Here is a 109,384-nt window from a genome sequence, read left to right on the forward strand (position 1 = left end):
GATTTTGAAGTCTCTGACTGCAGGAAGTGACAATATGGAAGAGGAGAGGAAGATAGGTGCACTCCAGCCTGGAAGGCTTTTCACATGATTGATGCAAAGCTGGTAGCACACCTAACCATAACTCTTGTCTACATACTGTAGAAATGGGGTCATGCCAGGCACTACAGGTCTTGGAATCACCAGTCACCATTGTCTACTTTCAATGTCTACCCATTGAAAGCCACTGGCTGATGTTAAGCATAGTTGTTGGGAGAAAAGACTTGTGCTTGTTCTTTGGAGATGTTGTCAGCCTAAACCTTGCCTCCAGCCTCATTAACCAACAGGAGATCTCACCACACACTCCAGGAAGTTCCCTTAAGAACTCCCCTAAGTCCATATTAGGGATTTCAATATTTGCCCTTGGGGACAAGGAAATTGAAGCAGGGGGCAGATACAGCATTCTACTCCAGGATACTGGACCATGGTTATTACCAATGTGACCTTCCACCCCCACCCTATAAAAAGGGGGTAGACATGATTATGACTCTGTGTCGCTGCCAAATATTCTCATGATGCCCTCAGTGACAAGCAGTTATTTGTAAGAATTAATGGAAATAAACCTCTTTTTGGTGAGTGTCGTGGAGTGCCTCTTCTGGCTTCCTTCCACACACCATTGACACTCATAGCTGTTTTTTTATCCACCAGTCACAGCAAAGACTATTCTAGAATACAGATGATCCAGTAGTTAAGGTAAAGACATTTAATAGAGAGGTTAAGATACAGGGTTTGTGTTTCCTCCCGGTGGGTTAAGTTGAACAAGTTACTGAGCGTTTTCATAACCTTTATTTAATAATTTAAAGTGAATCCCACAGTACGGCCAAGTGTGCTAAAAATAAAAACAATAAAGCAATATAATTGTAAATCAACAATAAAAACATAACTTAAATTTTAGAAACAGCAGGAGATTATAAATAGGTTTTAAACCACATGAAATAAATACATTTCTTGTGCTCAGCTGTTTGTCTGAGACAAAATGTTCGACCAAGGGCCTACCAGTGAGGCAGGCAGGAGCTGGTTATGGATGTTTATGAAATGTAACGAAATGATTAGTTCACCTGTGTGTAATTCATCTTGAAATGGTCACGCCCTCCACATCTAGAGGGCGCTCCTACTCTGTCCTGTTCCTAGTTTCCCCGTGCTTTGCTTGTCCTTCCGGAGTGTCTTTGTTTCAGGCTATATATGTCTTGAGACCCGCCTAGCACCAGGTCGTCTCCTCTGCAGCCTGAGGGCCTGACATCGTCTGACCTGCTGAGCCCGGGCTAACCCCCATTTTGCCACTATGCATAGGGTCTTTATCGCTCTCCTGCCATTCCATGGCATGCCTTTCCGACATCCATGACAGAAATCACTTTTCAACTTCAGGTCCACTGGTAAGGTAATGGTTGTGGTAGAGCCAAATGGGATCAAGTGAAAAAGAACTTCTAACTGCTATTACTGGTGCTACTATGGACAGATAGGGTTCTCTAAGTTTCCTGAAAGGGAACAATATAACATTTTTTACCCCAAAAGGGGCAAGGTAACTTAAGTCAGTTAAAGGTAATAAAATATCTGCAGGGAATTAAAGGTTCCCTGGTATGGGAAAAAAAATAACATGGTTCTCTAGTAGGGGAAAATAAAGGTTATAGAAGCTGGTAAGTCTCCTCCTGGACCAGGCCAGGCATGCGCTGTCAGCTCAGTCTCCCAGGAATCACACTCTGATGGAAGACTCAGGTGTGAACAGAATCGGATACCCAGGCACCCTTTGGATCAAATTGGGGGAGACATCTGCTAGGAATGGGTGACAAGGAAATCTGTCCCTTGGTCCCTCTCAAACCAGCAGTCCCAGGTCAGCATAGCTACAGTACAGGTGAATGGTCCCAGTTAGATCCTGGGAAAAAGCAAATGATGCAAAACTAGCATTGAGATGGGAACTAGATGCCTGGCTTCCTGACAAGAAATTGGAGAGTGCTCCAATCAGGCCGCTGGAAGGTGTCAAGCTCAAAAAGGAACAAAACAGTGAAAAGAATAAGTGACCCAGACAGCCTGAAAACTAGAAAGTGAGAAAGAGAAAAGAGCCCCAAAGGCCAGGAGAAATGGCGGTCCAGAGAAAAGCGGCATGAAAGAGACAAAGCCAGAGAAAGTCAAACAGCAAGGGTAGGACTCTATGTAGAACAGTAACACAGCTGCTTGGCTGAAGGTAGGATCACTTGGGGTCCTGTACAAGTTAAGCTGCCAGGATGGAACCGCAGGAGATTGAGGTCAGCGGGAAAGAGTCCAGGGTTCCAGGGTGGGGGTCAATAGCCAGCTTGTAAACTGGAGTGCGGAGCAGAGTGCAGAGTTGAGGCTGAAGGTGCTCAGAGAGAAGTGAAGGCTTGAAGATGAAGGTTCTGCACAGAGTAAAGCGAAGGCTTGATGTAAGCAGTACTGTGACCAGGAAGAAAACCGAGGGGAAATGAATAATGAAGCGCTGTCAAAGCAGTGCCTCGGCATTAAATAGAAAAACAGGAATTGAATAATTGATGGGATAATTACTGATTAAAATATAATTAAGATGGATCACCTGAAGCAGATCCAGTCAGAGGAGCAAGCCCTTAAAAACTGTGAGCCCTCGTGAAAATTCTGTGTTTTCCCAGTGCAACCGCTAGCCAAAGGACACCACAGAACAGCAGTCATGGGAGTCACAACTAATAATACTTTCAGGGTGAGCAGGATAAGCAGTTATAGAGACAGACCATCTGGATTAGGGGATATCCCAGAAAGAGGACTGAATGGCTGGGTGGCTCTGAGAGAAGTTAGAACTAGTAGGGTAAAACTTAGTTCTCCCCAAGGGTTGGTTCCAAATGGAGCTCCAGTCTAGCTTATGTTAAAGAAGCAGCAGACCTCATAAGGTACCATTCTGGTGTCACCAGTTGGGTGCTACTATCACTTTCATAACACAGAGACATGTCTGGTATGACAAAGTCGGATTCATATAGAGTAGAAAAAGGGACCAGTACTTCTCTCCTTTCCCCAGAAGAGGAGGTTAAGAACAACAAGGTTCCAGAGTCTCTGACAGGGTGGATTAGAGGGCAAATCAGGAAGGGAATAGTTTCACCTTGGTCATGATTCCACTGTAAAATGGAGGAGGCTGTAGGCATCCTGAAGCTCTGAGTCTGCAAAAGAAGATCTAGGAGTGCTGCAGTGGGTAGTTTCAATAGCAAAAGGCAGTTGTGAGGAAACTCATTTTGGATCCATTACCAAAGAGACGATGGCCCTGGTTTCTCAGCATGAACTGTACAGTAGCTGATTGTTTCTTAGCAGGGATCTGGAAATCATCAAATTAAACTTGGAGGAGGTTAAGACAAACAGGAGTCAGTAGTGTAGGTTGAGATCACCAAGAGGAGGGCTCCAGAGAACAGAGCTAGAGAATGCCACGGTCAAGCAGGAAATTGAAACTTAATTCTGTAAGGAAAGGCCTTAAGAATTATATTCAGTGGTGTGAAAAAGTGTTTGCCCCCTTCCTGATTTCTTATTTTTTTGCATGTTTGTCACACTGAAATGTTTCAGATCATCAAACAAATTGAAATATTAGACAAAGATAACACAAGTAAACACAAAATGCAGTTTTTAAATGAAGGTTTTTATTATTAAGGGAAAAAAAATCCAAACCTACATGGCCCTGTGTGAAAAAGTGATTGCCCCCCCTGTTAAAACATAAATCAACTGTGGTTTATCATATCTTTGGAAAGCTGAGTTCAATTTCTCTAGCCACACCCAGGCCTGATTACTGCCACACCTGTTCTCAATCAAGAAATCACTTAAATAGGACCTGCCTGACAAAGTGAAGTAGACCAAAAGATCCTCAAAAGCTAGACATCATGCTGCGATCCAAAGAAATTCAGGAACGAATGAGAAACAGAGTAATTGAGATTTATCAGTCTGGAAAAGGTTATAAAGCCATTTCCAAAGCTCTGGGACTCCAGCGAACCACAGTGAGAACCATTATCCACAAATGGCGAAAACATGGAACAGTGGTGAACCTTCCCAGGAGTGGCTGGCCGACCAAAATTACCCCAAGAGCGCAGCGACGACTCATCCAAGAGGTCACAAAAAACCCCACAACAACATCCAAAGAACTGCAGGCTTTACTTGCCTCCACCATAAGAAAGAGACTGGGCAAAAATGGCCTGCATGGCAGAGTTCCAAGACGAAAACCACTGCTGAGCAAAAAGATCAGTTTTGCCAGAAAACATCTTGATGATCCCCAAGACTTTTGGGAAAATACTCTGTGGACTGACGAGACAAAAGTTGAACTTTTTGGAAGGTGTGTGTCCCATTAGATCTGGCGTAAAAGTAACACAGCATTTCAGAAAAGGAACATCATACCAACAGTAAAATATGGTGGTGGTAGTGTGATGGTCTGGGGCTGTTTTGCTGCTTCAGGACCTGGAAGACTTGCTGTGGTAAATGGAACCATGAAATCTGCTGTCTACCAAAAAATCCTGAAGGAGAATGTCCGGCCATCTGTTCGTGACCTCAAGCTGAAGCGCACTTGGGTTCTGCAGCAGGACAATGATCTGAAACACACCAGCAAGTCCACCTCTGAATGGCTTAAGAAAAACAAAATGAAGACTTTGGAGTGGCCTAGTCAAAGTCCTGACCTGAATCCGATTGAGATGTTTTGAGATAGCATGACCTTAAAAAAGCGGTTAAGGCTCGAAAACTTTCCAATGTGACTGAATTACAACAATTCTGCAAAGATGAGTGGGCCAAAATTCCTCCACAGCGCTGTAAAAGACTCATTGCCAGTTATCGCAAACGCTTGATTGCAGTTGTTGCTGCTAAGGGTGGCCCAACCAGTTATTAGGTTTAGGGGGCAATCACTTTTTCACACAGGGCCATGTACTGTAGGTTTGGATTTTTTTTCCCTTAATAATAAAAACCTTCATTTAAAAACTGCATTTTGTGTTTACTTGTGTTATCTTTGTCTAATATTTCAATTTGTTTGATGATCTGAAACATTTCAGTGTGACAAACATGCAAAAAAATAAGAAATCGGGAAGGGGGCAAACACTTTTTCACACCACTGTATAGTATAACACACAGGAGGAGTTAGATGAGATGTGATTAAAGAAACATTCCCTGGTTAGTTACTCAGCTACCTGAGGTCTCCATAGATACATTTACCACAGGTAAATCTAAACACCTAATGATCTCAAAGGAGACTGGGGTTAACAACATGAAGATTATCCCCTTTGATTACACAAGGTTTAGGGGAAACTGGATATCCTGTCCTGGAGCATGCATGATCTGGGAAAGAATTAGAGACAAAGTTTACAAGCCAGAGAAGACAATTTGGGCTCATGGGGTTGCTAATTCCAAGTATTCAAAGTGTAATTATGTTGCTGACATCCCTTTAAACTGGACCTTGTTTGGTTCTGTTTCCCCAATTAACAATAAGACTGTTGAAATACAGTATGATGTGGTTACACATTTATTTTTCTATTTAACCTGAAAATATTTTTTTGTACAATAATCCTCATTATCATATTGAAAATAATTATGGTTAATAACGACAAAACAATTTATTCAGTGGCATATCCCTTTGAGGCAATATACTGTTTGTATGAAGTATGACACCCATTGAAATAAAACAATCCTTGTTTAAGCTTTTGTTGCTGCTAAATCCAACACCACTATATTTAAACATCTCAAGTACATCAATGGCTTCAGAAAATAGGCTTTCCATTTGTTTGCCAACATCCTGTGCTACTTTTGCAAAATATTGTCCATAGAACTTTTACCATTTGCATACATTTTAACTTCACTTCTACTCTGATTCTAGCTCATTTCTGTAAATTACTAAATAGCCTTCACTTACCAGCAGTGCAGGCAGGAGAAGATGGCTTTTTAGTCTACTGCTCATGTGTCAAGGGTAACCGCAGGGCAGCTGGTGTCACATCCTCCTCCTGTTGAAATCAGGCTAAAGAGACTCAGCAGCCACCTACAGTAATTACACCAGCCACCGCCGCACGCGTTAACTAATCATCTCCTGCTGTTCTCCAACTCTTCACCAACACACTGCATACTTAAACCCACACCTTACTTTGTCCTGTACTTGGAATTGGTTTCTCCTCACAGTTCCTGCCTCGCCTTTGTATTCTCAACTCCTGAGGCTAGATCTTTTAGATTTTGGATATCACTTTGACCTCGACTTTGTCTTACGCTTCGGATTGTTTATTCTGGTAACAAACTCAGCTCCACATAGGATCCTTCTTACTTGCCTGATTCTCCATAACGGCTGGTTTGGAGCCTATGCGAGGCTGTCGTAGAGTAGTTCCGGAAATGGTTCCGGACAGTTCCAAATCCCCAAAAACGTAAAGCGATGTCGTAGTCCAGGGATAGAGCAAGGATTTCAGGAGCCAAGAAATACAATAAGGTTTAGAGTATTAATCCACAGGGAAGAGGGTACCTTAATAGTGAGCGGAGACTGAGTGGAGTGAAAGGGTATAAATAGGGAAAAGTGTGTGGAATGAAAATTGATTAATTAGTGCGTGGAAGTATACGGTGAGAGGTGCTCGTGAGTATGCTGTGACGTCTATGTGCTCACGTGCAGTTCGTGACATCATGTCTCACTACTTATCTTAATGGGTTCCAATGAAACATGTAAAGGTAAATACAACCCTGCTTGAATCCATTTGTACTGTTCTCATTGTATATTAATGATGAAGTCTTTATCATAGAGGCACAATCTGTACTGAATATCAATACTGTACTTATTCACATGTGATGTTTTGTGATATTCCTGAAGGAGTGGGTATATCTTGAACTTTTCAAGAGGTGAGGTCTTGGCTTTACAACATCTCAGATGGTTCTGTTGGTACTGACTTTAGAAAGAGTTAACTCACAAAAAATTCTCACTGATAAATGAAAGATAGAAATCTCACATATGACCATGACATATCTCTCTCCAAAAGTCCTTTTCCAAACACTCCACTTCCAACAAAAGCCTGTCCAGGCTCGTGCAACACACTTTACTTTCTCTGGATTCCGCCAAACAAGGTAGAACCAAGCTCCTTTTATTCAACTTTTCCCTGAGATCAAACAATGACATCATCACTGAGCTTCCTGGATTATGTTGTATTTTGAACTTGGCTTACTACTTCAAGCCTCCACAAATCAGTTTTGTGCTGGCATACCATTAGTCAATGACAAAACCCCTCATGGTGCCACAGTTTTTAGAAAAATACAGCATATACTTTGAATGTCAATTAAACATTAAGAACACCATCTCAACTTTGAAGCATGGTGGAAGGTGCCTCTAAAACTAAACATCTTTAGTTCAGATGTAACTAATAATGGCAGCAGAATGAAGTCTAAAGTGTATAGGACATGTCTGCTGCTATTACTACCTACGTATAGTGTTGCACTTCACTATGCATACAATAACCTAAATATATGCCCAGTACAAACAAAAAGTAAAAAAAAATTAAAGTTGGAAAGCCCTGAGAAGAGGTATGAGCTCAATTCCAGTACAATCACTAGGTTATTAAGAATGTTTTATTGTATGGAATGCAGTCATCTATCGGTTTTCGGAAATTCCCTGGAAAGTTTTTTGTAATATGTAAAAAATGGCACCATTACCCAGATTAGAGGGTTCAAATTGATTAATTCTCAGATGTATTTACACACATAAAATGGTATTAATTGAGAATAACTGTGCCAATACTGGGGGTGGAGGGGGCAGGATGGGGTGTGTAACCTTGATAACTATCTGCACCTCAGCTTGTATCCTTAGATGCACCTTCCAGGTGTATAAGAAAAAAATCTTGAGTTTATTTTTTCGGCAATTACTTTGGAGTTACCACCTAAATATTGCCTTTTCATTGGTGCTTATAGATAGAATGATCTCTGCGACTTTGCAGTCTGTTATCTGTCATTAGCACTGAGATCCTACACCAGCAAAAAATATCAAATTCTCAGAACTTAAGAAAGTTTTCAAAAAAGGAAGATGTTTGGCCCATTTACCTTTTTTTAATATAATGTGCTTCTGCATTTATTTACCAACCACATTCTGTGCAACTATTTACATTTGAGTAGCAATACTTTATATGAAGTACAGTATATAAAACACAGTGCATATCAATACAACTTTATATAAAGCACAGTTTACAAGTCCATTTTTCCAATGTTATGCACATCTTTTTATAAATCTGTCTTATAAACCAATTTCCTTTGCTCTGATACTATTTAAAATACATACTAAAGTAAAAATCCAATATCTGAATGTTTGACCTTTCATTTAAGGTTTTAATCATTTGTCCAACATATTTGTTAGTCATTAATTTAGTCCACCAGTTTTATATGTAATAGTATTATGGCAACAGCAACATAATCAGTAATCACTAAACAACCACTCTATTGTACTACTATTATCACTTCAATTAACCTTTTGTTGCTATAAAGTATATAGTTAACAGGTCAATAAACAGTGTTGTAAGCAGCTGCAGATATTTATTCAGCCCTTAAAAGAGTAAAACAGTTTTTTTATTGGCACATGTTTATGTGTACTTCAAATTGTACATCAGACACTTTATTTCAGTTTAATGTAATAACTAATCATTTCTGAAACAATTTGTGATACAGTAATTCGGATTGTCCCCTTCCTTTGAGATTGTCACAATCATGACTTTTAGAGTACATCATTCTGGATTACTTTTCCTCTGATGCCCACAAATTAAAATACAACACGACCTATACTGCATTTACATATTTACAGTATTAACATAATATATTTCCTATCAATTTGTCAATTTGTCCTCTCTATACTTCAGTTCAGCTCCCCAGATAAATGGAGTCCCTCTGTCCATTCTGATTCAAATTAAAAAAACAAAACAGAAACATGTGACATTGATGTTTGGTCTAAAATAACTAAACTTTTAATAAAGGATGCTAGGAGCCTTTTACCCTTGCCACAGATTCTATTCACCTCCCAGAATTACCAGTGCACACACAGACGAGTAAAACACTAGAATTGTTTAACTGCCCTTTTTATTTTCTTGTGATCACAATATTTAATACTGTCTACCCAACACCAAGAGCATGTTATATAAAAACAACTCCAAAGGACACACAATCCAGATCAGCACAAGTACCACATTGGAGCCAGTTACCAAGCCCAAAGGTCACAGAGGAAAAGTCCAGCAGCATTATTCTAAGGAACCAGATATGGTCAGTAACTTGGCAGTTCCAGACATTGTCCTCAGTCCCAATGTCCTTAACAATGTGTCCCTGGTGTTCCTTCCTCCCTCTACCCTGTTTGTCTCTGAGTCCTGTTTTGAGTAAAGGGGACAAAAACACGATGCTGTGCTTTTCCCCTGCTGCTTCCAGTCTCTATGGTCCAAGTCAAGTCCTCCTAGGTTGAACAGCTGCAGTCTCCCGCAATCCTTTCTTCTCGAAAAGCCCCACATTCTCTGCTTACTGGTGCTTTTGAATTTTTCTTGACAAGGGCTGTTGACTCATCTCCAGAGGGGTGGAAGTGTCTCTGTGATGTGGGTATGGGCTTTGCTAACTGCCCAGGGCTCGTTCAGGAAATTATTGTATACAGATGGCCAGGTGTAACGAAGCATTATTCATTCGTAACCCATTTTTAGGGCCCCCCTCTTTAATCACAGGTGATTCTGGAGTTACTTGGAGCTTCTAAGCTGGTTTGACTGTGCCTGCGATTGAGGGGGGAGCTAAGGACAAGATACAGTGGAACAATGCATTGTTACTCCTGGCCATCTGTGTACAGACATATCCTGAGCAAGCCCAGGGCCTTTTACTCTGTCCACACAAAACTGCACCCCTCCCCCCTGGAGGAAGAGTCAGGAGCCTTTGTTAAGAAGGCTTGAAAGACCCCCAGTCACACAGAACTGGACTTTTTAGGAAGGAGGAGGATTTGCGGGAGAGATTACAGCATTGGACCCAGGAGGGGACTCAAACACCACAGACTCTTCAGGAAGCCCCTGAGCTGAGATGAGGAAGGCTCCAGCATCATCTTCCTCCTCCTCGCTTGACATTGGACTTGGAGAAATCAAGGTGGGGGGACAGTATGAGCGAACCACGTTGATGAACCACCAAAGAAATTACACAGAAGACAGAACAGCTGGAGTGCATTATTTTAGGACATTTGTTTCGTAATCGGGGTGAAATGGGGTGCTTGACTGGAATGGAATGCGCGTCCTTTGGAGCTGTTTTTTAGTATGTGCTCTGCGCATTGAATATTGTTGAATGTTGTTAACCACTAGAAAATAAAAAAGGCGTTTAAATACACTAGTGTCTGTTGCTGGGTCGTGAAGGCACCAGTGACTCTGGGAGATGAGTAGAACCTGTGGCGACGAAGGGTCCTAGAACCCTTTATAATTGCTAGGTGGTGTAGTCGTCTACAAAGCAGATGTAATTCATGAATTGTGAGATCATTCTATCTGTGACCCTTACACCCCTAGGACCTCGATCTTTTCCTATATATACTGATGGAAAAAAGAAAATGACCACCTCCTCCATTATGGAATGCACAGAAAACTAAGTGTGGCCTTTTTCTTGCAGTGACCTAAGCTTTGAATTAAGTCCTTTTTAAAGGTGGCCTGCTCAGGCGTTGTTCAACTTGGACCTCGTTGGGTAAAAGTGCACCTAACGATCTTTCGTGTGATTGGCAAGTTGCAATGCCTCGCTGCACAAGCTGTATTGCTGGTCAGGGGGCTTAAAACAAATTGACAACTTTTTGTGAAAGTACATAAGCTATAACTATAGTATTCTCATTCTAGAAAATGTTGCATTTCTTTTTTCCATCAGTATATTTTAAAACTACTTTAGAGGGGTCACCAGTCTGAATATATGAGAATAAATCAGTGGTTCCCAATCCGGGTCCTAGTGGTTTTCATTTAAACTCAGCTGGTGATCATTGGAGTGAACTGATGCCTTTAAGCTACTTGCTGGTTTAGACATTTGTTTACCTGTTTCTCTAGTCAGTCCATGTTTTTTTCAAAAATACTCAACTTCAAGTGTAGCATTTGAAAAATTAATCACACAAAATTTTATGCAACCTCTCCCCAACCAGAAAAATCCTTAATAATGATCAATTTATGCTAAAAAACTTAAATCAATTAGCAAAGAAAAACCAGAATAGATGGGGGTCCACTAGGGCTGGCCAACTAGTTTAAGTGATTGCATTGTGTGTTGCTTGCATGTTGATAGCTAGGTTTTCAACACAGAAGTCTGAAATGCAGATTTCTTGAATGTTGTAATATTTGTACTTTTTTTCTACATGTTGTATAGTAGGGAATTATTCATGCACTTATATAAAAATGCTCAAAAAAGTTTTATTTAGTTTGTTTGTATGGAGGTTCAAAATATACTTTCAGAGTATTTGAATGAGTTTATGTATATTTTCTTCCTAAAATCTGGGATTTTAGTAATATCCACTGGTAATTTAGAATTATTGCTGATCTGGAGGGTAGGATACATAGCAGATTGACCGCTTATTTGCAAAGAAATTTCCACAGCAGTGGACAATAAAGAATCTGTCTATGAGTTGTACTAATGAGTGCAAGTGGCCACGAGAGGTCGCTAAATACATGGTATTAAACAGTATCAAAATATACATAAGACTTGTCACTAATGTCCTTAGCTGAGTTTTTGTAATTGTGTGAAATGGCACGTAAAGGGAAAACATGGTCAGCTGGAGTAGAAAGGTGACCACATTTACAAAAATGTCTTCTCAATGTCAACATAGTGTTTTTTAGAGTATAGTCAATCTTAAGTAGTCAAAATGAAGTGTACAGTAGTGTCTTCACCTAAGAAGTAGTGTATGTTATTTTGTTTGTCTATATAAGAACACACACAGTAGATCCAGGCACCATTTTGGACAGCCTATTACATCTATGTCTGAGATTGTGTTGAATTTGTGGATTTCTATAGCAGCCATTCGAATCTCTACACAGAAAATTATGAAGAACCATTTGATCAGGACAATTATCATATACAGTGTAAAGAACAAGAAAAGGTTTATTTCATTTTGAAAAGAGAACAGAAGAAACACAATGTTTCGGGTGTGGAGCCTTCTTCGGGTGTCACTGGAAGAAGGCTCCACAGCCGAAATGTTGAGTTTTCTTCTTCTCTTTTCAGTATGGAATAAACCTTTACTTTTTCCTTTGCAGCCTTGCTTGGTGACGCAGCTACCTACTGTACTTGAACATATGTAAATAACTGTTTATTTATATAAAGATTTTATTGAAGGTACATGTATCATATAGGTAATATGTTTTTACACCTTTTCTTGGAATTCAGTTATTAATTACATGATATTAGAGGGTGGCATGGTGGCATAGTGCCTTACAGTGCTGGGGCCCTGGGTTCGGTTCCTGGAGTGCAATCTGAATGAAGTTTGTATGTTCTCCCCATGTTCACGTTGGTTTCCTTCCACAGTCCAAAGACCTACTGGTAGGTTAATTGGCTTCCTGGAAAATGTGCACTGGTGTGAGTGTGTGCATGTTTGTGTCTACATGTCCTTGTGATGGACTGCTGTCCCCTCCAGGGTTTATCCTGCTTCGCTCCCATTGCCTGAGACTCTGACTCCACTGCCACCCTGAATTGGATAAAGTGGTTAGAAAATAGATGGATGGGTATCAAAGAATACCAAGTGGCTATATATGACAAATTTTCCTGTCTTTGGATATTTTTCCCATTTTTAAGTATTCACGAGATGTTCAATTTATTTGAAATCTTAACCTAAATAAGATTTTGATACAAATTGATTTTGAGTAAATACTAGAGTAGCATTTCTGACTTTACATATAACACAGGCCTTTTGTTGCGATGTGAATACTAAAATATCTTTTTGTTTTTTGTTTTCGATTCACACTCTTTAATCTTGTGCAGCACAAAATAGTGAAACAAAAACACAAGTTTAGAAGTGGGAATGCTGTGCATTTTGAACTGCAATTGGGAGGCACTTATTTATGCAGTGCACTGGGTGTCTGTAACCTACTGTCCAGCCACATTGTCCAAGTACATTCCTTTGGAATTCTCAGAACATCCAGAGTATTAGATTCTTGAAAAATGAGGTACAGACAAGAACTCTTAATGAGAGACTTTGCTGTGTTATAACATATTGTTATAATTGTGTTAACGAAATCAAAATAATTCTCATCACGACTGCATTATTACTGGTTTCTGAGGTGATTGATTCAAAGTTTGAATGAATATGAGAATTATGCAGTGATTGTGTAAGTAAACAAAATAAACAGCTATTTTCAGTGCTGTAGTAGTTCAGGTGGGTAGCTGTGTCAGCATGTGTAGGCTGCAAAGAAACAAGTAATAGGTTTATTCCATGCTGAAAAAAAGAAGAAAGAAAACCCAACGAAAACACAACATTTCGGCCGTGGAGCCTTCTTCAGGTGTGAGGTGTGAAAATACACACCTTCTTCAGGTGTGTATTTTTAGTATTTTCAAATAAGATCAAGCTTTTAGATGAAAGACTTATTCACTCCAGTTTGCAGGGCACCTTTCTGATATTTTACAATACTTTTTGCAGAACCTTTCATCATTGGAAAAGTAAAAACTAAAATATAAAGATATATATTTTTTAATTTGCTCCCAATTCAGATTGTTTGAATCAGGTCTTCTCTTATGATTATTATTCACAATCTCCTTTCAACCAAAAGAGCCTTTAGCAAGGAGCTGAGAACACTGTACAATGGCCTGTCCATTACATTACCACAGTGCTAAATGTCAGGTTGCATTAGCATACTCTACTGTTATATAACATTAATGAATAACATGCTTTAAAAAAACATTTGTTTCCTGCTGGGCAAGTAAAGCACATAGTTTCTTTTCCAGTCATTTTTTAATTCCAGCTACATATATTTTATCCGTCCAACAAAAGAAACCTTTTGAGCTAAATCTGTGAATTCAGAGGACGAATAAAAAGGCTGCTTCCACTATAATGATTAATTAGAGACAGTCCATTTTTCTGTGACATTAGCACTTTGGCAGAGCAGCAGTCTCTTAATTTCTTAACATTTTTTTTTTGGTCCTGAGAGGTTTAATTAGATCCAGCACAAATTAATCCAGTTAATCACGACATCTTGGGAATGGAACACAGTGTCAGGCCTGTCTCATTACAGTTTGGGCAGGCTCCCAGCATGCATTTCTGAAAAACTTCGTTTCCAGAAGAGCAATGAAATCCAGAGCCTTCAGAAGTCCTCCGTGTTTACAATAAGACATTAACTTTGTTTTCAGCTGCTGCTTGGCAAGGTAATTCCAGTGAGTGTGGTGCTGTGACTTGACTGTTAGTGAGAAGAGTTCAGCATCAATGTTCTCTCCAGTTGAGGATCAGATTACCCCTCTGACACTGGTAAAAGAAAGGCAGATTGCTGTTTCTTCTTATTATCCAAAATCCAGGGTTTGTTACTGCTACACTGCAATTAAAATTATTGTAACTGTCATTTTCCCTTTTTTACTGAAAATCTCATTCATTGTGAATTTCCTTGACAGCACAATATATGGATATTCTTCAGCATTCTGGCAGAATACTGTTACTGGAGTTATTTTCCTTTCTTGGTTTATTGTTGACATGTAATTCTGCCCCCAAATTGTCTTCAGTTTACAACATATTAATTAAAATCAATTCCATGTACAATATCTCATATGCAGAGAGATTTATTTTTGCTTTTTTATCAACCAGTATTCTGTACTTTTTTGGTTCTTTGTGTCTGCATGTGTGAATTGGTATTGAAATTGTAAGATATCATATCAGAGGGTGTGATACTTATAATAGGGTGGCACAGTGGTTAGCAATGCTGTCTCACAGTTCTGGGGCCCTGTGTTCAAATCCAGACTTGGGGTGCTATCTGTGTGGAGTTTTATGTTCTTTACATGTTTGTGTGGGTTTCCTTTGGGTGCTCTGGTTTCTGGTAAAGGCTGAAGCAATCCAGTATGTCCCAGAGGTATTGGGGGCACACATCCCATTAGAGGACACACACTCAAGTGCACAAGGTAAAGTCAGAGACACCAATTAACCTACCCAGTATTTAACGTGGAAGAAAAACGAGATGAAACTGTAAATCCTGGTGAAAACCAGCATTAACACTGGAAGAACTTCATACAGATGGAGTCCTGGTTTAGAATCCAACCAGAACCCGATAGCAGTGAGGCAGTAGTGCTAATGTAGCACACTGAACAAGTTATAGAATCGACGTCACCCACCTCTTGAAGGTGTAGACACCACCGCGGTAGAGAAGCTGGTCTTCTGCTTGAACGACGAGTTAACCACTGTCTAGGGAGTGGTGGCGCGCGTGCCCAGATCCGAGCACAGCTGCACTCGTCACACAACTACAGCGCGACAGTATCACAGGCGGTAAATGTTAGAATTCAAAATTACTTTCAAATTTCAAATACTCAGTTAATTACTATGTTATATATGGGTGCCTTGACTGTTGCTAATTATTCATCCTAGCCAGTACGCATTATGTTATGTATATAAAGAAAAGGTGATATTCACAAAATTCATACAGGTACACAAGAAGAAATCCTACAAGATACGTGCTCCTCGTTTTCCTTAGGACATGCAGGATATTCAAGTTTTCTTCAAAACTTGACGGATTGTGTATTATATTTATTGTAGATCTAACGAACATTTACGAAATGATGGAGGGGAGAAACCGTAAATTTACACAATATGCACCTTACGAATCTGACAGCTGGCGAGAGCATTTACCTCCCGCTTTCCACCTATCTAACCCCAGAAAGCGGCTTTCTGGTTGAAGCCCTCTCTCGTCATCGCCAGACATGGCCAGGAAATGTCTAGTGGGCTGCATCGTACTGGATTAAAGCAGGGGAGCTGTGTCACTATGGAGATGGGAATGCTTAGAAACGGTGCTCGCAGGCCTCTTCACTCTCTCTGTCCTGGGCAGCTGTGAAGTCAGGAAAAGCGAAGTACAAGTAGAATGAAGTGACAGTTCTCGTCTTCAGCGAAGATGCTGGTTCTGGAGAGCCGGTGAGTCGCGTTACAGAGCGACTCGAAGAAGACGCTGATCAAGGGTTTGTGAAATAACGTCCACCGCGCGAAGGGAGAAAAGTGATGGGGTCCGCATCGTCCTCCTATCGAGTTATCTACCTGGATGTTGAGGGGAGGACTCAAAAGGTACCAGTCAGATATTTCTGCTCTAGTGAAGAGCTACATCGCGCAAACTTACTGTATAGAAGCATCAATTAAACTAACCTTATACCACTTAAAATGTATTATTATTATTTTTTTATTGGTGGTGGTGGTGGTGATGGAGGCGGTGGTGTTTACTGTGCTAAACTACTGACTAGACAACTTACTCAATGTAGAAATACAGGCTAAAATGCTCAATGCAAAAAACATGATGTTCCGGCGTTCAGTTATTTTTTTTAATCGTTGAAGTAATTTACACAAACCAAAATACGGGAAAACTACCTAAAGTCGGAGATGCAATTTATTTTTGCTGTGAACGGCACCGATTGTAGTGATATAATATGGGTACGAATATATCTGATTATCACTGTGATCCTTGTGTGTAATATTATAATCGAAGAGATTACTCTCAAAAGAGAGATTACTGCTCAGTATGCAGAACCCTGCTTTCGTTTTACACGTAAGGTAATGTTCGGCAAAAGTTAAAAGTAATAGCAGGTTTATATACACGGATAGTACATGGAGCAGGTGAGGATCTTACAGTATCTAAGAAATTAACATACTGTAGAGCACTCCAAAAGTACTCAGATATTTCTTAACTAAAGATGTATCTGTTATCTCTTATTACCAAAGAGGTAAATATAAATAGTAGTAATTGCCCCTCTTATCAGCCAGATATGACATGTTGATTGTTAATGCAAAATTAACTTTTGTGATTTAAAGTACTGTTGAAAATAATTTATGGGGAATGGAGTTTTGGTACTATCATAGAAGTATAGTTTTGACAAATGATGTCAACCAAATCAGCCATTTCTTGAAGAGAACCAGAGTATCAGCCTCAACAACACGGCTGTGCAGCTTGTTCGTTACTCGCTCAACAAAAAGAGAGAAATTATTCCCGTTGTTGCTTTTAAATGCACATACAGTAGTTTTCCACTATGTGTTTCACTGTTCATTCTGAAGAAATCTGCTGGGTTCCTTGACTTTGAATACTTATATTAGGCTCCCTCATAGACGTCTCTTTTCAAGACTAAAAATGTTCAGCCTGTCAGTGTGGGACATTCATTTAAGCCCCAGAATATATCTGGTTGCTCTTCCCTGGATGTATTCCAGAATAACAATATCTTTTATATACCACGGTGAACAAAATTGTACACAGTATTCTAAACAAGGCCTTACTATTACATAGTACAATTGTAATGTAACTTGATTATGTAACTTAAATAATATGGTTTTAATTATATACCTTAGCATTTTATTTACCCTTTTAATGCTTCCCTACATTGTCTAGATTGAAATGATATGTCAATTTAAAGGTTTTTTATAGATTTTCTCCTCTAGCACAGTGGTTTCCATTTTTTATTTGTAGTTTAAGTGTTTACTGCCTGCATGCAGTACCCTGCAGTTGTCTACATTAAACATCATCTGCCAGGTGTTTGACCAGTCATGAGTTTATCCCAATCTTTTTTAATTTCATTTTGTATATTGTTTGGTTATTCTCCTAATTTGGTATCATCTACAACCATTGATAATCCTTAGAAGAAACTAGGTCTGCATGAAGCAACTGTACAAGGTTCCTTTTGTAAGGGACAGTGACAGGGTGAAGGAGATGTGATACCAATATTTACAGATACAGTAAGACCTCATCAGAGAACTGTGGTGTGGTTACTTCATAATATATAGCATTACGTGGGAAATCTTTTTAAGTCTACAGTAACTGTGTGATTACAGTAAAGTGAATAGTTTTATAAACACATGTAGTGTAAAGAAGTGTACATATTCTGCCTTATGTACAGAAGCTAGAGACAAATGAAATTCCACATGCATTCATATACTGTATGTACAAGAGGCCAGGTCCAACCTATCCAAAATATGCTGAAGGGGCAGAGCTCTTGTGACATTTGTGGAATCTAGATCTTTCATAAAAATTAAGATTTTTTTTACTCTTTCCTGGTAATCTGATTTGTTTTCTTTAAAATAGAAACATCTGTAGATTATAATTTACAGTACAGAACTCATTCACATTTTAACCAGAAATACAGCACATCAAGAGCACAACAGGGTATGAACTACAGATGATATGGTGTTATTTGGGTTATTTGTGGCAGATTGGCTTTTGCTGATGAGCATGTTTTGTTGCATTTCAGACTAGATTTTAATTTGGTCTTGCAGAGCTAATTGTTTTGAAAGCCTAACAAAATTAAATTGCTATCCAATCACTCAGATTTACAACACAGACAACAGCCTATTGAACGGTTTATGTGTTAAAATGCAGTATCTGAAGTAAAATGTAGTTCCGAAAAACTGAAACACACATCTAACCGATTCAGTATAATTACAGTTGAAGCCAGCTAAATGATTAATGATTTTTGTTACACTCCAAGAACTAAAGAAAGGTTAAAAAAACATCCAAAACTTTAGTCCAGCTGTTCAAAGTCACTGGACAATAGTATGCTGCAGACACCTTTAATCTTTGTCCTTAATTTCCACTCCATTCTTTGGGTTCTTGATTCTTGATTTGGGTTTTTGGGATGAAATTATCATTATGTCTATAGATTTTCTAAATTTACCTCAAGAACTCAAAATATCTCTAAAGAGATTGTGTCTCTTTCACTTGTCAAGACCCACCATTGAGAAACACCATTTATTTGGTTAGTGTTCTCTGCCCTTTTCATAAGATGGTGTTCAAGCATACACAAACATAAATAAATTTGTATTAATGCTTTGTATTATACTTTTCCTGAGAACTTTTTTCACAATTGTCTTACATTCAGATGAATAGCCTACTATACACATATCATACATGACTATACAATATATTATTCAGATGAATAGCACACTATACACAAAGTGTATCTCAGGGTGGTGTGAACTAGTGCTTTTCACATGTTTTGACAGTACCACCAATACCAAAAATGAAATATGATACTTAGCAAAGAAAATAAAGAAGAAAAACATCTTTAGAGCTTCTGTTGTTGAAACAACATATCCCCATAGTGCCTGCCCTGCAAATGCATTGAGACACCAAAGTCAAAATTGTTATTTGTGCTGGACAGTTAAAAAAATGTATTTGTGATCATGAGGTTAATATGCGCAATAATTACCAAATGTATCCATCCATTTTCCAACCACATCATCCAATTCAGGGTTGCAGGGAAGCCAGAGCCTATCCTGGCAAGCAACAGGTGCAAGGCAGGATACATCCTGGAAGGGATACCAGTCGTAGACAAACACAGACATGCTTATACTAACATCAAGGCCAATTTTAGAATAAAAACATAGTTTGTGTTGAGTACAGTGAGTTTTATTGACTATAACTGTTTGGACACTTGTAAAATCAGTATGCTGGTATTACTTATCCCTTTGAGACAATAACTACATGAATTCTGCTAACCATTGTGATACCATATGGTGTGGCTCACATCAGAGCACAAGTTCTAGGTGGCTCCCCGATCAAAAACACACCTCACACAAGTCTTAAAATCAAATTGCTCTGATTTGATTAAAAATATATACAGGGCCAACTCACATCCAGCATAGTAACAGGCTTGGTCAGTGTTGTGTCTAAGGTGACCAAAATAGTAGCAGTGGCATGTGAAGGTAGCTGTGGGACTGCAGTCCTAGCTTCTGTGGCTGTAGTATCAGTGAGCCAGCAGCCTGCACTGTTGATATACAGTATGACTAATGCAGTAATAGCACAGGCTATCTTCAGCAGTGAGGCTGATTTAGTTTAGCACTAGTGTATTTAGTGTATCAGCCAGTACAGGGGCATAGGCTAATGTGGTGGTCTTGTGTCACTCATAGTCTGACTTTCCTTCCTATATGGTCCTTCCTGGTTTGGCGCTCGTATTTATGCAGGCTGGAGCAGGGTGCATAGCTGATCCCTGCTCCGGTGATTGCTGGCATCCAGTCTCTTGTGAGCTGTGTGTCTGATCTGCCAAATTAGGTAGGGGAAAAGCTTTGAAAAAGTTCAAGAGACCTTGGGAAAAATAACGATCCTTAAGGACATGGCCCTTTGTGGTGTCATACCATTGAGCTCACCATACTCTTAGTATAATAATTTGAGACTTTGCTACAGAGACTATGAGATCTTGACTATTTTTAGTGTGTTGTGAGTTAAATTGTTTCCTCAGCATGTAAAGTACAGGCTTACTTGAATTTAAATATAGAGATTGTCTTAGATATGGAGGTATTTTCTTCTATATAAACAGACAAAATGTTTTTGTTAACTTCTGACTTCACTCTGCTGCTACATCAAGAATAAAGGCCCGTTTCAGAGGAAGCCATTTACTGTTCCTTTCTTTCTCCTCTCTTTAACTTTACCATCTCTTTGGTAAAGGTTTATCTTGGTCCCACCTGACCATAATACTTGTTCCAAAACTCTTCTGGCTCATACAGTATGTGTACTGTAGTTTAAATTTAAATAAGTTTCAATAAAGTAAATTTGGTGGAGCTATTTGCTCAGAAGGTATGAGGACCATGGTGGAGATACTGTAATACGATGGTCCGGGCATTTATGGCGAACTCTTGAAATGTGTCTCTTGTCTTTATTTTTAATAAAACAAATGAAAGTAATCTGCTGTCCAAATATTTTTAGAGGGCACTACAGTATATGTTGATTAGAACAACACCAATGTAGGAAGTGCTTATGCACTAATGCTGGGTACTCAAAACAGAATGAAAACCTAGTTTTCTTTCTCACAGAACTTTGTCAAGTTCTAAAATTACAATTTTTAACATGCTCCTCTTTGAATTTCCTATAAATAATATTGTTCTCAATGACTGATGCATGAAGGAGATTTAACAAAAAATCTATTGTTACAATGTGGTAATTCTATATTTCAAAATATTAAGATTTTCAAATGATAGTAAGGTGGCAAAAGATGACTAGTGCTTTTTTACCCAGACCCGTTTCTCACAGAATAAGAAACCTGAAGTAGTCAGTTGATAGCCTGACATAAAAATCCTGGTGAAAAACACAAGGGAAAAAATACTACTAAACAGGCATAAAATAACTCACTGGGGCATCCACATATACCTTCAGTATGTCCAGAATTAAGCAGCCAGAATTCTGACCAGGTCATGTTCAAGTGATCACATTACTCCTGTCCTGGAGTCCTTGCACTGGCTTCCTGTCAACTTCAAAATCCTCATGCTCACCTACAAGGCTCTACATGGTTGGCACTTCAGTACCTGTCTGACTTATTAACTTCCTACTCCCCACCTCACATCCTTTATGCCCCTAAATCTGGTCCCCTGTTTGTCCCCCAAGCTCGTCTGCATTCTGTGGGTGTCAGGGCCTTCTCCTGGATAAAATATCATCCCCTTCAATTTAGATTGAAGTTCAAGTATAGTGCCATCCACAGATAGGGTTACTGTAATTGGCTTTACATAGTTGATGGAAGGAGACGAATAGCATGACTTCAGTCTTTGTAGTTAAAATGAAGGAAATTTTTTAGTTGTCTGGTTTTTATGTCAAAGATGCAATTATAGAGTGCAGAAACAAGCCACTTCACTGTCAGGTTTAGTATGGATGTTGAAGTGAGTGATGATGATAAAATGATCATTTAGATCATGTGATCTTAATAGCTGATGAAGTGGTAACGTGTAAATGCTGAATGGAATAGGGCCCAGTATCGAGCCCTGAATAACACCAGACTTAAAGAACGCAACTTAAGAACTGAAACCTCCCAAGAGAGACAAAGTTTAGGTGATTGGTAAGGTTAGAGTTGAACAATTTAAGAGCAATATTAGGAACTCCAAATACAGTTTCAAGGTAGGAAAGTAAGATGTCATAGTTAAGAGTGTCAAAAGCAGCACTGAGATCTAGAAGAATAAGGATAGATAGAGAACTTGACCTGAATCAGAAGCCATAAGAAGATAATAAGAACTTTAATCAGGGCAGTTTCTCTACTGGGTAATTGTCTGAAACCAAATTGGAAGGGTTTGGAGAGATTATTTGCAATAAATTGTTATTTAATTGAATTGCATCAGCACATTATAAAACTTTAGCAAGAAAATGTAGATTGGATATAAGGTGAAAATTGTATAGGTTGTCCAGAGCCATTTTTGTTTTTTTTGGTAACTGTGGGCAGTTAACCTTTTGGTAACTTTGCAGTGTAAAGTGAAGTACGCTAACTTTGCAGTGTAGTGTAATGAAGCAATAAAAAAGGAACAACATCTACTTTTAGAAGTGTAGAATTTAAATAATCCAAAATACTGTTAAAATTATAAATTGCACCTGATCTGTGGATCAGTTTCAGACACTAGTCTACAAATGAGGTACAGTATGGCTGCTCTAGGGGTAAAACAAAGAAGAGAAACCTGATCAGCTCCTCTTCTAAAAAGAATGGTGAATTTAATCGAAGAATTTCAATCTTTTTATCATGGAATAGAGGATAATTTAAGGACATCAAAATCTTGTTAAGCATTTGTAAAGTCAATCAAGGAATCTTCTTCAAAAGGATAAAAAGAATCCATCATAATGATAATAATTAGGAATAATTCAATGATTTGGGTTTAAGTACAAAAAATGGTTTTAGGAGATTTCAGAACAGAAGAGGGGGGGTATATTTTAATGCAAAACTATGAGAATAACTTTCTTGATGATGTGACAACATGCAGTCTTTTAAAAATTGTTTTAGTGGGATTTTGGATCGAAATGTCCTCATAATCAATTAAGGAAGAATAAACTCTTGTTTTTCTATTGTCTTTGTGTACTAACGTAAAACTTAACTTTGTTTTACAAAAAAGGATCTCTTCTCCCAGATAGCAGATTGCCTTTGGAGTTCCTTGAAATGCCATGCAGTAGAGGACCAATCGATTCACTGTCAGATACAGACTAGTGGGCAAATCTCAGTGTTCCACTTCACATGCAGAGACAGCCTCCAAATTTCAATCTGGTAATCAGGAAATTTGATAAGGCAGGGAAAACAGATCTGCATGGCCAAACGCACCATGTTCCTAGTTAAATGCTTACTTGAAAAGCATCAGTAATACACTTCAGATTGTGAATATTCACGCTGGCTCACATCATGAGTGCTTTGTGAGGTATATGAACAGTTGTCAGTATATAATAATTTAAGTTGTGAAGCTCTGTGTTTATTTGTGTTTGTTTATTTTTAAAAGCAACTGTTTTTAATTAAAGCACAAAAATGTATAATTATTTTCACTTGTCCATACATATAATATGTATAATTCTTTTTACAGTAGTTTGTATTTTATTACTGTTGAACTTAGTACTGTGTTGCATATTCCATTTTGAAAATGAAGCTTTACTAATCACAGAAGTAGACAATAATACAGGTAAAATGGGCATATTCAGTTTTTTTCAGAAAATAATATTGAATGACAGCTCGATGTGTGTTGCCCACATTTATTTTGTGAAAACAACATGCTGTTAACTAATTTTACTGATTAAAAATAATCAGATAGGGTAATAATTTTTTGATTGTATAACTTTATTTAAAAATTAACAAAAACATATTGCAGATCTGTGCATCTCCATTACAGCAGACTTTGAAGTTTTTTTTTCCTTCAAATCTCACCTTTCTTCTCCGCATCCTGTTTCACAACTTTGATCTTCTGAAGTGATTCCATTTACTCATCTGTGATGCTCAGTGTAGGTGCATTTACAGACCTGCCCCTTCCTCAGTGTCTGTTATTGTAATCCATTTGGAGACACATAGAAAAAAACACATAACCACACAACCTTTAGACTGCACACAGGCTAAACTTTTTCACTTATTAAAGAAGAATTCTCCTAAGACACGATAGTCCAGTTCTGATCCTGATCCAGGATGGCTGGTGTGTCTGCACATTTTCATCTCTTCTCAGCACCTGATAACCTAAATCAGCTAATTATTGGCTAAATAGACCAATGAGAAATAAGTGCTGGTGCTTTTAAGAAACCTTAAGAACACGCAGATACGCTAGTCCTCTAGGACCAGCATTGGGCATGCAAGATCACAAGATCACAGAGACAAAAATAGAACTGGAACCTATATATATAGCAGGATAAAATATAAATTAAAATAAATTATTATTATATTATAATTGTATTAAAATACATACGAATAACTTGAATATTAAATATAAATTAGACCATCATACATTTCAACACAAATCTAGCAAGTCTATGAAAATATTTTAAAGCATTGATAGAAAAATGAAGAATGCTTATGAAAAGGTCATAGAATCTACAGTCAGCAAACATGACGTTTTGAGTTGGGAGTGTTTAAAACAAATGTCTACAATCATTGAGGAGGGATATAAAGTGAGAGTAATTTTTCTAATTTGAGCTGAAGATAACCATTCAGAGCCTTCAACTTCAGTGGCATTGGCATTTTAGCATTGACTTTGCACTTAACATGCTTAACAGGAAGCCAGTGCAGAGATGTGAGAACAGAGGTAAGAGATTCAGTTGTTTGATAATGCTGAGTTCTGGATATAGAGGAGTTTATTTCAGATTTTCTTGGACTCACTATTAACACAACTGTACAGTAATGCATCTAACTGCCATTTCTAAAAATGAAAAAGCAATGTTCTACCTTCAAGCAAACTAATGTATTTGAGACATGTGGTCAAGTAAGGCAGTACTAGTAAACATTTGAAATACAAATTCCTTCCTGTACAATTTAGATTTTTAAAGGAACAGGTAAAAGTTCATTCCATGCTTAAAGGTAAAGAAAAGAATACAACCATTTGGTTGTGGAGACTTCTTCAGCTGTGAGCCTATGCATACTGACGCAGCTACCTTTCGGAACCTCTTTAGATTTTTGTAGACTTTTACATTAATTTCTCTATTCATGTTCAGAAGAGAAGACACAAACAGAACTCTTCTATTTATTATTACATGCTAAATTATTATAATACCACACGGAAACATAACAACAACTATTTCATGGAGTCCAGACCACACATTTCTCTGCTCCCTCTGTTGTTCTCTTTGTTCTTGGGTTTCTCTTTTTCCTTCCATGTCTTTCTTTTACTGCCATTTTCCGTGGTCCTCCAAAATGAGACCTGACGCTAACACCTGTCATCGTGTCCCTGGAATACAAGCTTTTAAGATCGGGCCCAGAACAACACGGTGAGATCTCATCTCACAGGGACCTTGTTGACCTAAAAGACCTTTATTTCTTTAGGCTTTGAGAGCCTCTAGTAAAGAGCTGATTCAGGGCAGCTGCTTATTAGACGCTTCAGCCTGATCTTGGTTTTAAGGCTACCATTAATTAAATCACAAATCAAACCTGAACATTCAAATTCAGTAAAAGAAAAATCTATTATGTAAATAATACATAATATGATGAGATGTTTTACATCTCATCATAATTGATGAGATGTAAAACCGAGGTCTTGACTCTCTGTGGTCATTAAAAATCCCAGGGTGTTTCTCGAAAAGAGTAGGGGTGTAACCCCGGCGTCCTGGGCAAATTTCCCATTGGCCCTTACCAATCATGGCCTCCTAATAATCCCCATCTATAAATTGGCTTCATGACTCTGCTCTCCCCCCCACTGATAGCTGATGTGTGGTGAGCGTTCTGGTGCACTATGGCTGCAGTCACATCATCCAGCTGGATGCTGCACATTGGTGGTGGTGGAGGGGAGTCCCCATTACCTGTAAAGCGCTTTGAGTGGAGTGTCCAGAAAAGCGCTATATAAGTGTAAGCAATTATTAATTATTATTATAAGAATTAAAAATTGGGACACAACCTGCAAAAGCATGTTTTGGGAAATTTATAGTAATAAGAAATTTAAAGTTGACTACATCTTAGATGTAATCTCATTAAAGTTGAAAGGAGTGACAGAAACCTTTCAACATGTACAGTAATTAGTATCAGCCATATTTAAATGGGTAAATACACTTTATGAATGCAGTTGTTGGTACTGTCTTAATTATTTGGCAGCTTATATGAGAACAGCGGACTTTGAAAATGTGAATAAAATGTTTTTGCTCATTTTCTGAAATCAAAATATAGAGTATAATATGAACAAACAAATGAGTTAAAACAAGTTACTGTATCCCTGGAGACACACCTCCTGTGCCATCCTGTGTTAAGAGTTGTAATGAGAGAATCAGAGAGGGACTATTATACTCTGGCATTGTTCATAAGATGATGATGAGGCATAATACACTGAAAGACATGCAGAGTTGCTTTTCTGCTTCAAGCAGCTCTACATGCAAGTAAATTTAACCGTTACTGTTACATCTGTTAAAAGAACAGTATAATCTGAAAACTACTTATTAGAAAAGTAAATCTGGATCATGAATCATATGTGTGTGAAAAGATTTTCGAAAAAAATCATGCACATTTTGTAGGATTGTTATAAATATGTTGCACAATTTGCAAGATCTATTGGAAAGAAAACACTCTTAAAGTACTCCTTAGCCCCGTGGAATACTTGAGAAAAGAATCCATAAATCTTTTTAAAATATTGTATCCCAGATATTCAAGTATTTCTGTTTGTAACTTGAGAGTTTGTTATGCAGGAATTATACTACTGTATATACAGTTCATATATGATTTCTCACTATTTTTCCAAACAGATATCCTAACAAGATATTTGAAACTGAAATTGAAAAGTAAAATGTGATCATCCTAAAAACAGAATAGTTTTTTATAGTAGTAGATATGACTTGATTATAAAAACTATAAAGTTGTGACTTAGGTGCTGGTATCTGAGATTTTTTATGGGTGAAGCCCAGAAGAATGCATCATAAATCTCTGTTGTGCTGCTCCATTCCACTAGGGCTTTATCTGATCTACTGTGATACAGTACGTCACTTTATAGAAAGTTTAAAGTCTGACAGGTCAAAATTCGCTTAGTGTCCTAAACCAATAAAACAAGTGTTTGAATGTCTTTTATATTACAGCTTTTTATGTGAATAGCTATGTTGTAGTGTGGATGAGTCTGATTCCAATTTCTTTTGTTGCATGTTGGCATAAGATATCAGTGCCAACAGTATCACTGTCACACTACCAGATACAAAGGTCCAAGACTTCCAGCTCCCAGCTTGTGTGTCTGTGTGATACCAAATTGCAGAACAGCACCAGTGGTGAGTGCGCTGCTACAGATTTCACACACTGAGATGTTTTTCTATTTGGCCCAGTAAAGCGAGGTCCAAGTGGTGGTGTAGGAAAGACTCAGGAACTAACCATTTAATTCTCAGGCCAGCTATAATGTTACAAAACTGCAACAGAAGGCATGATGCTCAAAGGACTTTTAAATATAAGTATTTTCTGCCTGCAAAGCATTTTTGTTTGATAATTTACAAATTCACTTCTTGTTTTGAGTTTCTTTCATGATAATGGTTTGCAGATTGGCATCCTGTTCTGCAGACCTGTTGTTTGTTGATGAAAGAGCTCAGTAGTTGTACAGAGTATGATGCACAAAGCACACAAGAAGAATTTATAAGCCTCTTATAAATAACACAGAGCAACTTGCGTAAATAACAAGCTTGCCTGCGTGTGTATTTAGAAAACTGTGAAAATGATGCCATTCATTATATTCTAGATGCAGTATATGTTTGGCCTTCATTGTCTTGGACACAATTATACAGTGCCTTGCGAAAGTATTCGGCCCCCTTGAACTTTTCAACCTTTTGCCACATTTCAGGCTTCAAACATAAAGATATAAATTTTTTATTTTATGTGAAGAATCACCAACAAGTGGGACACAATTGTGAAGTGGAACGAAATCTATTGGATTTTTGAAACTTTTTTAACTAATAAAAAAATGAAAAGTGGGGCGTGCAAAATTATTCGGCCCCTTTACTTTCAGTGCAGCAAACTCACTCCAGAAGTTCAGCGAGGATCTCTGAATGATCCAATGTTGTCCTAAATGACTGATGGTGATAAATAGAATCCACCTGTGTGTAATCAAGTCTCTGTATAAATGCACCTGCTCTGTGATAGTCTCAAGGTTCTGTTGAAAGCGCAGAGAGCATCATGAAGACCAAGGAACACACCAGGCAGGTCCGTAATACTGTTGTGGAGAAGTTTAAAGCTGGATTTGGATACAAAAAGATTTCCCAAGCTTCAAACATCCCAAGGAGCACTGTGCAAGCGATCATCTTGAAATGGAAGGAGTATCAGACCACTGCAAATCTACCAAGACCTGGCCGTCCCTCTAAACTTTCAGCTCAGACAAGGAGAAGACTGATCAGAGATGCAGCCAAGAGGCCCATGATCACTCTGGATGAACTGCAGAGAACTACAGCTGAGGTGGGAGAGTCTGTCCATAGGACAACAATCAGTCTTACACTGCACAAATCTGGCCTTTATGGAAGAGTGGCAAGAAGAAAGCCATTTCTCAAAGATATCCATAAAAAGTCTCGTCTAAAGTTTGCCACAAGCCACCTGGGAGACACCCCAAACATGTGGAAGAAGGTGCTCTGGTCAGATGAAACCAAAATCGAACTTTTTGGCCACAATGCAAAACGATATGTTTGGCGTAAAAGCAACACAGCTCATCACCCTCAACACACCATCCCCACTGTCAAACATGGTGGTGGCAGCATCATGGTTTGGGCCTGCTTTTCTTCAGCAGGGACAGGGAAGATGGTTAAAATTGAGGGGAAGATGGATGCAGCCACATACAGGACCATTCTGGATGAAAACCTGTTGGAGTCTGCAAAAGACCTGAGACTGGGACGGAGATTTATCTTCCAACAAGACAATGATCCCAAACATACAGCAAAATCTACAAAGGAATGGTTCACAAATAAACGTATCCAGGTGTTTGAATGGCCAAGTCAAAGTCCAGACCTGAATCCAATCGAGAATCTGTGGAAAGAGCTGAAAACTGCTGTTCACAAACGCTCTCCATCCAACCTCACTGAGCTCGAGCTGTTTTGCAAGGAAGAATGGGCAAGAATTTCAGTCTCTCGATGTGCAAAACTGATAGAGACATACCCCAAGCGACTTGCAGCTGTAATCGCAGCAAAAGGTGGCTCTACAAAGTATTAACGCAAGGGGGCCGAATAATTTTGCACGCCCCACTTTTCATTTTTTTTATTAGTTAAAAAAGTTTCAAAAATCCAATAGATTTCGTTCCACTTCACAATTGTGTCCCACTTGTTGGTGATTCTTCACATAAAATAAAAAATTTATATCTTTATGTTTGAAGCCTGAAATGTGGCAAAAGGTTGAAAAGTTCAAGGGGGCCGAATACTTTCGCAAGGCACTGTATGTGCAGAATCATTTTATAACATACTGCCTTCTCTCCAGAGCAAGGTTTAAAGGTTTCAAGAGCAGGTGATGTGGAATTGAACTTTATTACAGAATTGTGTAAAAATGTTCGTTAAGCTCCAAATATTTTTTTTTCAAAGTAAGGCAAAACAAGATAAGACAGATTGTATCAAAGAATGTGAAAATAATGTTTGTAAATGTTCATAAATAGCTCTCACTGTATGGATAACATCACCCAAAATTGCACAAGGTACACTGTGTGGCTTTATGTGCACTGGGTGGGTTTATGTGCGGTCCTTATGGTCTTAAAATACTTATTACTGTTCCAGAAAGTAGCTTTTTGTTGTGCCTTTGTTGTGAGCACAATTTAAATTATGTATACAGGCATACATAGGTAGTGTGGTAGGCATTAGGTAGGCAGGTAGGCAGGTACGCAGGCATACAGTAGGTAGTGTTTCACAAAAGCTTTTCTGCTTTCTCTGCATTTACACACACAGTCAATTGTGAAACAGCACTTCTTGTAAATGATGCTTATTAAAATGCTTCAGCTGAATATTACAGCCTCTAATCTTTATAGGTAATTTTTGTGATTTATCCTAGAAGGTGTCCTTTCCTCTTTATCATTTCCTCTTTCGTGCTGTGACAACATTCACTTTACAACACATGATACTTATTGTGAACATAATATTTACGAAGTGCAATTTTCATTTCAAGTTCTCATTTTAATTGGAAATACTTTACTAGGAACTGGATCGTTACTGTAAAGACCCAATGGCCTCTTCATCTCATCTGTACTTACAAACAATATGTGAGTTTGTTAATGAGTTACAGTGAATGATAATGTTTTCAAACATCCTGTGCAGCTCATTTCAGAATCCTTATGGAACAAATGTATGTCCTTTTTCTATGCCTTGTTGTAGCTAGAATGTTTCCCATTGACTCACATTCTTTTTTGTCAGACACTAAGTATTCCAGGATGCATTACAGTACTTGTCTAATCTAAATCTGGAAGATTAAAAACAAGATGACATTTATAATATGTAATAATAAGATATTCTCTTGTAATAGTGTGTGACTGGTTCAGCAACAAAGTTCAGTATAGTACTGTATGTGCAGCTCTGCGCAGGTCCTAGATAGTTTACAAATAAGAGGCGGTCATTTGACCCGTCTACATCTCTGGTTATTAGTAGTACAGTAGTTTCTAGATAATAGAGTTCTGGAGGGATAAATGCAAGTCGTTTTCACTGCATGTCTCCTGCACCTGTGTCCAAGCTGCCATCCACAGAATGCTCGAGTGCCCTCTCTCTGTAGTGTTCCTGCTCAAGTGTAAACAGTTGTTTTGATAGCCTTGCTCTACTTCACATTACCACATGTCCTGTAGAGAAAATCAGGTTAGAGTGTTATAAGTTGTAGTAGCTAATGTCTTTAAAACCTCAGTAGGAAATATAATGACTGGCTGACATTCATCTTCCTGTAAGGTCTTCCTGATCCATTTAGTATATTACATACCGACCTCTTTTTTAATAATGGTCACATAAAAATGGTAGTATTCCACTTTTCTGTCTTCTAGTTTACTGTAGCAGCAAGGATAACAGCATTCACACAGAGCCAAGGAACAAAATAGAAAGAAACCACACAAGGGGCACAGCTCAGTAGATTGGGCCCCTGAGCAAGGCCCTTAACCCCAGCTGCTCCAGGGGCTCCATATAAATGGCTGACCCTACGCTCTGACCCCAAGCTTCTCTCCTTGTTTGTGTATCTGTGTCTCATGGAGAGCAAGCTGGGGTATGTGAAAAGATGAATTCCTAATGCAAGAAATTGTATATGGCTAATAAAGCAATCTTAATCTTAGATAGAATGCTCATATACAAATGTATAGATCAAATTTATAGAGACAGAAAACATAGCCTTTGTAAATCATTGTATTGAAGTATTATTCAACATTTGATAAATTTATAAAGTTTTTAAGTGTTAGAAGCACTACAATCTGAGCACTGAATAAGTCAACAGCTGCAAATTGTGTACCCATATGAGACCCTTGAGACAACATTTTTTGTGCCATAATCTAGACAATATGAAAGAACTTCAGAGCTAACATTGGAAGAAAAGAGGCGCTGTCTTGTGTTTCACAGCTTCTGAAACAAAAAGGCAACATTTACAATGTGTGGTGAATTGTGTGTGTTATTCTATTCATGCTTATATATAATTTGTTTACTTTTCTGAAGGTGGTGTTCAGCAGATTTTGCAGCCCCTGTGACATCAAGGAATTATTCTGCACTGCTGTTGGCCTGCCGAGGTAAGACTTATTTTTTGCAGCTGCTTTATAACTCTTGGTTCCTGGGTTCAATTACAGAGTAGGTGGCTTTTTGTGGAGTTCGCAAAACGTTGTGTTGCTCCCTTTGCTTGCGTGGTTTTTTTCCAGATTTTTCTGGAAAATGTTCACCACCTTTTCAAGAGGCGTGTTGGCTGGGTTAATTGTTCCTTGAAATTAGAAACAATAGGTAGTACTACCACTTTATATTTCCAGAGTAGGCTCTGGCTGATGAGGAATGAGCAGCTTTTCTGATAATGGATGGATGCTTTGACGTCTACAGCATTTTCAAAGATCTTGCAGTCTGTAGTTTATTGTGATGAAACTGTGAATTTGGACTGGCTTAAGGTAATATCTTCTAGTCTTCGAGAAAACAAACAAAACAACATCACTTAACCGTGTTCAGGTGTCACTGAATACCTGGAAACCTACAAATGTGCTAACAAGCCATAAAAATGCTATTTAACTGCTATGTCCTATTGTTTCTATCTGTGAGTAGTTTGGTCTTATTGAATAAGTTGTAATGTATGGATGGTAATTGCTCAGGCTCTGGTTGGAACCATACCTTCTTTTTTTACGCAGTAGAAATGATTTGACAGTTTGTGAGTGACTGCTTAAGCCACTTCTAATTACGACTTTATGTCTTTCAGGAACACTGCTATCTCTGTTTTGGATATAACAGGGGCCATGGTGTCCATTGACCCCACAATGCCACCAAACGCAGAAGGGTATGAACTGAGGCCTGAAATTCATGGTCCTGATTACTGGTTTTCCAATTGTATGTGCCAATTTGGCATAGAAAGGAAGTCAGACACATAGGATAGATTTAGTTCAAATGTTCCTGTGATAACATGCCATCACAGAAGCAGCATGTCTTCTCTACTCAACTACAAGAGTGTAGTAGTTCTGTCGATCCTGCCTGCTGCTCCTGTAGTTAACTATAACATAAATGGATTGGACCTGTAAACTAGATTCCCACAACAATGTACTGGAGGTTAAACTGTGTGCACTATTGACAATTTTCATATTTACACTTAAATCTCCCAATTATGGAATAAACAATTTTTAAACAATCATGCTGCATATACAGATAATATGGATAAAATGGACCATCCAAAATATACATTGCCATCAACAGTTTCCTTTCAGCACTATACAGAATATTCACAGTGCAAAACAGCAAAATGAAATTCTGGATGGAGGATTGAAGCAGCTCATGACAAACCATAGATTTTGTTGACATGCTGAGGAAGCACTAGACCTCTCTGAGCACATACAACTTCAGCGTTCTATAGCCCCTTTGGTGAGGCCTGGGAAACTCTTGACACAGCTTATTTTTGCCCAGTTTCTTCACTTTTTCTAGCCAGATTTCTTCCTGTTTCTAGCCTAGAAAACCTTTGCTTACTTTTAAAACAGCTTAGCAACTACATTTCCTACAATTAATAAGAATATTAAAAAAAATAATTATTAAATTATAAGACAAGATCACTTTATTGGCCATATACAATTTCTAGTATTAGGAATTTGTCTTTTCACATACCCCAGCTTGCTCTCCATGAGACAAACACAGACAGGGAGAGAAGCTTGGGGTAAGAGCGCAGGGTTAAAATGACATTAAAAAATAATTAAAATATACATTCTTATGTAAGAATATAAGAAAACTTACAAACTAAAGGAAGCCATTTGGCCCATCAAATCAATTAGGGAATTCAGTAGCTAATCCATCTCATCCAGCTGTTTCTTGAAAGAAGCCAAGGTATCGGTTTAAGAACAAGGCTGGTTAGCTTGTTCAAGACTGCTCTGTAAAACTGTGACTCCTATTGTTAGTTTTGACTTTGGCAATGCCATTGAGGATTTTGAAAAGACTAAAATTGTTCAATTCTTCCAGCCTGATGGCATACAACATTCCTTTAAGCCTTGGATTATATCTTGTCACTCTTCACTGGACTGATTCCAGGAAAGTATTTTTTTAAAGTAGTGACAAAAATAGTAGACTTTTTAAATTAGGTCTTACGAGTGAGTACATGATTAAACACATCAACCCATCAGAGATACAAACCCCATTCACCTAAATGAAAGGAGGGGATACTTCATACCACTGTACCATTATACTAAAGAGGAAATATTACTGAACTGCTCAGTGTTTTCAGGATGCTTCAATGTATTCATGACCTTTAGAAGCCAGGATTTGAAATAACAGTAAGCTCTGCATGTTCATAAGACTTCGTCATTATTGTAGAAAAAATGACATTTTATCATTTGTAGCACTCTCATGTCTCTAAGTGGGTTCTGTCAATATATAGAACATGGATTTGTGCTCTGTGCTGTTGTTGGTAGAGTATACATACTGTAGGCTTCTAGCAATAAAGAAAATCTCCCAGTAATCAGAGTCACAACACAACCACACTCTGTGAAGGACCTAATGCCTCCCCACTGAAACAAACCCCCTTTCTCAATGGAACATGGACACAGAGCACACTCGAGTTACAAACAGACAGAACAACACTCACACTTAAGCTATATAACACAGAAAATACAACCAAAATGAGTAATAATACACTATTCATTGTATAGTTCACAATCCTGTAAATCTGTTAATATTTTCACCCAGTGGCTCCCAGCTTTCACCCAGCTATCTCCTACTTCTTCACATTTGTTATATTAAGGTAGAAAAGGGTTTCATATTTACATGCCATGATGCCATTATTGTTCCTATTGATCTTGATGAAGGATTGGATTTGTGTTCATTTTGAATCGTTTCAAGCATTGTGCTTTCACCAGGAAGAAACAATCCAAAATAATCTGAATTTTCTCTGTTTCTAGGCTGCCATACAAAGTAGTACCCCTTTCAGGTGGACAGCTGTCTGGTGAGTCACTTTACAGTGTGGTAAATTATGTACAGTGTAAATTATGCTCAGCCCAGGTGGACCAATGAAGAGTCAGTGAAAACTAGACCTCAGAATTCTTAGGATAAAGTTCACATGGTGCTTCACAGCTGTCTCTGGCATTTCGTTTAACAAGATCTTCTTATCAAAAGGAAATTGCCTATTAATTAAAAATACTCATTTCCATACTTTGATAACTGTCTCTGACTGAGCTGTAGGCTATCAACCTTTGTTGTATGTTAAATGCATTTTGATTTCATCTGCATAAATGGCATTTAATTTCAAGCTAAAATATTTTGGGGTTTTTAAAATGGAATCGCCCTGTATTTAGTTAATTATGTGGCATACTGTAATTCCAGTCTGCTGAAGTTCAACTCCAGTTGTGATTACACTTACATTTGTGTATTTTTAGTACATTTTAGGGCTCTACTGTTTGCATATTGATATATATATAATTAATTTTAAGTTATTTTGTTAACCTATTTCAGCTCAACAAGGCTCATGTTTTTGAGTGAATGAGTCCAACAAGTCCTGACCACTTTCAATTAAAACTAAGCAAAATTATTTTCTGTCTAAATGTACAGTATACAGTAATTGCATTTCCCTTTCATCTTGTATCACTCAAAACTTTTAAAATCCCAAACGTAAACAGATCACAAAAGCAAAAAACTGGGAAAGGAAAGTTTAGTGAAATATCTGTAAAAGCTAGAGCCCTAAGAATGTGCAGTTGGTTAGTATGAAGCCAAGCGTTGCCTGTCATGTGGAGATCAAGCAGATCAATGTTGTGACATACTGAAAACTTGAGGTTTGGGATGTAGAGCTTTGCAAAAGTCATGGACGATTTTGAAACAAAAAGAAAGTGTGACTTGTATCCTATTGTTATATACAGTTCTGTATGTTTCAACAGTAACACTTTTACAGCAGTACATTTCGGAAACAGTGAAAACATGGACAGGAATGACTCACAAAGGCACTTACTCAGAGCGCAGATTCATGCCTATTCATTCAAACATTGCAAATTTCAGCTTGGTTTAAGGTGTTTGCCAACTATCCTCTTGATTCCCCAAGTAGCAAGGCTACATTGTGCTGCCATGATTAAGTGAAGGTAAACTGATTTTCATTTGCTTACTGTACAATCATTACTCCTGGATCTGCCAGGTAACAGTGAGCTTGCTGTGGTGCTCAGTTGGAAATTCCTAACTCCTCCAACATCAGCTAATTTGGTTGTGTGGAGCTTGTCAAATGGGACCATATAAATCAGAGGAAAGTGTGCACTGCCACTGTGCTGGTGGAGGAGACAGGAGTCTGAGTTGTTAAACAAGTGGCAATTGTAACCATGAAGGATATAAAAAGAAAGGTAATAGGGGATCCCCAATTTTTTAAAAATAAAATAAATGTAGGTAGGAGAGATAAGGGGCATGTGGAGGAAAACACATTCATTTCTAACGGTTCTATACTATCTCTGTAGTATCTGTAGATAAATAAAGACATCCTTTTTTCAGTGCAGACCACTCTACACCTCTCCAGTGCACTAATGAAATACAACAAGCAATGAAGGAGACAAAGTCCTTTTGCAGCTGCAAATTGTAGTTTAGTCAAGTGCTGAATCTAATCAGAGACAAGCTTTGAACCTCCATCATCCCCCAGCAGTCTAATGAGCAGAGGAGACGTATTGCTGTTACAATTACATTGCTAATTTCAGATCTATTAAGAGCAGGTTACACTGTGGCAAGGGGTTCTCAGTTTCGATTACTGTGTTTAGTGGGTCAATAATGAGGTCACCTGGTTGTAAAAATACATACAAATATATGAAAAGCTCATATATCGTCACCATACTCCTAACACAAAAGAAATGCAATTTCCAAGAATGAAGACAATACAGTAAATGTTCTTCATGTAAATACAGTAAGAAATACAAAAATGCAGTAGTTTAATCCAAACATCGGTGCATGGTGTACGTAATGATGTCCTGCACTGGAAATTACTTAATGTGCTAAAGTTTATTAGCCACTAGTTGCAAAGACAAATTAGTCAATCCTAAACTTAGCAAATAAATAAAGTAACTTTTATTTAAATAGTATAATGTAATTAGAAATTATTTGCTAAAAAGGCCAAACTTCAAAAATTGAAAGAGAACTTTGGACAGTGAACATTGATATGTTTGGTATCAATGACAGTATCCATCACCTTGAGGAGGATTCTGCAAAGGACCTTGCATGGAACTTATAGTAGAGTGATGCCTCGCAAGTTGTTGCAATTGGTGAGGTCAACCTTTTAGGGAATATTGACAATGAGGCCTTTAGTCCAGTCCACCAAGATGGATTCTTTAGTCCACATGGTGTGGAAGAGATCAGTCAAAACATTAGTGGAAGTGGTGATGTCAGCTTTCACCTTGGCTTTTGTGACCTCATCCATATTGGATGTAATGGTGTCAATGTTGAGGTCCTTTTCTGCTGTTGGATTGTTGGCTGGGTCTTCAGGGCGAGGGCAGTTGAATACCTCTTTAAAATGTTGGACCCATGGATGCTTGATCAAGCTAAGTGATAATAGCATTGCTATTTATGTATTTGTCAGGAGCAGAGTAGTTAGAACTGTTCATGTTATATACCATGTTCATGTTCATGTTCATGTTTCCCATGGCAGCAGCATGATCCGCTCTGTTTACCAGATCCTCAACATAGGGCCTCTTGTCTCTTCAGGGTCTCTTATTGGCTTTCTGGGCCTGATACTATAGCCTTGGAGACTTGGTGTTTAACAGCTTTTCTTTCAGTTGTGTTCTCTCTTCATTTTTCTGTAATTTGGCTGGTGTTATCCAATCTTTGATACTCCTCTGTCTGAATTCCAGAATGATTTTGGCAGTTTTTAAATGAAGTTGTCTTAATGGCCTCCTATTTGCTGTTAACATCTTGGTTTTTGATATCAGTGGTATCACCCAGGGCACTGAAACAGTTAAGGAGCTCTTTGACAAACTCCTTGCTCTTCCTTGGGAATTTACATTTGACGATATCTAGCTGACTTTGGTATTTGTCATGTGGTATTATTCTTTTGAGTTTGATGGTAGCAACAATTAAATAATGATCACTGCAAGCACCTGCACCATTGTAAGCTCAGAAATTGTCTAGAGTCCTGTGCCATATGCCATTTATAATGATGTGATCAATTTGGTTACAGGTCTTACTATCAGGTGACTTCCAGGTGAACTTGTACAGTACAGACTCGATTATCCGACATTCCGTTTTTTTAGACATAGCAATTAACATGCCATATACATATATGCTATGTACTGTATGCGTACAGATGAATAATATTTTGCCCAATCCCATGCTGCTTTGTCTCTATTTTTCGTCAAATTGTTCATCAAATATATTTGTCAAATACTGCCATTGACATAGCTTTGCTTGTTCGTTTGCGCTCATATATATAATTTTATTTTAGAAACATGACAAGTGCAAAGAGAGCCAAATTAGTTCTTTCAATGGAACAAAAGCTTGAAGCATTAAAAAGAATAGACAGAGGCGAATCCATGCAAAAACTTGCATCTGAATTCGGTGCGGGACAAGTTCCAGCTGGTGACTGGAAAAGGAAAAGGAATGAGATAGAAAAGTGTTGCTCTGATCGGGCCTCAACTGAAGGACTGAGTGACAGAAATGTGAATATGAAAAGGTCAGTGAAGCCTTGTTCTTGTGGTTCATGCAGCAAAGGGCATGCCTATAACAGGTCCGATACTTCAAGAGAAAGCTCTGATTTTCCCAAGGGAATTCAATGAAGGGGAATCCGATTTCACGGCTAGTGTAGGCTGGCTTGGTCGCTGGAAAAAACGTTATGGCTCAACATCTGTGGCGAAAAATTATCGGCAAACTCAGAAGAATTTCTCAAATTTAAAGCGGATTTAAATTGTCTCATTGACAAAGAAGGACTATCAAGTGAACAGATATACAGTATAACGGCGATGAGACAGGCTTAAACTATAAAACTATAAAAATGTTAGGGCTGTGAAGATTAAAGATCTCTCCAAGCCCATTGTTTCTCATTTCACCTCTGATGGCAATGACCACTCTAATCTCTCTGTCTGTGTTCTCAAAAACGGTTTTCCGAACTCATACATCACAAAGACTACATAAACCAAAATTATCCTGCAGCTAGGATCATACCTTCCCCCTTCTCTTAATGACAGACTACTTTTCTTCTAAATTCTCTCTATACATTGTAGGTTTCATTTCACACCTCACTTCACCTATCCTGACCTCACACCTCCTGATTGGCCTCTCTTTCTGTCCCCTGCTTCCGCCCCTCTCTACTCCTCTCTCCCAGCTTTTGTTCTCCCGCTACATTACCTTTGCTTACAGCCCTGTCTTTCTCACACCTGAAGAAGGCTCCATGGCCGAAATGTTGTGTTTTCTTTCTTCTCTTTTCAGCATGGGATAAACTATTACTTATTCCTTTGCAGCCTACGCATGCTGACGCAGCTACCCACCTGAACTTAAACTATAAAATGCTACCTTCAAAAACTTTATCTTCCCAGACTAAAGCTTTAACTCCTAGGTATAAACGAAATAAGGAAAGAGTCACGATTCTAGCCTGTAGTAACTACTGGCAACCACAAACTAAAACTTGTATTTATTGGAAAGGCCAAAAGCTTTAATAAAATTAGCTTGTACTTCATTGCAAGTTTCATATAAGAACCAGTAGAATGCATGGATGAATTCAGAAATTTTCCAAGACTAGTCTTTCAATGAATTTGTTCCTTCAGTAGAACAATATTTGAAACCGTTAAACCTACCAAGAAAAGCAATCCTTATCATTGATAATGCACCATCTCATTCTACATGGATGAATTTAGCAGTGGAGACATTAGAGTAATTTTTCTTCCTCCTAATATCACCTCATTGTGTCAACCTATGGACCAGCGTGTGCTTGAAGCATTAAAGAAAAAATGTTGTTGCAAGCTTTTAACTACACTCATTGAAGTGATGGACAATTAAGATGGTGTGCTTGATAAATTAAGGAAAATAAGCATAAAAAATGTTGTTTATTGGATCACACAATCATGGGAAGAAATTAAACCACAAACTCTGGGAAGATCATGGAGGAAGTTGCTTTCGGAAGATGAAAATGCACAAGAATCGTTGCAAAAAAATTGTGAAAACCTGCTACCATCATTACAACAAATTCCAGGCTGTGAGTAAGCAAATGATGATGATATACATGGATGGAGAAGGATGAGCAACAAGAACTGATGGATCATGACATAATAGCTTTGGTGAATCGGGATAACGATGAAGTTGATGAAGATGGCAGCACTGGGTCTGCATTGGCACTAGACAAATCTGAAGGAATCAGTCATAGCAAAGGGGTCAAGGCTCTCGAAGCGGAACTATCTTACGTTGAACAACAAGAGGAGGCAACTGCTACTGACGTCATGTTACTAAGACACTGGAGAGACTGTGCCGCATGGAAGAGAGGCACATCTGGGAAACATATTCAAATCACTCATTTTTTAAAATAATAACTAACAATAGTTCTATAATCTATCATTTTAGTATTACAGTAGATCAATAATCCAGATTTCATACTTATGCTGCACTTCCATTAATCTATGATTTGTCTACTCAGTTTCCACATTATCCAACATTTTCAATTATCCGACATTCTGTCCGTCCCGTGTAGGTCAGGTAATCGGGACTCTACTGTATATGTTCTTGTGTGAGAATATGGTGACACCAATGACACAGTTATTCATGCAGAAGTCAATGAGGCACTCTGTATTATTATTGTGTTCACCGCACCCATGGACACCCACCCAGTGCTCTCTCATAGCTGGTATTATCGGATCCCACTTTGTCATTCATATTACTGATGATAAGGAGTATGCCGTGTTCAGAACCCTTGGAAACCTCCAGTTGCAATTGTTCATGCCAGTCATCTTTTTCCTGCTCTTCGGCTTCATTGGTTGGACCATAACAGATCAAGATGGTAAGTTTGCAGTATGTCTGGCTTGTAGCTAAAATGTGGAGCACTCTCATCATTCTTTCACTCACTGGTTCCCAGTCCAGTAAGGATCTGGCTTTTTCTTTTGAATCTGTGATTCCTCATTTGTTAATTGATAACCAGAACTGGTCCACCAGGGCCCTAGTATGTCAAAATTGTATCTCATTGTATTCATTTCTCTGAGTACTTGTGCTGTGATGGATGTTTCGTACATGGGTTGGACATTCCATGTTCCAAGGTGGATCTTGGTTTTAGGTCCCAGTATACTACCCATAACACTGTTGATTTCCAGGAGGCTTTCATCAGGAGTGATCATAGCCTGTCGTTTGGCTGGAGTCAACTGAGAACCTGCTGTTAGTCACTTTATTCATTGTGGTTTCCATAACAGGTTTGTGACAAATAAAACTGAAATTCCTGGTTTATATACTGTACAGTAGATCTGCTGTTTTTTTACTTTGTTTTGAAAATTTAATGTACCAGATATTTCCCATTTGATAAATATGATATACCAAGAGTATTAAAAATACTTTCTTCATTCTACAGTGGAGTGGTAGAGTGGGAGTGGTAGAGTTGTTCAGATTTGGTTACATATTCAGAATATGAAAAGATCTGACTAACATAATGTTAATTGGACTGTCTTGTTTTAAGAAGGTGTATTGGAAATTTATCATTTTAGGAAGAGCTGTGAGTTGTTGGAATAAACTGCCTTACCATGTTGTAGAGGGTGGTTCACTAAGATTCTCTTCAATAAACTTTGCAGCAATTAAACCTGCAATATGAGATTAGTGCTGTTCATTGACTTTATGATCTTAAGTTCTCATGTTTGTTTATTTTTGTCAGGAGACATTCAGTACAAAGAAAAGATTTGGCAAATTAGCTACTGAGTTCTAGCAACAGAGAGGAATGTTTTACCACATTTTCAGAATCAAATCACATACACTTTAAGACCTAACAAGCACTGTAGTTGTGATATCCATTGTCCATTAACTGGTTCTCAGAAAAGGTGTTTTATTTAACCGCACCTCTCTGCCAATAAAGATGTTTCATGTGAAAGTTAAAGGTCAGAGTCCCCTTCTTTCAAATTTGTAATGTTGCCAACTTGGAGACACTTCTGGTTTCCAGGGCAGCAACTTTATCAGTTTAGGTAGCATATATTAAACTACAGGATTACATTTAAAGAGCTGATGAGCACTGTTTTCAAAGAGCAATACCCATTGTATGAAACCTTGCTATTTATCTGTACTTTAATATTCCTAATATATTATACAAATAAATTGGTGGTTTTTATCCGGAGTGTTATATAAACCTGCTGTGTCTAGAATTCCCAATTACCGGAACATTCCCCTGAGTCTTCGCATACTCCCCACTGTTGGAGTCACTCAACAATCTTGTCAATCAACTCACCGCACCACTACAACCTTTGTACCATCACCAGAGAAGAGAAAGAGACTACACACACCCTCTGTCCTGTGTACTTTCCATTCTTTACCCTTTTTCACACTATGATCCCACGTCAGAAAGAGCTTAATATATAATATAAGAAAAAAACACAACTGCTAATACTGCTAGCTCATAAGCATCCAGGACAGTGGACTAAAAATCAGCATTAGTAGGGTATGGCAAGCTGTTTGCCACATCTTAGGGAACATTCAGAAGAAGTCAGCTGATGGTATAGACAAAATTTTAGCCAGCAGTGTCTGACCCATACGAAGCTACCTGCCTTTCAGTTGGAATACTCTCCTGGTATGAATCACTCAGGACCCTTTATTGTGCGATCTGCTGAAATTGAGAGCCACAGGATTTGGTTTTCTGTATCTGGATTCCTGGTCTCTCTGTGGAGGATACAGTGGAAAAAAATGTGTGGAAGTATTTAAAACTATGCTTAATTTGCCAGAGCTCTCTGGAACTCCAGCACATTTCATTTTTAGACTATTCGTATTCCAGGACCACTAAGCACAGCAATGTGCTCCTTGTGACATTAAAAATTTAACGTGTTTTTACAATCTAAAAATACCTTTAAATAGACTTGAAGCTTAAAAAACATAACTGAAGATAGAGTGGTGCTTTCCTATGCTGGCTGACTTTCTGTGCATGTTTCCAATGTAGATTGCAGCACTGTCTACAGTGGGAGTGTAAGTGGGGAAGCAGTCAAAATAAACATTTTCAGACAGAAAAAAGGTTTAAAAAGGCTTCTAGTGAAGATCAGTCTTCAATCGGATTAATTCAGTAAATGTACCAGAACAGTTTGTGATGAACCTCAACCAGTATTGAAAATAGAAATGAAGGAAGCCCTGAGCAGCCGGCGTGTGTGAGTTGTGCTACTGATATGTAGTTTCAGCTAATGACAATTAAGAGCATGGCTGTAGAAAATAAGAAGTGGGATACACCAAACAATTCATTTCAAAGTGAAGTAGACGTTAATTTTAGTAATGAAACAGTAGGGTGGGACTACTGAACAATTTGAATTTCATCAAACCAAACACCAATGGCTAATTGTGGAGAAAACAAATCTCGGCTACATGACGTATCAAAAGGTAGGCTATCTGGGTCCTGGGGAAACTAGCTAAATGGAGGCTAACATGCTCTGTGAGCTCTGCTCCTCATGCAAACAAACAGAGAAGTGCGCTCAAAGCAAATTGTCCTAAAGTGGACAATTTGGTGTAGACTATTGTCTATGATTAAGCTAAATAAGTATCTCATACAGCCATAACTAGCAAAGAGGTCATTTTTTATTTAAACAACATAAAATCCACTTATGTTTTGTGAACAGAAAATTATCAGAAATTGAATTTGACTGATTTGGGATGAACTTTGCATTAAAGTGTTGCATGCTAAAATATCCAACAGAATAGAATATTCAATCCTCAGAAATAAGGAGAAAATTGAGAAGATATTACTGTATAGTGCACTACTAAAAATCAGGTCAATACTAGATGTGTCCACGTGCTTGAACAAAATAAAGTACATTGATTGTGTTCCTTGCACCTTTTTTAAAATAAAAATGTTAAAATCATGTTTTTACTAAAATAATTACAGAGATGAAAATATTATCCATAAAGGGGATTTATTTATTTTTGCAAATACTGTTACCCATGGGTTATATATGTAATGTGCGTAGCTGTGCTCTGCCTCTGCCTCTACCCCTAACTGTGGCAGTGTGAAATGCACAGTGTAAATGCTGGGAAACAATGAATAAACAGATACCTAAATAAACCTAAATAAATTTTGAATCCGGAAGAATTTGGCATTTACTGTATAGTCACAAATGAATTTTGGAATAAAGGCCTTTCTCTTCTGTATCTGTGCCGAGTTTGTAGAAACCTTCCAGCACATCTTACCAGGGTTGTATAAGAACCTCACTGCTGAACTAGAGTTGTGCCAGAGTTTTCAAAGCTTTTAAGTTGTACTTTATCTGTTCACAGAGAGTACAATCTGCAATGAAAATACACTCCTCAGGTTATGCAGCTGTGAATATTTAATAAAGATAGACATCATTTCATGGTTAATAGGCTGGTGCTATAAAGCAGTATAATTTAGGCTGTTTAATAGCTGTAAAACAGTGGAATTATTACCTATTGCTGTCTCTCAGGATTGTACAACTATAAGGTTATTTCCACCCTTGCAGATTTATAGTATATGTTTGCTCAGATGTTAAGTTATGGATGTACTCATAGCAAAGGTTAAAGTTACAATTAACCTTTTGTCAATGTGTCTACACTGTGACAGGATCCTTTCCATCCATCCTATTTTCAGTTATGAAAATGCATGTTCGTGATTTTCATCCCAGAGAACTGGCTGTCTTTTCACAGTACAACTTGAAGTTGTCTAACTTAAAAATTAGCTGACTTTGTAAGTACATTTCAGGATTTCAAACACTGTCCTGTTCTCAATTAAACTTACTTCTTTCTTTGTGATCAAGAATTATTTTTGTCACTTATTTTTTTTAAATTGAGTTATATTTACCTATGGGCTGATTTAGACCTACAAAACCAGTTTTTATACATACCTGAATGTAATTGAGAAGACATTCCTTCAGCAATTGAATCCTGTTCAAGATCCATCCATTTTCCAACCACTTCATCCAATTCAGGGTCATGGGGCAGTTCAAGGTCCCTTTCAGTTTTTTATTGAGATAGAGAGCAGTCAGAACTGTGTACAGTAATGCCTTGCCAATCACAAGGTTTATGTTCCTGAAAACATTTACCTTCATTGTAGGTACATTTGTGGTTGGTAAACTTAAGACCTTATAGGAAAATAGGGTTAGTGGTCACTATTAAAATCCCTCATTTTTTTACCCACAATGAAGTAAAATAATAGAATCAGAATAAAGTAAAATGCAAAATATTTTGGAAACAATATTGTATTGATAGTTTTTAAGTGGGGTTCTGACATAATACTTACCTTTATTGCTGTGATGATGCCCGTGTAGATTGGGTCACGTGGCACGTACAGTGTTGTTGTATCACTTCTTACACTCACTCTGATAGCTTCTTCGATTTTCTTTAATGTCCGAATTGTAGATTCATTTACACCAAACAACTGACCAACAGCACTTTAGCACTTCATGCACGTTATCAAGCACATTCATTTTTTCTTCCAAGTTCTTCACTAATGACTATCACTTTTATTTAGGAAATCCCGATCACTAACATTTTTGTGTGCTATCAAATATAATCAAAGTCCAATGCAGTAATGTATTAATATGTGCAGAACAATTTATGATTATGAGAGAAATTGCAGACACATCTCAAGCCAGCACACAGCAAAGCTCATAGGTGCTTCTTAACTTCACAGATATTCAAAATCGTCGATGGTATAGAGTCAAGTTAAAATTATATACAAGAAATTCCACGCAGGTAAATTTGAGTATAGCAAGGAATTACTGTACTGCATCCTGATGTTTTACTGACACTGCAGTCCAATAAACTGTTCTTTGTTGTTTCAAATTGTTTTGTGAAATTGCTTTATTTCCAAACCTAAGACAGTAAAATAAGTCTTTAAGCATTGAGGTGTACTTAATCCACCCATCGTAACCGTAACCCTTAATCACCACAATTAGTCCTTCAAAAAGTATTAACTAAATCAGCTTCAATACTGGAAAATTTCTGACAATTCCTTCGGATTTGCATCATCAATGAGCAGCATCTTTCACTGCTCATTGAGAAGTCATATTTGCCCCAATTAAATCCTATTATGGGGGGTTCTTATTCATTCCCCCTCTTACCCACACTCCAAACACTATTCATCAGAGCTCTTCACTCTCTCTGGATGATTCCTAAAGATTCCTTTGGGCCTTTTACACACACTTAAACATCCAAGTTCCTGACTGTGTCCCCATTCATAATCTTTTGTTACTGAAGAATTCTGCATCACCGTTAGAGGTTCTGGTCTGCTTCTTTTGGGGATTCTGACAGGTTCTTCCCTACAAGTTGTCATGCTTCTCAACCAGACAAGTTACACCGGTAAAGCTCACTAATTCGAATCCTCTTCTCTGTTTTATTAGGGTTTGTCCAAACTACTAAACTGCAAGTAATGAATGCTTGCTTAATTAATGCTTAGTTACTGCAAGTTATTCATGCTTGCAGCCAGTGTAATGGGTGCATCTCTGCTCTGACACTGTTTCTGGGTCTTGGGTTTGAGTCCTTCTGTGCTGAGTTTTCATGGTATCCTTCCAGTCCATGCTGTCCAGGTTAATTGGTATCTCAGCATGTGCTGGTGGATGTGAGTGTGTGCCCTATGATGGGCTGCCATCCCATGCCTGCTGGGTTAGATGTGTGTGCACTACTTTCTTATTACAGCCCAACATAAAGACTGATCAACATGAAAGCTCTGTGTAAACAATATCCAACGTTACACATGTTATTTGAACTGTTGAATAGCTTCAGTAATTTATTGTGGTGTATATTCCTTATTAAGATTTGGGAGCCCAGTGTATCCATATCAGTGTTTTGCAATTGGCTTTGCAAAGTTTTTTGCTGTAATATGGAGGTTATTTGCTGTATGTTATTGATTATATGTATGATTATGTATATGATTTATATGTTGCTTTTTTCAGATAAAGAAGAACTCTTTCAAAATGTTTTGACCCAGGTGGCTGAACAGTTTTCCAGGTACATACATTATGTTACAAGATTCTAATATCCCTGGACCTGCCTCTTAACACTGTTTTAGACATGTACATGGATCACCAGCCCACTGGTGAAAATATATTTCTTCAGTATTTGTGTGAAATATATCAGTATATACCTGACATGCAGATATAATACTCGGTATTTAAAATAGTAAATTTCAACATATCAATGTATGCTTGATTATACATTACATTATAACATGCTCTATACTGTGTATTACTGTATATGGACATGATGTCTGCATTTCTCTTCTGCATAAATTTAAAATAATCAAGTAATGTTCATGGTAAAAACTGTCTTAATCCTTATGCGGATTCTATTTGGAAGTTCTTGGAATTTTGACATCAACACAGGAAAGACAGAATTGGTCCAAACTAATGACTTTGGTATATACCTGAACTGGATTTGATGCTGAGCACTTGCAGTTGACTTATTTGTGAATCAAGTGTAATTTAAGACTCCAAAATGCCTAAACCAGTAAAGGCAGTGACTCACAGTGCAGGCTGGTCTTAAAGTGAACCTAAAGCACAGATGTTGCTGGTTCAAACTTTTACAAAGCCCATTTACTGACTATAACTGAGAATTCCCAGATAATGGTAGTTGAATGCTGGTAAGTGGGATTGAGTCCACAAGGATTCTTTCAACTTTTAACACCACAGTGGGCCCTGGGATTTTCTGGGTGCCTGTAATATCAAGGTAACATCATCTGGAGATGTCTCACACTTCTGATCAGCTTTAACTCTCCTGTAAGGTACCATTGGGCACACATTCCGGAGAACAATGAAGGATTCTGACAGGTAGACATGTCAGAACATCTTTCCCGCAGGTTAATACTTAGATCCATGCTATTGTATGAGCTTTATACAGCTGACTATGCTGTGTGTGTGTGTGTGTGTGTGTGTGGGTATACATTTATTTATTAATAATAAATTAATGTTTGTAATTTCATAATTGAAAAAATAAAAAAAAAATTAGCTGTGCTCACTTTAAACAAAATCTAAACCTAGGGATTTTATGGACTGTTCAGTCGCTGTCTTTTATCGCTGCATCATTGTATTAAGTTGTGTAGAATAGATAGCTTTTCTAACATAATGACAATTATAATAAATACTCACAGATTTTGAGATAGAAGGTAATAACCATCTTTAAAAATTTACCTAAAGAACTTCGATATCATAGAGAAAATCCATAGAAGAACAAGGAATATTCTATTCTAGGGATTCCAGGGATATAAATTCTAGGGATAAAGATGAGAAGAGTGGAAAGGGAAGATTTGATTAAGGCTTTCACAATTTTAAAGAGTATCAATTATGTTTACAGTAGTAGCTATTTCAAATAAAGTTTGGTAAACAGGATATAAGGACATAACTGGAAAATGAAAAGATAAATTTGCACCTATACTCAAAAATTGTTTTATACAGAGAATTATTATTGCAAGGAATGGATAACAGAATACTTCTAATGAAGAAGGTAAAACTTGGACCTTTTAAAAAAGTCTGGCACTGTGATAGAATCACTTCATAGGAAAATGACAATATGTAGTGTTATTATTAAGTTTTCTTCTGTTTATATCGTGACTCATGAATTCAGAGAAAAAAAATCTGGAAGGGATTTCGCTATTAAGCTCTGTAGTGACCTTCATCAATTTCTATAGTAACAATTCTTAAATGAATATTGAAAAATATTATATATGTCAGCAAAAGTGGTTCAAATCATTTTTAATGCACTAAAAATGTAAATTCATTAATATTTTACAAGATTCTAAACTAAGCTTGTGTTCTGCAGGGCATTCAAAATAAATGAGCTGAAAACAGAAGTCACAAATCGACTGGCGATGCTGGAGAAAAGAGTTGAATGTAAGTAATCATCTCTGCATTTGTGATTACCTTTGTTGTTTATTCACTGCTGGGCAAGACAAAGGTTACTACAGAACAATCTGGAAGATCAAGGTGAAACTGTCCAAACATCACAAATGTAACCAGAAGAGTTGTAACTTGGCTCCTTAATTCCAGGCAATGGAATTGAGATGGGATAGGTTTTTAAAATTGCTTCTGAACTGAAATTAATTGCACTCCTAGGAAGAGCTAAGGTTCCCAAGATTGCAGATTACTATGTATTAGCATTTTCTCATCAATTTGTGACTGTTACCCAACTACATCTTTGTTTAATTACTCCAGCATTCATGTCCCTTTTCACAAAAACTGTGTTTTATACATTTTATTATGGTTATCATTATATTTTTTCACTTAATTATAGGTTTAATTAAGGTGTTTTCCCACTAAACTATACCAGTTTTTTTTGAATGGACTGTTGAAGAGTCCCTGTTAAAGTTGAAGACTCTGCGTGCATAAAATTCATGTATTGAATAAATACCACATGCTAAACAGTCTTCATGCCAAATTATAACATATATACTGTATTAACTGTATATATACTGTATATATTAACTGTATATACTGTATTAACTCTGCATCAATTGTCCTTTACTAGTCACAACATATAAGATATAACTGCTGCTGTGTAACAGTGACAAGGCTTTTGGTATGCTTAGCACAAGTTGTCAACCACCATCTTACATTACAGGCATCTGGAGTGATTAGGGCTTGTGTGAGGTGAACCACTCTAGCAAATTCTCATTAAGGTCTTTTCCATTGTTGCAGGACTCTGCACTAATCTGGCAGGTCATTGTTTACAAAGTATCCCTGGAAACCAGTAATGAGCAGCCAGTGCTGTGGAGCTGTAATGATTGTGGGCTTATTAAAGACATTGTGCCTTTGACATTTGTGTTTGATTGGGAAAGGGAGATGAGAACATTCCTGCCTAATCATCTCTTTAAACTCTCAGTAGTGTAATCTTGATTTTCTTAAAACATTGTTGATTAATTTTTCTATGTTCAATGTTTGAACTCATTTTGTTCAAACATTGGAAGGGATTTTGCTACAAACAGGCTGGTATGCAGTTTTACGGCTCAGCAAACATCATCTTACACTGTGCTTCTTAAATGATTCATTTAGGTGCTGTCTTTTATAAAACAAATAGAGCAAATAGCTGCTTTGGTTATGTTAGAGAAACCATTATTTAACTGAAGGCTTATGATATTTTCTGCTATATTTCTTGAACTCACATTTTTGAGAAAACTGACATTTTTGCAAATGTTCCTCTTGTTTACAATGCAGTTAACATTCTCTCAGGCTTGAGCAAACTCTTTGCAGGTAATGAAAAATGTTGATATCACTGAGTCATTGTACTTGTATTTGTGTTATTGCCCTTTGTAGTATTAAACTGAAAGGCATGTTTTACTGTTCATCTCCTCACTTTAATGAGTTGCTTATAATGCTTAAGGAGACCTGTTGTGGAATATGTAGACATGTAAATAATTCTGTTCTGACTGGCCAACACATTATATACATTTCTTCACTTTCCTATACTAGACCTACTAGAGTCATTGTACTTGTATTTGTGTTATTGCCCTTTGTAGTATTAAACTGAAAGGCATGTTTTACTGTTCATCTCCTCACTTTAATGAGTTGCTTATAATGCTTAAGGAGACCTGTTGTGGAATATGTAGACATGTAAATAATTCTGTTCTGACTGGCCAACACATTATATACATTTCTTCACTTTCCTATACTAGACCTTTATTTCTGATACAGTGTTCCAGTGTTTTTAGTAGGGAATAGTAGGTAGGTTCCTTTTCAGGCCATAAAGGCCCATGGGGAATGGGGGGCAAGGGCCACCATTTTTCTTGACCATCCAACACTGGACGTGGAGGTGATGTGGTTAGCATCACGCTCCGGCCAGCCTATTACCCGCAGGTACTCATTTGGAAAGCAGGCTGAGTAGACCTGGGAGCTACATTGCTGGCCCCTACCTGGGATTGAACCATCTGAGCTACCACGGCTCCTTTTAATAGGGAATATGATGGTTTAAACTTATCCATAATACAGACACAGCATTTCTTGAAATTTTATTGTCATATTTATCCATCCATCTATTTCTTAACCACTTCTTCCAATTCAGGGTCACAGAGGAACTGGAGCCCATCCCAGCAATCAATGGGTGCAAGGCAGTGTGCACCCTGAATGGGACACCAATTCGTTGCAGGGCACACAGACACGTGCACTCTTATACCAGGGCCAATTTTTCCAGAAGCTAATGTATGTTTTTAGGCTAAGGGAGAAAACTGGAGCATCTGGAGGAAAGCCACACAAACAGAGGGAGAACATCCAGGCTCCACAGAGATAACAATGTTAACCATTGTGCCACTGTGCTGCCCTGTTGTCATATTCTTTACATTAAAACTGATTGCTCATTTGTACTAACATTATCACCTATTATTCTGTGGCTTGTGTGTTCTGCTTTACCCACTACAATGTATTGAAGACAACAATGCCCTTGTAATAATATGCTTTATACAACATGTGAGAAAATCAGAATATACAGTAAGTGCAAAAAACTATGGATTGGCTTTATCACTCTGTTCTCCTCCACACTGATAGCTGATGTGTTGTGAGTGTTCTGGTGCACTATGGCTGCCATCGCATCATCCAGGTTAATGCTGCACATTGGTGGTGGTGGAGGGGAGTCCCCATTACCTGTAAAGCGCTTTGAATAGAGTGTCCAGAAAAGCTCTATAGAGCACACCTGAAGAAGGCTCCACGGATGAAAAGTTGTGTTTGCTTTCTTCTTTTTTTCAGCATGGAATAAACTTATTACTTATTTCTTTGTATTGCAGTTAAGGTGCATTGTTCAGAACTTGTAGGAAACTATTTCCTCTCTAGTTTTCATTATGTCTTTTGTTTTAGGAATGCTTATGCCTTATTTATACTTATGTTGTGGTTTCTTAGGGCTTTAATATACTTTTGCTATGTGTTACTACTCTGGAGTATTGGAATATCATGGTGTACTATTGTACACATCCCTTGGAAACACAGATTCCATGTATAAAAGTACATTTTAGCAGTCAAATACAATCCATTCGCCATGGGAAATTCTTATAAGGAATATGCTTTTCTCTTTATCATTCTTAAAATAAATTTGATTTGTAAATTAGTAACTTTACCCCACACTCTGACAGGACCTGGACTTATTAGCTTTCATTCCTGCCTTTTTCCACCATCTTCACAGAAGAAAACATTGCTGTTTTGTGCATTTTCCCTGCTGGACCCCAGAACCTAAGAGCTAGCTGAATGGTTTCTAATCTTTAGGCATCTTAAGCTTTGTGTCATCTTCTTTTGATTTAAGGACAGTTACAAAAATGTAATCATAACTTTTTTGTATGACCTCCAGGCAGGTCTTGTACTGTAAATCATAACACTGCCTCCAAAAACTCAGTGTTTCTAAGCAAAGGTGAACAGTTTGAGAAAGAGGCTGTCACGAGAAGAACACAGTAAAAGGAGGCAGCGTTAGGAGGGTTATTTTTACTTTGTTATCTGCCATGGTAAATTTTTAAGAATAATACTTGCTCTTCAGAAAGAAATCTAACCCCTACCTTTTTCACTGGTGGCTCCTCCTTTGTAGGTTACCTATTGTTTGAAAGAGAAGCAGGCCAGGGAACAGGTTTGGGGGCATACCTGGATTGGTGCAATGTCAGCATCACTATGTTTCACACAATTCCCCTGTAGAGAAACCTTACCCATCATCCTCACTGTTCCCTGGTAACCTTGCTGTTTAATCTCTTGCAGTGGAGGGACTGAAGGTGGTGGAAATAGAGAAGTGCAGAAGCGACATCAAGAAGCTTCGTGATGAAATGGCTTCCAGAAACAACAGGTGAGTCCCTCTTCACTGACTGCAGTCTTTAAAGGTGTCTCTTCCACTTCACGATCACGGATACTGTATGAATGACTGTCTAATCCCCAGGTGGCTGTGTGGATGTCAGAGTTAGCTGAATTTCAGCACAATAATTGCTGGAGTTGTGTAAACTCAATTTGCTATGCAACAAGAGGTGCTTTCTCATGTTGATCTTTTATGAAGTCTAATTTCCTTGCTCTCACTTAAATATTTTTTTATATTCTTGTTACTTAAGCAAACCATGGAAAGTACTGCTATAATTTTGTTGCTCATAAAAATCTACTGTAACAGATGTATGTGATCTAAGCTCTCACTGATGTGTTCATTCTACTAAAAAACAATTGAAACTAAATTTTTAAATTAGACGCATTTTTACTGTTCTTAAGAGCTGGGCAGTGTTTACTAGAAATGTGATCGAAAAAGGTAAAACAACTCCAAAACTTTTCATGTACTTTGTAGGGTAATTATTTTACAAAAGATCCTTAAATAAGGTGTTTGTCTAAAATACAGTACAGTATACCCATGTTGGTTTATAAAAGATCATTCATCTTCCTAGTTTTATATAAAATATTCCATTTACTTTTTAATAATAAGCAAAATATTTGGATTTTAATCAAAACACTATTTTGTATAATTAGAATGGTATTTGTCGATTACATTAAATGTCTTTGGAAGGTGGCTAGCGAAACTCTCAACTTCTAGGACTGAACCTTCAGTTCTGCAACCCTACATTACAAACAATGAAGGCAGGGGGTACAAGGCTGGGATGTTCTGTTTAGATTGGATGTTTTTAAAATGCAAAATTGAAATTGAAAATATTATTAAACACATGCACTTTTCTTCATTCAGAGCTGCACAAATTACTTTATAGTTGAAAGACATATAATATAATACCATTTATAAGTTATATACTAGGGGATATGAGGTCCAGGTTCACAAGAAATAATTACTGTAGAAGGGACAGACAGAGCAGGGTGGGTTTTGAGGAGGTGTCAGAGTGTTTTCAGTTCCACCAAAGGAAGCGCCAAAGAAGAAAATCAGCTGAACAAGAGACAGAAGAGGAAGAACAATCATTAAACAAGCAGGTGAGCATAGAGGACAAGAGGAAGTGTAAGAAGAGACTAGGGGTTAGTGATCTACCAATATTAGTGACAGGGATGTTTTATCACAGAAAGGCAGGGATTAGCACAACAGTGTTCTAACCGTGAACTGACACTGTGTGCAAACATAACACCCCCAGACAAACAAAAAACACAGTTCTTTCCAGCCTCATTCAAAAATGATTATTTCTTTTCTGGACCTCCTTATTGGGAAGTCCTCATTTCCTGGCAGTCCAGCAGGAGTAGTGTTAGCCTCAGTGCCAGGGCAAGTAAGCACTGCCACCTTGCAGAGGCAACCGTCATTGAAACCTGTCAGAGAGGTAGAAGGTAGCTGGGCTTAGTTTCTTCGTGACCTGCACAGGAAAAGATCAAAAAGACCGAAATTTGTGCTTGCGATGGGGTAAACAGATCTGGACCCAATCGAAGACGGCGATTCCAGGTGGCTTCACCTTGTGTTATTAATCATAAAGCCTTTTCATCTAGTGCTGGCATTCTGCCACTATGTACATAGGAGAAGTTTGAGTGTCCAGAGTCTGTCCAGAGGAAGTTGTAGCTTGTGCCCTACCATGATGAAGGCTAGTGAGCCACCACCTGTGGTTTGCTGTTTGTCCTGTATTGAACCAGAGTGCAGAGGAGCACGGCTAAAAAGGAGCCCTCAGCCAGGTTGACATTGGTGACATTTTTTAGTTACTGGTTCAGCCATTTCACTCTTCAGTTTGCCTTTGGGTTGTAGAATGAAGTTCGGATGTGACGAGTGCTCTGGTCAGCCAAAAAGGACTCAAACTCAAATATAAACTACAGCCTATTGTTAGTGGTGATGGTGGTTGGCAGTTCCCAGCAGGCAAAGAGGGAGTCCAAGTAGACCATGACAGCCTGACTTGTGACTGATCCCATGGAGTCATAGGCTATTATGAGGAAGAGTTGATGAAGTAAGACGCCATACAGCTCCCCACAGATGTCCAGCTGCAGATTATCCCAATCTAGGGACTGGGGAGGGGGTGGTGCAGGGGCAAGTCCTTTGATTTCTCTGCCTATCCCTGACCACCACACCAAATCCAAAGCACTGTTGTTTGATTTTCACTATGCCCAAGTGACGTTCGTGTGCCATCTGTAACCTACATGCCCGAAGGTAGGCTGGGACAGCAGTGCAGGTATCACAGGAGGCACAGGAGTCTTTCCTGCAGGAGAGCTCATTTTTGATGCAATGGAAGGTGGCTAGTACAGCAGGGACAATCAAACGGTGACACAAGAGAAGGCTAGGGCCTGTAAGACTACAATCTGAAATGCTGACTCACCCACCTGCTGCCTGTGTTGCCTGAGCAGTATCGTCTTGAGAATAACACTTTGTGTGGTTCAGAAGAGTCATGTCATCAGCATATTTCGCTGCAGGGCTGAGAGTGTGGAAGATGCGCTGCCCCTCTGTCCCTAAGTAGTGGATGAGGATTGATTTTTTTTGTTATCTGGCACATTGTTTAGATCTAGTGCCACCAAATACATCTCGAAAGACTTCAGCCGGTGAGTCCAGGGCACTGGCAAAGTAAAATAGACAGGTAAAGCGAGGAACTGAGGAGGTGGTGGATGTGAAAGCTCCACCCTTGTTGTCAACGTTACATCACAGAAAGGTCGAGGCAGCAGCAGACAAGTTTGACGTCTGCCTTTTATTGTGAATCTTACAGAACGGGCACAAAATGAATATGACCTGTCAAGACTCCCTAGTGCCATAATGTGGTGTCCCAAACATTAACATGACAATTTCTAATAGGTTAGAAAAAATATCTTTAATCTGATGTGAGCTGAAGATAGAAAAGCAGGTGAATTTACAAGGGAAATGTTTATTACGTCCCAGAGTTTTGGGGCTGAGAGGATGTATTGCAAATAAAAGGACGTTTGCTAGAAGAGAGTTACAGGAATGAGGTCTAGAAAGCACAAGAGATGGGTGCAGCTGGTCATAACTAATAGTCATTCTATATAAGATGTTTAGGAAAAGATAATAGGGTCTTGGAAGAGGAAGAGGTGTGCTGAGAAGAGGAAAGTGAGGGAGTGGGACACAGCTGCTGCATGAAATCTGGCAGGAGGAAAGAATCAGTCAAGAGTAAAGTCTAAAATTTCAGGTTTAGAGAGAGAGAAAAGAAGGACTGTGATTAATATTATTGAAAGCCCCTGGGATGCCATGGATAATTAGAATAGAAAAGCTCTCCTTACAAACCCAAAACGTATCTCTTGTTTCTTTCTCTCATATTCAATTAAGAAACCTTGATATAGATTAAACAAATATCACAACAGTGAAAATAAAATGAAGATACAAATGGAAAATTAACTTATCATGCAATTCACGTATCCTTAATTTCTTCATACTTGAGAAGTCTTTCCAGAATATTTTAATGCTAGAGTGGTTAGTTATCTAAACAGGGACAGTGTAAAGTAATTGCAAGACACAATAAATAATCCTGTCTATTTTGTTTGAGAGAGGGCCCCTCAGTGATTCATGTTCCTCATGAGAGGCTTTTGGAAGAATCTCAGTGATTCTTCAACAAGGATTGATAATTGGTTCCTTGGCACATTATGTAATGATGTAGAGCTTATTCTCTGTGCTAAATGTGCTTGTACTCGGTTTCCATTTACATAGTCTCGTCTTCATTTTGCTTGATGAACTTGAAACTGTTGCTGGGTACATTGTGTCAATTAAAAGAAAATTACATGAAAATGCAGGTAAAACATTCCATACTTTTGGCATTAGTCTTCCCAGTAGTAAATTTAAGGGGAGTTATGCCACACTAATAAATTCCCAGGCCACTCTGCTCCCTCCCAGAGCTTAGGTGCCACTTCCTCAGCAAGCCCTGACTGCTGTATGTAAATAGGCAGTTCAAGAGATGAAAGGGAACTCAGTGGCATTTTGAAGAGGCATTGTTAATGGAGGGATACCCAAAGCCCGAGTTACCTTAGCAACTGGTCATATAACCCATGTCATCCTGTTCTCTGACCTAAATTGTTTTAGGTGAAACATATTTGGTGAAATAGGATTTTGAATTTACCCAAATCCTGTTGCATTAATGCACACTCCTTGTAAGTGTAGGTACATAGGCTCTATTCTGAAAATACAGCATTAGACATCCTTGCATGCTCTTAAAGCTGTTTAAATTTTGTCCATCAAACTAAGCAGTTCTCAGTACTCTTACTCATTCATTGTTGTACAAAACTTCATGCTAGTATATTGAAATACCTGGTCATCCATCAGATACACAGCAATCAATACTTAAATATGTTAATGAGCAGCAAGGAAGTGATTTTTGGCATTGCTTCATGTAATCATATCAAGCAGTCCTTTAGCTTCAGATCTGGTCACTGCTCAAGGTTTTGGTTTCTGATTGGACATTCTGTCTATGCTCGGAAAAGTTGTTCTGTGGACAGAGGTAGTACCTCTAGTGAGGTGAAGCCAAAATGATTGGAATCCCAGTCAATGATATGTAATAATACAGTGTCAAATTACACACTAATATGGAAGGTCTACACTCTAATGCAGGGGGTGTGGCAGGAGTTTTCAGTGTCAGTGTATCAGTGGAAGCTTTGTATGTGAAGTTAATCAGTTCTTCAAATGCAGGTGTCAGAAGAAAAGGAATACGGATAGAATCCGGTTCTCATTCATAGGTTGTATTTTTTGCTTGAAGAACAGCAAAAATGCATGGAGGGCAACCCCCTGGACTGGGAAGTGTTGCCCTTCTCCCTCTAGGATACTTAACCATATCTTTAAATAAGGGTTTTTTTTTAAAAAACATGTCTGAGTTTTCTTAGAATGGTAAAAACTGCTGCTGTAATGTGTAATGAGTAGCTTGAGTTCCCTAACTTGAAGCTTATTTTCCTTTCACATCTTAACATTTTTTGGAGAACAAGCACCAGCTTTGTACCCCACCATCCACACATTTTCACCCCTACAGCACCTCCTTCACTGATGGCCTTGTTTTTACAGCCAGGCTGTTAATCCCTCAAACAAACAGTTTAGAGCCAAATCAGCATCTCAGATAGCTCACACACTAAAGAAAAAGAAAGAAGACAAGTTCCTGAATTAACATTTAGATTTGAAGTTGTTTTGAAAATGGTATGTTTCCTAAAGGCTGCTGCCTGCCATCTGTCTTTCACAGTTGCTAGCAGACCCTCACGTTATGGAATTCTGGGCACTTACCCAGGTCCTAGTACTGTAGGATATGTCTATTGTGACAGTGATCGAGGTCAGCCTTACAACAGAAATTGACTCTGGCATTGTGCAAGTGGGCAGCTGGAAAATAAAAAGACTTGATTGTCTTGAGTATAGAATCTTGTCAGGATGTAGCAAAACTATTGATTTATTTGGAAAGATAATATAATATGAGGTAATATTTAATCTTATATATGTTTTGCTTCATTATGCTTTCAATTTAATTTCAGTATTGTTTCTAACACTATTGGTACAGTATCTGGAACAAGTCTAAAAATATAAGTTGCTCAGGATTTCTCTGCTGTGTGGGTGACCTCCTCTTCCTCGACTGTTTGGTTCGTGTACTATTCTTTCTTTCTTTGTTTTTACCATCCCATGCACATTGTGCTCAAGACTCTCTACTCCAAACAGCTTCCTAGATGAGAACAAAAAGCTGACACCTCGGCGTGATGTGCCTTCCTACCCCAAGGTAAGTTCTCAGTGGGGTCCTATCAATGGGTTCCTTCTTAGTCAAAGCACCAGGTCTTGCAGGCTTCTCTCTGGTTCCATTTAGTTGTTGAGTGAGGAAAGTTCAGCCACCTAGGAAAGTGTTCCCTTCTGAGGGACAAGACATGGTGCTTTGGTATCTTAAAACTCAAATAAGTATCTCAAGAGCTCAAATAAGGAGTAAAGAACTAAAGAAAAGACTCACTTGTTTTTTTACAGAAATGGTAGTTTTACTATTTGAGTGTTTAATGAAAATACACTGACCATATAAATAAAACCTTTGAAAATGTTTTTGTACATAAATAGTAACTGTCCAATGCAGTTGCAGTTTTAAATCCATTTTTGACAGATTTAATATACAGTATACTATAGCGCAATTGATTCTTACTACATATGTAAAAGTTTTTTTAAGTGTTCACTGTTGTTCTTATTACTGATTTTACTTAAGTTTCATGTCTTGACAAAAATATACAATTTTCAGCGTACCAGGTTAGGTGTAATGGTAATCGATTGATCAGAATTAGAATGCAGATACTCCTGTGTTTTTCACGCATGCTTAATCAGCCAGTCAGCATCTTCTAGTTTTTTTAATAAGAATAAGAAAATCGCTTCTATTTGTGAATGTTCTAACACAAATTCAAAATTAATTTTGCTGTTGGAACAATACTCAATTCAAAATGTCAAATTCCAGTGATTCATATCAGCTGTACTTAAAGCAGGGTAATAGTAACTGTTTAAAACACACAGTTGTTATGACCAGAGTCTGAAGGGTATACGTCTGGTGCACTGCACACTTATTATTTATTAATTAAAATTAGATTTACCAATTAATTGGTGAATCTAATTTTATTTTTTTTAATATATAGTTTGTCCACATACCAGTGAATAACTACTGACATGAATATTTAGTTTTTCAAATTGGGAACTGGCAAGATGTAATTTATGATCATAAATAAAAAACTTTAAGATTTTAAGATCAGCATGCTGGTCTATGAGCAAGACGGTAGATCATCCTAACAGAGACAATTATGCAATCATTTGAAAAAGTAACTAAGGTTTCTGGTTTTAAATAACAGCAATGAAAAAAACTGTAATAAGTCAAAATGCAGCTGACTGGTAAGATCATTTTTAGTTGTTTACCGAATGCAGAATTATACAGTTATTTTACAGGCTATGTGGTTTTTTTATAGCGTTTAAAAAAGAATAAGGTTGGCATCCAATTTGTGGAAACTGCTTTGAAAATAAAGGCCATTACCTTTATAAAGTATATTATAAGTATATAAGTATATTAAGAGCGTTAAAAAATATAGCATTGTTCTTCCCCACATTTGCTACTTCTAATGTGTCTTAAAATGTCAACATCCTGACAAGCTTATAAGACATAAAGTGGATTCACCTTCAGGACATCAGTTTTTATTCAGTATGACAGGAACAAAGATGTGTTCTCTTAAACGTATTTTGGGAGAGGTCAAAAGGTACAGCAGAGGCATTTAGCAAAACAGGGACTTCACCCTTCAACTTCTGAAATAAAAATTAGAGCTATATTATTTGTGCCAAAAAAAACACTTCAAAATATAGAAGTCTATTTAAGACTTTTAGAACAATTTCTTTGTAGTTGTAATCCAAAGAGGAAATCTGTGTATTAACTGTAATTTAAAGAAGCGCCACAGAGATATAAGCTTCTAATCTTGTATAAACACAATAATTTTTTTTCCGTGGTGCTTCCATAGTAGTTCGTAGGACTAGAATAATAGTAATAATAATATTACAGTAAACAGAATGAGGCAGTGAATAACATCAGGAAATTAATTCTCTATGGCTATTTGTGTAACCATATACTTACTCAGCATTAGAACTGGTTGTCTCATATCTGGATTGCAGATTGAGTATTTTAATTTGCACTGGAACTCAATAACATTACGGCTTCTCTAGTGATTTCACTTAATTAGTGTTCTGTGTAAAACACATCATATTTCATATTTTTAAAATTGGTGTTTACATATATACAGAGCTGCTTGAAAGTATGTGAGCCCTCCATCTTTCATTGTCTTAGACAAATAATCTTTAAGAAATCCTTATATCTGAACTCCAATATTTAATTAAGATAACCGGAATAACAGTCACATATACAAATATATATAGTTTCATTATTTATTATATAAATCATCTTTATTTAACAGAAACTCAATGTGTGCACAATTCAATAAGTGTTCACATATCTAGCAACTATGACACCAACCGAATGTTTCCTGTAGTTACTAATAAGTCACTTACTTCTGCTTTGAGAAATTTTTGCCCAGTCTTCTTAACAAAAATGTTCCAGATTTGTTGGCTGTCTTGAATATTCAGCCTGTCTCAGATCCTTCTATTGGTTTGAAATCTTGACTTTGATTTGGCCACTCCAAAATACGAAATTTCTTCCTTAGTCCATCCTTTGGTAGGTGTGAGAGAATGTTTACTGTCATTGTGATGTCGGAGGACCCATTTTGGGCTTAACTACAACTCACGGACAGAGCACCTGATGTTGTCCTCCAGAACATTTTGGTGTGACTCTGAATTCAATTTACCCTCAATGATGGTGAGTCATCCTGACCCATGGATCATCCAGATGGTCTTTTGTAAGGGATGTTCTTTTAGAGAGCAAAGGTTTTCTCCTAACTACCCTTCCATGACTTCCATTGCAATTGGATTGTATTGTATTGTTGAGATATGAACATGGACATCAGCTACAGGATGTGGTCCTAGGGTTCTTTTGGATATCCTGCATGAGTTTTCTTGTTGATCTGTGAGATTATTTTTGAAAGACATCCACATCTAGGTAAAGTCACCTTGGTCATAATTTTTCTCTACTAGTGAAGTATTTATCCTATAGTAGACTGATGAATTTCAAAACATTTTGGTTTTATAACCCTCTCCAGACTGATGAGTAGACAACACTCTTCCTGAGGTCATTTGAGGTCTCTTTAGATCATGGCAAGGTGTATTACACTAACCTGTATGGGTAAGACCAAACTCACTAGGTTTCTTACCTTTATATAATAGAGGGCCTCCCAAACGTTGTCCTGGTGATTGGATCTTTGATTAGTTAATCTGGTACCTAATTATTTTAGGACCTGCTTATACTTACCATGTTGAGTGTGCCAATGAACCTTGTGGTTCACTTAATTTTGCACATGCGTTAATTCTTATTGACCTATTTTGTTTTCTATTGCATGCATCAGTTCCTCTAAAATACATAGTATTTGTGGTAATAAACCCTTTTGTTTAGAAAAGTGAGGACTAGTTTGGTTAAACAAGGATTTCATAGTAAAAATGTAACATTTAAAGAACTATAATTGGGCTTCACTAACTTTCAAGCAGCACTGTATATACATTTTTGTGATTTATAATATTTTGAATATGCTATAACCTACTAAAACACATCTTGTATACTATTTTTTCAGTTAGCTTTATTTCAAAATTTCTATTTGATGTCTTAGAAAGATATAACCCCAATTTTCATAAAATCTTTCCTGAGAGTAAATAATGCTGAACTACTGCTTACTGCTGGCTAGAACAGTGAAAGAAGTGCTAACAACTGAACTGAACAATAATTAAAACTGAATTTAAATTATTGACAAGCTGTTAATTTCAGTGTAGTAGAACTTTAAAATCATACCATGTCTCAAAGTCTTTACTTATAGGAGATTCTTTGGAAGTCCATAGAATAGGATGTGAGCTCAAACTTGAAGGGAATGGATTAACACTGAACTCTGTCATCTGCAGTACATGCTTTCTCAAGAGACCATAGAGGCCCTTAGAAAACCATCATTTGACGTCTGGCTGTGGGAGTCCAATGAGGTAAGGCCACAGCTGGGAGTAAACTGGCTCTTTGTATATTCGCAGTACCATTTGTCCCAGGAGACGGTGGAGGCCCTGCGAAAGCCCACCTTCGATATCTGGCAGTGGGAGCCCAATGAGGTAATGGCTGCCTTCCTTTATTTTCTACACAGAGATGTGTCATCTTTTTATCCGATTCTCCATTTTTTAAGTAGCCATTTACTATGAAAATCATCTCACTCCTATGGCATTTGCAGCGGTATTGGAGAGACAGCAACAACAAAGTGTGCTGGCTAGCTCACAGAACAAGCCACAGTGCTAGGACAATGGACAATGACTTTCTTATGCTTTCTGGTTGTGTTCTGTGCTGTAAGTGATCTCGTGAGACATTTTCTTTCTTGCATTAAGCAGTTCCCTTACATTCATAGTGTAAGTATCCTCTCACGAGGCACCAGTAAATGTAGGGGTTTTGTGCTTAACTGGGACAATTATTAGTTGTAGCAGTAAGTCACAAAATGATTCTTTTGATGGTATTAGAATCCAACCTTGCGGGATAACTCAAACAACGCACACACATGGGTACTAATACACGAAAATACATTTATTAATACATAAAATATGCATATAAACATAACAGATCTTATCGTGAGGGTAGCAAAATACAAAAGGTATATATTCAATCACAAAGAGTTACAAATACCAAGAGGGACATACGTTCAGTATATCACTCATTTAGACCGTTTCGTAAATGAACTTGATTACAACTTCTACACTAGATACTCAAAAGCAAGTACATCACTCTTAGGAATTAAATTGATATGAACTCTGGTTGAGGTAACAATCGAATTTTCGAGCAGTAATGCAGAATGTTGAATACTCATCCAATCTCTGGGGATTCAGATCTCCTGCAGGCACAAGAAGCAGTGGCAGGCTTGTTGCTGTCCAATCAACGCTCTCTGGCTCGGTGCCAGGCTTGCGGTGATGCGCTGCTGATGCTCACTGAAGACTGGCTAGTTAGTGTTGGCTGAAACTAGCAGAGTTTGTGCACAGGAGAAAAGTGACTGCGGGTCCCAGCAGGTCAGGAAGAGGACCGGTTCGTTCCTGATGAAGCGCTAGTCCTGAATACTGATTCAGCTGTCCACAGTTCCGGCCTGTTCACGAGGCTTGCTGCTGATGCTAACCTCGGGTGGATCCTTTGGTTACGCGCTGGCAACATCCGTCCTCAACTCTTAGAACAAAGGAAAGTCCTGCACTCAGACACACTGGCCGTTAAGTGGTGGTCCGGACTGAGTCTGAGGATGTTCAGGAGGAGCCCTGAGGCTGAATGTCCAGCAGGCGCACTGCGAGAATGTCCTGCGCCTTGAAACTGTTCTGCCCTTGGGAACTGTTCTACAGGCGCTCTGTGTTGCCTGTTTGCCTGGGGGAACTGCAGGTCATTCATTGGTTGAAAGTTTCATGAGCATCAGAGACCCATGTGGGGTTAACCTGCCCTACCAGTTCCTGATTGGCTGATGATGAGTAACCATGCACTCTGACCTTAGAGTTGTAAACCAACTTTGAATAAGACTCCCTTGGAATCTCCCAGACATTGAGGCACCAGATAACCATTTGTTAGGGTTGCTGGAGAATCTCAGCATTGGGGAGTTGTTCCTTATCAGGACACTATCAGCTAGAAAAACATCTTAATTGTGTTTTACACCAAATGGAATGGCCTCTCTGTATCAAGCACCACTGAGATGAAAGAGAGAGGGACTGCCAAGGGAGCAGCAAACTTAATTCCTGTACTTTAATAAGCCTCGCCGCTACAATAGAGAGAGATGTTTTAAGGTTGAGGGAGAATGGGAGAGGTATTTGAAGGGGTTATCTTACTCTCCCCTGGATGGTGGAACAGTGGTTTACTGCTAAGTTACATTTTAGTAGAGAGGTCAACTGATTAGTACATTTTGTGATTGAGTTAAAATAATTATTTGTAGAGTACTGTAAAACTTTAAAAGAATAAGAATTGACTTGTAATTCCATTGAATGTAAAGGGTCTATAGCAGATGCAGCACATAGAACAATACATTAATCACACTGGTGATTCAGATGGATTTTTACTTATTAATTTAACTGCTAAAATCATTGTGAAAGGCCATTTATAGTAAATAAAATCATGTTATAGAGGTATTAAGAATCAACAAATTCTATTTGGTTCTTTACTTGTTTGTTGTATTTTATATTTCCCAGTATATAGAAGAATGTCACAAACTCACAAGTGAATATATTCGGGTCACATAATGAAATGCTAAGTACAGTGGTCTAACTAGCTGCAGGACTGAGAATAATCTCACAGCAATATATTACATTCTGAAGCAAAATTGTAGCAATTCAGATTCAGTCATACAACAGCAACATACAAGTCACAGGACTGCTGCAATAATATATGTGTGAGTAGTTAAAAAAAAGGAACAAGGTTATTCCATGCTGAAAAGAAAAGAGACACAATGTCTTGGCTGTGGAGCCTTCTTCAGGTGTAAGGTACCCCACGGCTGAAACACTTTTCAGCATGGAATAAACCTTTACTTGTTCCTATGCAGCCTACACATGCAGAGATACAGTAGGGCCAACTCTGTAGCTTTTGAAAACCATCCACTCTTCCATGTTCTAACCCTTTTATCCAATCAGAGTCTTGGGAGAGCTAGACCCTATCACAGCAAGCAATGGGCGCAACACAGGGTACACCCTGGATGGGACACCAGTCCATCGCAGGGCACACACAGACACAAACATGCATATTTCTGGGTTTGATCCCTTTGATACCTTACACCAGGGCCAATTTCCCCAGAAGCTGCTTAACCTACCTGAATGTCCTTGGGCTGCAGATCGAAACCACAGCACCTGGAAGGAAACACATGTGAATATGGGGAAAACATACAAACTGGACACATATAGCATCCTGGGAAATTAACCCAGGACCCCACCCCAACCCCTGCCACCTCTATCCAAGAGCACTCATATGGATTTGTCAGTTCTACTCCTAGGGATCCCTGTGGTTACTGGTTTTCATTCCCAAATGAATCCTTACCCTTACTTATAATAATAGTATGCTTCATTTAACCTTTCAAGTTGATTTTCGGTTCCTAAACAATTGGTGGTTTCCAGAATCTAGGAACATTTAAGGAATAACTTGAAATCAGGAAACAGCTGAAGAAAAAATATCTGTTTAATCAAATTATAAATTCAACTGACGTTTCAAATCAGAAAACAAATACACATTTAACATAAAAACTAGCAGATACAAAGGTGTCATGAGTCATGTTTTTGTCCATTACAAATTTAGACTTGAAAGACAAAATTATTGTATTATTACCTGTAAAAGTCAAAATATGCTGATAGTTACTGCATCAGTTAATCAATGTTCTCAAAGACATTGATGGTGCTTCTAGGCTATCTACATTGCACGCTAGTGCTGTACTTTGAAACCAGGAAGAGAAGGCCTTGATAGTCTGGCAGCCTGTGCTATGGATCAATTCAAAGTAACACAAAACATCAGGTTCAGCACTTACTGTTTTTCGAATAGTGATATCATGAGTGATGAGTTATGTTTTTTTTTTTCAGATGCTGAGTTGCTTGGAACACATGTACCATGACCTGGCATTGGTGAAAGACTTTAATATTAACCCAATCACTTTGAAGAGATGGCTGGTAAGACCAAGCACGGTGCATCTTGAACACAAGCTGTCTGAAAAATAGTTCAAAACAGTTTTTGCACATCAATGGGTTAACTATACACTAGACATTAATTTATAAAGTATTCATATTGTGCTACACGCAAGGTTCCTTTTAGTGCTAGTTTAGTTCTTCATGGTTTATATTAAAGTAGAATCTAGATAGTAAGGTTCTCAGACTAGAAACCTATAGCAAATACGAATTAAAAAGCCACTCCAAGCTCCTTAATCATTACCAGGCATTAATGACACACTTGCAGATGAAACCTGTTTTTTTCACATCACATTATTTTCCATAACTGCATATCCAATTCACAGTCACAGTGGCCCATAGCCTGTCCCAGGAAGCACTGGGCGCCAGGCAAAATACACTCTGGGCAGGATGCCAGTCCATTGCAGGGCACACAATCACACACTCACACCAGAGCCTATTTTACAAAACCAAATTAAACTACCAACATGTCCTTGGACTTTGGGAGGAAACCAGAGCAGAGGAAAACCCCCGAGAGCACAGTGAGAACCTGTTGACGAACATGTGGGACAAACTCCACGCAGATTGAACCCAGCGCCGCAGGGCTGCAAGCCAGCAGTGCTGAGCACTGTGCAGGCCGAGCTTATGTCCTCTTTACAAAAATATGTGCAGTGTCTAGCACTGTGACAAAAGTTTTGTCTGTCAATTTTACTGTGACTTTAACATGCTTCCACATTTATTAAATGCTCATTCTTCCTAGATAGATTTGATTTAATTTTGATTTAAGTGTGATCCCCTATGGCACAGCACATGTCCTTAATGATGTCCCTCTCTGATTTGTTCATCGCAGCTGTGTATCCATGACAACTACAGGAACAACCCTTTTCACAACTTCCGCCACTGCTTCTGTGTCACTCAGATGATGTACAGCATGATTTATCTCTGCAGCCTGCAGGTATTGCCCTCCCAAGCCACTGCACCACACTTAGGTTCCAGTTCTCCCCTCTACAACCTCTTAATTCATTCAGAGTAGCAAGTGAATGACTCTCTCTCATCAACAACTTTTGCTCTAGAGGGAGAACGTCGTGTCATCCTCTGGAAGTGAGGCCCAAATAGAGAACTCAAGAGGTTTCCCATCTTCACTTCTCCCGGAAGCAATAAGCCTTTTTTTCTGGATTTTCATTCCTATACAATTTTCATAATGAGTGGTATTTAAACAGAAAAAATCATAACATGAAACATAAGAAAGATTATAAGCAAGAAGAGGTAGTTCTGCCCATTTTATTTATTTCGGTAACTCGTAGTATAGTGATCCAAGATTCCTCATCAGCCATTTCTTAAAGGATGCCACTGAGTCAGTTTTAAACTACATGGATAGACAGGTTTTTCCACACTCCTACAACTTCTGATCAGTATCTCCTGTCTTCTATCTAGAAAGCCCTGAAAATTCCTTTCTTAAAAGACCCAGAACTGTGCTTTAGTTAATTAAATTTTAAATATTTTTACTTTACTAATATAAACTTTAGTTTTGAACAGAATATTAGAAATATAATGTTAATCATTTCTTCATTTAAATGTCTACTGGCCACTTTTGAAAGAAACTTATAAAAGTGTTACTAGAAAATGTAGAAATTAAGCTTGCTGAACCTTAACACCTCCCTCTGTAACTGGATTCTGGACTTTCTGACCGAGAGACCTCAGACAGTCCGGATTGGTAATAACATCTCCAGCACCATCATAATGAGCACCAGAACCCCCCAGGGCTGTGTGCTCAGCCCACTGCTGTTCACATTGATGACTCATGACTGTATTGCCAAGCACAGTTCAAACTGCATCATCAACTTTGCTGATGACACGACAGTGGTGGGCCTCATTAGCAACAACGATGAGTCACCATACAGAGAGGAGGTGGAGCAACTAGTGGACTGGTGCACAAACAACAATCTCTTAATGTAAACAAAACAAAAGAGATAATCATTGACTTCAGGAGGGCCCACACTGATCACTTCCCACTGTACATCAACAGCTCCCCTGTGGAGACAGTTAGAAGCACCAAGTTTCTTGATGTACACATTACAGATGACCTCACTTGGTCCCTCAATACCACCTCCCTAGACAAGAAAGCACAGCAGCGTCTCAATTTCCTGTGGCAACTGAGGAGGGCAAACCTTCCCCACCCATTCTTACCACTTTCTACAGAAGCAACATTGAGAGCACCTTGACCAGCTGTATCACTGTTTGGTTTGGGAATTGCAGCGCTTCAGACCCCAACATCCTGCAACAAATTGTGGAAACAGCTGAAAAGATCATTGGAGCCTCCTTCCCTTCCATTTCTGTCATCTATCACAAACACTGTATATATAGGGCCTCCAGTAAAATAGATGACCCCTCTTTGCCCTCCTACCATCTGGGAAAAGATGTCGCAGTGTACGGGCTAGCTCCACCAGACTCTGTAACAGCTTCTTCCCGCAGGCTGTCAGGCTCCTCAACACCCTGGAATCTACTTGCACCCACCTGTCACGAACAGTTCTTTCCGGGCCCTATGCGGACGACACAATCCGGAATGTGAGGATACAATTGGGAAAATAGTTATGCAGGAGAAGGGTCAGGAGACAGGGGGCGTGTCCGAGAAGTGCAGGTGTCCGGGGGGAGTGAATCCAGGGCGAACAATCCAAGGGTAAATCCAGAGGAGGAGTCCAAGACGGGAGGTTTAGTCCAAGACCAGGGGATCCATCCGAAGTTAAAACCAGAACCGGGTCAGGACCGGCGGGGCAGGGAATCAGGAACAGGAAACTAAAACCATAACGGAGCCAGACGCGGCAGGACCCCGGGCTCTCACGATGCGGAAATCAATGAGAAGCCTCGGGCAAACGCCTGCATCTGGCTTTAAAGGTGGAACTAAAGAGGGGCTGAAATAAGGAACAGGTGTGGGGAATGGGACAGAACGAGGAAGGGCTGGAGCGCCCTTAAGAGGAGGAGTAATGATCGTGACACCACCCCAATTTCAGAAACAGGGTTTAAATCCCCCCAGTGTGTTGTGTATATTGTATTATGTATTTACCTTGTAATTTGCACTATCTGCACTTTGCACTATGTGTATCCTGTCTGCAATGTCTATATCAGTGTCCTGTCTGTCCTGCCTGTATTTGCACCGTGGACAAGGAAGAACGATATTTCGTTCCACTGTATACTTGTATATGGCTAGAATGACAAATAAACGTGAACTTGAACTTGAACTAGATCTATGTACTTTTTCATTTTCTGAATCTGAGCTTTGGGGGATTATTAACCATGGATGCTTCACTTGGGCAGTCTCACTAGCTGCACTGAAGACTAGCACTAGTGACATTATTCACAGGCAGTCCGAAGAGTTTCAGCTGGACTAAGGAATTTATATCTTGTGGTTTGTAGTCCTAAGGAAGTTAAGTTACCTTGCATAAGAGCATTTTTAGCTTTCCATTAGTACACACATGTAAAAGGATAATTAGTTCATTTTGTGTTTGGAGTTTTGATTTAACTTTTGATTGACTGTCTTCACAGGAGAAGTTCACTCAGGTGGACATTCTGATACTGATGACAGCAGCAGTCTGCCATGACCTGGACCATCCTGGATACAACAACACGTATTAAATGTTTTCATTCTTGTGTTTTTCCCTGTGAAAATAGTCTGTAGATGACCTATAATGTTCTATAGAGAACAGACACATGTCTACAGAAAACTTTGACTTTACTCTACAGAAGACCTTTTGTAAGGGAAACCCACACATACACTCGGAATTAAGTACTGGGCCCCAGCACTGCAAGGCAGTAATGCTAACCACTGTTACCACTGAACCACCCTATTTAAATCTTATTAACTGAAAATATATTTTTCAGCCATTTTAATATGTGTATTTTATACAAAATATCATTCTTATTTGCTTAAGAACAACTAAATAGCTGATGTAACTTACAACATATACAAAGTAAACTCTATGATACTTTATGTTCTTTTTCATATGGAATATCAGAAGTTAAAAATCAGTGTCAGTGTCAAAGTCAGTGACGTGTGTGCATTGCATTGCACAATTTCTCAAAAGGATTTAAAGGAAGAAAAGGCATAAAGAAAGAAAATTCTACTTTATGTACTCAGTCTGTGAGGACTGAATAGTCTAAAAACTATTTTAATATGATTTTAAAATATACTGTATCTGATGTTTGGTTGAGAGACCGGATGTTGTAAATTATTTCCATTTGTTGACCCTGATCCTACTACAAAGGTCTTATGGTAACTCATAAGTGAGATATCATCACTTATGTCTTTGTTTCCATAAGATCAAAGGATCACTTAATTACTCTTTGTATCCTGGATCTTAGGTCTGAATAAAAAGCAAAGAAAAAAACACATTTCCCTTCTGAGAGTTCTGCAGCCTTGCAGTGCAGCTGCACTCATTACTGCTCTTTCCTCTCAGGTACCAGATCAATGCCCGCACGGAGCTGGCAGTGCGCTACAATGACATCTCACCCCTGGAGAATCACCACTGTGCCATTGCCTTCCAGATCCTGGCACAGCCAGAGTGCAACATCTTCTCCAACTTTGACCCAGAGTCTTTCAAACAGATAAGACAGGTGCAATTAAACAAAGTATCTTATTTTCAAGCTCTTAACTAGTAGAGAACAATTCCAGGCCTGTTAAATAACAGTCCAGGTGTTATTTAGGTTTTCTTTCATTTCCACTGCTTGAAGAACTGAGAACATCTTTTTTATATTGATTACCAATAATATTGTCAATTATTTAATTAAGAGTTGCCATTGAGTTATATTCCAGTGCTGTAAACTGTAGCAAATCTGGGGGTGTTGGACTAGTGAGGTCCTATATCCTAGACGGGTTTTTCCTCATCTTGGCCCTGTTTTAAATTCTAACTGAAATATTATTGGTTGGCCAATTCATTGCCTGCTTCCTCTCTTTGCTTGGTTGGATTTTGTAAAGTAATATATTTTGGGGTGAGTTAAAAAGCAGCACACCCCCTGCACCAAGTCCTGGGTTTTTAACTCTTATGATTAAGACCTACTGAGAACCACCTGGGTTTTGGAAATTAACCATCTGAGTCCATGAATTTGTAAGAATGTTTATTATGGAAGCACTTCTGAGCACAGGTCTATTTGCTAAATGCAGGGCAGGATATTTCTGAAACCAAGGAAGGAATTCAAAAAACTGTAAACAACCTAATTAGTATTCAACAAAGGGATCACAAAGCCAAAGTAATCAAGAACTAATCTGATTCTAAAACTGACTGTTTTGGAGGACTTTTAGGTGCAAGCTGACTTAGAGGTGGCCTCTTCAAATGCATGTTCTGCTACTAGTTCACTGCTAAACAATGGTAGACATGAGTAGTCTGGACATCTGTGACTCTTCAGCCACTTGTGGTTGCCTCAGCTGCTGTGAACTTGGGTGTGCGCAGACTGTCCTCCCACAGCACTGACTCTCTTCTGTTTGTGTTTCTGTTTGTTCTGAGGTCTACAGTACAAAGGGAAATACAGTTCTATTATTACTACCTTAGTATTGCTAACTACCTGGACTGTTGTTTGGAGTCAGGAGGACTTAAATGTAATTCACACACTTCAAAACAAATTATTAATGCATTCTGTTCATCTTAAAGTATTTATCAGTACAATTTTCTCAAGAAAAGCATTTAATAGAAAAAAAAACAACTTCCTGTGAATGAAAAGGAAGTGTTTTTTTAAAAGTGTCTTAAAAAGGTTCACAAACAAGCAAAGGCCATTCAGACCATCTGGCAAAATATCTTGCTTTGCATTTGCTAATCTGCTATTCTGAATCTGATTTATCCATTCAATCCATAAATAATTTATCCATGATTTACCCTTACTGCCCCTCTTTACTGGCCACTGCTTAGACATACTAGGCATCAAAAGGTTACCGCTAGGGCAGAAGTTACTCAAAGGTGTAGGGTCAGACGCCAAATAGAAACTTTGGAGCATGTAAATGATGGTGATTTGGGTCCTCCCAAGTCTTCAGTGGTTAAGGTGCTCACCTGAGCACAGACAGCTCTGTGATGGAAGCTGTAGGTTTGAGCCTGGGTCATGTCACTAGCCAACTGTAGCAAGGATTCCCCAATTGGTGGTTCACAAATAGCTGAGCACTGCCTAAGAAATGGTGGAATTAGTTGGCCTGGAATGTCTTAGCTCTCAGTGACACCCTGTTGCCTCCTGTTTTGATGTTACTGATGAGGTATGTGTCTCTCTTCCAATTGGCACTCAACCTTCGGTAGAGGGCTGTGAGGCCGCAGGTCTGCTTACACCTCCTGCTGCTTATTTGCTTATTTTCCACTGTATACAGTGACAAGGATCATAGCTATGAGCTGAGTATTAAACAAATAGAATTGGAGATTCTTAATTTAAAAACAATGCAGTACATGAACAGAGGGCAAAAAAACAGAGCTGTTTGGATATTGAATGGATATTGAAAACTAAATATAAACCTATAGATTGAAAACTAAAAATTATTTTTAGTTGCCTCTAAAAATGACATTGATAATGAAAAAAATAAGACAATGCCCTGTATGACAACACAAATTTACCATTATTTTTTATCTCATTTTTCTCATTAAATGCAGTGTGTCATATCAAATACACTTTATTTTAAAGATGATCTCTAATAGTGACTCTGTGTTATCACACTGTAAAAAACCCACACCAAATAATTGGTGGTTCTAAATGTACTTAATTTTTTAAAGCAACATATGGTCAGCTGAGTCTGTGCTCCAATGAATAAAAATAGGCATTTTTTTTTATTTGGTGAAAAAGGTAATTGATGATCATAAATGAAAAATGCAAATTGGGGACTTTGAGATAAGTTTGCTGGTAGATCACTGCATCACAGCAGAGGCAATTATGCAATGGCAAAAACTTAGTAAGACTTTTAATTTTACTTATGGTTGAGTGGTAGAATAATTATACAGTAAGGTGCTTACAGGATGCTGTCAAAGATAAAACTGAATATAAATATATCAAGAAGCTCTAAAAATACAACATATGCTGTTAGCTTGACTACTCATTTGTTGTGTTTTAAATGCCTCTCTGTAAACAACCAATTCAATAAATTGAGTATGTGATATACTATATAATTTGGTATACAAATTAAACAGTATATCAAAATCCTTTTCTTTAAGAATAATGTATAACTTTGACTATTCTCAATATTAAATAATTAAACTAAGCCCTATTTTACAATTGCTGAATTGCACATAATAGGTTTATACCTCCATGTGACTAATATTAGTGCTTTATCAGATGCTGTGAAAGGCAGCTTGGTGATGGAGTACTACTGCCTCTGAGGCCTGGGGTTTTGGGTTCAATTCCAGCTTTGTGCACCTCTGTGTGGCACTTGTGTGTTTGTGCCCTATGTTTGCACCCATTTCTCAGGGTGCTGCAGTCCCTTCCCACCTTCCAAAGACACGTTGGTTGAGCGGATTAGCTACTCTGAATAGTTCCTGCTGGAAAGATGGCTGATCTCCCTTCATCATAATCTGGCCACGAGTAGTGAGGCTCCATGTGGTACTCTTTCCACTGTGCCCAGATTAGAGGATATGGTGCTTTAGCAGGTTATTGCTCTTCAGCCCTAATGCTGCATACACAAGTGAGATACACTGTCCCCTATTTCTCCTAATATTCTAAAGACATTTTTCTGACCTTTAAATGGCTGTTAATCTTATTCATGTTATTATTAGGATAGTCATACACATGCTCTGCCGTAATCAGATCTATTATTTGAGTTTTCCTTAGTTGCAATGTATCATTTAATAAGTTGATTAATATTAACAGACCTACATTTTTTCCAATGCATCTTGCTTAGTATTCTGTTTTCTCTTATTTACCATACTCTTTATTTTAGCAATTGCAATATTGAAGCCTACAGAAGTTGGTTTCTCAATAAATTTAGTATTTAGTAAGGTTTTTTGGTAGTTTACTTATTGATTTGTTTTGTTACAGGGAACAATAACTTTAATTTTAGCCACAGACATGGCCCGCCATGGGGAGATACTGGATTCTTTCAAGCAGAAAGTGGACAACTTTGACTTTACTAATGAAGAGCATGTGACTTGTGTGAGTGGCCTCTCTTTGTCCTCTAATGGAGAAACAAAACAAAACTCAGACTAGGTTCTAATAGCATTTTATGACAACATAATTAAATATTAATAAAATGCCTTTTAGAAGAACAAGAAAATATATTTCCAAATCCTACACCTTGCTGCTTAAACTGTGTCAAGGAAAGTGGTCAGTCTTGCCAAGGGGTATTGAACCCTAGCACCCATTACAGGACATTGCACTATCCGAAGCAATGAATTTATCTTTTAAACACTTTTAAAAAATCTCTTAAATCTCTGATAATTAAGGATATGTTGGAGGAAAGACTTGCTATGTCATTGAATTTAGGTGCAAAGTCTGACCACTCCTAGTCTAGATTAATACAACACCTATATTCTTCAATATGTTTTGATTTAAAACACTGGGGGGCAGAAGTACAGCACCTTGTAAAGGTATTCACCCCCTTCCAGTAATGTCTTATTTTGTTGAATTACAACAAAATACACCCGTAAAGCCTGCTGGATTGTTGCCCCACTGTTACTGATATAGACTCAGAGTCAGTAGGTATTACACACTACCTATGGTAGTGTGTATGTCACCAAGGGATATATGTTCAGAAACCATGCCAACTGCAATCATATCCTGTTGCTTTATATATTTCATTTCAAAAAGAAAGTGAGAGCTTACGGATATTTTGTCTCTTGTCTTAGCTGAAGATGGTGCTGATCAAGTGCTGTGACATTTCCAATGAGGTCCGCCCAATGGAAGTAGCTGAGCCCTGGGTGGACTGCCTGCTAGAGGAGTACTTCATGCAGGCAAGATTTTACTCATTTGTAAACTCCCTTGAGGCAGGAACACCCTAACTTTTCTGATACTGTACATTAAAGAAGCCACTCCAATAACACTGCAAGTATTTTTAAGCAAAAAACAAGTCGAAACGCTCATGAACGTTTATCTTCGTGAATTTGCCATAGTATTTTACTACAGTTTAGTTTAGTTCTGGTCCCTACATTTTTACTGCACTAGTCTGCACAGACTAATTACCCTGATATATTACAATACTTACTCTATCCACTGCAGAGAAATCCACTATTAAAGCTGCAGTGTCCCCTGGTATTAATTACTTAACTGAAATATTTTAGATAACATGTTTTTGTAGGTCTAGAATTGCTCATCCCTGATCTACTGTATATACAGAAGCAAGGAAAAGTGTGATTGCAGAAAGTGATAAATAGTTGAAGCTAAACAAACATTTTTAAAATGCCTGAAAATCTTGTAAACTAATTGAGATGCAGTAATTGAGTAATTGTAATGAATGTCATATGAATATATTTATATAACTAAAGAATATTTTAGAATAGATAAACATTTGCCAAAGTTGGTGTTAGGAGGTTAATAATGTCATCAAGGCATCAAGTGTTGTACTTGTAAGTGTGCCTCCAGTCCAAACTGAACTGGATATTTCAAGATGGCTGTTGTCGCTTCAATGAACAGTGAAGATCGCAGATTAAGGTGGGGAAAGCCTCGTTTCCAGGATATTGGTGCTGCAAGTGACAGTTGGTGTATTCTTACACTGAATCCATTACAGGGAATATAACTGTAGCTTTAACCTTTTTTAGAGTGACAGAGAGAAGTTAGAAGGCCTTCCAGTTGCCCCTTTCATGGATAGAGACAAGGTGACCAAACCTACTGCTCAGATTGGCTTCATCAAGTTTGTCCTCATCCCCATGTTTGAGACAGTGATGAAGGTAAAGGTGCTAGTTTTGCATCTCCTCTGAAAATAAATTATGTGTTTATGGGAGTCAATTGCGGTCTAATCCATTCTAGTACTTTTACAAGTTAAAACTCTACTCTTAACAATTTATTCTTAAAATGCTCAAATTAACCAAGGGGAAAGGTGGTTTATCCTTGTCAAATTCAAAATCATATTACCAAGCAGCTCATCTTAGATTTCTAATCTGTTAGTGCGATCAAAATTATAGTGCAAAATGGAAGGAGATCTTTGATCACAGATGAATTTCCAGTACAGATGGTTCTGGAGGATAGGTCATTGGCAGAGACTGTGTATAAAATGGCTATACCCTGGGTAACAATTCCAATTAATATTTGGTTTAAAATAAAAAAAAACTATAACTTGGAGAAAGATGTTAAAATATTAATGTAGGTATCTTATGATTCAGATTCTCCTCTGGAAGATCTGATACATGTTTTAGGACTATGAGAGTGATTACAGCAATATATACCATGACAAAACAGAATCATCTGAAAAACTTTGAAGATTTATCACAACAATATAACCTGGGAAAAAAAGGCTTATAGCAGATACCTCAGCAAGGCAAAAAACTGCTGGACGATTTCATAGCTGCTTACCAGAAAAGTAACCAGAAGAAAATAATATCAAAAGCATATAAAACATTGAATATATGAAAAAGAATGTTAAAATAAAACGGGGAAAAGAAAATTATAGAACATTTCTGCAAAACATGAAAAAAACATGCAATTTTCAACAAAGTTCCAGTTCACAAATTTGGAGAAACTTTTGTTGGAAATACTAACTCATTTTTTTATCAGCCCTAAAATTCAAGCAAAAGAAAAAGGAAGCAGTTCACAGTGGGTATGTGGAGAGCAAGTGGCAATTCATTTACACATATTTTGGTTATGCTCAGTAATACAACAATGTATACATTAAGGGCTAAATCTTTACATTTAGCCCTTAATAATATAGCAAACCTAGGCATATGAGTTCTCTGTTATACATTTGGGTAACTTAACTTTTGATTCCTCAGAAGTAAAGGATATATACTAGGAATTATTTTACAGAAGCTATCTGTAAGAAACCAATCACAACAAAATGGTTTACTAAAGAACCCCCAGCTTCTAAATAATGGATCAGTATTGTGAAGATTTATATAATGGAAAAAATTGCTTTTTCTCTTAGGTTGCAGGCAGAAAGCTTTAGCAAATACTGGCAAGCCTGGATTGGGTTTCTTGCCCCATTGAGACCTGATTTTAATCTATGAAAGTAGATGAGTCAACCTTTTTGGTTGGAGTGTTACATTTTTGTTGTGTTTTTTCTAATTATATTTCCATATATAACCTCCATCTATGCTGGCATAATGTAAATAGTTAAATAGAAAAACATAATGTTAAAATGAAATATGAAACTCGAAAATGATTTTGTATACATTTTACCTGGAAATTCTTTCATCATTAAAAAAAGTTGTAAAGAGATCATTCTTTAGAATCCTTTGAAACCCATTGATTCCTACTATATATCAATCCGAATGAGATATTAATACCATCCTGAAGCTAAACATAAGATTATAAGAATGTTTACATGAATGAGGCTACATGTGACCAATCATGCTGTTTCTTATTGGATTCTACACTGTAATTTTCAAGCACAAGGCTAGGAAAATGGTTCCAGACTCCAACAACCCTTTGTTTAAAGAAGTGTCTGCTGTCTTAAAATTTCCAAATATTAATTTCCACTTGTATCCCAATTCCCCGTATTGCTGCTGGTCTTGAAGGTGCCCTCTGGTGAATGCTTTTCAAGATTTTGAATGTGAGAATCAAGGCCCCACATGATCTGCTCTTTCCTGGCTAAAAAATGTAGTTACCTTAATCCAATATTTACACTCCCCTGGTACAATAATATTTTTCACGTAGTGTGATGACACAAGCCGAGTACAATATCTCTAGTGAAGTCTGATTTACTTATTGTATAATTTTAACATGGCATTTTTAGTTTTTTCTTATTTGTAATAAAGTAACCAAGCTTCTAATATTGCTTTCCCTGTACTCTCTTGTTGCTATCACTTGTATATCTCTTTCCTTGGTTCAATACACTTATTTAATATTTACCTTGTGCATTTTTCTGTCTATGTGCAATACCTTGCTGTATGTATGTTGTGTATTTCATGAAAGTAGTCATTTGGTAGTGACTTCAATACAATGTTTTCTAAACAGGAAACCACAGTCCTCTGTGTTTTTTCTTTCTCCTTTTGTTGATAGTAGTTTATTAATCTAAGCTGTCTTTTCAATTATCTTAGTAGCTGTTTTTCTAATGAAATAAGATGTGAACCTGGAGTGCAGGCCCTACTAAGAGTACTGTCTTCATCCCTACAGTTGTTTCCCCAGATTGAAGAGGTGATGGTTCAGCCCCTTAGGGAATCTCGTGATCGCTATGAGGAGCTCAAACAGATTGATGATGCCATGAATGAGGCAAGCCCCCTTCACCCAACATCTGGTCTCACACTGACAAGAAAGAGTGTTATAAGTTTTCAATTTGTTCAAAGGAAATAAAAAATAATTATATTGGACTCTCTCCTGGTTCTGGGGAGTCACAGCTCTGCTGGTTTTATAACAAACTCTTGAATAAATATTAGGAAACCATTGTAGTACAAACACATTAAATCAATAACAAAATCAATTAAGTTATTAAGAGTTCAGGTAGAATGAAAATTAGAAGCACCACGGATGAGTAACCTCATGTCAGGGTAGTTGCTGCTAGGGTCTTTTCAAATTTTCAATAAAATACCCACAAAAATAAAAGCTATCTCCCAATGGGACTTGTTTATTCCCTCACTTAAAAAAAGAGGTTACACTGCCTGCCAACACTTTCATCACAAGCTCTACATTTTACAAATTCAAGTCCACTGATAAACCAAGGTATTCTTGCATTCACACAGCTCTTTCACCCAATGCACGCCAAAGGATGTCCCCATAAGCCAATGTGGAAATCCAGAAGCCACTTCATCCTGGCTTTTAAATTGTTTATAGCTATTAATTTTCCATAGTTTTCTGGAGAATGTAGTTTAGATAAGATTCACCATCCTGTCTGAATTTACCATAAGAATGAATTACTTACAGTATGTATAATGTATAATGTATAATAATAGTCTGGAGATCAGATCTCTTAGGCTGAGATTTCAGCTGCAACCAGGGCTGAAATCGTATAAGGTTAAGTAAAATGTTGATTCAGCTGTATTAGCAAAACAAATGCATGCTGCCATTAGCATGGCATATTTACATTCACTGATTCAAGCACAAGGCTAGGAAATTGGTTCCAGACTGCAACAATTTTACCCACCATGCCACTGAGGGAGACTTCTTCAGAAACCATGCTAATTGCAGTCATATTCTGCTGCTTTTCATACTTAATTTCAGGTACAAAAAAAGAAAAGTGAGAGCTTAACGCTTGGGGGGAAGAAGAAGTGAGAGAAGAGTGCTCAAGGTTAGTAAATGTAAAGGTTAATACATTTAATTTATCACATATAATTATAGATAATAATTTATATATAATGATTTGTAGGGGAAATCCACTCCCTACCACAAATGGCAGATTTTGTTGAACTATAAATTATGTACAGTATGTAAGGATTTTCCAAACAAAACATTTTATTCAATGCTGTGGTAGCAAAACGGTCTAACAGTATACAAACTGAAATGTACTCATTGCATAAGTATTCAGCTTTCGATATCAGTACTTGGTGGAAGCACCTTTGATAGCTTTGCACAGTAAGAGGGTGTAATTTCTGCCCATGTTTCCTGTGAATGGCCATTTTAAAAAGTTTCTTGGAGTTCTTGATACACTACAATCTTCAAGTCTTTCTGTAATCTTTCTATAAGATTCAAGTCAGGAGTTTGACAAGGACATTCACTATCTTCTTGTTGAATGAATTCTATTTGACTTTGTGCTACAGGTCATTGTCCAGCTGAAATATGAACCTTTCACAGACTTTTGAATTCTTTGCTGACTCAAGCAGACTGTTTTCTAGGACACATCCATTTTCTCCTTAATCCTGAAAAATTTCCCAGTCCCTGCTGATGAATGCAACACCATACCATAATGCTGCCACCACCATTCTTGACAGTAGGGAAGATGCTGAATGAGGTTCTGTGTTGGCCAGATGTAACACTTTGTATTCAAACTAAAATGTTTAATTTCAACAATAGCTTCTTCCTTTCTAACTCATCCATGAAGGCACGATTTCTGTAGTGACTGGGATATTGTTAATCTATTAACATTGATTCCTGAACTAACATACTGTAAAACTTTGCATGCCTTTCAAATACATTGTTGGCTTCAGAATGAAATCCAAAGTGGTCCTGCTCAGGGTGTGAGTGCAGTCAGACTGAGTATTGTCTGAGTGGTGCATTTTCAGCTTCTTAGTGATGGCCTTCATTTTCTTGAGCGGAATAATCAGTGTCTTTGAAATTCCTTGTTCTCTTCTGCTCTTTCTCACTATACCACTTTATCCTCAAATGTTTCAAAAAGCTCCCTGATCTTTCAGGTTCAAGATGTTACTGTTCTGCTCCTGTTGGCATTAACAGATCGCCAAAGGACTTGGAAAAAATATCCCAAGTGGATCTTGTAGTCCAGTTTTGCAGTCTGGTTCCAGAACCTTTTCAACAGAATGATTGCATACAATATGAAGCCGAGTGCTCTAACAGATTGGTGAAACACCAATGGCTTTTTCTGCAGTGCTGCTATTGTGTCCTTTAATATAACAACTATTTGTTTTCATTTTTTCATTGCCTTCACTGGTTCTAATGCAATGTATAAAACAACAGAACTTGTCACCAACATACGTTGCAGCATTCATGACCTTGATTGATGTCTTGATATGTTGATGTCTTGACCTGTATCTGTTCTGGAGGAAGACAGATGCACCTGTGATTTTAGCCAGTGCAGCACAAGATTGTGACAATACAACCCAAATTATTTATATTTTCTCTTAGAATACATTGTAAATCCGCGTGGTTAGGGTTTCTTTTAAGTATCATAAAAACTGTAATGTCAAGAAACATATTGTATTGCTTAGAGAAACTGACAGAAATACTGCTATACTGTGCTTTTGTTAATTCATTCCTGTTTAGATTATTTCCATACATGTAACAAAGGAAACAAAAAGTGAAGTAACTGAAACTGTTTAGTAAGTAAATCTGTTTTCTTTACAACAGGTGAAAGTTCAGAAGTGAACAGCTACTTGGTTAAAGATTTGTGGAAGCAGAACAGCTACAGTAGATGATCCAGACTGTCATCAGGGGATATACCAATGTACAGCAAATCAGAGCTACTTCTTAACATAATTGTTTAGTTTAATTCTTTTTTTACATACATTTGTACAGTTTTATAGTCTCTGTTTGTTCCAAATAAATAATTTGCTTTAATTGCATCAGGTTGTTCATTTCTAAACATTCATCTAACAGCTTTTTACAGGCCTTTTAGGTAATTAAATACTTCAAACTTAGTTTGAATACTTCAAAAATAGTTGTTTTTAAGAAAGTGTCAAAATGTGGGCAAGAAAATCGCCTTGCATGTACAAATGTCTATATAAAATAATTTCCAAGGGATTACTTTTAATTTTAATACATCAAACGAAACCCATTCTGGAACAATCTGACTAAAAATTTTAATGTACTATGCTGTCTATTGTCTGGTTAAGAATATTTTAGTTTATTTTTAAACATATTACAATATTGGAAGAAATATGGAAATATATTTGAAAGTGATTAAATGCATTTAAGAACAGATTGAGAAATCAATATATTTCAAGAACACATTGTTCATATTTATGTGAAAAATGTGCATCTAAAATGTATTTGAGCATAAAATAAAATGATGACAATCTCAAAGGATGAAACAGCAACCTAGGGGATATGGTGGAAAATATAGTAACTGATGGTTGTCACTGAACACTGGGTTTTGGATTTGTAATCGATGGCTGTGAATGTTGAAGTTTCTAATTCAGCAGTTACTGGAATGTCTGTGAATACCAGGACCTGGAACTTTGATCACAGCTTTTCATTTTCACCACATGCTTAGAAATGTCCCCCCATTTAATTTGAAGAGCAATTTGCTAAAATACTGTCAGAAACTGAATTTTTGTGTATTTTAAGAGAGTAGTGGAAGGAAACACTACTGGAAATCATTCAACATCTGTGATCTAGTTCTTTGAATTCCTTTAGAATTTTCTCATTCATTTTCTGTGATTTGGTCATTGAACAAATGTGATGTGAAATAAAACCAAAAAAGCCTGTTTTACTTCAGGTAGTGTCTCAGTAGTTCAGTCAAATTCTGATTAATACAATGAGATGACAGGATTTAAAGCAATAATGTTTTAAATGTTAATATTTGGAGTTAACACACCTGACTGAGGAAATGTCAGCCTTGATCTTAGAGCCAAAGCTGACAAATCCCCCGTTGAATGAACCAGGAAGTTTGTTGGAAGGGTCAAGATGGGGTTGGAGGGAGGATAGATGAAAGCAGGGAGAGATGCATGCAAAGGATACAAATATTTACGTGTAAGAAAGTGGACGTGTGAGATTTCAATTTGACCACTTCCGGAATTTCTGCCTAAAATTTTCCTTTATGTCAAAATGTTAACACGTCACATTTCAGGATTGTTTATACTATATTTTATTTCAAGACCTTAAAATGCTTACAAACCTTTACATTGCAATACAGCATAGGTAAGCTTTGTATATCTCAACACTGCTACTAGCGCATTCCTAGTCCTTCTGTCTATAATTAAAACGTTTTCAAATAAATTCCCTGCTTTTTGATTGTCTTGTTCTGGTTTGGAAATGATCCAAAGTTCAGTTCAGTACAAATTTGTTTACTGAAGTTACTATGTATTTTAACTTGTTACATATAACTTGGTACAAGTCAAAGCATAAGAGCTTGCCTAATGTAATGCATTTACAATACAGAGATGTATGATTTCAACATATTATGTAATGGGATGCTACCTAATCCTCATGTAAGTGGTGCATGTAAGAACTGTAATTGAAGTAGACGCCATCTCTGATGTTGTAGATTAAGCAAAGGACTAATGAAATAAAATGTCTTGTGGGAGCATCACTGACTTCCTTAGGAACCTGAAAGGATTAGTAAGGATCAGTTACTATATGTTACTATATAGTTCAATATGTATATCATCATCAAATCACTTTCAATAATTGCTTATCCAATTCAGGTTCATAGCCATCTGGAGCCTATCCAGGAAGCACTGGCAGGAAGGCACAAATGGAAAAAGTAATAGGTTTATTCCATGCTGAAAAGAGAAGAGAGAAAACACAACGTTTCGGCTGTGGAGCCTTCTGCAGGTGTGAGAAAGACAGGGCAATAAGCAAAGATTAAATAGCACAGAAGAACAAAAGCTGGGAGAGGGAAGGAGGCAGGAGGGGCAGAGAGGCTACTCAGGTGGTGCAAAGTGGAGAGGGGTGAAGAAAGGTGAGAAACTATAGGCTTGGAGAAATCTTTAATCTTCACAGACCTAACAGCCCTAACTCCTAGTGTCCTTCCGGTTTCCCCAAACGTAGATAGCTAGGCATTTTTTGCAAGAGATACAGTAAATGAGCATTTACACAAATGTTTAAGTGTTTTCGGAAGGCAGTTGTTACTGGAATGATACCAGGACCTGAACCTTTGGTCACAGAAGGCCATGGGTATAAGGACTCTCCATCTCTCCTTCCATCACTCAATTATTGTTTAGACCTTTAGCCTCCAGACAGGGCAATTGTGACTCAATAGAGAATACAAAGGGTTATTTACCTAATCATCCAATGAATAATACCTGGTCATATTTAATTTTTATTCATATTTATGAATTTTCTTTTAGAAACACATGAAACATGTATGCATGGACTGTACATATCTGTTGTCAGTACTTTTTAAAAACATTGGTTGGCCAGTGTCTGAATCTACAAATAAAGGGTTAAGCAGAGCCAGAGGTTCTGGCCAATGTTATTATTAAATTAATACTGGACACGCCAACAAGCTTTAAATCATTGTAATTTTAAATATGTGTCAAAGTGGTGATTTTCCGAAAACAATTTTTGTCAGAAAAGGCATCTTCATCAAATGAAACTTAAAGGTTAATTTCATGTGAAAAAGCAAAAAAAATAAATGTTTTGGCATTATAGTGGCCCACAGGTGAATAGGTGTACAGAAGGCTCCAGAATTTAAGTGTTCTTCAGTTTTCTTTTCGTTATATCTCACACACTGAGACAGCACCCTACTCTGACCTCTTCTTCACACAGGTCCTTTTAATTTCATAATGTGCTTGCTTTTGAAATGTTAATTCAAGTGCTATTAATGAAATATTAGCAGTACTTTAATCACCTGTGAAGAGTCAAATGAACTAGACCATACGTTGCAAGCCATTTTGCAAACCCCAACATCTCAGAAGAAGCTTTATATTTCATTTTAATGAACCTGAACTCCCCTGTGGTTTCATGATGAAATTATTTGCACACGAGTTAGAGATACATCACCCTACCAAAATATAAGAGTGTATTACACTGCATATGAGTGACCCATCCTGTTCAAAGCAGTGGGAATAGCCCAGCATGTGGTGTGTCCCCTGATTCATGAGCACTTTTGGGTTATAAACAAGGCTTTATTCTCACTGTGGTATAGGAAAGAATTCTTATATAAATGACGCTCAAAAGTCATGCTTGCTGGTGGCTTTCTCGTACACTTTACTTTAGCAACAGCAGACCTGGCTAATGTGTCAATTCAGATAGCCTCAAGGGTTTACAGGCAAACATAAAAAATCCACCAGTCATATCTGATGTAAAGCTACTTCTATGAAGATCATTAATAACATGACCTGCAGTAGCTGATGATTTCACTATAAGTGAACCAGCTTGCTGCTAGGATTATTCTGTATTATGGATACAATGCTAATGCTAATAATTTCTGCCCCTGATACTCTCAGCTCTGTTAGCCCACTACAACCCTGCTTCACAGTGGTGCTTTCTCCCAGAACAGGTCTTCACAGGCTTGGAGCTTTTATAACTAGGTTCCTTCCACGGCTGAGGTTTGATTCAGAGAGGCTGTGCACCTTTACCTGTTTCCATTTGAGTATTCTTTAAAGTTTGCATGTTAACCTGAAATGTCAGGGTGCTACCTGAGCCTCATGCTCCTTGGAAAGTTGTCACACTCCTGTAGTTACTCCCAGAACCACTGGTTTCTCTCTAGGATCAGCCTAACACAGCTCTGGACCTACACACTGCTACAGAGAATCCACATGATCACATTCCACATTCCCAGACAAATAGGGTGCTTCATCTTTTTAAATTTGCCTGCAAGGTTGTGTTTTATAATGTTAATTTCATTTTACACCAATTTCAATTAATCCTACTCAAAACCCCCTTTTTATCACTGTAAAAATAAAGAGCTCGGACTTTTTTAAAACATTACCGTCTAAGAGACGATTCTTTTTGGCTTTTAAAACTAAAATGCATGATCTCACCTTTTTTAGCTTCCTTTCACTGACTCTCTGTGGATTTCAGAATAAGATTCACAAAACTCCTGTTCACATTTATGAACATGTATGGTTTTTACACATGTACATGTACACATTTATGTATGGTTTGGTATCTGACATCAATAACCCCATGTACACTAGTACATTTATTGCACTGTTAGGAGTAATTCCTCTTTTAAATTCCAATACAAGGCTCCAAAATTGAGTAGTCATCTCCTAGACCAAATCAGTTGACTTGATAAGTTGCTCAGCACTAAACACATTTTTATACTGTAGCTTTTAATTCTACTTATTGTATTATTTTGAATGTACTTCTCTTAACTTTAGTTTACATATAATAAATATCTCGTGTTGAGATAATATAGAATGAGAGGCACTACATAATATAAAGATTATTTTTTGTTATTCTGCTTTGGCTTGCTTCACATGTCAAATTTTGGCTATACCATACTGATAAGCCCGATCTTGGATGTAACAGCTGCTCATTTAAATCTATTTTCAAGCTATAGTAAATAAGTAATCTCCTCATAATTGAATCAAGTGCTGAGAATGAACTGGAAATTAAAAATAATTTAATTAATTCTCTGCTACATTTAATTGCAGAATTTGGCAACATTACTGATGTTACTCTCCAAATAAAAACAAAACCTTTGAAGTTTGTATCCCCTGGACAAACTATTAAAATCAAAGCATTTAATCTGTATCTGACCTGAAAAAGAAATGAAATAATGAATTTTAATGAAAACATTTTATAAAATAAAAAATAAAATTAGCTTTCACAGAATGAGTTTTCATGAGAATATGACAGATGTACAAATATTTCCCATTCACTCTGAAACAAGTCAGGACTTTTCTTTATGCCCCAGGTCCACATCATCTTATAGAAGAGTTTCAGACACCAATACAAAAATTGTCATGAGATTTTGGGATTAGCTTTTGCTTGGGGAAATTAGGGACATTCACAGGCATGTTTTTACCTAAGTAAGTGACTGATGAAACATAACTAATTTAAAGATAAAGATTATGTGACAGCTCACTCTAGTTCCAATTTAAAAATTAGGAATGTTGTCTTCTGTTTAAGCCATGTGATGAAACTTAAAATGTGTTGCTTAATATGGCTGAATATACCAATTATTGTTGTTAAGGACTGCTGTAAACGTAGATTGCAATTATAAATTGCTAAATTCCATTACCCATCTCCTTTACTTTTAAAACCCAACATTGATTTTCAAGGCTGCAGTCCAAAGCACTCCCTGACACCCAGGCAGCTCTATCAGGCAGCTCCTGACTCTTCTATCAGTCTGTGCAGTCCGCTGGGAGGTGCAGGTTTAAGATGTGGTCTGCTCTGCCCTGGGCTTTTTGTTTGATCCATTGGACTCTGGATGTGCGCCGGGTCTCTTCTTGCCTTGCTGCTGCAGCCTCTCTTGCTTCTTCTGGAGATAGGCTGCCATGTTGTCAAAGTTGGCTTTGTAGAGATTGTGGTAGCGGATGTCACCTCCAACTGACTCTGTAGCGATGACCCACAGCCACAATTTACAGCAGTACGAGGACAGAGTAGAGAGAACGGGAAAAATGAGAATGCCACTGATCCTAGGAAAAAACACAATACTAGCCCGTACTGTATAAAAATGTCTAGATATATTTAGGAATAGCACAGTTCTGTTACTGAAAATTTGGACTTAAAAAAGGTTTCAGGTTTAGCATCTTAAATAAAACAAGGAAAACAAAAGAGTAATTTTCCGCAAGCATGTATTGAAGACAAACTTAGTTAAAATTAAGTATATTGATTGTGCTACCACTACAATCTTATGGCTATAAATAATACTATTATTTCTGAACCTATTTTATTTCTTAATTACCTTTATCACAAAAGTCAAAGTTAGTACATATTATTCAACCAAACACTTAATTTAAATTGGATAAACTAATGATGCTGAGCATACACAATATTAAAAATATGTATACATTCTCCTTTAAAACATCAAGACACCTAGCTCAAATTTAGTGAACTATGAGAATTAGTCTTAGTGACTTAATTACTGAAATTGTTCGTTTCTGTCTATTTTGGATTTCAATTTTGCACAGAACTGACCATCAGGATTCATCAGCTGATGAGGCTATATTCAGAGCGTTATGTTGCAAGTCCAGCCCACAAATATGACAAGAGGAGGCCAAGGTACAAAAACATCCAACCGTCTTCCAACAACTTTATCAATACAGAGTCGTAGGGGTGGCCAGAGACTCCCAGAATGGGACACCAGCCCATTGTGGGGCACACACAAACACAAACTGTCACCAGGGCCAGTTTTCACAGAAGCCAATCAAGCTGCCAGTATGTCTTTGGATTGTGGGAAGAAATCGGCGCACCCAGAGGAAATGCAGGTGAACGGGGGGAAAAAAACACAAACTCCGCACCCACTCTGACAATGGCACTCTGAAAATGAACTCAGTGCCCCAGCTTTGAACGTCAGCAATGGTAACCACTGTCTTGCTGTGAATGCTTTTGTGTGTGTTTTATTGTAGACCCTTGACTAGAAAACACCAAAGCTCATAAGCAGCTGTAAGCACACGCTGAAGACTGAGGCCGTGTTTCTCACTTCTCGTCTCGTGGACCTCCTGTGGTATCAAGCTTTCTTTATTCATACTACTGCTTTCTCTTATCTTATTATGACTGGGGAAGGTGTCATAAAATACAAAAACAATGAGATCCCTTTTACTTAGATGCAGCTGATCTCACAGGCCAGTAAACACAGAGGATAAAAGGGAATTTTCAAGATTACTCGTTTACATCTTGAAAAGTCATTAAGAGCCTTCATCAAAACACAGCATAAAAAACAGGAAGGAGGAGAAAGGGAGAGGAAACAAAGTTTGTACCACGCAGATGGACCTTGTTCTGCCCAGTCTTGGATATTTTAGCTAAGTATTGTGATTTGACCATTTTTTAAAGAACATGCTGTCCTGTTATTTTAGGAAACTGCAACAATTCCCATTTTGTATTCATAGGTTTTACTACATGCATGCAAAATAGCTCTTAATAGTTTATCAATTTCTTATAAACAGACAAACATGGAACAGGTTTGTTCCTTTCTGTAGGGGTCCGGTTGATTATATATCAGCAAAACTATCAGAATAAGTAAAGCTCTGAAAATCAGAAATTCATATGAAGTTGCTACCCATTTTAAACACCATTTAATATATTAATAATAATAATAATAATAACCTATATATTATTATATATAGCGCCTTTAAAGGTGGCTTCTCAAAGCGCTTTACAGGATGACAATAACAATAAATAAGAAGAATACAACAATAAATAAGAAGAATACACAAGATAAGTAACAATTTCAATTACAACAATACAACAATAACAATAGAGGAGACTGTGGAAGGTGGTACTAAGAAGAGCAGAGGGGTGAAGAATGGGACCAGTTAAGAAAAGGCTTTTCTGAAGAAGAAGGTTTTGAGCCTGGATTTGATGGAGTTTAGAGAAGGTGACTCTCTGATATCCTTGGGTAAAGAGTTCCAGAGCTTGGGGGCATAGCAGGAGAAGGCCGTGTCACCCATGCAATGTAGACGGGCTTGGGGGACAGTAAGGAGGGCAGAATTTGAAGAGCGGAGGTTGCGAGGTGGGGAGTAGGGAAATAATAGTTCAGACAGGTATTGAGGTGCCAAGCCATGTAGAGCCTTATAGGTGAGCATGAGGATTTTAAAGTTTAAAGTATTCTGGCTGCTGAATTTTGGACATACTGCAGTTTGTTCAGGGTAGATTTAGATACCCCAGCGAGTAGAGCATTGCAGTAGTCAATTCGAGAGAATACAAATATGTTGATCAGCTTTTCAGCCACAGTTAATGATAGCATAGGGCGTAGTCTTGCGATATTTCTAAGGTGAAAAAAAGATGTTTTGACAGTATGCTGCACATGTGGGTCAAATGTTAAGCCAGAATCGAATATAACCCCAAGGTTTTTCAATTTAGACTGAAGCTCAAGTACAGAGCCATCTACAGATAGGGTTACAGGACTGGCTTTACGAAGTTGATGGGGGGTACTAATAAGCATGAGTTCAGTCTTGTCGCAGTAAAGATGAAGGAAGTTTTGAGTCATCCAAATTTTTATGTTAGAGATGCAATTAGATAGAACAGAGACAGCCACATCAGTGTCAGGTTTGGTATGGATGTATATTTGAGTATCGTCAGCGTAAAAATGAAAGCTGAGGTCATGTGATCTTAAAAGCTGACCAAGTGGGAACATGTACATGCTGAAGAGCAAGGGGCCCAGTATTGAACCCTGGGGGACACCAGACTTGACAAGACCAATTTCAGACCTGTACCCATTGAGAGAGACAAAGTGACAGCGATCAGTGAGGTAAGATTTAAACCATTTGAGGGCAGTGTCAGAAACTCCAAACACAGTCTCGAGACGAGAAAGTAAGATGTTATGGTCAACAGCGTCAAAGGCAGCACTGAGATCAAGAAGGATGAGTATGGAAAGAACCAGAATCAGAAGCTATTAGGAGATCGTTGGTGACTTTGACCAGGGCAGTTTCTGTGCTGTGAAGTTGACGGAAGCCAGATTGGAGGGGTTCGAAAAGGTTGTTTGTCATGAGGTGGTTATGTAACTGAAGTGTGACAGCACGTTCTAGAATTTTAGAGAGAAAGGGTAAGTTGGAGATGGGGTGAAAGTTGTTAAGATTGTCGAGAGCCATGTTAGGCTTTTTTGGCACGAGGGTAATGGCAGCAGTTTTGAGGACCGTTGGTACAATGCCAGTGCTCATGGATTCATGTATAATATTGAGGACAATGGGACAGAGAGAAGAGAAACAGGACTGGAATAAAGTGGTGGGAATGGGATCTAAAATAGATATGGTGGGTTTCATGCGCGTAACTAGTTTGTTTAGGGATGCTGAGTCAAGAAGAGAGAAGCTGGAGAGACGGGAACCAGAGAAGTTGGATGAGGAGGGAGGAGGTATGGAAATGATATGCGTAGTGGAGAGAATGTGATGCCGGATGTTGTCAATCTTAGAACTAAAGAAATCTAAGAATGTGTTGCAAAGTTGTGATGAGGCAGGTAATGTGGTAGGGCAGTTTGGCTTGAGCAGTCTGTTGATGGTGGAGAAAAGATGTCTGGGGTTGTTTTGGTGATTTTCAATGATGTGAGAGAAGTAGGTGGATCTAGCAGACTCTATAGTAACCTTATTAAGAGCTAAAAACAATTTTTAAAATATTAAAATTTGGTAATGGTATCATTAACTTAGACAACCAGCTTGATTAAAAGTTGATTAGTCTGATTCAAGCTTTTATTTCTAGTAACTGTTTTAATATCTTACATTTTTTAACATATTCAGAAATGAGGATTCATCATTTATCAAAATTAGTTTCAAAACTCTTCAAATATCAGGTGTGCTTTGTACACATATGCAATTATCAATAATATCTGCATCAAATCCCCATAATTGAAAAAACATAACTTGCCAGTTCCCTTTAAATTCTCCAATATGAGATTGAGCCACTGTGAAAAGTGACGTGTGAAAATCTCCTTCTCAGACATACACTGCATTTACTGAACACAAAATCCTTGCTTTTGTATGCTCTGCACTCAAAAGATACTTAGAACAGCTGTTGAAAATTTATCTTTTGCATCATATTCTGTATTTAATATAAGGAGCATTTTTTTTAAAGTAAAAAGGCCAGGTTTTTATATTCTTTTAAGGCCTTATACAGAAACTCTCACAATAATACAAAAAAAGCAAACTACAGATCCAACCATTCAGAATGCGCAGGGGATACGGCAGTAGTTTGCAGTTCAGGGGCTATGGGGTACCGCAGCTTTTTAGAAACACTCAGTTGTGAGGCTGCACTACTTTATTTAGTAGCGTGGCATGTGTAGCATTTGGCCCATCACCAGAAAACGCCTGGTTACAAATCCCGGTCAATGCTAAAGGACAATCTTTTTCCAATTACAGAATTTAATTTGTATACTGTTTAGACTTTTATTAATTTTAAACTGTGCATTACAGCACGTTAAACATTAAACAAATTAAAAAGTAGGTATATTTTATAAAGCAAGATTGTTGATCAGTTGGATATATAGAAAATGTATTATTATACTGTAGCTTGTGAACGTGATGTGGCTCTTTCAGGTTTACATCCACATACAGAAAATCTAAACTTAAATTTTGGTAGTTGAAAGTAAAAACAGTAGTATAACGTAATACATATGTACATTCATATTGATGTACATTCAGTAGATGGTAGTGGTAGCTAAATATAAAAGTACACAACAGTATTCCACCTTTGTCATAAATATTTTATGCATCAAAGTCAATAACTTGGTGACTTACAGTAGGTTATGGTTTTAACGTTCTTGTTCTAACATTATAAAGTTTATATATTGTACTTCATAAAAAGTTATATTTTTTTCCAAAGAATATGTAGTAATAATAATAATTGCTTACACTTATATAGCGCTTTTCTGGTCCCCATTACAGGTAATGGGGACTCCCCTCCACCACCACTAATGTGCAGCATCCACCTGGATGATGCGACGGCAGCCATAGTGCGCCAGAACGCTCACCGCACATCAGCTATCAGTGGGGAGGAGAGCAGAGTAATGAAGCCAATTCATAGATGTGGATTATTAGGAGGCCATGATTGGTAAGGGCCAATGGGAAATTTGGCCAGGACGCCGGAGTTACACCCCTACTCTTTTCGAGAAACACCCTGGGATTTTTAATGACCACAGAAAGTCAGGACCTCGGTTTTACGTCTCATCCGAAGGACGGCACGTGTTTACAGTATAGTGTCCCCATCACTACACTGGGGCATTAGGACCCACATGGACCGCAGGGTGAGCGCCCCCTGCTGGCCCCACTAACACCTCTTCCAGCAGCAACCTTGCTGATATTGTAAAAAAAAGTACTGATTTAATACCATTTGATAGTAATATTAATATGGAATCATGTAACTAAGCAGCTAAAATATCACAAGTGGATGTTTTGGAAACATTTCGACATTCGATTTTTTTTTACTTTAATTGTCCTTATAGTGGTAATGGGCAATGGACTGTAATGTAGCGCCCTGCACCCAGGTGGTTCAAAGCCCGATCAGATTACATCTGAATTGAGAAAATCTATATTTTGTCTTATTCCAAATTTCAGCAGCCAGTAATCAGCCAACAATTTAACTTTACATCTAAAACTTTCAACCCTATTTTGTACTGTACAGTACTACACAGTCCAAATACTTACTGGGAGGTTATTTCTGGCAAAATTGGCTCCGGTGTGAGTGTGTGTATCTGGATGAATTATTATAAGTGATGGTTTCGTTATTAATTCTTTAAGTTAAACAAAGGAGGGTAGAAGGGTTATTTTTACAATTGCCAGTAACCAGAGAACAGCCTATCAATATCTTGAAACTGTACTATGACAGTGAAGACGTGTTACACCTTTAAGTGAGCTAGCCGCTGTTATTTACTATGTTGTGTGGCTCTGCGGGAATTTTTCTGTAAACTGAAGAGTTACAGAGGAGACACATTGTGTATCACCTTTTTATATATGTAAAAATGTTCCAATTTAAATGCAATACAGAATATATTATTAATAATATAAATAACGAATGACAATTGACAAGCTGTAAACTGAAGAGTTATAGAGAAGACACGATGAGTCTCGTCTTTTCAGCTTGGAATTAACCTTCAGAGCGTTCCTTTTGGCTATATTTTTTACATAGCCAGATGTGTAAAAAGTTTGATATTATAGCTTGTTGCAAACGTGATGCGCCTCTTTCAGGTTTACATCCGCATTGTCTACAAGTCTATAAAGAAAACCTATATTTTGTCTTAATACAAATTTCAGCAACAAGAAATTTAACTTTAAATTTTGATCAAGAAAAATATTTGGACTGGTAGTATACCGTGGACTATGGTAGTACTACCAGCTATATAAATATATTTAGATTCTTAAATAAATATAACACATACAGTACTGGCTTTGAAACCACATGGTATCATACTGTATATTCATATATTATACAAACTCACTCCCATTCATTGCCGTGTGCGCTACTGTTTCTGTATATCTGTGGATCTGACTTCATGTGATTCTCGCGGGTGTGGAACAGCGGGAGGGGAGACCCGGCAGGGGGTACGTGGGGTTATTTTGATTAGACTATGAATGAGTCCCTGAGGCACATCATCCAAGTTTCAGAATTATAAAAAATAAACCATGGGTGAAATTGCACGAGAGAAAAAGGTATCTTTTCAGAAGTCGTGTACTGCACAAAGTACTGTAGGTGAATTTGACAAACAGCTAATGCTGCCTAAAGAATTTAAAATCTATCTGACTGTAGCTCTCATGTAATTGAGCAGAAAGTCACCTTTCTCTTACAAACAGCTCTGTTAGAGTTTGTGTTAAGACACTGCACCCTTATATCGATAAAACATCTGCCTTGCGACATTTCTCAGACTGCTCCAAGTCGGATGCAGAATAAAATCCTTTAAACTGAAAGCCACAATGGACACCACAATTACCCCTAATACAAACTGTAGTACCTGTAATACAAAGGACCATCATCAGCTGCATCAGTGACTTTTGGGAATGTGTATTGATGGAGAGTGAAATTACAGCCCACTTCCCTTCCCCCACTGCGAGGTAATAACGTCTTAGCTGGCTGGCATGGAACAATCCCTCCTTTTCGAGTATCCTGGAGATGGTACGGCGGTTAATTCCAGCAGCCATATCACTCTGCAACTCACAACTGGCAACCCACTGAAGCTCAGCAGGTGTGAGCCTGGTCAGTACCTGGATGGGAGACCTCCTATGAAAACCTAAGGTTGCTGCTGAAAGAGGTGTTAGTGGGGCCAGCAGGGGCACTCACCCTGCGGTCCATGTGGATCCTAATGCCCCAGTATGGCGACAGGGAGACTATACTGTGGACAGGTGCTATCCTTCAGATGGGATATAAAACCGAGGTCCTGACTTTCTGTGGTCATTAGAAATCCCACGGCATTTCTTGAAAAGAGTAAGGGTGTAACCCCGGTGTCCTGGCCAAATTTCCGATTGGCCCTTATCAATCATGGCCTCCTAATAATCCCCATCTATGAAATGGCTTCATAAATCTGCTCTCCTCCCCACTGATAGCTGATGTGTGGTGACCATTCTTGTGCACTATGGCTGCCGTTGCATCATCCAGGTGGGGCTGCACATTGGTGGTGGTGGAGGGGAGTCCCCCATTACCTGTAAAGCGCTTTGACTTGTCCAGAAAAGCGCTATATAAGCGTAAGCAATTATTATTATTATTATTACTACTTAAAGACCTGCTGATCTTCTTCACACCACAGGGAGAGGGGAGAATGTGATTTTTTTGTGTACAAAACGTGTGTTGCGTTTAAAAAATTTAAAGTGTTTTAAACATTTAATTAAAATTACTCCCACTGTTGACAGTATTCACGTTTGCTCAATCACATTTTTATTTCATTATTAATATCACTTAACATTGAATACATTAACAATAAATAATTGTTAATATAGTGTACATAATATTTACTATTTTAATTTCTTAAAAAGGAGTCTTTGTTTGTTAGAAGAAAAACTTCTGCCCTAAGCAGGCATTGAACTCAAAACTCCTAGATAGGGCCCTATTGACAAACTCGCTGCATCAGCTGGCCGCTCAGAAACACGGCTGAAACAAACAGCTTAAAATATTTCAAAAGTACTCATGACTGAATGAGTAAAAGAAAAAATAAAACATGTTTACAAAGAAAGTGGACCATGTTAATACAACCAGCTATATAAATATATTATATTTATATCCTTAAATTACTGTTATTAATTTCTTTAGTTATACAATTCCATGTGATAGTTATTTAATATTGTTAATAGTCATCAGATACATTATTATAGTTTGGTTTCAGTGGTGTTTTTAATATCGCTTTGTTAAATTAAATTATAAATGTAATTTGTATATTGTATATACTATTTCATTTTAAGACTTGTCTTAACAGCTTTACTTAAATTGCCACATTGGGATGCAGTATTTAACCGGTTGAAATGTTTTTTACTCCCACTGTTGACAGTATTCACATTTTCTCATTCACCTTTCCAATTTATTTATTGAACATGTTGTGATATATAAAAATAAAATGTCAATATAATGTGCATTATATTTACTATCTTTTTTTAAAAAAATTAGTCTTTATTTGTTAAAAGAAAAATGTGTGCCTTGACAGGGAATCAAAAACACTAGTACAGTGGATTGGGTACCTGCCTAACAACCTGGAGGTCAGTCATTTAGAAACAGTACTTAAACAGACAGGTTTCCAATGTAATCACGAGTGAATTATTCAAAGCAATTGATGCAGATGTTTACAAAGAAAGTGGAATACGGTGATACTACAACCCATATAAATATATTATATGTAGATCCTTAAATTAATATCGTTATCAATTTCTTTTGTTACGCAATTCCTCTCTATTAAGCAGATTCTAAAAGTAAACATTTTTTAATTAAATAATGCCAGCACGTATTCATAGAAAAGTTTAAAACATTATAGCTTTTAACAAAGTATAAAAACTTAATATAGTCAGAACGAGCACTTCAAAACTTTTCCAAAATAACCACACTGAGTGACTGAGTTAAAGACACTTGAGAAAGTGGAATACTGTTGTGTACTTTTTAAGCTACCACTACACTCTTGGTCTCTGAGAAATTCATACACAGACTTGCTAAAGGAGCTCGATTGTCTTTATCCTGAACAATGAATATTATGAGGCAACTTCATTAAAATCTTACGGACTACAAATACAGTACTTGAATGAAATATCAAAATCAGCAACAAAACAAGAACTTGAAGACAGAAGTGGAACTAAAAATTTTAGTACATATTTTCAGTCCTGTATTTCCACACAATAGTAAGAGCCTGAAATTAACATTTAATAATGTTGTTGAGGCTGACCTTCAAGGTTTCTTCAAGAACTTGTTGGATCAGACTTTGTGATAAAAAAATGGCTTCTAAGAACTAGACTATCTGTGCCGAATAGCCTCCTCTAGTTTGCAAATATTTACATTTAAGTATAATTCCATAATTTTCATTGTGGCAGAGGTGCATATGATCAACTGTTGTCCATTTCCATGAATAAGATTCTTCAGTCTGTTTTATGATATCACTTACAGTAAATCTGCTATGAAATTGCTGGCATTATAGTTAGCAACAAACCAGCAGTCGCAAATTAGATGAACTATGAGCATTTCAGTACTTGATATTACTGATGACAAGTACTGATAGTAAAAACTGCTTATCCTAAACAACCCTTGGGAAGCTACATTGCTATGAATTAATGATTTTTTTTCTCAAATAAATGGTGAACCACTACTATTCATAAGGAACTACTCATAACTGCGCCATTTAATTTATATTCTGATATTTCTAAGTAGAGAAGTGATGTGTAATCAGTATTTCTCTTGCCTAGTAGATCACCACAGACTTCTTACCTTGAAACATGTCCCATTGTGAATGAAGAATCTTTGTTACCTTCTTCACCTCTGGATCTTCAGTGTCACACTATGCAGAATAAAAAAAGAACTGTTTTGGTTCTGGCAGAAGACTAGAGTGTAACAAGTAATAGCTGTACTCATGTCACATTCTTAGTACTAAACAGAGATTGATGCAGTGTCAGACTATGACAGGAATGGGATTAGGAGATGGTCATCACGTCTATAACTGTGTAATAGTTAAAATTATCTGTAATTGGGGATTTTACATTGTACTATGAACGCTTTACTTTCATTCCGATTTGAAATGCAATCAACACAGATTCTTTCTAACCCAGAAATATAAAAATACAATTTGGAGTTCTCCTTTAAATGTAACAGGCTTGACAATTCTATAATTAAACCTCAATCTAACAATATTTAACTGGTGTTAAATATTAATCATATTTATCTTATCAACAATATCTATTAACTTATTTAGTGCTTACTGAACAGTTAAAAGTCACCCAAGTGTATCATGATCAGTCACGATTAATAAAAAATTATGCCAATAACATTTAAAGAACATCCAAAATTTGTATGTTTTGTCTGAACACAGTGAGTGATCATTTCTTTAGATGCTCTTTATATAAAAAATAACAGAACAGATATACACAGATAGGCCCTCCTATCTTCAAATCACAAGGGCTAATTGCTCCACTAAGAGTAGTGTGTGAGGTGTACCTTCCAACAGTCCCCTGTCAGTCTGTAGAGGGCAACTGGACAATCCTTGCTCTGCTGAAGGACCCATAGTCGGCCTAACTGATCAAAAGCCACATCCCAGGAGCTGTGTGCCAGATCAAGCTGCTCCTGGTGCATCAGCCTCTGGGCATTGAAATCCACTCGGAAGATGTGCACTGTTGGAAAACTGCCAGGACACCACAATTAAATATGCAGAGTCTTCTAGTACTCTAGGGATTACTACAAGATCAACAGGAACCCAAGGGGGATGAACAGAAATTACCAGCAGGTACACCTTTGAGTTAAAATCAGACCTCCTTTGATATATGATGACTCTCTGTTTCGTTTAATCCGGACTCTCAAGTCTTGGACTTACAGAAAGTCTAATTTTTCCATGTACACATCATGTTGCTGCTAACTACATGTAGTACTCTGCACGTGTCTAGGTTAAATATTATCTGACAAAGACTTCATTTTTTACACCAAAACATTCTAAATTTCATCTTTCGAATAAAATCTTTGATAAATTGTTTTATATCATCTGATCACGTGGCATCTACCTGCATGCAATTCCCAGTTTTATATTATATTAAAAAAATATACCTGCCACACAAAACAGCAATGTAATCTCCTTGCGGTGAACTGGCAATTCTGGAGACTGCAAACTTCTAACAAAGACAAAACAATAATACTGAAAGAGATTATTAAAATAATATGGCAGTAGTACGTACTGGTCTGGGAAACTGAAATTTCTGTTCTCACTCTTGTTGGTAGCAGAAATGCTCAGTTACTAAGCTAAATTCCTGCAAAGAGAGAGAACAATATTTTGTTTTTAAATAGCAGAGGTAAGACAGGGATTTGGAGTCTATATACATGTTTCAAAGGAATATGATCCCAGCTAACAGTCAGGCTCACAGTTTGCAGCTGAATAAGTGGCCATTAATGAATAGAGCACATAGGTAGATAAAGTGATCTCACTATAGTTCTACAGTTCCTGTTTTCATTTTCTGTTAGCAGTATAAAATGAATATGTTGTAGGAAAGCGGGTTTGCTAACGTGGGATCATTTTATCACAACTGGCAGTCACTGGGCATTTCAGAGTAAACACAGTAGCTAAGGATGTCACATTTAACTCTTAGGTTTTTGGAGGTCTCTTCGGTTAAAGTGTCAGTAAGTGGCAACAGAATAATTATTGATGATGGACTTATCTTGTCTCACCTTGTCTTTCTGTGTAGATTTTGTACCATTCAGCTCTCTGAGGTCATAGCTCTGCAGCTCCTTGCCAAACTCACACTCCCAAAGTCTCAGAGTTCCATCCTGTTAACAACAGCAGTCAAATGAGACAGATTCTCCAAAGCCACTCTAATGCATGCCCATTCCTCAACTGCACTACTTTTACTTAATGCTTTAATGCTCAGTTAAAGGAGTTTTCTCTAAATTTAGCCAAGATTAGTGGAGTCACAACACAGCATCTGACATCCTTTCATCATATGTTGCAGACAGACGTGGTAGGGTTTTGGCATTAGCACTTTATCTGCTTCACTACTCCTTTTCTCCACCTCCAGCTGACTGATCTGTGTTTTGGAAAGGGCTACTTTTTCAAAGATACAAATCAGCAGAAGATACTACACAATAAATGTTCCTTCCATTAAAGAGGTTTATGATCATATGGAATACTATCATCATTGAAATGCTTTTAAAAATCTATAAAATCAAGTTACATATACGGAAGGGATTTACAAATATCTGAAATGGAAGTACAGTGATTACCATTAAACCTGATGTAACAGAAAGAACAAAAGAAAGATTAAATACAAAAAAAACAATCAGTTAACAACAATCAATTAAAAAAAAACAATCAGTGCTTCATGTTAGTTTGGCTGCTATTATTTTGGCCCAAGCACCCTAATATAAGTGAGTGGCTTGGGTGTCCAACCTAAAGAATGAACTGCCTCTTAGGGTCTTTCATGCCGTTGTACTAACCCAGACCTGCTGATTTTCTACAGAAGACTGACTAAACAGAAGCACAGGAATCATACAACAGAAAGCATAAGGGGTTTAATCGAGAGGAATCACCTCAGTCAAAACAGAACACCAACGAAGGCAAGATAGTATATATTGGTAGCATCACCCACAGAAGTCCAAGACTAGAGGGAACATGACTGTCAATAAAAAGGCAGTCATGTTCTTATGTTCTTACCCCAGAGCCCGACAGAAGCCAGTAAGGTTGGTAAGGCAGCACAAACAGAGAGCTGACAAACCTGCAAAAAAATCAAATGAACTAAGAAAGTAAACATAAGAATTTCTTGATCCTTACTTAAGACAATAGGCAGTGTGGGGCTAATCAGCTCTGTGCTGGATGGACTTAGTAGCCATGATCATTGCAGTATAACTCCCTAAGAGTGAACACAGTTTAACTCATGTGCACCACTGCAAAATAAGATAGGCTGGTCACAGGAAGAACAGCATCCAACCTGCTGTGAATTCAAACATCCTCAATGGATCACCAGGTAGTTGGCAGGACATGGATCTAAATTCTCCAGTGAAAAGCTCACTTTACTCATTCTACTACAAAGAGGCACTAAGAATCCTGTCTACAATGTCTATGTCAGTGTCCTGTCTGTATTTGCACTGACAGGACATGTCAACCAAAGAGGAGGCCACTAAGTCCGCCTTGTTTGGGATCTTTTGCATTTGAAGGATCCTGTGTAATTGTTCATGTGGTTCAGCAATTCATTGTGACTTCTGCTTTCCCTTTTAAACACTTCTGTACTTGGTTTCCTTCTGCATCCTCAGGTCCTAACTTTTTTGCTGAATTTAATATTCTCTGTTCTTTACAAACAGTAATTCCTCCTGTCCTAATTTTATTCTTGTTTCCTATCTGTTACGGCTACAACACAAAACTTAGCAATGTATTAGTCTGTGATCAAATTTGTATTATTTTGGTTTAATTACAAATAGGGCTTGCAAATTGCAGCATTTATTTATTGTACACATGACATGCCTGAAAACTTAATTTAATATATTTTATGTATTTACTGAGAGAGCTGATTGTTTGGCCTTTTCTATTATCTGATAGAGTTGATAGATTGAGTTCCATGCTCATCCGTGAACATGTTTCATCAATATGGCTTTCCTACACTTGACTAATTTACTACTTGTCACTTTTGCCAGTTACCAAAAGAGATCTGCTGACAAATATTACTTCATATCTTCACATAGATCACCTGAAAATCATTAAGTTTAAAAAGGGAGTTATGCAGTCTGAAAAAAAAAAAGCTAAAACTGGAATTACAATTTTTTCTGGATATGTAGCTCATTTAATGCCAGATGCAAACACAACCCAGTACTTGGTACTCACTCTTTGTGTCCCAGGCAAAAAGACTGGATATTATAGGGTGACTTCAGAAAACTGACTCGGATCTTCTCATCTCGGTCTGCTGTTATGATGTACCTGTCATCAGGACTAATTGCCTTGGATAAGGGAGAACACATAAGAGTTTGAAACATTTCAAATAAAATGTGTTACCATTTTACTGCCCAAACCTTTCACTGTTTGTATTTCCCAGCTGGGATACTGTGTGCTGGAGCAAATATCACGGCTGTCCCCCAACACTGAAGATCATATGAATTATAAGAATGTATGATTAAAAGATAATGTACGCGTGAACGAGTAACTTTATTTAAAACACTGGGGCAGAAAAGGTATGAGAAATGACTTAAACACAGCAGTATTAGTGTTCTCTTTAAAAAAGTTTCAAAAGCCCTCATCTTACTAACTGAATGTGAGATAGATCTTTTTTTTAAACAGACTTTTATTTTAAAGAGACTATACTAGAGAAATCACATAGCGCAGGCTGAGACCAATGGCCCAGATGTCAGATGACTAATCAGTGTGGGTATGGATTTAGACAGCTAGGGCTTCTGTGAAACTGTTCACTAGAAGCGGACATGGACACAACTACACGCAGTAGTGATGTCAGGGAGGAATAGTTTGCTCCTTCATCAGTACTAGGATTACTATAAGGCAATGAAGAGCTTGTGGTACAGCAAGGAATGATTCTCTTTGACAGAAAAAAACGTATAACTATGATTTCAAATTTGGTGATTAAAAAATAGAAATAAAAAAGCAATAAAAGACTACCTTTTATACTTATCAAGAAACAGATCTATTACACCCTAATTTCTGACCTTGTAACAGAACACATGTAACATTTTTTGTAACCAGTAGGCAAGGAATAGGTCCTTATCAGCGATATATAAGCACTTAACTAGTTATAACCATTGCATAAGACTTAGCTAGGTACTCTCTACCTTTTGTCACTAATAGTTAATAGCTGTGCAAAATGTTAAATTGTCATTTACTAGCACACAAGCTGTTTCTGAAATAAAGTTCTAATACAAGTTCTATAAGTTAGGTTTGTAATTTGAAAGGAGTCAATTTTTTAAAAATAACTTGAGCAGAAGCAGTAGACCCAGTGACTAATCACATCTGGTAAATGTTGTTACTTACCACTGCCAGCAACATAGAGAGATGGCCCAGTTTAAGCTCAGCTGGCTTCTGGGGCTCCAACAATGAAAATGAATACACATCTCCGGACTTATCTGCCACAAGGATCTGGTCTTCTGCTTTGGTCATTGTCAGAGAAGTACACCTCCGAACTACCCACCTGCTCAGAAAGTCCAGTTTATTATCCAGCTCCAGAAAACTGAACAGTTGATTAAATATATGGAGAAAGAACCACATGGAGCACTCAAACATGAATAAATATGTTACTAGCTAACAAACTATTCTAGCAAAATACACCTTAAATTCACACAATGATGATCCCAAATAATCTAGTCCATGAACCTACATGAGTAATCTTATGGTAACAGTAGCATTAGGATGGCATCATCTCTGATCAAGTTTCATCTCCTCAAGCTCACCTTACTCAGTTACTGCACCTGCAAACCTCTCTGTCCTGTAACCCACAAGCCGTTTACACCAGGACCTTTTGGACAACTTGGTGGTTGTTCTACAAACTTGCTCTTCAGTAACTGTCCTGTAATTCTGCAACCACTTTCCAGGTGTTACCTAAACCATGTGTTGCATTATGTGTTTGTGTCTCTGAGTAACTTATAGACACAGACAAAAAATAATGGGTTATGGTCACTTCACCAAACTCTCCATTCAGGCTCCAAAAATGGCTTTTGAAAAAGAGAAAGAAAATATGTATACAAAATCAACTGTCCAGATTTAGCAGATTATTTGCCATGAGAATGAAAAATAACTTGGTTCTATTGCATTTGAATCTGGGTAGTCTAAATCGACAACCAGATGGAAGGAGCTGATATTCACCGTACGAGAGATGGTCATGACAGTCAGTGATTATACTGGCCTTCTGCACTATTTATTTCACGTAGATGGTTTGATGTGTAATTGTACACAGATGGTTTTCCGCATTGAGCGCCCTGACTAGTCTTTCTTCTGTGCTCTAGCATATTTTGGTACAGATGGCAAAAATGTCTATGACAAATAAAGATGGTTGCTGTTGCAGTTCTGTCCCTTTTAAGTAATTACAGTTTTACTTGATATCACAAAGTAGAAAATAACTTTGTTTCAACCTCAGTCTTGAAAGGACTTTTGACCATACTGGAAGAATATGCCACTTTTAAAAGTGACAATATTATGACAGCCAGAGCTATGACACTCAAGACCTGGATGAGCGGGTTACCAATTTTCCTTCAATGAACAAATATGGATAAAAATAGTAGACTCTTAACGACTTCTTCACAGCCAGCCAGGAAAGTGAAATTCTACCATATGAATGTCATATAATACGTCAACCCAAGGAGGCATCTCTTATAGAACACTGAACCGGTATAACATAATATTAGAGTGTTCTTAACTTTTTCGACTGAACACCTAGCTGTATAACATTCTACTGCACGGGGCACATGTGAAAGGAAAGCTGTTAATCAGTCTGCTGGTATAGCACAGCTCAGTGGCACTGTGCCATTTACAGGATGTGATGTCACCCCCTTGAAACCCAGATAGTGTAGAATTCTCCTGCTGCAGAAAGCCAGACTTTTTGGCACTGCAGTTTGTTGCTGTAGAGGGAGAGGCACTCTGCTCTGAGCCTATGAGCGGCTGTGATCAAATCCAGGAAAAGAAGAGCTGCATATCTTAAGACAGGCATGGCTTCCAAATCTCCAAACAATATACCTACTACCTCTCAAACAGTCCAATAGCTTTGTTTTAATCTATTTAGATGTGGGCTGTAAAAATATTTTAAATTATACACTGATGTCAATATCATCAAATTCATAACCTAATTTCTGGACATTTCTCCAAAACATGCTAGTGAATGTGCACTGTCTTAATCTTGATCACTAGAGCCAAGTTTGATGTCATGGTCAACAGCAGAGTATTCTGCTGACTACAAACAGCTGTGGACCCTTCAAGCCATCAATATTATCTTTACCACATGCAGGACAGCAGCAAACAGGATTTTAATGTAAGAGCAACTACTATAATACTGCAATCAACCAAATAAAGAAATAAAAATTGCCCAAAAAGTGAGAATGTCTAAGGGCATTTTGGAAATGCGGTCTGATAGTATGGACTCTCTCTACATCCCTTGTGGCGTACAGTCCTATTAATACAGTGGTTCCCAGTCCTTGTCATGGTGTTCTGTTGCATCTTCTTGTGTGTGCTATAACTGAATTCTTAATCACAGGCTAACTGACTTTGGTTTTCAGTATAGGCAATACTTTGAAATTTGCTTTTAGCTCTTTAAACATTGAAAACAATTTGCAATTAGTATTAACCCTGTAACAAATTTATAAGTTTCAAAACTCCTCTCATTCAGCTGCTTTTTACTTGAAATATAACTTAAGTTTGACCTCTGAAGTAGAAAAAAAAACTGCTCATTGTGGGCTGTTAGATACATTTTCACCCCTGACATCATAAATTCCTTTCTTATTAAGAGCTGTTTAGTCAGAAATAAGGGTAAGCAGGTTTAAAAGCGACTGCATGAAGTTCTGTATGGTTAAAGGTGTTAGAAAAATAGTTTGAAGTAGAACCCCGGCTCTATTACACTACCTGGTGCTAAGACACTCCCAGACTGGCTTGGTGCGGAACAGGACGAGACGTTTGCTGTCATCTGTGAGAGCAAAGTACTCTCCTGAGGTGGAGAAAGCCATGGCCAAAATTCTGTCACTTCCTTTTTCTTCAGCTCCAACCTCATCTCTTAAATAAATAAAAACATTTTCACACAGCAGATAGTTATATGTTAACTTACCAGACTACACTGTCTAGCACATGGCAGCTGTCTATACTTACGTTTATCTTCACCTAGATTCAGATATATCTTTGCATCACTGAACAGCCACACAGAGAGTTTAGTGTGTTAGTGAGCTTTACTAAACAAACAAATTGATTCATGTTTTCAGCACAAAAAAGCATGGACTGGGTATCCAGTTTTATAATGAACAAGTTCAGTATCTTGTGTCTCCCATTTGCTATTTGTAATGCTATTTAACATGCCAATAGGAAATCCTATTCCACTCTAAAGGAAGTACTGTACACAGCTCAACAAGTGTACAAGGTTGTGTATTCTGATGGCATGCACACTGATCCAGTGATTTACTGGGTTAACTCTGGATGAACAGTCCATCACTAACATGTGGCACACAGGAAATTCTGACAAATGCACGCAACATGTGATGACATAATTTTGCTCAAAGTAAGGTTCAATGTGTAGGGTATCAACATTTTCTCTATAGCACTGATCAGTCAAGGAGCAATTACTAACCATTAACAGATCTCCATCCATACTGTATTACAGCCCATACCATCACACTTCCATCTCCAAATGTGGGTGGTAATTCTCTGAATGGCTGTGGTACACTCTCTGCCACACAATTGTTAGATCTCAATATAACACCTGATTACAATATTATAAAAAGTGTTAATAATTCAGGATTCCTCATAATACCAATTCTAGACATCCACTTGGACATGCAATATTAAGAACTAAGAAATACTAAGAAAATAAGATGGAATAGGAAAGTGAATCTACTACATAAGGAATAATGTTGTTTGAAAATGAAAGACAGATAAGACTATTGCTACCTCTCTTAAGAAGTAAGTCAATGCCTTATAAAGCTTCACTAACCATATCAGTTAGTCCAAGATGTTCATGGCTGTAATAAGATCTGAAGTCTTTGTTGGCTCACTAACATAAACATAACATAACTGTATAACTGCATTTGACTTTCACTGAACTATTTGCAAGAGTAAAGCGAAAATTACCCTTTATTTCCACTCTCCTGTGGTTTGTTTTCTGCTTTAGCGCAGTCATACACAAACGGCTCCCTGAAACACATAGAAAAACAATTCATGTGAAGTACTGCAGTTCAGGACATGGCAATCCTATGAGTACTGTGAATTCTATTTTACTTTATTCTAATATTTTTTATATTTAATGGTTTTACCTTTCATTACCCGCTACTTGAAAACGGATTTTTAAGTGTGATATATATACAGCATGTACTATAAATTAAAAAATATCTATTTACCTTGAATATTGCAAATAAACAACTGTGTATTTAATGTATAACTTGCACTACACACTATAAAGTTGTGAATTACACAGTTTATGGAGGTACAGGGACCTATTAGTTTTCCTGCAACTTAATATTGCAAAAACACAATTACTCAACTGGGCATATTTAAGGCCTTTGAAACTTGTTGAATAAAACTCCCTTGATTCACAATTCTTCATACTTAGAGGAACAGTGTATAATAAAGACCAAGTCAAAATAAATTGTTAGGCAAATGTTAAATGATCTTGATTGCATATTATATTGATGGTACGTTTTAATCTGTAAATGTATGCACAAATTGTATTTTCAAGACAATTCAGATTTTTTATAGAAAAAATCTTCAACATTAAAGCCACAAGGATCTGAAATTTGAGTTTTGTACTGCAGTGCACGTCCTTCTTATATTTTGTAGTCTCAAAAGAACTAATTTCGTGAAGACCTTTTCGAAAAAGATCAGTTATCCGCGTCTTTATTAATGCAGCAAATAGAATTTTAAAAGATTTAAAGGAAATATAGAATATGCTGATAGTTTTATAGTTACGGTATAATATCGACACTAATGTGAAATGAATGAAAACTTCTAAATTACATTACTGTCATTCTGCCCAAAACAACGCAGCTCAACAAATATTTCGTTCACTGTTAACAGCGTAATTCCACAAGAACAAATTGTGAACTAAGATTAGTTTTCTTCTTAACAATACAGTATTGTTACTATTATATCTAATAAAAATAACTAAAATTTCAGAACGATCACCTGTATCTTACGTTCACTAAGACTCCAGTTCAGTTTAATGCAATCTCCTGAAATAAAATCAAAAACCTCAACCGGAAGAAACAAAAGCATTCTAATCATAATCTCAATGTAAAACAGGAGGACTAAATTCCACCAACCTGATCTCTTCAGTTTTAACTGCAATAAATTTACTTCCACTGCTTACAACCAGATATTCTTTGCGTACTTCCAGCAGGGCCATGTCTTCCTCACGTGGAGTAAGATAGGAATTGTCGCTCGTTTATTACGTCATAATTACGCAAACTTTCAAGCTGGGGCTTTAAATCTAAATACCCTGCTTTTAAAAGGTAAAGAAGTTCCATTAGAAAGTGCATTACATTAACAAATAAGTCGTTGTGAGATGGTTCGAAACTTTCTACATATATTAAAAAACAATGATTTACTACTGTTTAGACTTGGAACTAGAGGGTTGTGGGTTTAAATACCAGATGGAGTACTACTACTATTTATATTCTTAAGCAAGTTACTTTATCGAGACTTTTCTATTAAATGTCCTATGTAAACGGACAATTTCAAGGTCATCGCTGTAAAAGGAGGATTTGTTCTCGCATTATTTTTAATTTTTAAAAACTTTATTTTCTTTTCACAAATACAGAATAACACAAAAAGGAAAATGTGCAGTTATTATATACTGTATATTATATATTTTATTTGAGAGCTAGGCTGCTGTCTGTGTATTTAAGATGCAATTAAAATATCTCCCTCTATACCTGTGCCACAATAGGGGAGAGAGAGACTTCAATCAATCAATCAGTCAATTAAAGTTTAACAAAACAGCAGCAGTAGTTGCTGGCAATGAAATGTCTTTTTTGCGAGCTCACCTCGGGGTAAAAATCACAAAATTAAGATTACAAAATAAGGTTACATAATAATACATAATAGTGCAATAGAAACTGAATAAAATAAACTCAGACAAAGCTCAATATAAATAGAGCTGCAATGTGTCTAGGGTGTATACAATACATTATCTCCAAGTAGTGCAGTATACCAAATACGATGAAAACTGTATGTCCATGTAGCCATTATGGGTGATTAACTGAAGGAGCTGCAGCTTGGCTGGTTTTGGTGGTGGTGAAGGGGAGTCCCCATTACCTGTAAAGCACTTTGAGTGGGGTGTCCAGAAAAGCGCTATATAAGTGTAAGCAATTATTATTATTATTGGCTATTTAGCAGTCTTATTGCCTTGAGGTAGAAGCTGTTCTGTAATCTGTCTTTGTAGTCTTTGACTGAATGCTTCGATACCGTTTACCGGACAGTAGGAGAGAGAACAGTTTGTTACTGGGATGACTGGGGTCCTTTAGAATGGACCTGGACTTCTTAAGACATCTAGATGAGTAGATATCCTGGATGTTTGGTAGCTCACAGCCGGTAATGAGCAGCGCTGACTTCACCACTCTCTGCAGTATTTTGCGGTCCTGGGCAGAGGAGTTCCCATACCAGGCAGTGATACAACCAGTCAGGATGCTCTCAATAGTGCACCTGTAGAAGTTGGCCTGATATGTGATGGCATGCCAAACTTCTTTAGCCTAAGGAGAAAGAAAAGGTGCTGCCATGCTGTTTTTACCACGATGTTGGAATGGTGCTTCCAGGTTAAGTCCTCTGTGATGTTAACTCCCAGGAACTTAAAACTGGTGACCCTCTCCACTGAAGTCCCATTGATGTAAAGAGGTGTGTGATCTCCTCCCTGGTGTTTCCTATAATCCACAATCATCTCATTAGTCTTACTGATGTTCAGAAAGAGGTTGTTGTCCTGGCACCAAGCTGCCAGGGTTTCAACCTCCTCCCTGTACACAGACTCTTCACCAACTGTCACTAACTCTTCATTAACTGTCATGATGACTGTTGTATCGTTCGCAAACTTAATGATGGAGTTTGAGTTATGCCTGGCGACACAATCATGGGTAAATAAGATGGGTCATACCTTGGGTAGCTCCACCCTTCCTCTCACGTCAGTAAGACAATACACATTGATGAGAGATGGGTTACTGGTCCCCCATTCAACGTCCACAAACAGCAACCTACAATCTATCATTCTCTGATAACTGTTCAAATTGAAGGCCCAATCTCTGAAAAGAATGGCCACTACTGAGTCTTTGTTGTTATTGTCCCCTGACCAAACTGAAGGCCCCCACCTATCTTCAAAGCTTTTATATTTATCTTGATAGACTAAAGCACACTCTTGCAATATCAACACATCTCCCTCTTTTTCTAACTAGAGTTCCTTATCTGATTTCTCAGCTGTAATGGGCCTTTGGCCTGGCTTGGCCGAAAAACACACTGCCTCCTCCTTTTTCATTTTTATTTTTGTGACGTACAGTAGGTATCAAATCAAAATCAAATCAAATCAAAGTTTATTTATCAAATGCACAACAATACAGCATGCAGCAGTAGTTGCTGGCAATGAAATGTCTTATGCTGGCAATGAAATATCTGAGGGCAGTTCTTAAAAAGGTGCCCATACGAACTACATAAATTGAACTTGGGAGGTACTAGGCAGTTTGAGGCCCTGTTTGCCTCAGGTCTTGCAAACTTTCACAGTGTAAGATGACCTGAGGGACCACAGTGCCGACACACCTGCAGCTGCCCCACATAAAAAACATATCCATTACAGGCACCCAGCTGGACTGTATAGGGCAGGTGCCTCAAACCTCCATTTACCTTG

The 109,384-nt window shown here is 37.7% G+C and overlaps 2 protein-coding genes and 1 long non-coding RNA gene across 4 annotated transcripts; 2 read left to right on the forward strand and 1 right to left on the reverse strand.

Annotated features, from left to right (window-relative positions):
* Positions 1-16,042: 16,042 nt before the first annotated feature.
* Positions 16,043-78,152, forward strand: pde9aa (phosphodiesterase 9aa). Its single transcript, XM_088914127.1, has 17 exons — positions 16,043-16,180; positions 31,611-31,681; positions 32,347-32,424; positions 34,520-34,563; positions 46,625-46,679; positions 48,486-48,556; positions 52,385-52,469; positions 58,191-58,248; positions 62,151-62,225; positions 65,682-65,768; positions 66,613-66,717; positions 69,303-69,385; positions 70,214-70,370; positions 73,752-73,865; positions 74,558-74,662; positions 75,467-75,595; positions 77,976-78,152. The coding sequence occupies exons 1-17, from the start codon at positions 16,118-16,120 to the stop codon at positions 78,150-78,152; spliced, it is 1,557 nt and encodes a 518-aa protein (XP_088770253.1). The 5' UTR covers positions 16,043-16,117.
* An 864-nt stretch (positions 78,153-79,016) lies between these two features.
* Positions 79,017-81,027, forward strand: LOC148836301 (uncharacterized). Its single transcript, XR_016090932.1, has 2 exons — positions 79,017-79,083; positions 80,814-81,027. It is a non-coding gene; the product is annotated as an uncharacterized LOC148836301 (long non-coding RNA).
* Positions 81,028-85,684: 4,657 nt separating this feature from the next.
* On the reverse strand, positions 85,685-106,910 carry wdr4 (WD repeat domain 4). Of its 2 annotated transcripts, XM_088913908.1 has the most exons (11): positions 106,821-106,910; positions 105,634-105,696; positions 104,422-104,568; positions 101,848-102,004; positions 100,696-100,808; positions 99,535-99,595; positions 98,553-98,651; positions 97,938-98,002; positions 97,338-97,521; positions 96,615-96,684; positions 85,685-86,636 (listed from the first exon to the last, which is right to left on the reverse strand). In XM_088913908.1, exons 1-11 carry the CDS (start codon positions 106,901-106,903, stop codon positions 86,458-86,460), a joined length of 1,221 nt encoding a protein of 406 aa, XP_088770034.1. In that variant the 5' UTR covers positions 106,904-106,910; the 3' UTR covers positions 85,685-86,457. The 2 variants fall into 2 exon arrangements, with proteins under 2 accessions (XP_088770034.1, XP_088770035.1); XM_088913909.1 differs by lacking the exons at positions 105,634-105,696; positions 106,821-106,910 and adding an exon at positions 105,134-105,232.
* Between the last annotated feature and the right edge of the window lie 2,474 nt (positions 106,911-109,384).

The sequence above is a fragment of the Atractosteus spatula genome, chromosome 4, assembly GCF_055471065.1.
Source record: "Atractosteus spatula isolate fAtrSpa1 chromosome 4, fAtrSpa1.hap1, whole genome shotgun sequence".
Classification (NCBI taxonomy): domain Eukaryota; kingdom Metazoa; phylum Chordata; class Actinopteri; order Semionotiformes; family Lepisosteidae; genus Atractosteus; species Atractosteus spatula.

Excerpts from the sequence above, each read along its gene's own strand:
- pde9aa (XM_088914127.1), top strand. The coding sequence starts at position 16,118 with ATGGGGTCCGCATCGTCCTCCTATCGAGTTATCTACCTGGATGTTGAG. Across the intron at positions 69,386-70,213 it reads CATCCTGGATACAACAACAC|GTACCAGATCAATGCCCGCA; the intron begins GTATTAAATGTT and ends CTTTCCTCTCAG. Across the intron at positions 74,663-75,466 it reads TAGAGGAGTACTTCATGCAG|AGTGACAGAGAGAAGTTAGA; the intron begins GCAAGATTTTAC and ends AACCTTTTTTAG.
- wdr4 (XM_088913908.1), bottom strand. The coding sequence starts at position 106,903 with ATGGCCCTGCTGGAAGTACGCAAAGAATATCTGGTTGTAAGCAGTGGA. Across the intron at positions 102,005-104,421 it reads TGGGAGTGTCTTAGCACCAG|GTGGGTAGTTCGGAGGTGTA; the intron begins GTAGTGTAATAG and ends CTTTCTGAGCAG. Across the intron at positions 99,596-100,695 it reads TTTTGCCTGGGACACAAAGA|GTTTGTCAGCTCTCTGTTTG; the intron begins GTGAGTACCAAG and ends ATTTTTTTGCAG.